General features: G+C 39.5%; 2 protein-coding genes across 10 annotated transcripts; one reads left to right on the forward strand and one right to left on the reverse strand.

Moving 5' to 3' along the window:
* Positions 1 to 18164: 18164 nt before the first annotated feature.
* atoh7 (atonal bHLH transcription factor 7) lies at positions 18165 to 18512 on the forward strand. Its single transcript, XM_012967191.1, has one exon. It carries the CDS (start codon positions 18165 to 18167, stop codon positions 18510 to 18512), a length of 348 nt encoding a protein of 115 aa, XP_012822645.1.
* Positions 18513 to 21872: 3360 nt separating this feature from the next.
* mypn (myopalladin) lies at positions 21873 to 101632 on the reverse strand. 9 transcript variants are annotated; one of them, XM_004915897.4, is made up of 22 exons: positions 101302 to 101632; positions 94708 to 94745; positions 56979 to 57914; positions 46342 to 46517; positions 44942 to 44993; positions 44617 to 44728; positions 43494 to 43565; positions 41565 to 41706; positions 40599 to 40622; positions 39982 to 40098; positions 38209 to 38569; positions 36167 to 36688; positions 35560 to 35710; positions 31353 to 31415; positions 30574 to 30795; positions 30316 to 30465; positions 29054 to 29136; positions 28327 to 28453; positions 26852 to 27059; positions 25600 to 25765; positions 23195 to 23328; positions 21873 to 22583 (listed from the first exon to the last, which is right to left on the reverse strand). In XM_004915897.4, the coding sequence occupies exons 1-22, from the start codon at positions 101302 to 101304 to the stop codon at positions 22417 to 22419; spliced, it is 4026 nt and encodes a 1341-aa protein (XP_004915954.2). In that variant the 5' UTR covers positions 101305 to 101632; the 3' UTR covers positions 21873 to 22416. The 9 variants fall into 9 exon arrangements, with proteins under 9 accessions (XP_004915954.2, XP_002936911.3, XP_004915956.2 ...); XM_002936865.5 differs by lacking the exon at positions 94708 to 94745; XM_004915899.4 differs by lacking the exon at positions 31353 to 31415 and having other exon boundaries at positions 101302 to 101631.
* Positions 101633 to 112403: the final 10771 nt, after the last annotated feature.

Here is a 112403-nt window from a genome sequence, read left to right on the forward strand (position 1 = left end):
CTATAGGACTCAATGGCGCTCTGCAGCTCCAACCCGGCCCAAGGAAAGTCTCCCATAGGGCTCAATGGCACTGTGCAGCTCCAACCCGGCCCAAGGAAAGTCTCCCATAGGGCTCAATGGCACTCTGCAGCTCCAACCTGGCCCAAGGAAAGTCTCCCATAGGGCTCAATGGCACTCTGCAGCTCCAACCTGGCCCAAGGAAAGTCTCCCATAGGGCTCAATGGCACTCTGCAGCTCCAATCTGGCCCAAGGAAAGTCTCCCATAGGGCTCAATGGCACTCTGCAGCTCCAACCTAGCCCAAGGAAAGTCTCCCATAGGGCTCAATGGCACTCTGCAGCTCCAACCTGGCCCAAGGAAAGTCTCCCATAGGGCTCAATGGCACTCTGCAGCTCCAACCTGGCCCAAGGAAAGTCTCCCATAGGGCTCAATGGCACTCTGCAGCTCCAACCTGGCCCAAGGATAGCCTCCCATAGGGCTCAATGGCACTCTGCAGCTCCAACCTGGCCCAAGGAAAGCCTCCCATAGGGCTCAATGGCACTCTGCAGCTCCAACCCGGCCCAAGGAAAGCCTCCCATAGGACTCAATGGCACTCTGCAGCTCCAACCCGGCCCAAGGAAAGTCTCCCATAGGGCTCAATGGCACTCTGCAGCTCCAACCCGGCCCAAGGAAAGTCTCCCATAGGGCTCAATGGCACTCTGCAGCTCCAACCCGGCCCAAGGAAAGTCACGATAACAAAGCTTTAATGAATCTGTTGCAATAAATATGATTTTGTCGCACAAATTGAAATTGTTGCAAAGTAAGAAAAAGTTGCGCAAATCAACGAAAAGGTCACAAAAAATACGCACAGTTCGAAAACTTAGAAAAAATACAGATTTTTTGTATTGGGAATCAATCATACTTTGATAAATGTGCCCCAAGGTGTGTATGGTGTTGCTGGACTGTTGGTTATAAACACATGCCCTACTAAGTGCCCCCATCCATGTGATACTGTGCTTAAAGCAAGAGAACTGCCTCACAGAAGAATTATTATGTGTAGTTACATGTAGAATTACTAAGTGTAGAACATGAAGACCCTAATCAGCATGGTGGCTTAGTGGGTGGCTCTTCTGCATTGCAGTTCTTGTGATCCAAGCTTGATTTTGGCCTATCTGCAATGGTCTTTAGTGATAGGCGAAATTTTTCACCAGGCATGGTGAAATACGCTGTGAATTTCTGTATTACGGCATTGGCAGATTTTTTTCATGAAGTGGACTGCAAAATTCACAGCGGGACAATTGACGCCCTTGACACCAAAAAATCGTTGTGTGCGTCATTTTTTTTATTCAAATTCAAAAAAGGGACAGATTGGCTCATCCATTATGGGTTTGTATGTTTCCACGCACACTTCAAACACACCATGTAAATGTCTACTGAAAGCTAAAAAGTAAAAGGAAAGACCCGATTCGTTTCTGTTGTCAGTGACACTTGTTTGTAAATCACTACAGTTGGCAGCTTGACTGATTTTGCCTTGGTGCTCAATAATCACCCAATAATTACTGCCTGTGCTGCTGCCTCTCAACCACAAAACAGCCATACCACCATTTTCCTGTCAGTAAATTCAATGTGCTGCCCAACTCCAAGCCTACTGTACTTAGCCACAACTATCACATTCTGAGCTGCCATTTTCCCATACCCCATTCTGGCAAGATCCTCTGCTAGCACTTTCACCCTGAAGGACAACTCCCAACTCTTTCACCCTGAAGCACAACTCCCACCTCCTTCCCTGGGGCCTGTACTGCAAACAGCTGCCCCTTCTCATGCAAAAGAAACCTTCAGCCCCAAGCTCCCCTCATGCCTTGGAACAAGCTTCCATGCCTGTGTCAGATGTAAAAGAACACACATGATAACGACATGCTGTAATAGAAAAAGAGTAACCCATGGGTTAATGGCAATTTCTCTTCTGAAATATTTCATCTTAAACTGCACCTTTCACCTTTAGATTTCTTTAATGCCAAATGCCTGACAGTGGCAGTTATGTCACTCCTCAGCCTGAAGATGACCTAGTCAGCGGCTTTTGGGCTGAAAAGCAACAGCCATTTCAAGAAGTGACAAGGGCAGGCTTTGAACACTGCTCCCCTGGCTAAAATACAATCATGGACTGAAATGTCCCATGGGCACTCAGTCTTAGGGCTATGTCACACAGAAATTTTGAACATTATTGCCCACCAACAGCAGCAGTCAAAATGTCCAACTACCCTAAGGCTGATGACACAGAGGGCATGTTTTCCCACCACCATATTTCTGCTAGAATAGAACACAACAATAGGCCTAAGGCACCTGATGTTTTCACTTGCTGTATCTATGCTAGCAGAAAAAAGGCCAATCCAATCCCATGTATGAGGTGGATTTTGGTTTTAAAATGCACACTATAAAGTTTCCACACCCAAATCAGCCCATTTTGTCTGCTGATAGACTTATGCCCATTATTGCATACAGAAGTTGGGGCTCACAGATCAACAGTGACCTTAGGCTTACTATGTACATGCAGTTTATTACAATATGTTATTATGTGTGTCCCTTTAAATCCAAAAGAATTAAAAACATTACATTGCCTCTCATTTTCCTTAACAACCCTCCAGAGTCTCAGTTGTCGTCACACAGTCATTTGTCAGGCATATATTTCTTCTTTTCTTGCTTTCTTTTATTTGTTTATTTGTATCCTAAATCAGCTCCAAATGTATTAGGTGTAATCTTGTCATCAGCAGCCCCGTGACATCCAAGCATTTTACTGCGTGTAATCTCATTCATGCCCCTCTGTACAAGCCAAACTACGTGTGTGCCTGTGGCTATCTGCAAGGAACACATGAAAGGCTCTGTCTGAGCACAAAACGGTATTCATTGCTCCCCTTTGTGCAATTGTTATCTCTCAGTAACACGAGCGCTCCTAAACACTAATCAATGGGATGTGCCCGACAATGGCCATTATATAAACAAAGCTGTGGGTAGAAGTACTGCCATGATGAGAACCCTTCGGATATCCATACCTAAAACTGAGTTTTCATTTTGACACCATCAAAAGTCAAGTTTTTAATCTTCCTTTGAGTAAGAAAGGAGAAAAAAAATGATATCTACAGGATACTTATATTTATATAGGCATACCTTTGGTAGTACAGGTATAGGACCTGTTAGGCTAATGTCAGACAAGGCGGCTGGCGTATATTTTCGGCAAGCAGAAAAGCGATTTCCGAAAATATCGCCATCAGCCTCCTACCTGTGCCTGCACCGGAATGAATGAGATACGCACCGATGCAGGCACATGTAGCTGAAATATGCATAAAAAGGCGAGACTTATAATGGAGTCTATGGAAGATGGCCTTTCCGTAATACAGAACTTTCTGGATAACGGGTTTCTGGATAAGGGATCCTATACCTGTATATGTTGCATACCAGGGATTCCAATATTAAATTTGAAATGTCCAACATGCAGCTCTGTAATTGTTAAACTATATCTCTTCCTGTGTCCAATCATTAGTAGGCATGAGAGAGGGATTAGGCCTTGTTTGAGGTCTTGTATGCTAAATATCCATTACTGTATACCATGCATCATAGTAGTATATTTAATATATTTAATATTTTTACAATAATTCCTTACCTAATTCCAAGCATTGCCTGAAGTATAGTCATATGAATCATCTAGAACAGGGGTAGGGAACCTATGGCTCGGGAGCCAAATGTGGCTCTTTTGATGGCTGCATCTGGCTCGCTGCCAAATCTTTAATAAAAATAAAATAACGGGGGGGCGTGACCTGCGCTCGGCAGATAGAAGACGTGTTCTACGCCCTCCTCCGCATCGCATCCACATCCGGCATCCTTGGCACCCACCCTACCTTGCCCCTGCGCTCGGCGGATAGAAGACGTGTTCTAAGCCTTAGAACATGTCTTCTATCCGCCGAACGCAGGCCACGCCCTCCTCTGCATCACATCTGCATCCGGCATCCTTGGGACCCACCCTACCTTGCTCCGAAGCATCCGTGGCCAAACATATTGTTTGGCTCTCACGGAATTAATTTTAAAATATGTGGTGTTTATGGCTCTCTCAGCCAAAAAGGTTCCTGACCCCTGCTCTAGAATGATGCTCACATATACTCAGCTCACATATACATGACCAGATTGCCTCGGCAGAGGAACGAGTACTTTAAGGACAATTGTAATTTTCTTATTTAATAAAACTGGTGAGAATGCTGGATGCTACTTACAGCATTTTCTCCAAAGTTCTGGTACAAATTGTTATTAATTTATGTTCACAGCAGACAAATTACAAGTGCTCAGGTGGGATGGTGCATACTAGAAATATGCTTCCAAACAACAGCTTAGTTAATTAAGCCATGATTTATTAATGATAAATTAATTATACCTTATTTAGCAGTTCTAATAGCTGCATGAGTAATTTTATTAATCACCTCTGTGCTAATTGCAGATATGTACAGACGGATCCCTAATTATATGCGCAGCCATATGCAAAAGGGCTCATGACGCTGAGCTGTGCAGAATGCATGTTCAAGTTTTACTCCCAAACTTCTACTGATAATTCAGAACAGAAAGCAGACACTGCAAACACTGGCCTGAGTATAGTCCATTGCGAGGTAGTCTATTGCTCTGCAGTTACAGCCATCATGAGCATCAGTCAGCCCAGCAGCAGTATAGAGTTGCTTATAAAACTGCAAAAAATCAACATTTGCAATTTTTTACCCACAATGCAGCATTTTATTCAAGCATTAACACTTAAAGCTGGCAGCTTATTTGCCCTGTATGGGGCCTGCCGACCACCTGCCCGACATATATCTGGCTTTAAGCACTGGATCTGCTTCATCAAGAGTTGGCTTACTGCATTAGTGATGTGCGGGTTGACCCCCAACCAGCGGGTTAGGCATCTTAGGGTTTAAATTTTGGCGACCATTGCGGGTTCGTGTTGAGTGCGGGTCAGGCTGGGGAAGTACCCTCTTCCTATTATCCCGATGTTTCACCATGTTGGAACCTACAGCGCATGCAGAAATAGCGTACAGAGTGGAAAGACATGGGTATGGGCATAGGTGGATTTTTAATAAGGCTGAGCCTCCCCAAACCTGCCTGGTACCTAAAAAAATGAAAAAAAACTCACCCTGTAACTGACTTGTTCTGCTCTGGTACTTTAAAAAGTGGAACACTTCTTTTCTTCCTGCAAGCTCCGATCCTGTTGCAAACAACTGTGCTCACAGTGCTGCTCACTTGACAGACAGTAAAATGAACCAATGAAGCTACATGTTTGTAGGGCTTGGTAAAGATTTCCAAAAGCAAAAATTTAGACCAATAAAAAAGATTTGTAGGCTGTAAGCTTTGCCAAAGCTGCTCACTTACTTTGAACATTTGTTCTATATAAAGGCTGACTTACTGGCTCTTGTTCATTTTTAGAAAGTAAAGGCAAAGCCCTCATGTGACTGGGATATGGCTGGGATAAAAACCTATGTTCTGTTTCAGTGCAATGTTACAGTGTGGGGGCATGGCTGGTTATCTGGCATCAGTGCCCACTGGATCTCACTGTATATAATGTGCCAGTATCTGCTGTCTTTCACTGTATATAATGTGCTTGTTTTGGAAGTCAGTATTTACTGTGACAGGTAGTTGGAGAAACAGGAGAAATTGTGACAGGTAGTTTGAGAATCTGTTTGAGATTAGCTTTAGTTTGGTCTGTGTATGGCCCATCTTTAGCCTCCCCAAACAAAAAGCTTACACTCAGCCTATGGGTACGGGTTAGATGTGGGTCCTACAATGACATTTTGCGGGTTAGGGCTGGTGTGGGTTAAGGATTTGCGGGTTAGGGTCGGGTGCATGTTAAGTATTAGTGGCTTAGGCTCAGTTGTGACAATTACTACACTGCATTTCCAGATATAGCCATTCCATATGGCCAACTGCCTGTCGGGGGCACAAACCATGGTCTTTGCTCCAAAATCAGATGCTTCCCAATCAAATCGTTAGAATCTGTTATCCTGTACATTTGGCTGCAGTACGCTATGTATAGAGCCAACACACAACAATGTGACTGCTTCCTTAATTAATTGGCTTTGTTGTAGTTGAATCAGCAACATTAATGTAATACAGATCCAAGAAATTCCCACTGAAATGTTAGATAACCTTTAGCATTACAGCTGATTATGATATAGCAAATACAGCAGCCACTGGAAGGGCCCCCTGCAAAAATATGTGGGACTCCCTGGGGTCCTCTCCCATATCATTATACATCTGACCACTAGTAAAAACATGAGGAATATGATCTTACGTTGTAGTTCAGCCTTGAATAAAGGACATTCATCTCTTTAGGCTACTTTAGTCCGGGGAAAGAACAATTTTTCTACAGCTGTGACCAAGGTGAGAAACTGCAGTGTCAACTAATCTGTAATTCTCAATATGCCACCTATAGGCAGGTGAACCAAAGAGTGCTTGAACCCTAAAGTAAAACAATATTCACACTAGAAGAAAAACGCATGTGGGGACCCACAGGGTTAATATGCCCCTATGGCTTTAAACCCTACCATTTTCTTTCTTTATCCTGTTACTGGGGGGCAAAGTCACATGTATCTAGTTTACCATTTGCATTCTGTGCCTTATTGGTTAATAGGTAGACCACTCCCTTTGCACTCTAATATAGTGTTTAGCAAAGGGGTGGATCATCCTATTTAGCTGCATCTGTTGACTGGAAGTGCAAGTTCCACTGAGCCTGGGATCAACATGGCCCCTGTAAACCTTTAAACCCTAAAGAACCATCTGAAAAGTAGGGTAACGGGAACAGGGACCCCGTGAGCAAGGAATAGCTATATAGAGAATTTTCTAGGAAAGAACGGTCAGAGAGAAAGAGCAGTTTCTGGCTCCAACCAGGAGAGGTTAGCTGGGAAGTACCCTTCCTTATAGGCACTTTTGCCTTAGCATAGGACCATGGTTAAGACGTAGAATTCAGGTTAGTTCCTATCTCTGATCCATAGTTGGCTGTTTGGGATCCTTAGCAGCTATGGTATACATCCTGAGGACCTGAGATATTTGTCCAGATTACCCTCCATAGTGGTGTTGTGCTGTTTGGCTGTCTTTACCCTGCCCAGACTCAGAAGAGGTGGGATAAACCGATGGATGCCATCTCTATCCTCAGTGCTCAGGGTAGGACTGGGGGGTGCAGGGCCCACCGGGGGGGTGCAGGGTCCTCCCCTGAACGTGTGTATGTGAAATGCTTCAGGGAAGGACATAGGTGGGCAGGGAAAGCAGCAACAGGGTCAGGTCTGGGCTGCTGGGGCCCACCAGGGCCAGTCTGACCCTGTCAGTGCTTCTAACTGCTATCTCCTCATTGTGAGTATTTGCTATCACCCTGTGGACTGATTTTCTTGGACAATAAACAAGTTGGTTTACGTTTTACTGCAAAAGCCTAAGTGAGTTTTAGTTGCACTACACCCCAAGGATATTTCCACATAGCGAAAGCCCATCTGGTGTGAAGAGTCCTATGTACCCCATGCTCTGAAGCCAATCTAGCTAGTGTTGCCTGTTTTTACAGCCAAATAGGGGTTAGGAGCTGAACATATGCAAACAACCACCAGGTATGTTAAAATTCCTACTTGGAATATGTCAGTGAGCACTGACACTCAGGACGCATAATTGCCCAGCAAGAAATCTCCTCTACCACGGATGACAATACCAACAATACCAACAATACCTGCCAGGATAAAAACCGATTTTTAGAATACTGTGAAATGTAAAACTTTACAATAAACTATATAGCCCTCACATTTCAACAGACTGTAAATGAACATTTCATTGTTACATTTATTTTATATACCTGTCTTTTAACTTGCTTCAGCTAGAAGTTTATATGGTGATAGGGACACTTTTGCAAATTGAGGGTTAACTCAATGCAGGAAGTACAAAAAACATAGAATTTTGAGTCAAAAAGCTGGTTATTAGCAGTCTAAAACTGCAAATATCTCAGAAACCAGAATAAGAATAAGTTTATATGAATTGATTTTCTTGGGGCTAAGACCCTCTTTAAATGAGTAGTTTACTTTAAATTTATATTTAGTATGATGTAGACCAGGTGCCCAAGGCAACCCAGCCGGCCACCTCACCTCCTACTGCGCGCGAATGAACACGCATGAGTCATGGTGTTGTGCAGGGGAGTGTGCACACCATGTTAAGTGGTGGCGGCGAAGGGCAAGACATGAGTAGGTAGAAAAGGCACCTGCCTAGCACCCCCCCCCCCATATTTGCACCATAGGCCTCTTCTGCCTACCCGTAGTTCCAGCCCTGCCTTTTTTACCCGTGAGCCAAATTCAAATGAAGAGTTAAGAGTTGGGGAGCAACACAAGCATGAAAAAGTTCTTAAGGGGTATCAAATAAGGGCTGTTATTGCTATTTGGTAGCCCCTACATGGACTGGCAGCCTACAGGAGGCTCTGTTTAGCAGTACACCTGGTTTTTATGCAACCAAAACTTGCCCCAAGCCATGAATTCAAAAATAATCACCTGCTTTGAGGCCACTGGGAGCAACATCCAAGGGGTTGGTGAATATGTTGCTTGTGAGCCACTAGTTGGGGATCACCAATCCTTAGTTTTTATTTTTGTAGGTTTTTGAGTTCATGGGTTTTTTTTTTTTTTTATGTGCAGCACTCCAGTTTTTGGGGTCCTAGTTAGCCTAATAACCAGACAGTGGAGAGAGGCAAAATAAGAAGTAAAATAATGGAAAACCATACAGTAAAGTAAAGTTACTGAGGGCAGTCTGTTTACATTCATCTTCTATTTTCAGCAATGTCTAAAATATTTGCTTTCTTAGACAACTGGATACTGCTAATAGCTGGTTTTTGCTCAACAAAGAGTCAGAAACCCTAGGGTTAACTGACTATACAGGAAGTGCATAGACAGGGTCGCTGACACACTGGGTCTTCGAGGAGTGATTTAAGCTGCAGTCTAGAACTAACTAAAACTGCTGATATCTTAGAAACCACTAAAAATTGAGAATCTATATTAATTGCAGTTTTTAGACATGAAGAGGACATGAATGGATAGGGGCAGGGGGAGTCACAGATCCTTACTGGCCCCCTATGTCTACAGGCTTCTCCACTAGTTCTGCCACTGGATTCCCACGCAGAATAACCCAAATGACAACAAGGTTAACATTTATTTTCCAAAACATAAAGTACAGAGTATAGTTAAACTATTATAGACATTTTTTTCTACCCCTTTTTTCAATATAATAGCTTATCTTTGCCTTCATTTGCTCAGTATTGTGTGCCCAAGTGTTTTATCTAAATAAAACTGTATGTAAAATATGACATATACTACCCGCTTATCCTGCCGCCTCATTAGGTGGCTCCTGTCATTCTGGAAGCACTGCTGATTAAATATTTATTTGTAATGATCCATTTTATTGTCTTCCAGCGTGATGATAAAATTAGTTACAGTAATAGGATGTGATTTCTTCTGTCCATTAATGGATTAAGTTACTCATTTAATAAAACGCTTGGCCAAACATGAAATCTCTGGTAGGACAAACATGTAGAAAAGAATCAGTTCCCACCAGTCAGATAAGACATGTACAGCTTTAGCAGCACAGACGACATATGGCAAGCAGTTCCAATTGGAAATCAATGAGCCGCTGAAGTATAAAGGTTACCACCCCTTTGCCCATGCACTCTCGTGGATTTTTTTTGTTGTTCCTGGATTAGTGTATGTTCATCAAACACATTAAGTAACCTTATAATATAGCAATACAAACAGCATTGTCTTTTGGGAGTACATATATTAGTAGGATAGCCCATCCTATTTACTCTTCTTAAAGGGGATCTCCACCTGCATAATAAAAAAAAAATGATTTCTGAATGCAATTAAAAGCAGTATTTGGTTATCCCTTTCTGTCCTCTAGTTTGGAAATGATGCAAAAGAAGTCAGTTCTCCTCCAGGTCTGTTTCTGCTACATTGTTTCAGGAGTCAGTACATTCCCTGAAGCAGGGAAGGTAAACAGCCAGGCAGAAACTACTTTCAATATACAATAACAATAATAGTTATTTACAAATAACAATAAACCCTCTTACATTTTGAATTTAATCCATTTTGGAAAGTTGGGCAGAGTTATATTTTCTTTCATTATGCAAAAAAAGTTGTTTGGATTTAAGATAAATTATAACTCATGTCACATTAATGTTATTATAAAAGGGTTCTTGCAGCCAAAATACAAGTTTTACATAATTAAAATAAATTCAACCAATCAGTGATTAGCTCTGTTCAGTCAACTGCAGGTTGAAGAATGAAATCAAAAATTTGGGTTATGGTTCTAGTGCAAATTGCCCTAAGTACTCAACCCAAGTACTACTGGAGGCAGAGGAGTAGTGTTGCCTTTTGGCTACTTGGGCTAGGAATAGGATAATGGGGTACAATTGCTTCACACTGTGCCAAAATAAATAGGGGTTCTGCCACATTTTGGTCCCCATATTCCGATTCATCCCATCTGATTACAGTAAATGAACAGAAATTACAGAATAGCACCCCCCAACCTACTTTTCAGCCACTGTTCCACATTATTCAAGGGTATCACCCACTTGTGCCCCGTAACACTCCAAGCTGGGCATCCCAGAATTAATTACAGATGCAAGGGAATAATCCATTAAGAAAACTGATTGCCTGCACCAAATAAGTTGTGACATCTAAGTGATATTACCATGCTATTCTCACACTGTAATTAAACATATATTCCGTTTAGGTGTCCAAAGCCAGAAACAAATGTTTAATGTCTCCAGCTACCACTGTAAACTGAAAATCCTCTTGTAGCAGAGAGCTTTGGACAAGTTGTATCATGCAGCTTTGCTTCAAGGATCCCTGATGCTGCGAGACATCAACTTCCAGCATGCTTTAACCCTTGATAATATATTGAAGAATTGTGGGAGTTGCAGTTGGGTAGAACAACACTACTAGAAGGTTTTTTTCAAGTCCCTAATCATGGGGTGTGGTTTTTGGCCTGTTCCTTATCCATATTATAGTAAAGGATATGGATAACTGGTGTATGCCTTGTTTTGCCTGGACCAAACTCAGACACTTTCCTGATCTTCTCAAACTCTGTTCACTTCTCCATGAAGCCCCCTTCGTTTGGGGACCATTGGGAAGTATCATTTACTAACCTTGAACCCTGGAGTATATACCTGTGAGAATATTGCACTTGAACATGTTCCTAGATAGCCTCAAGGACTGCTGAGAAATAAATGCAGATGGTAGAGCAGTACTCACAGGTACATACTCGAGGGCGATTTGTTTCTCAGAGAAGAGGAGAACCAACCCAGGGTCCAAAGATAGTGACTGTATTTACAATGGGATGTAGTTTCCTTGTGCTTGAACAGTTTCTCATCTCCAATGGCTTCTTATGGACCCCATCTTGCCCAGGCAAAAGAAATTCTTAGATTTAACCATATGGAACTTATTCCACCCAATTTTTTAATGAAATTTCAAATCACCTTCTTTTCTTTACCAAACCGAAGTTTTGGAAACAACTGTTTCATTTCACAAGAAAAACTTTCTTAATGATGTCGTTATTTATTTCTAGATATAACAGTATGTAGCAAATAGGCAAAAACTGGGCATATTTCCCAAACATTAGAGTGTGTAATGTTCTCTAATGGCCCAGGGCAGCCCAAGCTATCACTACCTCAGCTTAGATCGTACTCTAATACCGAATGACTACACTGCATCTCCTGGCACAAGGCATGAGGGACAGCTGATCCATGGATACTTGGCAGCTAGTAGGGGACTGCCCGCTGTGAGAAACAAAGTGACAGTAAAAGGGGGTATCTGTGTGTGCAAATCTATGTGACTTGTCCCTGTAAATCTTATTGCACTGTGAAAAGTCTGTGTGTCCTGGATTGTGTTCTCTTCTTATAAGCTCTCTGGGCAGCCCCATAGCAAACACGGACGTTCATGTTTCCTGCCAATAAGAAACTCCAAAAACTTCCTGACAGTGATTTCATGCAGCCAGTCCCTCTAGTGGCAAAAAGAATCACTGAATTGTGCGTATCACAGAAAAACATATGTTTAATTCATAATATTGTGGCTGTTAAGCACATGGTTGATGCAATAATAATACATGCAGTAAAGCCCCTGGACCAGGAATCATCAACTTCTGGCCCTTCGCATACTGTTGGACTGTAACCCCCTCCATCCCCCTACAGCTTTCAGCAGCATTTGAAAAGAACAAGGTTGACCAACGCTATTCTGGACTATGACATATGAAGGCCTTGACTATTGCATCTACTTAAATGGGCACTTCAGGTACCAAATTTAGACTGTAAGCTCAATGGAACTATTTCCGTATTGCATATAACTATAAATATATAATATATAGAAAATATTATTATATAGTGATATTAAAAGTGTAAAGAAGATATTTGTCTTGGGTGTAATTTGATAGGTGTGTGATTTTCTATTAGATGTGCGTGTGTTTCTCTCTCATCCTACAATAAATATGTCTCTCTTACCCTATAATAAATACATTTTTCTTACCCTATAATAAATACAGCTCTAGTACCCTATAAAAATACATCTCACTTAGCCGGTAATAAATATGGCTCTTTTATCCTGCAATTAATATGGCTTTCATACCCTGCAATAAATTTGACTTTTTTTTGCACTATGATAGATATGGTTTTTTTGTCTTATAATATATATGACTCTCTTGCTATATTAAATATGTTTCACTTACCCTGTAATAACTACAGATCTCTTGCTGTATAATAAATAAACTATCTGGCTTTATCATAAAGCTGTATAGTAAACACACCTCTGTTGCTTTATAATAAATATGACTTACTTACCCCAAAGTTAATATTGCTCTCTTATCCCATGAATAAATATATCTCTTGTCCACCATAATGAATACATCACTCTTAGCTTATAATAAAAACAGCTTTCTTGCCCTATACTAAACTCGTCTCTCTCTTACCCTCTTTCTTAGTCATATATTTCTTTTGGTAGGGGCAATATAGTTCAGTTTATATCGTTCAACCATCATGATTAAAATGTTACACCTTTAAGAAAGGATCCCTTCAGCTCCACTCCAGCCCTTACTGCTTTCATTTAATGGGAATATTGCAGTGGATGCAGTGCATGATGCAGAGCTTGTTCATTAAAGTTTACTATTTTAATGGTAATGGCTGGAAGATATATAAATTATCTGCAAATCTTTAAAATAAAATGTTATTTTTCATTTTGCCATAACCAATGATTTTTAATACACCAATAATTATGCACCCAAACAAGAATAAATATACTTTAATGGTGACTGATTGGTTAACATTGCTATTAAGTTGCGGGCATAATTAAAAGCTGTAGCATTAGCAAGTTTACTTAATATGAGGCTTGGCTGATTCTCATAAGGTGGGTGCCTCCACCAGCTGATGACTGACCTCAATTCAACATCTGTCATGTTGGAGTCAATTATTTCACAAGTGCATCCTATTGTCCCGGGATTATCAAGCCTCATTTCACTCAGGGCGGATTCACGGGGTTAATGATCTGTATAACAATGATTTGCAGTCACATGGTTCGAGCTCAAGAAAACATCTCAGAAGAAGGACCAAGTTGGGGCCAATCATTTAATTATCTTAATATTACAGAAGGTTTCTTCTACGCGTATACTCATGTTTACAGACTCTGAGTCGATGTTAATTAAGGATCCCCTGCTGTAGCTCTTGACAGGCTCCAATATGCACTCTCGGGTCATTCACAAAGGCAGAGGGAAAACTGTAGTTAAAATGGGGTGAGGTATTTTGTTTAAAGCAGAAAATCATTTAATAATTTGAAAAATTCACATAAGTGCTGTTAAGGTGGAACTGGCATTCAGTTGGGGTAAAATGCTAGTTTACATAAGAAAATCATTAAATGACCCATTCACAATGGTCTGAACACCATTTTCTTTTTACAATGCCCTACACCAAATTGTTAAAGGGGTAATTCCCATTTACATTAACTTGTAGTATGATTTAGACAGTGATATTATGAAACAATTTGCAATTGGTCTTCATTTTCTTATTTGCTGTGGTTTTTTAATTATTTAGCTTTTTGTTCAGCAGCTATCCAGTTTGGAATTTTGGCAACTATCTGGTTGCTAGGGTACAATTTCACCTAGCAATCAGATAGTGATTTGAATGAGAGGCTGGAAGATGACTAGAAGAGGGGCTGAATAGAAAGATAATCAGTAGTAAGTAATAGTAAGAATAAAATTGTAGCCTTACAAGTATTTATGGCTGCTGAGGTCTGTGACTCCCATTTTACAACTGGAAAGAGGCAGAAGAGGAAGGCAAATAAATCAAAAACTTTACAAAATAAAAAAAAAATAAAGACCAATGGAAAAGTTTCTAGTGGCTACGTTCATCAAATCACGAGTTCGAATCCCGAAATGGGTAAAATTCGGATTGGATACGATAATTTCTGATGATCTCAAATATCACGAAAATGCTTATGAAAAAATCGGAATAGTCCTGATAATATGGTATTGGCGCTCCGAAAGTCACCAAATTTTCGTACTGAATGATTGTAAACAGCGGGAAAACCTTTCCGAAGTTTTTTTAAGCCTCCCATAGGACTCAATGGCACTCTGCAGCTCCAACCTGGCCCAAGGAAAGTCTCCCATAGGGCTCAATGGCACTCTGCAGCTCCAACCTGGCCCAAGGAAAGTCTCCCATAGGGCTCAATGGCACTCTGCAGCTCCAACCTGGCCCAAGGAAAGTCTCCCATAGGATTCAATGGCACTCTGCAGCTCCAACCTGGCCCAAGGAAAGTATCCCATAGGGCTCAATGGCACTCTGCAGCTCCAACCCGGCCCAAGGAAAGTCTCCCATAGGATTCAATGGCACTCTGCAGCTCCAACCTGGCCCAAGGAAAGTATCCCATAGGGCTCAATGGCACTCTGCAGCTCCAACCCGGCCCAAGGAAAGTCTCCCATAGGATTCAATGGCACTCTGCAGCTCCAACCTGGCCCAAGGAAAGTCTCCCATAGGGCTCAATGGCACTCTGCAGCTCCAACCCGGCCCAAGGAAAGTCTCCCATAGGGCTCAATGGCACTCTGCAGCTCCAACCTGGCCCAAGGAAAGTCTCCCATAGGGCTCAATGGCACTCTGCAGCTCCAACCTGGCCCAAGGAAAGTCTCCCATAGGACTCAATGGCACTCTGCAGCTCCAACCCGGCCCAAGGAAAGTCTCCCATAGGGCTCAATGGCACTCTGCAGCTCCAACCCGGCCCAAGGAAAGTCTCCCATAGGACTCAATGGCACTCTGCAGCTCCAACCCGGCCCAAGGAAAGTCTCCCATAGGATTCAATGGCACCCTGCCGCTCCAACCTGGCCCAAGGAAAGTCTCCCATAGGGCTCAATGGCACTCTGCAGCTCCAACCCGGCCCAAGGAAAGTCTCCCATAGGGCTCAATGGCACTCTGCAGCTCCAACCCGGCCCAAGGAAAGTCTCCCATAGGGCTCAATGGCACTCTGCAGCTCCAACCTGGCCCAAGGAAAGTCTCCCATAGGGCTCAATGGCACTCTGCAGCTCCAACCCGGCCCAAGGAAAGTCTCCCATAGGGCTCAATGGCACTGTGCTGCTCCAACCTGGCCCAAGGAAAGTCTCCCATAGGGCTCAATGGCACTCTGCAGCTCCAACCTGGCCAAAGGAAAGTCACAATACCGAAGCTTGAATGATTCCGAAACTTTCGTACTTGGCGCGACAATACGATTTTGTCGCACAAATTTTGTCGCAAGGTACGAAATTGTTGCGCAAGGTACGAAATTGTCAAGCAAAATACGCTTGAAGCATTCGAACGAACGCTCGGAGCATTCGTACCCCTAGGAAAAGGCAATTCCTTAACATACTAAAAGTTAACCCAAAGGTGAATGACCCTTTTAATAGGTTGGAGTACCATTAAATTATATCAATGCCAGCAAAATGCCAATAACCATGCCAAAAAATAACTTCTGACAAATTTGTCTAATTCTTTCTTCTTAAATCATACTCTGGGGATGGGGTGGTAAGTAGAGAAAACTGTAAATGGAACAAGAAATATTATCGGAGTTAAATTGAAGAGAACAGAAAAGTCATTAAAGCTTTTCTCCGTTTTGTGGACATGGCAGTTGTGTATACTTTGGTAAGGCTTTTGCTCTTAAAGATGAGCATTTATTCTGTGTTCTCCTGTCCTAGATAATTCATGTGACCCAACGCAGAGAAATGCAGGAAGAATTAGGCTGTACTCATTGTGGCTTAGGCAAGTGCCAAACTCAGGTGGAACACAACCTGATGCATTTGCCTGCCCCATGATGAGTACAGCGTGAGTAAAAAGAAGGGCTCACACTTTTCCTTGCATTGAAACACATGAAAGATCCACCACAAGGGAACGCAGGACTAAATGTGTGGTTTTGTCTGTGTGTAAGAACCCTATACATATGTTCTGAAATGACTGGAATGACACAATCATTATTCAAACAAAATCTACAGTACAATTTGCACAAAGTTAAAATCGAGAGGAGCAAATTCACAAAAAGTGGAGGAAATGAAATGTGTGTAAAAAATATTAAAACCGGAACTGAAGATTTTGGAAGTTATTAATTCTATTTTGCTAGAGTAAATAACATCAATATCAGAAAGATGGAATTAAACTAGCAAAACTGGCTCTTGGCCCAAAACCACCATTTTCATGTAATGGAACCATTTAATTCCAATAATATTTACTTTTGGGAATTCCCCAACAGAATGACAATTAAATGTCAAATTGCAAAAAATGCCACATTTACAAAGCTGAAGCAAGTTTTTGTACATGAGATTTCTTTTTACACCACTAATTTTTATTATTCTGAATTTAAAATACTGTTTAAGACTCTAACAAACAACTGCCCATAATCTGCCCATAGGGGAAATATTCAAAAGTGGCATTTTGGGTTAAATTGGAGTAAAATGTTTGTTTCTGCCAGATTATACAATAAATTCACAGTTGTCTGAACACCACCTTCCAATTGGTATAAACTGTGCTCTAGATTAGTCTGGAGAATGTCTAGAGTTGTCTCCAAATGGATTACAATTGTGCCTAGAATGACAATTTTACCCCGACTATTTGTTACCCCAACTTTGTGTTCTTTCACAAACATGGAGTAAGCTTTAATTGCAGTAGGAAATACTATTGGAGTTAAACTGGTGTTAAGTTAATCTTTTTCATGAATACAGCAGTTTTCCTGCTTATTAATCTCCAGCACTGGCAGCTGCTTTGTTAGCAACCTTTCGTCTCCATTTACACACAGCACTTTTAATTTTATTATTATTATTACTTCCTTCTATAATATGAATATAGAACATTCTATAATATTCTATATTATTATTATTTTCTAATAGTTCCTTCTATAAAACTGTCATGTTGGATAATTAAAAAACACACAAAACTCTGGTTGAAAACCACACTGACAGCTTTCTTATTAAGTTATTAACCACGCTGTCTTTTTAAAAACATATACAATCTGGAAACCTTCCAAATTTAGCATATAGATATATTTGTGTGTATGTATATTTTTAATTGATATGTTCTATTAAATATTCTGCAAAGCAGGGGGATCTGCCGAGCTTGTTTGGCTGGGAGCTGATTAGTTAATGGGATTTCAGTGGCTGGGTTACCTCCAGATATCAGTACAGATGGCAGAGCACATCCCTCTGCCAGACTGATGCTGCAAACTTAGAGATTTGCTGCATTCTCATCCTATATTTCCCAGGGTGGGAATAAGCTGGGGCAGAAGCTAAGGGACGCCTGCCCACCTGCCACCATCTGCTAAGCCTTTCCATTCTCTATATATAGATATAAATGCAGGGCTTCAGCCACAGTTAGTAGATGCTCCTTTTCCTGAATCGTATCTTGCAGCAGCCTGACACTAATGCTGCCTGCCCAGTAGCCGGAGAGCCTTGTATCACTGCTAACAGCACTGGGCATCTACAGAGCAGATCGCTGCATAGCAATGGAATAAGGAGTGAGATTGCTGCCACCAAGGCTGAGGTTTGTTCTGAGCCTTTCTGAACTTTCTGGGGCTAGAATCACTCTGCTGACATGAAGTCAGATTCACCAGTGCACGGGGAGTGCCCCCATACTGAATGCCAGTCACCATGCCCCTTAAGGTGCATGCCAGTGAGACTGGAAGGCTCTACCAAGAGACGCATGGCTGCCAATGCCAGGGAAAGAAGGAGAATGCAAGGACTGAATACCGCCTTCGATAGCCTGAGGAAAGTAGTACCACAATGGGGTGAGGACAAAAAACTTTCCAAGTATGAGACTCTGCAGATGGCACTGAGCTACATCATGGCACTGAACAGAATCCTCTCAGAAGCAGAGAGGTACAGCAGGGCTGATCCAGGGGAATGGACTAATATGCACTATGATCACATTCAGGAGGAGCAGTGCCTCAGTTATATGGGGGTGAGATGCCCAAGAGACTGTGACCGCTACCTACCCCAGACTTTTTCTCACTAGGATAAGAGATGTGAGCATCAGTCAGCAGGCAAGGTACTATAGCCCTGAAGGCAGCAGCGTTTTCCTATGATTGCTCGGTTATACAGGACCCAATAATACTGGGACATTTGCATCATGGGTTATTTGTTATCTCATTCTGCCCAATGCATTGCTTATTTGTAAGTCTTAGGACTGGGTATATGTATATAAGCACTCAATGTGCTCAGAAAATGTACTTGGTGCTGCAACTAAGTTAGTAAGCTGTGGGACACTGGAAAAGCAAAGTGCACTAGTATTTTGTAAAAAAAAGGCAAATGCAAGTTATTATGGGTGGCATATAGTAATAATCTACACACACAGCTCATGGCTATACCTGTGTGATTATATGAAAAGAGAAAGTCCCTTTGTCTCTTACCTCCCTGTCCTGCTTTGCTTTCCATGTAACTAATGCACTGGTATCAGTAGAAAGTAGTATTTATACATTAAAACACTATATGTGAATATATGGTGGACTGTAAAGCAGTCTGGGCTGCAGGCTGGATACATTATTTTGTGTGGACTTCTTTCTCACCCAAAGAATAGCACAGACTTATAAAGCTACGTAGGTAAGTGCTGGTAAGCAGATGCCAACAACTGCTGTGCCCTGGGGAAAAGGAGACATTTTTGCCACTTGAACACCCGGTTTTTAATCATGTATGCTGCCCGGTGAACATGATCTAAATTCACTTTAACAGGAGATATAATTTCAGCATTTTACCTTCTTCTGTGATTTTCTGGCTTTTGTCTGCCTTTTGCGAGTGCTAATTCATATAAACATTCCTACTGTTCTTATTCTACTTTTTTCTATAAGACAACCCTGGTGTGTTTGTAAGGAAACCTTAAGTAATTCTTTTGAATATTGTAAAGTTCTTGAATGATTTTAATAATGAATGTCCATTGTTTATTTGTAAACACAGCTCTAAATTTAGCAGATTACTTGTATTATTCAGGTATGCAAATAGCATTTTAGCCTATATTGGGAATTTGATATAGTAAGCACTATGCAACTCTTTATAATTAGAAAATGTAGTACAGGTATGGGACCTGGGTTTTTCTGAATAAGGGGTCTTTCCTTAATTTGGATATCTGTACCTTAAGTATACTACAAAATCATTTAAACATTAATTTAACCCAAAATAATTGTTCTGCCCTCAATAAGGAATAATTATTTCATAGTTGGGATCAAGTGCAATTATTTGATTAAAATGAAGTCTATTGAAGATGGTCAGAGCTTTCTGAATAACAAGTTTCTGGATAATGGATCCCATACATGTAGAGCTAAACCAATGGTGAATTGTTTGGCAGCATACTGAACATACTGACCTAAAAGGCGCTATATTGTATGTAGTAACATGGGTAAACTTTGCCTTAGTCTTGTAACACATATCAGCGTGCCTGTTGCAGTTAGAATTCTAAAACTGAAAGCTGCTGATGTTGCTAAGGCATCTCTTTCCCCAGTTAATTCACAGCCTCCCTTCTTACATTTAATCCAGTTCCTACCTGTCTAATCTGCAGGAAACAGAGAAAGTTTGTGGGAAGAGGTGAACTCAGAAACTGAACATATTAAAGCTCTCATTTACAAAGGGGTAGGCACAAGTGCAGGAGCATGAAGAATTGTGACCCTTGGAGCTCAATGCACTCATTTCTGGCAGCTTCTGTTGCTGTCACTGCACCCTGTTCCCAATTAAAATCCAGCACAAGGCAGTATATACAGTGACTAGTGCATGGCTCCTAACAATTCCTGGCTTATACCTTTTGAATTACAATGTATGTGCCTTGTAGATGTGTTCCCAGGGAAGCCTATGTGCCTCCCACCTATCTCTATGCAGCCGTGCCAAACACAGCCACCCGTACATACAGAGTTTTCAGGCCAACAAGCCGCACCTCAGGGCACAATCTGCTAATTTAATCATGACACCAGTTTTTTTGCACTCTGCACCTTGCCCCATTAGTAAATGAGGCCATTAAAGTTGATCCCTTAAAACTGTTGCTAACAGGGCTGTTCTTAGTGACAACAGTTTTAGTTCAACAACAGCTGAAGCCTGCAGGTGGGGCATCAGTCACAGAAAAATGAAGTGCGCAATGGATATTCTTATCCTCTGCATATAGCTGCTGGTGTAGGGGCCCTCTAGGGCCAAGTATGTTTGCCCTACTTTCAATCCCCAAAACACCACTATGGATGGCTAGGTCTAATGCTGACGTGTGCATTATAAAATGCAGGGTGAAGAGATTACTGGATTAATCCATTAGATTATCATATTGCCACATGGATAGCAAAACAAATGGGAAGGCTGTAACTATGAGATCAAAGAAGCCGCCATTCATTTTCTCATTTTCCCTATCCATTACCTTCATGTAAACTGTACTTGTTCTACTTTCTAAGTTATGTTTCATGTTACAAAAATGTAATTCAAATTCTTCAATAAAAATGCATAAAAACGTCTTGCAAATAGGCTGGTTATCTTAAATTATAGTATGAACCTTCATATGAGTTTGAATCTCATACTGTAGGATTGTTTGGGTACCCTACACTGCGGGGGCATGTCATGACATCACTCATGGCAACCACTACTAATGACTCATCTCCTAAGAGAAAAGGAAATAACATACCCCACAATGCATTGCACCCCAAACTGAGCTCTTTCCCTCATGACATGGAAAATCTGTCTTATATTAGCCATGTTAAAGCAAGAGAATACCTCCTATTCATTTTGCCCAAAATTAAATTATTTATCCCCCTATATATCCCTAGCCAGGCCCAGATTTGTGGGCAGACCACAAAGGCTCTGGCCTATTGTGGCAGTATGCCAGAAAATCCCCTTGTTGGCTCCATACACACACACAGATAGACCCAAGGGTATATGCTACACACTAGCTTCATCTTGGTAATGGCACATGGTGATTTTGAGTGTGTTATCACCCAAGCATTTTGTATCTCTTGAAAATGGCTAGGATTCCCTTGGCTACTCCGGTTTCTTCCCACATACATACAGACAGCTTAACTGTCTAATAAAACTGACCATAGTGAATGTGATAGATCATAGGCTCCACTGGGGCAGGGCCTGATGGGAATAATGTATAATTTCTGTGGAATAAGTCTGAGCTATATAATTCACAAGGCCATGAATATTCTGTAAATTATATCTATAAATGGTGCTTGTTGATGTCATCAGTTATAAGCAGTGCCTAGTGATGTAATTTTGTCACATGACTCACTGAAACTTGCTTATTATATTGAATAAAGTTCCCCCTGTTGAAGTCACCTCGTAGTTCCACACACCTCATGGGGGTAGTTTATTTACTAAGTAAAGAATAATCATATTAATATTCCAAAGAATGAAACATTTTATGCAACATGTTGTAACTTTATTAGGGAATACATCCCATTTTCACTTCCTATAAACAAACCGCCATTTGTTAAATAGCAAGAGATGGCACTTTTAGTTTAAACCCTCTACTGTATAAGCAACCTTGTTTTAACAAAGAATCTGGTAAAATACAAATAATGCACATTTATATATTAATATAACCTCTATAGGTCTTTACTTTCTTTTCTTTGTGGACATAAATATTTAAATAGGGTACTTATACAACATCAAACAGATCACACTGCATCAGTGTCAGTGCCACGGGCATACAGATCACTGAGTACTGCTGGCGCGTCTGGGCTACATATACTGCAAACCTATGTTAACCTGTTCACTGCCAGAAAGGGCTGGGCCCCTCTAGTGGCACTGAAACAGTACTACCTGGCAGTTAGATTATTTTATATTGGCAAAACACTGAAGCCAAACAGGGATCTTTATCCCCATTAAAAATTTGATTTGTAAACGTTCAAGCTGTATTTTCTTCACAGTTTTATTTTGGGTTTTGACGTCGGTTCCATTCACAGCTCTTCACTTTCTACCACTTCCCGTGTAGACAATGAGTAATTCAGCGGTGTTACTACAGGAGGATGAGAGCTGATGGCATCCAAAGCTGAAAACATAGAATACCGAGAACCTGTTGATCGGGTCTTTTTGATTGGCTGGGGAATCTGCTGGTACCACTGAGCTAAAAGATAAAATAAATAAGTAAAATTAGTATAATCTTAATGATTGATCTTAATGATTAAGAAAAAACAGCCATTGTGCATCTATAAACCTAACCTAAACATTACTTTTTTATAGTAATATAAAGGAGTTCTTGAACAAGCATAGTATCCAAGGCTATTGTGATACTAATATCTACAGTTAGTATTAGTGGTTGTATTTATAGTTTATGTATGTGAGTGTATAGATTGTTAAGTAAAGGTTGTGTATGCTGGGTTTACTTGGAAGGGTTGAACTTGATGGATTCTGGTCTTTTTTCAACCCTATGTAACTATTTAACTAAAGCTCAATAGAGAAGTAGTCTGTACCAGACTAAGGCCACCACCATGCTCTGGGCAGATGTCAGTATTCTCTGTTTAGGGGCCAACTCACTATATATATATACTGTATATATATATATATATCAGTAGAGAGACAGCACACACACAGGAATTTCCTCACGAGATCATTAAGTGAAATATAAAATGAGGTTTATTCAGTCCAACCTTTCAGTTCCTTATTGGAACTTTCATTCCTGACTTGATTTTCTCTTTAAACTGCAGGGGAAGGGTCCAAATGACCAACACAACGTACCATAAATATCAAGTCTTGCAGTACAGGATACAATCCCTGCTTCGTTCTTTGCTGACAGTGTGTACCATCCTGCATCTTCTTTTCTGGCAGGCTGGATGAGGAGGCACACGTAACCAGTGTTATCTTGATGCATGCTGCAAAACACAGAAGGATATATTTCATTTGATTATTTCTGTTTACTTTGCATTACCAATTGTTAGGGCTTAGTTTATTATATACAAAGAGCAATCCTCTTCTGCATATTGTATGTATGTATATCTTTATTTATAAAGTGCTACTTATGTACGCAGCGCTGTACAGTAGAATACATTAATATAAACAGGAGGTCCCTGCTCCGTAGAGCTTACAATCTATATGGGAGGGTAACTTACAGACACAAATAGGCAAATATAAGTGCTGTAGGTCATAGTGGGTAACATTACAATATAAGTGCTAGTTCCTAGGTTGGGGCTACTATATTACTTGTATTATCTAAGGCAATGTAACAAAGCAACTTGTATTTCTATGGAGAGTTGCTCTGAGGTACGCAAACATGGGCAGGGCACAAATATTCACTGTGTGAATAATTCTGCACTGCGCATATTTTTTAAATGACCCCCCCAACGTGACAAAGGCACAACTGCTTTGACTAGGGGGGCTCACAATAAAAAAATTGTACATTTTTGCAATAAGATATGACAGTTTCTTGCAAAACAGTATGACCACAGTATCACAGAGCCTAAATCAACGGGAGAAGTGCCATTACTGGTCACCTATGGGAAACAAGAATGAGAAATAGAAGCTGTGCTGCTGGATAACAAAAACATTATCATTACAAAAGGATTTACTTTTATTTTCATAATCATGGTACCCAACACTATAGTCATTTTCTTTGTACATTTTGTTGATGGATCTGATGTTTCCACTATTTGTGCTCCGGTAAGTGGAATCTTGGCATAAAGAAATATAGCAACACAAAAGGTAAGGGGGTGATTTATCAACGTCAAAGTTTGATTTTCTGTTATTTATTAATGCAAAACCCCATCTAAAAGCCTGCACGTTTCTATAGAGGTCAGTGGGAGTTATCCTAGGCAAATCAAGCCATATTTTCAATTGGAGATATTTTTCGAATTTTATAAAAGTTTTTATAAAGTTTGTAAACTTGAAAATTTAAGGAATTTAAGTTTTTATTTTAACAAGGGTACAACATTAATAAATAGGTGAGCATTTAATATGTAATTTTATTCAATTTATAAAAAAACTCAAATTTTCAAATTTACAAACTCGAAAATTGCTAAATAAGTCCATAAATGTTGAGGTCAAACTGTCATGCCGGTTCCCTGCATATATCAAGCAGAGTGTGCAGACATAACCTGTAAGAGTACTCAGCAGCAAGTAATTTGCAGAGATGGCTGGTTCTAAATGGATTGCATTCCAATTAAATCCATCCTAAATCCCAGGCATCCTGTGACATGTGAACTATCCGGAGGGAAGATTAGACAGCTGACATATTGATCACTCTGGCAGGTTGACTATTTAATGTCAACTGTGATCATTTTCTATATCAATCGGTAGACGATGCCCATTGCTTTAATAAACCTTAACCCATCATGACACACATTCTGCCAAATTACAGAGAGATCAGTTATCCAGAAAGGTCCTAAGCATTCCAGATAATAGATCCCATACATAAACTATAGGGGCCTAACATTTTTTAAACACATAAACACATATTTGTATAAGGGATGTCTAATTGAATAAAATAAACATTACAGGGCACTTTATTCTAAATATGCCATTTGTAACAGGTGGCAGAAAGTACTAAATGTCCCAAAGAGCTTGCACATACAACTGCTGACACTTGGATCACACAGGTACAGTAATATTACCAGTCAGCACAACAAAAGATACCCACACACCTATCGCTCTGCATATTCACCAGCCAATGACCCAAGTATGATGCACTCAACAGGGAACTTGAGGAACATACAGCTGCTTGCTCACAACAAGTAATTAAGGCATTGTAATCAATACGTGTCCAATATTTATTGCCAAAAAACGCCACTCATGTATTGGGCTGGGGTACCGGAAATCTTAACACAGCAAATTAAATGTCCAAGGATAGATTCCTCAGTTGCCTGATTTGCACCAAAAAGTTCATAAGAAAGAACATGGCTTATTAAATAAGCTCCACTGTTACAATTATCAACCAGTCTAAGGTCAATTAACAAGCATTAGAGCCTGCTACTGGTTCATGTAGAAGCACCTCTGAGGCCAAGAAATTGTGAAGGATACATATCTGTACACTCAGGGATAATACCAAGCTAAATGCACAGTTATACTGGTTAGTCCTGTCTATTCTACTAAATGAATGAGCGTAGTTAGTTCTAAAGGAGCAACATGAGATTATTTCAGCAATACTGTACCTTATCCGTGGTTTATTGGCCGGAATGGATTCATTGTCTTTCTTCCAGTAGAACACTGGTGGGGGCATTCCAACAACTCGACTCTCTAATCTGACTGGATGACCTTCTGGGACACCACAATTTTGAAGTTTTTCCAAAAATACTGGAACTTTTTGGACTTCTTTTGCTAAAGAAGTGGTTGAAAACAATGGAAATCATTGTAATTGCGGTATCAAGCAATAAAATTATTAGTATGCTAACTTGTAGCAGGTAGCTTTATCAGAAGGGAACAATCAGCAATAAGAATTATTTGATCCAAAGGCAGATTGATCTGAACTAGAAGAAAAAGAAGAATTTGCAGGGCAAATCTGTATTGGAGTTCACATGGCTTATTTATGTCTATGAAGATTTTCATTCATCCAGGTCATGGTATATCTAGTATAAATAAATCCAAAGCAACTGGACTTGTTAGGTAATCATTGAAGACGTTTCACTACTCATCCGAGCAGCTTCTTCAGTTCAACTGACTGGTATGGGAAGTCCTCAGCATATATACTCTAACATCTGTACCCCGGCGGTTTCAGAACTCTTCACACATCCATTCATGCAACTCTAACAAGTAACACCTGTTTCGATGAGTTGCATGATACTTTGGTAATCCTTTCAAAGTAACTCCACAGCATTCACACCTCTGTGAGTTTTAGATGTCACCTTTCTGAAGAGTTACAAAGTGCCATTGTGATTGGATTAGTGGAAGAGTATATATGCTGAGGACTTCCCATACCAGTCAGTTGAACTGAAGAAGCTGCTCGGATGAGTAGTGAAACGTCTTCAATGATTACCTAACAAGTCCAGTTGCTTTAGATTTATTTATACTAGATATGGCTTATTTATGTTTGGTAGGTGCAATTCTAGGCATTAAAAAGGGACTGACTTATCTCTACCAGCACCTTGCGCCAATTTGATGGCTCTGCATAAGGTACAGTGCAAACAACACAATGCAGCATTTTCTTATATAATGGCACCCTGCAACTAACATCTGCCTTAACCAAGTACGTTAGTAAGTAAGTTGTGTGCTGTGCCTATACTAGAGCTGCAGGAAAATTAAGAAAATGCAGGGTGTATCCCATATACTCAACCCATAACAAAATTGAAATTATTTTTAAAATCAAACATTATGTCAGGGTTATTATGCACTTAAAATATTAATGGGGGTAGTGTGTAACAGATGCACTAGAGTTTGAATTAAAACAAACATATAAGAGAAAATTACCCATGATACTGAGCTCCAGGCTGAATGAGTTTTGCCCAGTTTTATTAGTTGCAATGCAAATGTAGGTCCCAGAATCTGCTTTTGTGACAGGATCAATAAGGAGCGAATGAATTCCATTCTCCCTGACAAGCATTTTGTGGGTGGCATCTGGTTTAACTTGCCTTCCATTGAGTAGCCACATGATATCTGGAGTTGGAAGTCCACTAACCTATTAAAATATTGGGAAACTGTCAGTTAAGGCAATGATACAATTATTTACTGTGCTTCCTAAAATCTAGCAAAAAAAAGGAAAGTTGTGCTCACCACTAAATTTTAAACCATTAAGCAGAGAGCAATGAGGCTGTGACCACAAAATACATATAGACAACAGGAGATCCTCTGCACTCACCCTTTATCAATATATATAGGACATTAAAACATTATGTGCATTAAGCTACCAAGATATGCCCTCCCCTTCAAACTGTGACGTAGTTGGCCAGTTAGAAGTATATTGCAATATATGGATGCAATATAACAGTCCCTGTTTTGTTTGAGGGAGAGGGCATTTTTTAGTAGCTTAATGCACAGAATGTCTTAATGTCCTCCGTATATATATATTCATAATGGGTAATTGCAGAGGATCTCCTGTTGCTTTCTAAAATGTACCCTGTCTTCTAAACAGTGCCTACTAATTGTAATAGTAAATGTATTGCACAATGTGCCAAAACAAATATTATTGTGAATGAATGTTTTTGCAAATTGGGTACAATTTGCAGATAACATTTTTAGAGTGGGGGTTGCATCATTTCCAGTATGCTAATGCACACAGTATCAAAACAGCATTAAAGGAACAGTAACACCAAAAAATGAAAGTGTATAAAAGTAACTAAAATATAATGTGCTGCTGCCCTGCACTGGTAAAAGTTGTGTGTTTACTTCAGAAAGTCTACTATAATTTATATAAATAAGCTGCTATGTAGCCATGGAGGCAGCCATTCAAAGGAGAAAAGGCACAGGCACTTAGCAGATAAAACACTATTGTATTCTACAGAGCTTATCCGTTATCTGCTATGTAACCTGTGCCTTTTCTCCTTTTTTCCAGCTTGAATGGCTGCCCCCATGACTACACAGCAGCTTATTATATAAATTATAGTAGTGTTACTGTAGCAAACACACCAGTTTTACCAGTGCAGGGCAACAGTGCATTATATATTTATTACTTTAAAGCTCTTTCATTTTTTAGTGTTACTGTTCCTTTAATGTGCAATTTGCTTGGGCAACTCTGTTGTGTCTATTGATGTAACCAGCTGTAGGAACCTTGAAATTGTAGGAAACCACCATGTCCAGGGCAGTTGTTATTCCAGTTTTCCATAGCGTTAATAGACTTTCTTTCACACTATTCATCAGAGCAGGCTGATCAGGCACATTGGCGCTCAGCACAACTATGCAATAGTGCAAGAAGCATATCTTTGCACAAGATTTTGAGAGGGTCATACCTTACAATCAAGTCGGCAGAGCCGTCCTTCGTGTGCAACCATATCCCCTGGAGCCTGAAGAAAGTATGGCCGGAAGAATCGCTCCTCTACTACCTCGCTCTCTACTTCTGGAACGCGTGGCCTCGCCCTGAGGGTTGTGTTAAAGATTAATTCAGAACATACTAGATTCCCCATAATGCTGTTGGATTTTAATGGAGTTTCTGTTTATAATACATGAAGCCATCCATGGTTAAAATTACTATGACTGATTGCAATGGTAATTGCCAAGAGATAATAATAGCACTGCAGAAAGTGGAATACTGAGGGGGGCAGTAGGTAGGGAGAAAACTCAAACAGCATCAAAATCATAGGACTGAGACTCTACTAAAGTGAATATTACTGGAAAGTTTCATACAAATGGGGTCCTTAGATAGACATGGCCTTCAACCTATTTTATTTAATGTATCTATCATTTTTATTTTATTATTAACCTTAAAGAACAGTAGCATGTTGAACCCTTAAGTAAGGACACACTAAGGACTACAAGTTATTATAGACTCCCGCTGAGCCAGAGCTTTATTGTATTTGGTAACAAAGAGAAAAGGCAATGCAAACAAGGCACTCTTTTCACTTTACAGCAGCTACTAACTGCTGTATTGTCTGTAGGAAGTTTCCAGAATTTTAGCACAGCAAGTTACTATGCTGTAAATAGAAAAGAAAAGGAATCCCCATTTCCTTATATTTTTACCTGTGAGACTGAACAGGGAGAAGAGACCGAGGCCGGAATGGAGCATTCTGTACCAGCAAATGACCAGAGCAACTGATTCTTCCCTGGAAAACAGCAAGAATATAGGTTATTGGGCTAAACTGCCCAATTGTAAAATTATTATCTCAGCAAGCTTAAGTTGCCACAGTATACTGCTAATTGATCTTAAAATACATATGACTTTTAGAAATAGCACTTTATGACACACACATTATAAGCATATATTTCGTAGGTTCACATTACCACAACAAACTCACTACACCGGAAACAGGTCTTCATGCGCAATAAAAAAGACCAAAAGGCAGATGGACTGATGGACAGACTGACAGATACAAGATTACAAAGATACAAGATACAGAGATTACAAATAGCAGCAATACCACCTAGTGGTCTAAAAGAGTATCTAGACTAATTCCTAAGCACTGTACTGTGGTTTCTGTTGTTTGGCAATCAGAAAGGTGTTTCAGACCCTAGTGCTGACCTGAGGTGCCCTTGGGAATGCCACCCTGTGACATAGAGCAAGATAGCTCTGTGCCTGAATCAGTTATGAGATGAGATGTTCACTTCTGTGATTTTTGCCTTTGCATAAATGCAGGCTGAGAGTCAGCCCCTACACTTTCAGATGTGCCTGTACTAAGTCAGCCTGGGTGCAGGCACACAGAGCAAATTGTGGAGCAGAAATACGTGAGTATGGATTTCAGTGTGGAAATCCACATGGAAAGGCTGCATGAAACGTAGGGCGAGAATCAGCCTGGTGTGAAAGAATCCAAAAGCAAACATTAAGGTTGGCGCCATAATACCTGCACTAGAGCAAATTTGACCTGTGTTACTAAATGAGCCCTGTGCATTCAGGCACTTGATGCCAGATGTCCATGTGCTTGCCGAGGTTGTTTCTTCAATATTTGTGCTAATGAGTATTGGGGTTGCCAGGTAGCCAGCAAAACTGATTTCTATGCCTCAGGCAATTTTTGTCTCTACAGTTTGGACAGATTTAATTATTATGCTGGTAAGCAACAATAAGGAAAAGGAGCCTGGAAAGTGAAAGAATAAAGGTTCTGCAGTAAATTTTCCAACTCTAGGAGACCTTTTTCCTCTTCCAGTGTTACATGATTCGTTTGACTGATAAAATCCAATGAACCTTTCACTCATCTAGATGTGCTCATTTACTGATATGCTTGTGGGTATAACAGTGTTTCAGGGAGATTAGCCTCTCTTGGTGTAAACCATTCATATAATGTCAGTACCTGTGGATTTGCTGCCATAATTGTGTAGTTCCCATCATCATCGTTCGTTGCAGCTTCAATATATAAAGCGCATGTTCCATCTGCTTCCCTCTGCATTTTGCAGTGTTGATCTTTCTTTGATATCTGCTTGCCATCTTTAAACCAATAAACCTAATAAAACAGATTGCCATTGATTCTTTTATTGGGGCAGGTATCTGAATACAGTAACTTTGAGCTGGAGGTTCCCAGCCTACACATTTAATGAATGTTGTACTATACCTTGGGTATGGGTATCCCAACAACTTTGCATGTGAATGTGACTGAAGTTCCTTCTACAACCCGGAAATGTTTGAGCCGTCTGTCAAAAATAGGTGCAATGCACTTTCCAGTTGGGATTTCATCGTGCTGAACTTCATCATCCGATTCATCCACCGGGGTGCGCTCCAAACGAAACTCTATTTCATTCATCAGCCTCTGCTCAAAGCTGGATATTTTGTATTCCTGTGCATTGTGCAATAAAGCAATATATACAGATAAATTAATTATTAGTTGGAGCAGATTTCCACAAATCCCATCTGTTTAAAGACCTTACAGGTGATGAAAACACTTTTGCCAACCAACACAGGTTACCCAAATGTAGCTGGTCTGCAACTGCCAGCATACTGCAAAATGTAATCAAGGTTTAAAGCATGCTGGGAGCTGTAGTACAGCAACATCAAGGATGAATTCTTCAAACATACAAACTAATCTAAACAGAACTGATAAAGATTTGAATTGATTTTGATTTAACCAAAAGTTAATTTGAACAAATTGTTGGATATTTGCCATGAAACACTAAAAATAATGCACCAGCTGTACCAAAATTGCTGCAGTGCCAAGTGTTAATAAATGCCTTGTTGGGGGGCAATAATATAGTAAATATCATTATTACTTTTCAGGTTGCTTGAAAGCATTGTAGTTGGAAACCCATTGTATTTTCTAGTGCAGTAGTTCCCAAACTGTGGAGCTGGTACCCCTGTGTGAACTTGGAGCTTTAATGAGAAAATTGGTAGACTTACCATTGAAATTTTCTTTTCCATTAGTCCATAAGGCAGCACACCATGGGTTAACTCCCGCTCCCCCTGATAGGATAGGTAGCACAAAAAAATATTAGCCAGCCTTTAAAACAGTCCTTTAACCCCTCCCCCAGCATGTTATTTTCCTAGCAAACCAACACAAACGACAAAGCACTGTTTGCTGACACACAATTTTATTTACAGGGAGGGATATTGTTGTGCTGCCTTATGGACTAATGGAAAAGAAAATTTCAATGGTAAGTCTACCAATTTTCTCATTCCATTACGTCCTACAGGCAGCACACCAAGGGAAATTGCTAGCTTTCCTAAACGGGAGGGTCATGTCTTTCTTGGAGAACTGCTTGCAGTACTTTAGTGCCAAAGGCTGTGTCACATGCCGACAAGATGTCTAGTCTGTAATGCTTCGCCAATGTATGCAGACTGGTCCAAATATCCCAAGGTGATGCGAAAGGCCACTCTGCCCAGGACGTTGCCCTGCCTCTCGTAGAATGAGCATTAATTATTTCTGGAGGTTCTCTATCCTCCAACATATAGGTTGTCTTATTTGTTTCCTTAAGCCACCTGCTGATTTTGAAGCTTTATTCCCCCTGTTTCTTCCATAAAACAGGACACAGAGATCTGATTCTGAGCTGTCTGGTCCTCTCCAGATACATACTCAAATATCTCCTCAAATCAAAACTGTGTAACAACCTTTCAGCATCATCCTTTGCGTCCGAGAAAAAAAAACTGGAAGATTGATAACTGCATCTGCACACCATGCCAATGGTACTTTCGGTATGAAGAAAGGCAGAGTTCTTAAACATACCTTATCTGGACGGAAATGATATATGGCTCAGAAGCTCCCAACGCCTGAATTTCACCTATCCTCCTTGCTGATGTAATTGCCATCAGAAACACCACTTTGGGAGTTAAATCTTTAAAGACACCTCTTGCAAAGGTTCAAAGGGAGACATACACAATCTATTAAGGACAAAATTGAGGTCCAACGGAGGCAGAAATGATCTAAAATGTGCTCTCAACTTTCTGGTAGCTGTCAGAAATCTTTTCACCAAAGGATCTAGGAATAGCCTCATATTTAGGTGAGCTGATAAGGTAGACAGTTGCACTTTCAAAGTGTAAACCTTTCTCAAATTCATCTTGCAAGAATAATAATATCTGTGTGATTCCTTTGTCAAGTGGCGATACACCCATCTGAGAGCACTACCTATTGTATACATTCCAGACTCTTTTGTGTGAGAAGGATATTGACTCCTTCCTTGCTAGTAGTAAGGTTTCCACCACTTCTTTAGACAGACCCTGTTCCATTATTGTTGCGCGTTCAACATCCCGGCTGTCCACTTGAGTCTCTCCAGATCTGGAAATTCCACTCCCTTCTGAGATATCAGGTCTCTCCTTAATGGAAATCTTGAGTAAATGCTCCTGGATAGGTGCAAAAGTTCCGGGTACCATGACCTCCTGGGCCAACTCGGTCTAATAACTATCACCCTTGCTTGACCGTGCTTCACTTTCTCTATTACCTTCTGAACCATGGCACTGGAGGAAACCCAGGGTATAGAGAAAGCATCCAGAAAGGTTGTTCTGTCCTTCCAGTAAAGTGAGCAGAATGTCTTGCATTAGCGATTCTTCCTGGTCGCCATCAGATTCATCTGAGGAGGGCCCCATAACTCTGAATCAGGAAATCTTCCAACAGATAATAGAGACCACTCCCCTGGAGCTACCATCTGTCTGCTGAGTCGATCTGACAACCAGTTGTTCACATCTCTGTGAATTGCTGCAAAGTGCGACAAACTTTCTTCGACCAGACCATGATCTTGGCACATAATCTGACCAGCTTTTTGATCTCCTGGTGATTGATATAAGCCACCACCGAGATGTTGTCTGACTGAATCAGAAACAAATCTTGTGCTAAAAGGCTTTTATCCATACTGCTTCCAGTTCTCTGTAATTTGCCAATGCTGTTCTTATCTTCCAAGACCACAGCGCAGTATGTTTCCTCAGATGTGCCCCCCAACCCTGGAGGGATGCATCTGTTGTTATCACCACCGGGTATGTTGGGAGAAAAGGTTTTCCTCTGTTAAAATTGTCTAGGTGAGTCCACCACCTTAACAATCTCAATTTTTCTGTAATTCTCATTGTCTTGTGCATGCCTGAAATCTTCCGATTCCATGCTGCTAGGATATGTGACTAAAAATATCTCATCCTGGCTTTGGCCCATGGCACTGCTTCCATTGTCGCTGTCAAGAGACCAAAAGCTCTCATTGCTTTGTGAATAGTAATTCTCTTGCTCTTGATTATCGCCTTCACTGCTTGAATAATTTTTTCTGACTTCCGTTGAGGAAGGAAATTTTCATGCTCTGGGTATTGATGTAAAATGCCAAGAATTTTACCAAGGTCGATGGATGCCAGCTCAATTTTTCTATGTTCACAAGCCAGCTACACACCTCCAGAGCGTTTAGCGTCTGCTGAGATGTCTCTCCATTTCCTCGGTGCTTGATACTTTTAGCAACCAATCAGCTAAGTAAGGTATGATGTAAATGCCTTCCTTTCTCAGAGCTGCCGCCAATACCACAATGATCTTGGTAAAGACCCTTGATGCTGATGTTATTCCAAGGGCAATGTTCTGAACTGAAAGTGCCTGAGATTCCTTTTCAGGAACACCGCAACTCTTAGATATGCATCCCTCTAGTTGATAGTGACCATCCTCTATGGTTGTTCACACGCCATACAACATCTGTGCTTCAATTTCTGTGTCTTCTTAGCAGGAGACCTAGACCTCTAAAATGGCGTAGTACAAAAATAAGACTTCCATACCTTGCTTTTGGAGAAACACACTGACAGCCTGGCACAATCAGATTCTCAGATGTAGCATCCAGAGTCACAGAAGGAAAAAAATATTTGCACACCACCAGCCTATCTAGCAGAAAGGTGCATCCCCCCAGCCAAAAGGATATAAAAATACCTTTTCTCTTGATCCACACCGGTAGAAATGCCGGTAAAAAACTCCTTGTGCCCTTCTTCCTTGTGTGTGCATGTAAGGGCGGAAGTGACATCATACCATGCTTCTTCCTGCTTCAGCGTGTCCTGCTGCCCTCAGTCTCCCAACAACTAGAGAAACTTTGGCAAGCACAATGGATCGCCTTCACTTCCAGCGATCCTCTGCCAAGGAACCTCCATTCCCCCAGGGTCTCACCCTAAGGCAGTCCCCAGTACGGCCTTCTACGGTCCTCCTAGGAGTCTGGATCTTCATCCTCTTCACTACCACGTACTCAGGTAGGACAGAAAAAAAACATGCTGGGGGAGGGGTTAAAGGGCTGTTTTAAAGGCTGGCTAATATTTTTTTGTGCTACCTGTCTTATCAGGGGGAGCTGCTTATTTGTTCTTCTATATACATATGAAAGGCCCAGCTTTAAAGGGGACCTCTCACCCTAAGAAATAATTCCAAATTGGTTTGCCAAGCAAAATAAACTTCACTTACAGTATATAAAATATTTTAATCTTATTTTCTTCAGCCTTGGAATTCACAATTGCAGATAACAGGCAGGCTCCATTTTGTGGAAACTGTTAAAAAGGAAAGCTTTGCATCCTGCCAAAATCTTGTTTCTGTGCCAGTATGGGGGGACCCAATACCCATGTCCATGCACCGGACACAAAAACAGATGGTGAGGAGGGAGGGGGAGTAAGGAGTCAAGCAACATCTAAGAAGTTCTGAATTGTGAAAGTAACTGTCTGCCCCACCTCTATGCCTGAATCATAGAGGCGGGACAGGCAATATATGATTGACAGCTGGGATTTTTATATGCTTTTATAATGGGTATGGATGGGTAATTAAAAAAATGAGTTTGGGTTTCATGTTTAATAAAAGGACTTTTATTATATAGCTTTTTATGCCTGGGTGACAGGTCCACTTTAAGGAGAGTTAGAATGAGATTTGGAATAAAAACATATTTGATTTCCTTGTGATTTATGGAACAATGGCTGAATTACTCACACAATGATATTTTCCTAGAACTATAATCTTTTTATGGGATAAGGAGGCCCTGAACAAAGGCTTAAACTTCAAAGGGGGGGGGGGGGCCTAAACTGAAAAATTCTGGCCAGTGCTCTACTGAGTACAGAATATAATGATCATTAAGTACAGTATGTAACATTCCTTTACCTGTTGCAGTTTTTAGTATGTAACATGCCTTACCTGTTGCCGTGGAATATATTGTGGAGTGTTATCTCTAAATGACAGCTTTCTCTCCAACTCTTTTACAACAGAATTCTTATTCTCAAGAATTTGATCTTCAGGGCCAAACCGCACTGTTTTTACATTTTTCTTTGCAGCTCCAGGAACAGACCTATAAATAATGTAGTTATACTTTATATTGTTATACATCACACAATACACTGTTATTAGCGTACTACCCCAATTGTATATCCACATTGTATATCTTATGCTTTTCTGGCTATAGCAACGATTTCTATAATGGTATAGTAACCACTCCTACAATGGTGGTCCGTTGTCTTTATACTATCCATTTGTCCTGTAGATATCTCCCACTGCATAGTAGCTACAGCTTGGTAGAGGACTAGCTAGTAGTGACCTGAACAATATCATATCAACTGCCACCTACTGCCATTTAACCACTGAATGTAATCAAACTGCACACATATTCTTGTGAAGTTTAGAAATTGTAATTGTCTTTGAGTGCACTAAGTATGCTATGAAAGTTCTAGATATAGGCATCATGGTTGAGGTATTAAGGTGAGTAATACCTTATAATAAGGTGAGTATAATTGTTTTCTGTACTTACAATGATGAAGTTTTTGGCAGCCCCATCGCATTTGTGGAAGGAGGAGGTGGTGAAGATGGCAATGATGGGAGAACTGCACTGAGAAATGCAGCAGGATTCTGAATCCGTGGAGGAGATATTGGAGTAGGAGACACAGTCTGTGCCTGAAATTGTCTTTGTGGTGCAGAAGGTGGAGAAGACAAGATGGACTCCATAGCAGTGGAAGGTTCATTTTTGGCTGTAGCTGATCCAACCTCAGTGTAGACTTCTGGAATATTTCCTCTGCATGAAGTCCATGGTCTTATCGTCGATGTGCCAGTAGTGGAAAAGGGATATTTAGGAGACACCGACGTGCTATTGATTGGATCTGAGCCAGAAATAAACTGCTGGGGTCGGGCAAACATGTAAGGCTGAGAACCAGTAGAGTTTTGTACAGGCGTACTAACCGTTGTGTCCCTTGCCAAGGAAACTGGTGATGACGGCTGCTGTTGTTGCTGTTCAATCATAACCTGGTTATGAAGCTGCTGTAACTTCAGAGGGTCTCTGTGTACATTAAGAAACAAAAGCAATCCTACACTGAAATAGATATATTTTTAAAGACTGCAATAATAATAATAAAAATCATGCAAAGTTTGCTTAAACTTACAGTCCACACTTTCTAAACATTCCATGGCATTTGGTCATTTATATGAATTTCTTTTGTAGTACTTGTGCAAAGTACTGTAGCAACCAAGGCAAAACTACTAGACAGGAACAAATGTTCCATCCGTGGAATACTTCTATATCAAAACCCATTATGTTATATCCTGCATATCTTACTGCACCCAATTGTAGAGGCCCCCCAAATAGTGGTCCAGTTCTTTATAGCTTAGATACTATAATGCAACTTTACCTATTTGTCTGGGGACACAGGGCCCGCTAGACCTAATCTTTGAACTAATGTCCCAGAATAGCAGAACCCTCATTTTAATCAGCTCAAACATCTCCATAACACTATATCATCGATTTTTTGAGTAAATTTCTACTTTAATCACAGTGTATCATTATAGGAACACAGGCACCCATAGTGAACCACCATCACTGGCTGAGCTGGATGCTCTTTGCCTTATTTTCCTTAGAGCAAATAAGATGATGAAGCCTTGAAATTCTCATGGTTGTGGGGCTTGGTTGTGTATTATTATTATTATCAAGAGTTGGCCAATGCAACTTGAGAGTTGGTTGGGGAGGTAAATGAGCCCCCCAGGTCCCTCCAACACTTTGGAGAAGTGATCCACAACCAGTGGCTTGCAAGTAACATGTTGCTCAGTGACCCATTGTTTCTCCCAGTGGTCTTAAAGCAGGTGCTTAATTTTACATTTCTGGCTTAAAGGCAAGCTTTATAAACAATCATATGTACTGGCAAACAGAGCCTTCTGTATGCTGCCTACCAATAGCCAATCAAATAAATTCACCCCAGGAACTTTTTGCATGCTTCTGTTGCTCTCCACCTTTTTTTTACATTTAAATGCTGCTTATGGGTAAAAAAAGGTTGGGGTCTTCCACTTCACTGAGCATGACCAATAGAACTGAGGACTAAGCTTCCCTCATAGAGTGAGAAAACCCTATTACTGGTAACAAAGGTGCCACGGCGTGAAGTGGGGAACATTAGTACAGAGTGACTAAGAGGCTCATTTAATTGTAGGTGAAAGCCTGGATATAGGATTGATTTTTTTCAATAATACTATGGGCAATACAATGTTTTCTGCTTTATTTCTCACTAGTGGTGATGTGGTGATGCCTATGGACAAGCACTCCATTTAGAGCAAGTGTAGCATGCCAGAAAGATTGTGAAGGGTACAGTTGGTCACAGTCTAGACCTGGAATGTTGACAAAAGTACTAGGCAAGTTTGGAAAAAATATCTGTGCCCAATCCCAGAAAAACAGGAGGGTTCTTTCCTCCATTCATAAAAGAGGCCAACTGTTTCTCAGCAAACTCATGCTACTGTAAAAGTTCCATGTATTAGTATTAGAAATCATCAAGTGATATCACAACACAAACACTGAATAAATGTAAAAACACTTACAGTTTAGGCTTAGCAAACACAGGTGGGGGTTCTTTAAAAGAAGAACCCAAAAACCCCAAAGTTTGACCATTGATCATATCTGGCATGTCTGACCCAAAATGCTTTTGTGCTGTGACTCCTTCTTCTGATGACGTTTCACTTCCTTTGTCATCTTCTGGTAACTTGAAATGTACTCTCTTCTCAATTTTAGAGCTTGGTCTTGGTTCATTGTGATTCACAAGAACGCCTTCTAGTTTAGGCTTTGGTGGAGGGTCCACTATTGCCACTGGCTCAGGAGTGGAAGGCAAAGGTTCACGTTTGAAGGCATCTATGTTTATTGTGCTTATGGACAAGGGAGCTTTACTGTTGTTTTCATCAGACCCTAAGTAACAAAGCAGATAAAGAGGATATCTAAAGACATGCCACATAATAAAAATATAACATATTTCAAAATATGCTACAATAAGAGCGCACACTGCCAGTTAAGGATAAGCCCTTGCATTTTGTCAATAAATACTGGATTTTCTTCAGTGACTAGAAATGGTGGGTTGTGGTAGGCTAATTGCAAATGTTGGTGATAAAGCTTGCGCTTATCTGGCAGTCAGGGAGCAAGTGTACAAATCTCTTATACTAAAGGTGGCCATACATGTTAAGATCTGCTCGCTTGGCGAGGTCACATAATGAGTGGAACTTCATGGGTATATGGGCCATCAGACCGTATCAATGAGCCTATGAAGTCTCCGATTCAACGGGAAAATCAAACCTGCCGATGAATACCTGGCTGGTTTTTGAGCAGATATCGATGAGAGAGGCCCGACAAGGGCAGATAAGCTGGCAAATCGGTCTAAAGGATTCTAAATTGTGTATGGCCAACTTAAGATTTTGTTATAAAAGTGTTTTTTCTCAGCAGATCCACTCAAACCAATGTTTCTACAGTTTATACATATGATTTTGCTGATTAAACTGTCATTTTACATAGTATCTAAGAAATAGGGATCAAGATTTGAAGATAGTTGGCCTGATAGTTTGCCTAATACAACTCCTGTTGGCTTCTAGATGACCTGGCCAGCTTTTAGATGATGAGGTTTTGTGTTACTGATTTTGTGGTTTTATAAATTGAGATTTCTTTGTGGTTTCGAGTAATTAATATCCACATTTAGTGCTAAAACATATGGATATGTGGATATCTGAAAACAAACAAAATACGAACATCAGATAATGGGCCCCTTAGAGTTTAATATGTTATCCATAAGGTTATAAGTGTGTTGCACTGATTTCTATGGACACATGTCATTGAGGAACTAGTACTGAACTGTTCCCCATAACATATCTTCTACATTCAGAGGCCACTATTTGGAATCCCACCCCATGATAAGATCAGAACCTGTTCGTGTACCCTGAGAAAAATGCATCTGTTGTGTATTGACTGTTAATGTATGCTCACTAGATGGTGCTGTTACATGTAAAACGGATATGTGTCATCCTGTTCTGCTGGTAATTGTTCCCCCAGCATTTCCCTGTCTATCCTCTCCTTCCTTCCAACTTATTGGCAGTTTAGCAATGTTCTGTTCTAAGTAAAGCTTGTTCCACTACCAGCTGCTATGGACCTCTTTTATAATACCGAGTCCAGAATATAACATAATCCCTTGATAAAAGCAGTATACAATATTTAACTCAACTATCTGCATGTTATTTATAAGCATATAAATTATTTATACATTCAGGGATTTAATATAGCATGCTAAATAGTGTATATATAAGCACAAGAGTCTTCATAGCTGATTTTTTACTTACCTTTTACAGTTAAATAGGCAATACTTGAAGTGGTGCCATATTTGTTGCTTGCAGTACATGTAAACATGCCAGAGTCCTCAGAGAAGACCTCCGCTATTACTAAAGTGCATATCTCTTCTATGGAAACAGACAGTACAGACATTTGGTTTTCAAACAGCAGCTCTCTAGTGCTCATCCACAAGTACAAAAAGCCCAAATGATTAGTTTTTAGCTGCTTTCCTTGCCTTAAATGTTTAATGCAGAGGAGCAAGTGTTCTACTTTTAATCGGAGAGATAAAGCCAATTTGTTTTGTCAAAAGATAGCCCAATGGTGTATTTATCATGTCATGCCCCCGAGGTGGCATTCCATCAACACATGCCTGGATCAGCATACCCACACCACTGATTTGCACTATTACACCTATTTCCTGTAGGTTTTACCAATTTTTCCCTGGAAACATTACAGCTTCATAGTAATTTATAACTAGGTCTCTTGGCAATGAGAATCACTCCAGCTCTGTGTATGTACGTAACTCCCAATATTTTCTTAGGTTTTTATGTTATCATTTATTAACTTCAAAACACCCACTGCTGTGACTTAAGCATTATGCATAGAGTTTAAGAGTTGCAGATCTTACCTGGTTCCGCCATTGAACGGGGCTCTATTGGGTAAAAAAAAAAGAAAAAGTACATTTAAAAAAAATTATCATAAGTTCTAAAATGTGCACAGGTTTTGCATTGGAAAACACAAATGAACATATAAAAAAACACATAAAACTTCTAAGCCCACAAAGCAAAGAAAGATTAGCTAATTAAAAAAGGACAACTGGCACTGACTTCTCGATAACATTTAGAAGCTGAATTTGTACTTTCAGATTTGTCACAGTTTTGATGCATAATAAGTGCCAAAAAATGGCGTTTTTCAAAGAAAAATTTGAGTTTTAGCACAAAAAAATTCCAAATTGTAAAAAAAACAAATATGACCGTTTTAGTATTCACAGCTATGAAATGAATTGGGAAACTTGGAGCTATAATTATAGTTATAGTGCTATGATTGCTCCAGGCATTAAAAATGTTCCGTAGAACAAGAATTGCATCTTTTTTAGTAGCCCTAGTCCTTTATCACAAAAAACCCAGCCTCTTGTTGCTGTGAATAAACTAGAGCATTTACTGTCTGGTGTCTATGGGTAATGGGCATGAGCAAAACAGAAAGAAAAATGTTAGAAATTGGATAAATCGGAAAAGCATGAGAATTCTACAAACTTTTCCAACTTCAGTCTCATTGCCTAATGTTCACATGTACAGGCATTTCACCAAATTATATATATAAAGAGTTTCAGCCCACAGGGTATTCTCTACAATGTTACCCTGTGCCTATTAGCACTGCCAAAATAAAGGCAAACTGTGTCTGAGAGGGCACAGTTAAGTAACTTGCTTGTATAATGCACAAAGGGATCCCTGTCTACTCTTGCTTCAGTCTAGTTGTGGTTTGTATCTATTGGGTAATACCACTGGGACCAGAGCTCTGCCGTGGCAATGGATATTTTTACATATAATAATTGTAACAGAAATAAATTCAGAATCAGTTAAATGGGGGAACATACTCTTCTGCAAGATCCGAAAATCTGGGGAATCTTCAATCAGTGTTCCTTCTCTATACCATTCTACCTTTGGAGACGGAGATCCTTTCACTCGACTTTCAAATACAACCAACTGCCCCTCACAAGCAGTCAGATCCTGCAAGCTCTAAAATAACAAACAGAAGTAAATATGTTGCAAAACCAAAAACCTGAGAACAAATATATAGAAAACAGAAAGTGCAAGTACAGTGAGGCGAGCAGCAAGGGTATAATGCCTTTACTGAAAAAAACAAAACTAATACAGGGACCAAAAATCTCTGATTAGCGACTATGGGTAATTTCACCCAGGAAAAGTTGCTCAGTATAGTAGTACCATTCATTATAATATGCCTAACGACATGCTTGTTATGCCATAAGAAGTATTCCAGGCTATGTAACTCCTCATATAAACATCAAACTTATTTTAAAATTGCTTATCAGTCAGGGCCTGGCTTTCTACACGTGTGGACCCCCAGTAATCACAGGATCTTCTTTCTACACTTGTGGACCCCCAATAATCACAGGATCTTCTTTCTACACGTGTGGACCCCCAGTAATCACAGGATCTTCTTTCTACACTTGTGGACCCCCAGTAATCACAGGATCTTCTTTCTACACGTGTGGACCCCCAGTAATCACAGGATCTTCTTTCTACACGTGTGGACCCCCAGTAATCACAGGATCTTCTTTCTACACTTGTGGACCCCCAGTAATCACAGGATCTTCTTTCTACATGTGTGGACCCCCAGTAATCACAGGATCTTCTTTCTACATGTGTGGACCCCCAGTAATCACAGGATCTTCTTTCTACACGTGTGGACCCCCAGTAATCACAGGATCTTCTTTCTACACATGTGGACCCCCAGTAATCACAGGATCTTCTTTCTACACTTGTGGACCCCCAGTAATCACAGGATCTTCTTTCTACACGTGTGGACCCCCAGTAATCACAGGATCTTCTTCCTCTGATGTTATGCCACTGCTAATTGTTAAATACAAAATAACTTTTCTAGAAGTTATCAGTATTTAATTAAAGTGTGTTGCAAATTCTTTAAAAAAAAGATCAGATGCAAATATGCTTAAATTTTAACTGTTTCTGTGCAGCATTAGAGTTAAAATGCCAACAGGCAAATTTTGCTATTTTGATCTGCTACTATTTACTATTAGTAAGTTTGACCACATAGTTATGGAGAATTGTAAAGCACAGAATAAACAATGAATACCAAGTAGAACATGTCTTAGGGGCATATTTATAGAACTGTGTGTTACATTTTATAAAATCTGTCATAAATTTAAATATCTGTTAAATCTGCTGTGTGTAACTAATGCATACCCTTTGATATAAACTTCATACATGATGGTTTTGGTGGTGAAATGTATAAATGTTTGTACACCAGATTATATTGTAATTTACTCCAAAATAATACATCTCATTGGTCCATTGTCAACTGTAGCATACAGTATATACGTATATAAAACAGCCTTGTAATACTGTATGTGAACCCATTATTAATCATGGGGTCCCATTCTACTAAGTAAGCAGAGCCCTCCGCTAGGGTTTATACAAACCAGTCACATGGGTCGCCTGAATGGTGGGCCCTGCAACAAGTAGAGTAGGACCCTAGTAAAAAAATGAGCCCTGTGCTGATATTGTAATGCCTCTGACCTGACCCAACTATAACAAAACCCACCCAGAATCTATCCAATTTCTACTGACACTTCCACATGCCCAGACTACTTTTTGATCCATGAATTGGCCCCTGTCAAGAGTATCCTCCTAATCGTGGCCCTGTTAGCTATGCTGGTTTCTATGCAAGTAACTTTAAGCTTTTTCAATATTACCTTGAAAAAGAGTAATATTCCCCTATGAAAACTGAAGATTTTTTGGGTTTGACTGCATTCCAGTAAAATTACCTTTGTAAAAACAGGAGCAGCAATAAGTGGTCTCCCATCAAGACCTTGCAAGTATGTAGTGGGACTTTGACACTGTAGAAAAGGCAAATAAGAATATTATATCAAGTTACTACACAGTGTTCAGGCAGACAAGTGTTTAGTGAGTGTGAGATTTCCTTATGTACAATGCATCATATTGTGCCTGCAGGTAATAGGCATAATAACACCATACAGAACAGTGAAAATGGCAACAATAATTACTTATTTCCCTTTTTTTACATGCGATGTCCATGGGAATTGCCATTGCTAGCTGTGTTTTCACCCCTTGTCCTCCTACGTAACATCGTATACCAAAAATGTTCTACAGCCCACCCATTCAGGTTTCAAGTAAGGACACTGATGTTTGCAAAGTAGAATAACATAACAATAGGGCATGAAAATCCTGGCAAATGGGGTAGGTCAGTTGCTTAAGCCTTTTTTCATAATTATTAAACATTGCATTTTTGTTATTACTGCTATTATTAACATGTATTTATCAAGTCCCAATATATTCTGCAGTGCTGTACAATAGAAGGGATGTTTATATTGAACATGGCACCACCAGCCTCTGTATCCCTTGTCCAGAACTAGGCACTTGAAGCCTAAGCAGAAAGAAGTCCATAGCAGGTATACATTAACAGTGGGAACTACAGAGCTGCAGCCCCAAGGCCCTTCTGATTCAGGGCCTTACTTAAAATTACGACTTCTTTTGTGCTCTTGTATAGACATAAATTAACTCTTTCCAGGGTGTTACATTTCTCTGGGCCAACAAGTGATAAGGTCACTGTACCAATATGTTCTCAAGTTTACTACTGTGTAGGGCTTGAGCAGCCATGCAATGTCCCCAGTACATAAGCATCATTCACAAGAGGACCACAACAGTAGGAAATTTAGCCTGGGGCAGAAACATCAGCTATGTTAATGTTAGCAATGAGCAACACAGTTAAGTGAAGTGATAATTTCTTTATAACGCAGCAAAAAAGGCAAACTCATCCAAAATTACATTTTTGTTAAAGCAAGAAAGTTGTCCTTGTAAATGGTGCCTCAAGTCTGCATTCTTTTATTATTCTTAAATCAAGTTAGGTATATCAGCATTCTTTCTTACCTGCTGTATCATTGTTGGCTGCATAGTTTGTACATTACTGGGTGGAATATTCATTTCTTGATAAGTATCTGCGTTTGATGTTTCTTGAGTATCAGGTGCAGAAGGTTCAGGCCTAAGCAATGGTAATAACATGGCAACTTAGCAAGGTGAAAGCCATGTGTTCATGGGTTGGGAGTTTTTCACAATTAAACTATTAAAAATGACGTTGTGCTCACTAATCCAGTATTTTGCATCTAATATAAAACATAGCCTTTAGGGGCCAGGTCCTAAACAGTCAAATACGATACTAGTGGCAGATCAACAATGTTATATGCTACATACTTACTGATCCGCCTCAGCCTTGATTGTGTCCCCTTCAGACTCTGAAGACGAAGCACCTGTGTGAAAAACAAAATTGTAAAATATGATTTTAGCAGTATATTACTTGAAAATGTTTTCGTTATTTATAAAACAGCAAAAGAGTAATGCTTCCTACTTACAAAAACTTTAGGGGTTTCTGAAGAAACAGGAATTGCCTATATTTCTACAGTTTTCAAAGATATTAAAGTTGGAGGAAAAGTGAAATTGTTGTCAATGTTGGATTGGAAATAATATCAAATTACTGATATTGTTTAATATTAATAGCATTTCAGCAACAATTACAAAGTTTTCAGTTGACAGCAAAATATACATTTTTTAATCTACCTATAGGAAAGAACAGCATACATGACTGACTGGTGGCTATGGGATATTGCTCTGGCTAATTTGCACTGGTTGGTAGCTATGGAATGCTACTGTAGCAAACTTTTATTGATTGGTAGCTAAGGTATAATGCATTAGGAAACATTAACTGATCACATACTGATTATGGCTCACTTGATGGTTATTCCCACCTTGTACTATAAATTAATGGGCTTATTTATCAATTTTTGAGTTTATGTATTTGAGTTTGTTTTTCTAAATCGAATGAAGTTGCATATTAAATGCTTGCTTATTTATTAATACGGAAAACTTGTGTGAATGGAAAAACTCAAATACTTCAAATTTTCAAGTTTACAAACTCAAAGAACACTCAAATATCTTAATTTGAAAATATGGCTTGATTTTGCATAGGACAGCTCCCATTGACTTCTATAGAAACTCGCAAGCTTTTAGATGGTCAGAACTGTGGAATATGTTGGCACTTTCTAAATACATGTTAATAATAATGATGATGAATTTTTACATTGAAGTTTTCAAGTTATTGAACCACAATTTGAATTTGCAAAAAAACTCGAATCATGAAAAAAAATCTAACTCAAATGTTTATAAATTTCCCCCAACTACTCTGCATGGAGTAAAGTCAATAGCTGTCAATTCTGCTGTAAATCTGCCAGACATTTCTGAACCTATGAATTTATTATTATTCATTTTATTGCTGGGGAAAACTCTGCATTGTGGGTAATAAAAAAACCTTAATGATTTGCATCTGAATATAGCACTTTGTTCTATGCATTTATAAATGAGTTCTGATATTCCTTTTGGTACGCACATACTGTAATTCACTCTAGAGCCCTGACAGGATGAATCCAAACTAAGCGTCCCATGCACAGATACTTGTATAAGTTAACAGCAGTATTGCAAAGCTGACTTTTAGCAATATGTCCCACAATTTGTTAATATTAGGTAATGGCATAATGACATATCAGTGGATACATGCATTTATTATCATTGGTAATATGTACTTTTAATGCTTGAATGCCATACCTTCTACATAAATCTCTGCAGATGTTGAATCTGTGCCATAGATGTTGGAAGCAAAGCAGGAATAGCGGCCTGTATCTTCTTCAAAAGCCTCTGTAATAACTAGAGAGTCCAGATCTCCCGACTTCTGGATCTGGATGTCTGGGGAGTTCTCTAGCTCTTTTCCTTCACAGTACCACCTGCAAAGAACAGAAGCATGCTAAATGGCTAAATCTGAAGTCTGTTAAACAAAAGCTAAAATTGAGTAATACATTGATTTTCCAAAGGAATGAATCTGAACTTCCATTTAAAGTGGCTTTCTGGGCTAGTGTGGCAAAAAAAAAGGCCCCTGGTCCTTTTTATAACTGGAGGTCCCTTGCCTTTGCCTTACCATGTGTGTGGTGGGGTAAAACACAGTGAAGGGGGGGTTTAATTAAAGATTCCTGATGGACCACTACCCTTCTTTACTTCTGGTGGGATAGACAGTGAGATAACTGTAAATATGGCTACAGGATCCTCATATAAAAACAGTGAAGCTTGGCATGAATTGTTAAAGGAACAGTAACACTAAAAAATGAAAGAGCTTTAAAGTAATAAAAATATAATGCACTGTTGCCCTGCACTGGTAAAACTGGTGTGTTTGCTACAGTAACACTACTATAGTTTATATAATAAGCTGCTGTGTAGCCACGGGGGCAGCCATTCAAGCTGGAAAAAAGGAGAAAAGGCACAGGTTACATAGCAGATAACAGATAAGTTCTGTGGAATACAATAGTGTTTTATCTGTTATCTGCTATGTGCCTGTGCCTTTTCTCCTTTGAATGGCTGCCTCCATGGCTACATAGCAGCTTATTTATATAAATTATAGTAGACTTTCTGAAGTAAACACACAACTTTTACCAGTGCAGGGCAGCAGCACATTATATTTTAGTTACTTTTATACACTTTCATTTTTTGGTGTTACTGTTCCTTTAAATCCGATGGTTTAACTAGGTCCTCAAATGAGCAAATCCTTATGTAATTTGGCCCCAAGCACTGGACAAAATCAGAATAATCCAATTATTTGGTCAATGATCACTTCTTAATGGGAACCTTTGACAGAGGGCCATATTAACATGCCAATGTGGTCCTTGTCCATAGAGATTTTTTAAACTGAAAGATACAGGGACCAATATGGCCTGGAGCGGCAGAGTCTGCAGTTTCTATTGCCTTCCATATTCCCACTTTTGTAACTCAAAGTTCAGTTAGTAGTAGTTAACCAGTAGAAGAGGGTGGGAGACACAAAAATTAAGTCTATCTGACTGGTAAAAGGAAAAGAGCAAATAATGGGAGGCCCCTAGGGCTGGGTGCAGATAATAACTCCCTATTTCAACAGGTCCTGCTTCCATAAAATAGTAAAGGCAAGAGGTCCTATTGTAAAATATTAGCTTTATGTTCCTTATGTTCTTCCCCTAGTTATTATCTTCATATCTAGTCTCTATTCTAATACGGCAAGGACAAAGAAATCATAATCCACGAGTGACATTTTATGAGGCCAATACTATGGCCCATTTGCCCACTTAGAATTAAATTAATCATCTAAATGTGTCTCTTCACACCCATGTGCTCTACTTAGTGGTCTGCACGTTCTGTGTTATTCCCATCCTTGAGTACATTCCACCACTTCTTTTTTAATCAGTTCCTTTCTGGAACCTAATTCAAATGCCATCTGCAAAAAGCACATCCTTAAATAGTTTATGTCCACATAATCCACTTTAGATACACTTGACTTCAAGAGCTTTAACTTGCTAATCAAACCTCAATGGTGGCCAAATTGCAGAGTAGCACACACAGTGCTGAGATTGAAGGTAATAATGTGTGTCATAGTGCAATTTATGGCTTTAATAGGAGTGATTCCATGTGCCTACAAGGCGGCCATGGCCATCTGTTAATTACAACATTCACAAAGCAGTCCTGCATTATTAAAGAGATACTGACACCACAAATTAAATCTTTTTTTTACATCTATCATAACATTGTCTTTGCAAGAAGTTTATAATTTTGCCATAAAACTATTTGCCTGGTGCTTTTACATTACCTGTCTGATCTCCCATGTTTCTCAAAGAGGGGGCGGCCATATCTGTCCGTTAGCATTGGAAGCTATAACTGACAGACTGAGAAGGGACAGTCAGGTTGGCAAAACAGTCAGGTTTAGGAACTTCAAGTAACAATTACTTACAAAAGCAAACCTGTCAGCGAAAAACCATCAACACGACCTATAGGTAGCTTTTTATGTATATTCATATTTTGAAAAGTAGTTTTTTCACGTCAGTATCACTTTAAGCTTTCATGCCTCCATTTCTTTAAGATAAATGTTATTCTGTAAATCTGAGGAAGTAGCAAAATATGTCCTCACAGGGGAATGTACTGTGTAGCAGAAGAGCATCAGCACTGTAATTTGTATCAACACTGAAAATTTTAACCACTAAAATTGAAATGGTAATGAATGGAAATATTAGTGGTTGTAATTACTGTAGCTAAAACAAAATCAGCAGCCACTGAGGAGCTCTGTGTTATTTTCACATGTGGTGGCAATGCCCTATAGTCAAGCACTTTTGGTATTTTACCTGGCTACAAATATTTTCAACACATCCACTGAACATTCACCTGAATCTGCTTTATTGTCCATCCTGTGTAAAGATGTTACAGGAGACTGTGTAGACCTTTATTACCCTAGATATTAGCAGCAGCCAGGTAGGTGATTGCCCTTAATTAGCTAGACTCCAAGCTCTCCTCCTAACAGCTACATCATAGACTTAACTAAAGTTATGGTACCTGTTATCCAGAATGCTTGGGACCTGGGGTTTTTCAGATAAGGGACCTTTCCATAATTTAGATCTCTCTGTCTATTACATTTAATGTAAACATTAATTAAACCCAACAGGGTTGTCTTGCCTCCATTATGGATTAATTATATCTTAGTTGAGATCAAGTACAAGGTACTGTTTCATAATTACAGAGTAAAAGGAAAAAAAATCTGAATTATTTGATTAATTATTATTTGAATTATTTTGTTATTCTGAGCTTTCTGGATAACAGGTTTCCATATAACGGATCGCCTACCTGTATATCCAAAATATGTATTACCTAACAGCCTGGCTGGTAGAGACTTTTGATACATATAATGACATTTGGTTACCTTGGAACATGCATAAGAAAGGTAATGCCCACAGAGTATACTGCAGCCTCAATAGCTATGGCCCATTTTACAATATTACCTCTCTTCAACAGTGCTACTAATGTTGTCTGTGATGGATGTTTACATAGGTAGCAACATTTCTATACTCTTAGAAGCTTGCTGATGGTCACATTGTTTTACTGCTACCAATTTTGTTATTTAATAAAGAATAAATAAATGGATTTTAAACAAAATAGAATGTAAGGGTCAGCTGATATAAAGAATCAAGTGGTTGTCTCATTTAGTATGGATTTGTGAAATTTGTAAAGAATTTGATAGTGGACATTTTTCCATTAAATATGGGCTAGTGTAAATGAGACAAGAGTTGCTGGGTACAATAACACATCATTTGTAAGGACTGTAATGGAGAAAGATGTGGGTGCCTTCACCACAAAAAGAAAGATCAATGAGCAGAATGTGTGGACAGAAAGAATAAACAGGTGGTCTGGTGGGCTTGGGACATGCACAGGCAGCCTCTGGGACAATCACTCAGCACTGTCAGTTTGAGCAGAAACGTATCATAGCACAGACAAGCATATTCATGTCATGTAGACATATTCGTGCTAGATAATGCATTGCTCTTGCAGAAAAGATCATGTTACGGCACTGTGACGTATGTTGAGTTAGTTGCTAAGAAGTGAGGTATATAAATGGTATATATGAATTAGTACTCACATCTTTTGTCTTTTTGTGGCATTGAGCTTTTTAGCTCTTTAGAGACAATGTTGCTTTAGCAATACATTATTACCATTCTATACTTTAGAATTTCCATATTTTGGGGGTATTTTGTACTTCTGTTTCACATTCTCTTCAACATCATTCTCCTTCACAATCTTCACTGTTGGTAAGATTTGACTAAATTTCCATCTCAGTACACAATATGTGCCAGCCCAGTATGTGCCAGTTCTGTTCAGACAGAAGAGTGCACCGAATCCAGAATTCGGTTATTCGGCCAAGATTCGGCCTTTTCCATCAGGATTCAGATTTGGCCGAATCCATGCCTCTGGCTGAACTGAATCCTTAAAATCATGTGACTTTTTGCCAAATAAACACAAAAAACCCTTCCTTGTCGGATTTGGATTCAGTTATGTATTTGGCCAAATCTTTTGAAAAGGATTTGGGGTTCATCTGGATCCTAAAATTGTGGATTCAGCGTATCCTTAATTTACAGAAAAAACAGTTTAGAGTTTTGTGAATTAAAAACTGGAGAATTTCAGTGAGTTGCTGGGACAGCGATTCTTTGTTCCATGTATACAGCTGCATTTTTAAGCCTTTGTATAAATATTCTTTTATGATTGTTAAATACAGATTTTATAATTTATCACAACATCCCCTGTACAAATCAGTAGCCTGGCACAAAGACACTGTAGTCCTTGTGACTACAGGATCAATACTTGTATTATGCGCTGTACATGTTTTTCTGGTATTTCCTAAGCCTTCTCATTCTTACCATTCAGTTCTGAAGGTTCATGCTCAGAAATTAACAATTCCCTTTAATATGATTTTGTCTGATGCGATGGTTTCAATTAAGAAATCCTGAAGTATCTCGGTGGCACTTTTAATGAATGTGAATGAATATGAAACTTGTGTAAATAGGACCTGCTGCCACCTTGAGGAAGGTTCTCTGCACTGGATATCTACACAAACACAGTATGTTTCCATACTGTAGAGCTAGTTGGGAAGGGGATCCAGACTAAAGCCCAGGGTGATTGTGGTATAAAAGCTAATTTGGGGTTTTGGATATCCCTGAAACTATAGGAAAGTCACTGTTCAGACCACATTTACCAATATTTATACCTATGTTCTAGGGAGCAAAAGAGCAAGCGATGGTCTGATCCCATACGGGTGCCACCCATAACAGGTCAGGTATGGGATCTGTTATCCTGAAACCCACTATCCAGAAAGTTTGCATTTGCAGAAAGGCCATCTCCCATAGACTCTATTTTAATCAAATAATTCTAATTTAAAAAAATGATTTCCTTTTTCTCATAATAAGACAGCTGATTGTACTTGACCCTAACTAAGATATATTTAATCCTTATTGGAGGCAAAACAACCCCATTGAGTTAAATAAATGTTAAATATATATTTTAGTAGACATAAATTATGGTAATCCAAATTACAGCAAGAAAATCTGGAAAACCCTTGGTCCCGAGCATTCTTGATAACAGGTCCCATAACTGTACTGCTTTTTTGTAATGAAAAGTTTATTGTTTATTGTTTATTGTTTATAGATGCAAAGGTCATTTTACATTATACTTTTTGACTTCTCTTTGTATGCAAAACTTTTGGATTGCAACCATCAAGTGCTTTCATCAGTTTACTGCTATTAACTATTGGCAAATGTACTCGAACTTTGAAAAGTGAAGCCAATGGCATTTTTAGCATTGGTGCCGAGCCTTGAGCTTCCTCCGCTGTGCTTTTAGCCGGACAGGTTTCTAATCTTATGTACAAGTGTTTGCTGGATGCGTCTCAATTTTTTTATCAGCAGAACTGGTCATTTGACTTCGGTAGTAGCCTAAAGATACATTACCAGGCACAGCTGTTAAAATGCATCATATCATTTTAGGACCTGTTTTGAAAGATGCTATGCACAAAAACAGCTGTGAAATGTTTACACCACCTAGAACATGTTTATTTATGGGGTATTTAAACTTTTTCTGAGGGGGGTTTAGAATACAGAAAAAACAGGTTTTCTTGGTAAAATGGATGTGTGCATGCTACAATATTGAAAGAGATGCAGAAATAATATTTTAATGGCAGATTTCTCATATTTAGGTAAATTAGGATTCAGTTTTAGGGCATGCATATTTTTTCAAGATTTGGGGGTCTTTAATCCCTAAAAAGAGTTTTGCTCTTTAAATACAAACTCGCCCATGTCCTATTCATTCCTAGGGGATTTTCAGAAGTATATTTATCAAATGGTGAGTTCTAACTTTCTCTCATTGATAAATACGCTTCTAAAGTTCCCATAGGAATGAATAGAAAGTGGTTGAATTTTTCTGTGATGAGCTCTAATCTCACATTTTCATAAATCTGTACCAAAGCCTTAATGGATAGATTTTGCCCCATATATGGACTAATAAGCCATTGTTATGGTTAGGAATGGCCGAATTAGTAGTTAATAGGGGTCATTTACCAACTTCACTTCCTCCCTACATGAATTGTCTGAGGTCTCCACACTCTGTTTAAGAGCACAGAGACCTGCGGCTGCAGCACTGTATTTAAGGGCAGGCAAGGGGAGGCAACAAGGCGTTCCCTCTTCCCATCCATTAAAGTAACAGTTATACCAAAAATGAAAATGTATCAAAGCAATTAAGCTATTATGTACAATTGTAGTTCCAACCAAACATGACAGATCCAAGAATAGGGGAAAATAACATTTATATGTACTACTTTTGTATTAAATGAATTTTGCATTTCATCCCAAACTATCTACTGTTAAATGCCCAAGAATTTAGACATGACATTGCAAATTATCAAGCAGAAAATGAGGTTGGGCTGTAATATAAACTGATGCTACTGGGCTGATTATTAAATTCTAATGCTAATTGGATTGGTTTCTGGGCTGCCATGTAGTAATTATCTGTATTAATCAGCCTTATATTTATATCCTGTAGATGCAGTATATTTTGAGTCAGCCCCTAAGCTCAGGTAAGTGACAGCTGAACAGAGTATGTGCAGTGAATCAGCAGAAAAGAAGATGGGGGGTTACTGGGGCATCTTCAGAGGCACAGATCTTCCTGCTAAAGGACTGTGGTTGCCTTGAGCTGCTAAAGGAGTCCAAAACATAATGTACAAATTTCTATCCTAAATGAAAATGTTCGGTAAGGATTAAAGGGACCTTTTCAAGTGGCCAAGTTTCCCATAACTATCATTGTGATACATATTCCCACAGTGTGAAAAATTGTTTATAGCTTTACACCTTGCTGAACTATGAAACTTTAGAAAAAACTTTTGGTTAAAATGAAATCATTGGGCGAAGTGTGGGAAAAAACTTTTGTAAAAGACCCAGATTTTTATATTTGTGGAAAAATTTTTACAAAACTGCTTGGCGAAACGTTTTCATGAACATGAAATCTTGTAGAAAAACAGATATAGGACCATTGCCAAATGTTCCCTTATGTATTGCCTTATTTTGGAGCTTTCTGGATAATGGGTTTCCAGATTGCATACAGATCTAGCATTGCTTCCTTGCAGCTCTGGGGTCTACAGTTTGACTCCAGCAAGGGCATCTGTTCAGAATTTGTATGTTCTTCATGTGCTTGTGTGGGTTTTACTGGGTATCTGGTTTCCCCCACCCTCCAGTTACACAGAGGCAGGTTAACTGGCTCCTGATAAAACTGACCTTAAAGTGTGTGTGAATGTGACAGTGCAAGTTACTCTGAAACAGAGAATATGTCAGCACTGTATAAATAAAGAAATAAAGACATAAAGCCACACATTACATTTCTGCGCTGCTGCTGATCAGTACATTCAATGTCATATAAAAAGGACAGTACATTGTCAAATTCTCAAGAATAAAACATCTGAAATACTTTATTTACAAATGGGTTTCTAAATATTTAAAATATAGCATGCTTTGTACTAGGTAGATGTTTAATGAATAAACTACTGAAGTGCAGACAATGGGATCAGATTTGGAAGCGGCAAATTTCACATTGGATTTTTAACTCCTAGTTTTCTGTTCTTATTTCATTGCCCATTCAAATTTTTACATTGAGGATATTGGCCCATAGTGAATTAAGATTAAAGGGCCCATTACAGGACACAATAGCAAAAGAAAAACACCACTAACACTGGTTATGTGATAAAAGATGTCAAGTTTGCTATAGCAACCTATACCTATAGCAACCAATGATAAAGTAGCATTTACTGGTCAGCTGTTTAAGGACAAACATTACATAATTATATAATTTAGTTTTAGGGAAATCCTACCCAGCTTGCCTAATTCTATGTATTTGTACACTACTATTCCCAGCAGTATCCCCAGCACTCTACTGTTACAATACTACACTGGGAGTACAGTTTGTTTAAGAAGCATCCCACACTACAGCAGAAAGTAAGGGTTAAACACTGGGTACTTGTCTGAAGAGTCTACATCAGTTTTACTTTATACCCTCATGGGAATGGTTACCCATGTCAAAAAAATCAAACATTTCCATGTCCCTTATAGGGTGGTGTAAGAAAAGGCACTACATTAGGCCAGGTACAGTAACCGACAGATGAACTAATTTTTTCACCAGGCATGAAAATTTGTGGTTGTGTCAAAAAATGTCACAGTTGCGTGTGTCAAAAAAGATATGTTCCGCAGATTATTTGCTGTTAAGCAAATTTTTCAGAAGTTTCACTGATTTTTCGCAAAATGGGACAGATTCGCTAATAGCAACCAATCAGCAGGTCACATTTACCGGTCACCTATTTAAAAGCGAAGATCTTATTGGTTGCTATGGGTTACTGCACCTGGGCAAATTAAGTGCCTTATAATTACATATGGGGGTATCACTCAAAGAATTAGGGGCATATAAAAATTCAAATTTCTGAAAAAAAGATGCATAATTGTCACAAAATGTAACTGCGCTTTTCAGGGAAAAAAACATTGCTTTTCCAGAACCAATTTTCCAGAACCATGGAAAACAAATCAAGATTATATTTTAAGAATTTGGCCCCTAGGGCTAAGAACAGATGCAGGCTTATAATCACTTTTATAGTGTGTTCAAATGTCTGAGTGTATTTGGTGCAGGTACATCATTTTTGCCATGTGCCCACCCCAATACCCCATAAAGAATAGTTCTCATATGACACAGCACACCTGGGACACGTGCTGAAAGTGCTTATAAGCAGTAGTTTATACATATACATATCCTAAGGGTATGTACCCAGTGGCATTTGTACACTTTGGGTTGGATTTTCCAGTGTTCCACCACACAGCAATGCAAGTGTTAGCTGCAACATTTCTACTAGGCTGCGCACTTGTGTAAGCACAGAAATTTTGAGGCCAGAGTACAAAACAAGATGGGGTGTGTGCAGATAATTTTGTGCAATTATTTAGACCTACCCACTTTTCGGCGCACTTACCCCCATATGTAATAAAAGTTTGCCCAGGTGCAGTAACTAAGAGCAATTAGTAAGATACAGGTAAATGCCTCTTGCTGATTGTTTGCTATAGGTGACTAGACCTGAAGCAAACTTTGCACCTTTTACTACATTACCCCTTATGCTTTTTTTTTAAAGAAAGATAAAGAAGAAAAAAAAAGTAGAGAATATTAATTTTTGAGCACATCCCTATTGAAAACCCAGTAACTGCCTCTAAAATGTCTTTTGCTCCCAAAATGGATGATGGTACACATACATTTTGCCACCCACACTAAATCTTCTCCAGAGCATGACAAAACTTTTGCATTTGTACAAAGGTATTTTCTGATGTTTTCAATTGGCCAGATCCCAATTGGGCAGGTTTAAAAATCCAGTCTGGGCAAGGAGCATATCAGCTGGTTGATGTGGTCCTTGTCCTGATAAACTGCATCCCATCAATGTGGCCAAGGGCCAAACAACTGGATCATTCAATATCACCCACCTCAAAGGCATATTGGGGAAAGATCTGCTTATTTAGCGACCACAACAACCAGTGAATCTTTCAGTGTATAGCCAGCTTTACACAAAGTTTGTATCCCACGTCTAATTACAGATGCAAGTGAATTCTCCAATGAGAAACACTCCTACCAGCACTATGTCAGTCATCATGTTGTTATATAAAATTTTGGAATTACAGTTTGCTTGCCTATAGTACATTGCAGTCAAACTTCTCAAGATCGGATATAGGGCTGTTTAGGTGTTCAGATCTATTTCAAAGAAAAACACATTTCACTGCTAGCCTATTATAAGTTATACTGTACATTCTATGTTGCTGATTGCCAGCACTGTAGAATTTGCATTTCTGGGCAACATACAACGTGGCAAGGTTAAAGGCCCCAGCAGATAAGGCATTATTGTCTTGCACAACGATCATATGAAACCAGAACTGAAAGTCAAGATTAAAGAGATCTCATTGGAGGATTTTCTTACATAAATTATTACTGACCCTGGACTGGAATTTGTAATCACATAGACAGTACTATGTCCAACTGGTTATAGTGTAATAAAGTAAATTTGGATAACAGTCAAAATTGCATAATAGAGTCCCTTTAGTAGATGCCTGCAAATTCTGATTGTAGCATCCTCTTGCATGTATAATTAAGTGTGGCCCGCCTTCTTGCCAGAGCTCAAATGAAGGTCCATTAAACCATTGTTATCATTTATATACAAAAGATCATTTTTTAATATTGATGTAATCAATGTTGTCAGTCGTCTGCACATCCAATTGTTCAACTTTTTTTAAAAACAGGTGACTAAATACAACTGCCCCCAATAATATGAAATGGAAATATAAAATAAGAATATGTACCTTACTTCAGGTGGTGGAAATCCAACCACAATACAGTCCAACTGCACTTTGCTCCCCTCAGTAACTTCCCTACTTTTTAATTTCTGAATAAAATTTGGAGGTCGCCCAACTGGCTCTTCAAAATAAAAAGAGGAAGACTGGGTATCGTTTTCAACTTGCAAAGACTCCTTTTCACATTCTGGATCCACTGCTTCCAAACTATTAGCTTCCTCAGAGATAGTAGTGTTTATTTCTGTCTTTTCTGGCGTGTAGTGAGGCCTCTCTCGATTTTCTAACTGGCAAGTGTAATTAGAGATGTCCTGCTCAAGTGTCCCACTTTTTAAGTCACGTTTGCTCCTCCGATTTTTTAATGTCTTTGGCCTAATTCGCTTGGAACTATTGGCTTTGAAAAGTGACGATAGCTCCTCAATAAAATCTGCAGCTTTATTCAAAAATTCCTTTTTTGACTCAGTTTCAGTTCCATATGGAGTGGTTCTCTGTGGCTTTTTCAAATCTTTCGTTTCCTCTGTAGAGTTTTTCAACCCTTTTATGACATGTCCCTGATAAAAATTTAACTCTTGTTCTCTGTCATTGACTGTTGGTATGCTCTGTCTGGTTACTGGTGGTCTTACAACAGGCCTAGACTGTCTTTTTAGTTCTCTCGGCGGACATTTAATATCAATCTGTACCTCTCTCTGGTTCCCATCTTGGTCAATGGCTTGTCTTGCCAAATGTACACTTTGGTCTAATTCTTCCTGGCTCAGAAAAGCAGAAAGATCAGTGAGGTCATCAGCTTCGCATAAGTCGTCTACTCTACTGGAGCAGACACTATGACGATAAGAATGAGATGAAGAGATTGATAGACTGCTCTCTTGGTGTATTCTTGTTTCAGCACTATAGTTCTCTCTCAGAATCTGAGAAATAGACGAAGAAGCTTCTATATTCTCGTCTTGCATGCTGTTGACGAAAAGACAGATAAGCTCAGTAATGTGAATATACCTGCTAGCTCTTTATGTTACACACCAGGGTTTCACCATGTTCCTCTAAATGATATTTTTCTTGTACAAGCTAACAAAAGGCATGAAATATTCTTCACTTTGTTGTTATTTTTGTTGTAAAATATGAACAAGACATTTAAGTATTTATCTGACAGAGATTCTATTTAGGCCAAAGCCACAATACTGACTAAGTGTAGCACAGTTTCTGTCTGGCTCTCGTAGTGCACCATTCATTTTAATAGGAATAAAGAATGTGCCAGTGTCTGACAAAAGCCTAATAAACTGTGAAATTCTAAGAGAAGAAAGGTAGTAAAATTAGCTATGATGTACTGCACATTCTGTGTTGTTCAAGACTACCTATGTGGATTTCAGAGGTTATGTTTGACTGTAGCATAAAGTGGATACATTTACAGCTTATCCCACAGAATCTTGGGTTTTAGACTTGTTAAAGCTGGATAAATATCATCTTAATTATGCCCAATGACATCACAGCCTTGCTCCTGATTTCAAATGTTAGTTGTCTGTCCCCCTTTCATCAGCTGCCTCCTTTGTCCAGGTTTTGTCACCGGTAAAGGTGGCAACCCTAAATCTAAGGATCTTTACATACACTTAATTAGAAGCCAGGTAACCTTCCTGTATGTTTTTGGAGTGTGGGAGGAAAACAGAGTACTCAAAAGAAACCCATGCAAGCACAAGGACAAATGCCAAGCTCCGTGCAGTGGTTGGATTAAACCAAGGACCGCAGCACTGCAAGGCAGCCCTAAATACACAGTGTTCCATAAAATCTTGCATTTAATTAATTTTCAAGATACTTAAACCAGACCATTGAACACAACATAAACAAAGAAAGAAGATGGCACACTCCCATAGCATAAAATCAATGTCACAAATGTATTCAATAAAAGTAATGCATGTCCAATCTTTAATAGTATGCATTTTGTTGTGATTCATCTTTCTCGGGGAAAAAGCTGTTTATGCTACTTTGAATACATGTTTTGATTTTTCACAAGAAATCCCGGAGTTGCTGGTCTTTTTTATACTATATATATATATATATATATATAACAGGTCAAGAATGACGGCACTCGTAGGATTTCCACAAAAAGGCAAAGAAAATAAAGATTTCTTAAATGCAAGTGGTGAGATTTATTGTGTCCATCGTTTCAGTCCTTTTACTAGGACTGAAAAGTGGTTTGTCCCTGAGGAAGAGTACAGTTAGTACTCGAAACGTTGGATTTTTTTTTGAATAAAATTTTTTCACTTTATCGTTAAGTCCTTGTGTGTGCGGCTCTCTGTTCATATATTGTCTCATTTTAGCCAGCACCCAGGGCATTTGAACTTTTATAGGGTGTGCTCCACTCTTCCTTGTATATATATATATATATATATATATATATACACATCAAACAGGAACATCTGGCACTCACGAAAAAGAAAATAAAATGCCTGGGTGCAGAGTTCAAACAAGTACACAGGGAAAAAATGGGAAGCCGCACACACAGGTCTTAGGATGATAAAGGTGATTTTTATTGCCAAAAGTGAATTAACGTTTCGGCTGTAGCACCAGCCTTTCTCAAGCTTACACCAACAAGTGAAAGAAAACCATAAATACTGTGCATGGTGGGAAATTGTCATTGTTTGATGACCTTGAGAAAGGCTGGTGCTACAGCCGAAACATTAGTTCACCTTTGCCAATAAAAATCACCTTTATCGTCCTAAGACCTGTACGTGCAGTTCCCTTTTTTCCCTTTATTCCCTATATATATATATATATATATATAAATATAATATGCCCCTGAGGAAGTCAAATAATGACTAAATGTGTTGGTCTAATATTGCCACAAGCTAAATGTATTTCTAAAGCATTTGTATTACTTTTATTGAAGAAATTTGTACCATTCATTTTATGCTATGGGAGCACACCCCTCTTCTTTCTTTGTTCATTCATGGGTCCTTGTAGACAGAGGAGTCTGCACAAAAATGTACAAAAACACTACCTTACAGAATCACTTTGGAATCTGATTTTAACTGACTGTTTTATTTATGGACATTTTTAAAGCTGGCTGTGGATGACCAATTTGATGGCTGCACCATTTACAGATTTTACTTATATACACCATAATAATAATGCCGTTAATATATTTTTTATATATGGAACACAACATGCCTTACACTTTTGTGGGTATGAACCCATACTTTTAAGGAAAAGTGCATTACATATTTGTATACAGTGAGAATAATTGTAATGCTTTGTATCATATATGTTGTATTACTGTATTGTAGACCCCATTGCATGTGTTGACTCCACATTAATTAACATTAAGCATCTTTTTTCTGTAGAGTAACCCACAGAGCTGCATTGTGGGCATCATAGTGGCTCAGTGGGTAGCACTACTGCCTTACTTTGCATGTGATATCCATGTGATAAATCTGATACTGTATATCCTATCCATCAAAGACACGCATAGCTTATATACTAAGCAGTGGTTTAGGGCCTTTACCATTGTATTAATACCCTTTCTCAGCCCAGCCAATGACTGATGTCTATGACAGCACGCACACCAGTTATTCTAGTCCTTTACAACCGCTTTCCATCCACATTCACATCCACAAAGCAGAACCTTACCTCAAAAATATAAAGTATTTTATGAAATTAAGGGTCCGATTCACAAAAGGTCGATAACGCTTATCACATGTTTTTTTGCATTAAAAAGCATGCAATAGTTAAGTCCCGATTCATCAAAGTCATTTCGCATGCATTAAGACGCATATCAAATGCGCAAAAAAACACACTATCGCAATGCGTTATTTACCTCGCATTGCGTTAATTCTCGCATAGAAATAATACTTATGCATGATTCACAAACACATATGAAGCGTTAAACGTGCTAAATATCACATTAGTCTGTGTGAATTTAACACCTACTTGGGGTAGGCGGCACTTAAAGAAAATTGTGGTTGGTGAGCCTTTGGCAACACAACATGGCCTTTGCAGTGTTATTTATTCAAGTATGTGTTGGCCCTAGAGTGATGCATCCTCCAGTTTTCAGGGAAATGGTCATTTTCAGAAAAGTAGTTTTCCGAAAGCAATGGTTACGTGCATAAAATTGTGCGCTAATATAGCATGCGGCGAAATATATTGCACACAGCGGGAAATAACGCACGCGGCAGGAATTAATGCTCATCGCGAGTTGAATAATGCAAAGAACATTCCATCTTAATTATGACACCTGCCCTTTTAGTGAATCGAGCGTTAAGTCGCAAAAAATAAGAAGCATTAACATTTTTAACGCATGCTATAAATAGCGCTCGTTTTATCGCCCTTTAGTGAATCAACCCCTAAGTATCCACTACCTCAAAACATAAGGATATTAGAAGTCACCTTGGAGTTTCATAACATGAGAAGTTAGCCAGTAGTCTTGTGATTCTCTATGGTCACTCCAATATTACAATACCTTACAGCAGGGGTCCCCAACCTTTCTTACTCATGAGCTACAGTCAAATGTAAAAAGACTTGGAGAGCAACACAAGCACCATAAAAGTTCATGGAGGAGCCAAATAAGGGCTAAGATTGGCTATTAGGTGCCTCTATGCACACTATCAGCTTACAGGGGGCTTTATTTGGTAGTAAATCTTGTTTTTATTCAACCAAAACTTGCCACCAAGTCAGGAATTCAAAAATAACTACCTGGTTTGGGGGCACTGAGCGCAACATCCAAGGGGTTGGGGAGCAACATGTTGCCCTGGAGCCACTGGTTAGGGGTCACTGCTTTACAGTAAGGGGGACATCATGAATAATATTATTATTTTGTCATCCAACCCTAAATTGCAGGGTTTATATATACTGTATGTTATATATGTGCACATTATGGACATCATATGGTGTGCACAGATGAGACTGACTAGGAATGCACTATTATTTCACGGTTCTACAGTTCTAGAGTTTATGCGCCTATACCAGCCCACCCCTCATAAATACAGTGCTGCTCAGATCATTGTGCTCTATTGTAGAGCACCAAGACTTGCACTCATTAGTAGGGAAGGGTACCAAAAACATGGCAGCTTGCATCTGTTTTTTGCCATTTGTAGGAAACAGAGGCATCAGCCTAGCATGCAACCACTTTGGAAAAGGGGCAATTTCAGAAGACAAGGCAAAGTTCTTTCACCTTCCTGTGTAAGCTGGTTTGTATCTCTAGCTCTGCCACAAAGGTAATGGTGTGGTGCCAGTGTGGGGGGCACACAGATTTCTACCCTTGCCTAGGAAGCCTTGACTTAGCTCTGATACAGTGGCTTGCAAAAGTATTTGGCCCCCTTGAACTTTTCCACATTTTGTCACATTACAGCCAAAAACATGAATCAATTTTATTGGAATTCCACGTGAAAGACCAATACAAAGTGGTGTACACGTGAGAAGTGGAAGGAAAATCATACATGATTCCAAACATTTTTTACAAATAAATAACTGCAAAGTGGGGTGTGCGTAATTATTCAGTCCCCTGAGTCAATACTTTGTAGAACCACCTTTTTCTGCAATTACAGCTGCCAGTCTTTTAGAGTATGTCTCTACCAGCTTTGCACATCTAGAGACTGAAATCCTTGCCCATTCTTCTTTGCAAAACAGCTCCAGCTCAGTCAGATTAGATGGACAGCGTTTGTGAACAGCAGTTTTCAGATCTTGCCACAGATTCTCGATTGGATTTAGATCTGGACTTTGACTGGGCCATTCTAACACATGGATATGTTTTGTTTTAAACCATTCCATTGTTGCCCTGGCTTTATGTTTAGGGTCGTTGTCCTGCTGGAAGGTGAACTTCCGCCCCAGTCTCAAGTCTTTTGCAGACTCCAAGAGGTTTTCTTCCAAGATTGCCCTGTATTTGTCTCCATCCATCTTCCCATCAACTCTGACCAGCTTCCCTGTCCCTGCTGAAGAGAAGCACCCCCAGAGCATGATGCTGCCACCACCATATTTGACAGTGGGGATGGTGTGTTCAGAGTGATGTGCAGTGTTAGTTTTCCGCCACACATAGCGTTTTGCATTTTGGGCAAAAAGTTCCATTTTGGTCTCATCTGACCAGAGCACCTTCTTCCACATGTTTGCTGTGTCCCCCACATGGCTTGTGGCAAACTGCAAACGGGACTTCTTATGGTTTTCTGTTAACAATGGCTTTCTTCTTGCCACTCTTCCATAAAGGCCAACTTTGTGCAGTGCACTACTAATAGTTGTCCTATGGACAGATTCCCCCACCTGAGCTGTAGATCTATGCAGCTCCCCCAGAGTCACCATGGGCCTCTTGGCTGCATTTCTGATCAGCGCTCTCCTTGTTCGGCCTGTGAGTTTAGGTGGACGGCCTTGTCTTGGTAGGTTTACAGTTGTGCCATACTCCTTCCATTTCTGAATGATCGCTTGAACAGTGCTCCGTGGGATGTTCAAGGCTTTGGAAATCTTTTTGTAGCCTAAGCCTGCTTTAAATTTCTCAATAACTTTATCCCTGACCTGTCTGGTGTGTTCTTTGGACTTCATGGTGTTGTTGCTCCCAATATTCTCTTAGACAACCTCTGAGGCCGTCACAGAGCAGCTGTATTTGTACTGACATTAGATTACACACAGGTGCACTCTATTTAGTCATTAGCACTCATCAGGCAATGTCTATGGGCAACTGACTGCACTCAGACCAAAGGGGGCTGAATAATTACGCACACCCCACTTTGCAGTTATTTATTTGTAAAAAATGTTTGGAATCATGTATGATTTTCATTCCACTTCTCACGTGTACACCACTTTGTATTGGTCTTTCACGTGGAATTCCAATAAAATTGATTCATGTTTGTGGCTGTAATGTGACAAAATGTGGAAAAGTTCAAGGGGGCCGAATACTTTTGCAAGCCACTGTATATATACACACACACACAGAATATGCAAGCTTAATTTAGGCATTTGGCACTCTGGGGATGGTGGGTGATGTTCTAATAACAACAAATGGAGCCCAGCAGGTTAAATTACCCCCATTTTTAAAGGAAGCCATGCCCTTTGTAAAAAATATATCACAGAAAAAACATTGTTTTATATAAATACATTTTTTTCATGAAAAATATATTTCTGTGCTTAAACATGAAAAACCAAGGACACACACATGCTAGGTTATTCAGCCAATGAATGGACAGACAGACAGCTCTTCCTGCTATAGTTGAAAGCTAGATGTTTTCCTGTCAGGTGATCAGTGAGTCACACACAGAACATCACAAAAAAAGTGGTGCAAGGTGAAATATGTAAAAGGGCAATATTTACTTATTAGGTATGTATATGCCAGTTTTATATACATTTCTTGGTCACTTATTAGAATGTAAATTTCAGTAAACCAAATTGAGTTACACTCCTTTAAAGCCTTCTTGCAATGCTCTCTATTCTGACTCTGACCCCGGGTTGGGGGCAGGGCAAATTCCAGACAGCAGGTTCCCTATGGTATATAAGGAATAATGTTGAATGTAGGTATTTCAGGATACCTTGCATTGCCGGTTAGCTGTAGTGCCAAATAACTGAGGTGCATGCTATAAATAGTAAAAACAGAATATTCAAGAAAGTTAATGTTTATAGTCTAATAGAGCCACGCAGTAGCCCAGCCAGTAAAAATTCACTTTCACTAATAACTTTTCTACTTCCAGCAGAAAATCTTTAATTAGTACACGTGGAACAGGTGCTGACTCTCTTGTGTTACTGTCACTCAATGACATTTGCAGTAGTAGCCATAATTGCAGAAGCAGACACACTCACACATTAGCTCTCTGCAGTTTCTTTTCAAGGAGCTTTATAGATCATCATTATCCCAGAGGCGACTCCTATATGCTGTATATTTACTATTTATCTTTTAGCACAGGCCTAAAGGGCACTTCGCCTAGAGATTAATTTATAGTAACATGAAGGCAATAGATGGTATTGTAAGACAATTTGCAGTTGGTCTTTAGTTTTTTGTTTTTTTTATTTATTGTGGTTTCTAATTTTTGTAACTTTTTATTCTGCAGCTTTACAGTTTGGAATGGGTTGCTGGGCTCTGCATGCTCTAGCTACTGGGTTGGTTTAAATGGCAGACTGGAAGATAAACAGAAAGATGTATTACACACAAGAATAAAGAAATACAATAATTACAACATTTCTATTCTTTAAAACAATCTGCTTTATGGAAGAACCCCATCAAACAGTATTTTAAACTTTAGGCGAAATAAAAACACAAATAATTTAAAAAGGGCAATTGTAAATTGTCTGTTACAAGATTACAGGTATGGGACCTATTATCCAGAATGCTCAGGACCTTGGGCTCAGGGCCGAACTAGGGGTAGGCAGAAGAGGCAGCTGCCTAGGGCGCAACGATTGGGGGGCGCCAAGGCAGGTACCTCTCCTGCCTACCCCTAGTGCTACTTTATCATTGCCTCACTTGTCATTAGCGGTGGAGGCAATGACTGATCTAATCGCACCGCTCCCCCCCCCCTGCTCCTCCTCCTGTGCTTTGGCACGCATGCGCCGTTCGGGGGGCGGGGAGGTGGGCGGAGTTGGCCGACCGGGTTGCCTAGGGCCCGCCCCTGCTTGGGCTTTCCAGATAAGGGATCTTTCCATCATTTGGATTTCCATACCTTAAGGGGCTGATTTACTAATCCACGAATCCGAATGGGAAAAATTGAGATTGGAAAACGAACATTTTGTGACTTTTTCGTATTTTTTGCAACTTCTTCGTAGCCATTACAACTTTCGCAAATTGTCACGACTTTTTCGTATTGAGTGCTCGAAAAAGTCGCAAAATACCGATCATTATGAAAAAAACGCATTCGGACGCTTTTCTGACGTTCGTGGATTAGTAAATGTGCCCCTAAGTCTACTAAAAAATAATTGAAACATTAAATAAACCCACTAGGATTGTTTTTCCTCCAATAAGGATTAATTATATCTTAGTTGGGATCAAGTACAAGGCACTATGTTTTATCCTTATCCGGAAGCCCATTATCCAGAAAGTTCCGAATTATGGGAAGCCAATCTCCAATAGACTCCATTGTAATCAAATAATTCACATTTTTAAAAATGATTTCCTTTTTCTCTGTAATAATAAATAGTCCTTATTGGAGCCAAAACAATCCTTTTGAGTTTAATTGCTGTTGAAATATTTTTTTTAGTAGACTTAAGGTAGGAGATCCAAATTACAGAAAGACCCCTTATCTGGAAAACCCCAGGTCCCGAGCATTCTGGGTCCCATACCTGTACAAAGAAAAAGGAAATCATTTTATTAAAATGGAGTCTATTGGAGACTGTATAGTATTAATGAACCACGTATTTATTGGGAAGTGCAGGAATTCAGATCCCAGAATCCACCATTTCACAATGGAACAAGGAGAGGGAGGGGCTGCATGACACTGTAAGTGGAGTTGTGAAATGGATTTATTTGCCTTCATGTATGTCTGTAAATACATCGACATGTTTTTTTGGCAGTTCATATAGTATTTATACACCTTTTTTACATGTGTAAAAAGTTTACAAAGTTGACAAAGGCTGGTGTTACAGCCGAAACGTAAGTTGTCGTGCCTCTTTAAATAAAGCATTTGAATGGAATCCTAAGTCCTGCGTGAGCGGTAGCTTTCTCCAAAATTTTATATATATATAGATATACACATTTTCCCTTTAAGGAGTTGTAAACCCAACTATAATGCTGTCTCATTGCGCCCCCTTGTTTTGCTATAGAAGCTGATGAAAAATTATAGATGAATTAATTATAGATGCACCAATGAGAATTCTACTGATCATTATAAATTCACCAATGAGAATGCTGATTTCCAGCACTATGTCAGGCATCTTGCTGTTACCTTACATAGAGGTAATAGCGGTTATTTTTTTCCTCATTATATTACACAGGAATCAGACATGGGGATAAAGGACAGACTTGTTTAATGCTCCCAACTCCAGTTGCAGGAACAAAGAACATGGAGCCAGATTTATACATATCAGCTGGGATTCTCATTGGAGGATTTTTTTACACTTTAAAGCAGCCACTGGCTGAAGTTTTGGAAAAGTTTTATTATATAATAAAACTTTTAAGAATACAACCCCAATGTTGCTGGACTAGAGCTCCCAGCATGCCTCAGCCTTCATTATTCTTGGATTTGTAGTCCAGCAACAACTGAATAAAGTTAGGTTGAGCAGTGCTGTGCAGCAGGGTTTACTACTCCTTTAAATGTTCTACAAGTCTTTCAGTCTTCCAGTGTAGTTGCATGAAGTAAAGATCATACAAAATACAAATGAATGTATAAATGAGTTAAAAAGTGTAATAACTCAGAACAGATCATACTGTCACTAAGCCTTTATAACCACATCTACGTGGGGGATGAACGATGTAAGATTCAGTATCCTCCAAAACACACCTTTGTCTCAATAAGGCACACATCTAATGTAAAGTCCTGGGATTCATCTGGCACCTTTTTTACTCTTCCATCTGCCATGTGTGTGTTCCCATACTATATTCAACCATTTTGCCATGTAATAGATCTAAAACTGAGACAGTGGGTCACTGAACTGATAACTGAGGTTAAAATACCTTCCATGCATTCTTCCACTCACATGTAAAGCTACTCAAGGACAGTAGGTATTTAAACCATGCATGCTCTGTCTTGCCAACCAAGGCTCAGTTGTAATCTTCTACAGCCTTGACTTGACACATTTTGGAGATATTTTGGAAACCTCAAAAAAAATGTCTCCAATTGCCTTTATCTTGTCTTAGTTTTGTCACAAAAGGTAAAAAAAAAAATATAAGGTTATGGCCTAGGGCTTTGATTTTTAATGAAAATAAGATTTACAGAATCTTACTGTATTGCTTCACTATAACTGCCAGTGGGGAATTTTTGTGTTTTTAATTTGTGCATGTTCACTAGATATGGAGGCCTCCATTATACCTGGAGGTACCTGTCAGTTTCAACGCAAGTCATTGCTCACTAATAGCTGCTACCCTTAATTTTGTAACTGCTAAATACCAGCAGTAATCACAGGATGGAACTAAGGGCAGGCCGAAGAGGCAAATGTCTAGGGCATAGCACTGGGGAAGGGGGGGGGGGGTGCGAGGGAAGTACCTCTTCTGTACCCTTAGTCTAATACCTCATCCCCCCACCACCTGCTCCTCAGTTCAACCCACCTCTTTTTTGCAAATTCCCACACTTGTGGGGGGGCAGAGTTAGGCAAGGAAGCCGACCCAGCAGCCTAGGGTGCTCAGCCAGCTTGGCTCAGCACTGGTAGTAATTGCCTTATATGTGCCCCTTATATATGTACTATCCAGGGCATATCTACAATATATTTTAACCCATAGGGTTAATGTGCCCCTATGGCTTTAAACCCTACCTTTCCTTTTCTCCTTGTTACTGGGCAAGGATTGATGTAACTATTTTGTATTTCCATTTACTATATTACTGGCCCAAGGCTAGACCACACCCTACCACACTTTAATATAGTGTTAAGAAAGGGTTGGATCTTTCTTGGCCTGCAGCATCTGACCTAAGTGGATGTCTCCAATAAGTCTGGGATCCACACGGCCCAGAAGGTTAGGCCCTAAGGGGACCAATACCCTTAGAGAAGTTGGGGAGCAGTGACCCCGTGAACGAGGGAACAGCAAGCGCAGAATATCACCTGTTATAGCATGTTTAGAAACGGGAGACAGTCAGACTTATTTGGTAAGAGTAGTTTCAGGCTCCAACTAGGAAGTTGAAGGATTAGTCTCCTTTACAGGCTCTGCAGCCTTATTGTAGGGACCACGGTTAAGACACAGTTATCAGGCAAGTGCTCATCCTTGAACCACGTCAGCTGTTTGGGATCCGGTCCAATAAGGTGGACATCCTAAGGACAAAGTCTATTTCCCAATACTCTCCACAGTGGTGCAGAACTGTTCCATATCTATGTATATATTATCCTGTATCTTCAATACAATAAATTAGTTACTTAGTTGTTTGCAAGAACTTCTAGCATCCATATACTTCTTTAATCCATTTTGCACTTACCTTTGGCAGTGGGAGGTGTAGTTACACAACACCCTCAATATAGTAACTTCCCCTTAGCGAAGGCCCATCCCGTGGAAGAGGAGTCAAATGTATCCCATGCTCTATCCTTAGCTGGACATTTTGACTTATATAGCCAAAAAGGGGTTACTCAACTCAACAACAAAGATAGTTTCCCCCTCCAGAATAATTCATCAGTAACCCAGTTCTCTGCTCAGTGAATGTAACTCACCTTTTCTGTATTTTAGGAATGCACGCATAGATGTTTTCTGATCAGACCCAGCAACCATATTCAAAATGCACAGAACATACATTTTACAAATTCTAAAAAACAAATCTATTCCACTCAAGTCTTTAATTTTCTGTTTTATATTGTGGGGTCACTTTTCTTTTTTAATGACAGAGTGGTTGCATGATGAGAGCTATGAGATCCTATGCAGATAAATTCCAAGTAATGCATTTTGGGGCCCACATTTTTGGGTAGGTTATATTCTTAATAGGACTATGTTAGTAATACTGACCCATGTCTAGTACTGTTAGCTAAGCTTAAAGGAACAGTAACACCAAAAAATGAAAGTGTATAAAGGTAACTAAAATATAATGTGCTGCTGCCCTGCCCTGGTAAAAGTTGTGTGTTTTCTTCAGAAAGTCTACTATAATTTATATAAATAAGCTGCTATGCAGCCATGGAGGCAGCCATTCAAAGGAGAAAAGGCACAGGCACATAGTAGATAACATATAAAACACTATTGTATTCTACAGAGCTTATCTGTCATCTGCTATGTAACCTGTGCCTTTTCTCCTTTTTCCCAGCTTGAATGGCTGCCCCCGTGGCTACACAGCAGCTTATTATATAAATTATAGTAGTGTTACTGTAGCAAACACACCAGTTTTACCAGTGCAGGGCAACAGTGCGTTATATATTTATTACTTTAAAGCTCTTTCATTTTTTAGTGTTACTGTTCCTTTAAGCCAGCAAAGTGACCCTAATCTCAGTTGCCCTGAGTTAATTTACTAAGTGCAAATTCAGGTTGCAATTCATTGTTTAAGTGTGTAAGATGCTTGCCTATGCGTACTGTTTGTGAACCACCCAAATAGTTTACAAATGCCAGCAAAGTTTAAAAGTCACTTGACATAATGTCCTTAAAATAGAACAGAAGCTACAAAAACTAAATAAACCAGACTGAAACTGGAAAATAAACTACATATGACAACTGAGTGAAGGCAAAGATGAAAAACTGGGACAGATGAGACAATTCATGCTACTATATTTCATGGAGTGGTGAAATAAGACACCTGTCAAAGTGGAATTAGACTTCTCTGTGAGAAACACCTCTGCCAACACAAAGCCTCAGAAAGATTCCCCTGGATGTGACACAGATGGATCATATGTCTCTGTCACATTCCATCTCAGAGACCAAGGGGTTCGGGTGACATCACCTCCTATTATAAAACAATCTTTGCAGTCAACCATCTTCAAATAGACTGACAGTCTACCAAAGGATCTTAAATTCTGTCCTCTCACTGTCGGAAAATTCATTTAATGAGTTTCATTATGCATTTTTCTCTCTGGACTGAAACACGAGGGAAACAATCTTGGGTAAAAAACCTACCACTCAGCACTTCTTTCTGAAAGAACCTAAAAGCAGGGTCTCAGTGCATTCAACATCCAAGTTGATTGCCTGAAGATTTTCCTACATTGACTCAGGAAACCAGTTCTAGTAAATATAAGAAGTGATTTTACTTTGCTTAAGAAAGAATTATAAATGACTTCTCTTATAACAAATAAGAGATTATATGCACTTTGCTGAACACGGTATGATGGAGATTTCAGTTTAGAGTGACAATATTTCTTGCTGTGCATTAGACATCCTAGGTGGTCTGACCTTAAAGGCTCAAATTAAAGTAAAAATATACCACTCTTTTTGACATGAGCTCACTCCAAGTGAATGGGATCATTTCAGAAAGTGGGGTATAGTTTTCCTTAATGAAAATTACTTAGTAAGGGTATCAGATGTCCCAGTCCCAGAATTACTGCTCTGGTTATTGGTTTTTAGACATTCTCTTAAAGAGCCCATGATAAATGACAAATATTCACCAACCATTGTGAAAGATACACAGGCACACATAGATATCACATGGATATAGATTGATATTCAATAAATTTGCAAGGCCTAACTTGACAGATTTCTGAAGTGGAGAAGAAGAGAGAGAAAAAGATTATTTAATAGGATGAAACTTATTCTCTGCTGTTATTTTTACATAGAACTATTATGTGCCATTATTGAGGCAGAGGTTGGAGATGGCACTGTGCATAGTTGAAATGGTATCAACTCAGTAATGAATTTGGCCAAAAATACTTAAAAACAGGTGTTTGACTTTCTGATAACACATCTCACAAATGGACGCCAAGCCTTTTTCCCATTTTGATTAATATTGGGCTGTAGTTAGTGTATCTGGCATGTCATAATCAGTCATCTAGATTGCCCACCCACACTTGAACTCTAGCCACACTTCCAATCTAAACTAGTTGGGTGATAAAATTGTACCACGTAAGGACAACTTAAGGCAGCAGCAAGACAAGTACAGGAAAGGACATTTTGGTATATATATGTTGCCCAGTATGATGGTGGACTTCTAGTGTTGCTTAATTGTAGCACTACGCTCTGGTTTTAGTTCCAGCCAGGGCATGTTCTTTTAGACGAATGTATGTCTACTTGGGTTTCTCATAACAAACCAAAACATATATGTAGGGATGTAGCGAACCTCAAAAAAAAAGTTCGCAAACCTGTTCGCGAACTTCCGCCGAAAATTGCGAATATTCGCGAACTTTGCGAACCCCATAGACTTCAATGGGAAGGCGAACTTTAAAACCTAGAAAAGCCATTTCTGGCCAGAAAACTGATTTTAAAGTTGTTTAAAGGGTGCCACGACCTGGACAGTGGCATGCAGGAGGGGGATCAAGCAAAAATTTCTCTGAAAAATTGACACACGCTGTTTTTCGAAATGATCGGTAATTTTGCGACTTTTTCGTAATTTCCGGCGCTTTCGTAAAGTTATCGTAAGTTTTGCGACTTTTTCGGAGCATTGTAACGTTATCGTAAGTTTTGCGACTTTTTCGGAGCATTCGTAACGTTATCGTAAGTTTTGCGACTTTTTCGGAGCATTCGTAACGTTATCGTAAGTTTTGCGACTTTTTCGGAGCATTCGTAACGTTATCGTAAGTTTTGCGACTTTTTCGGAGCAGTCGTACCGTTATCGTAAGTTTTGCGACTTTTTCGGAGCATTCGGAACGTTATCGTAAGTTTTGCGACTTTTTCGGAGCATTCGTAACGTTATCGTAAGTTTTGCGACTTTTTCGGAGCATTCGTAACGTTATCATAAGTTTTGCGACTTTTTCGGAGCATTCGTAACGTTATCGTAAGTTTTGCGACTTTTTCGGAGCAGTCGTACCGTTATCATAAGTTTTGCAACTTTTTCGGAGCATTCGTAACGTTATCGTAAGTTTTGCGACTTTTTCGGAGCATTCGTAACGTTATCGTAAGTTTTGCGATTTTTTCGGTGCCGGCGAACCCAAATTGCGAACATCACGAAAAGTTCGCGAATTTGCGGACTTGCGAACACCCGATGTTCGCGCGAATTAGTTCGCCGGCGAACAGTTCGCTACATCTCTACATATATGTTGAGATTAAATTGCTTCCTTGTGGTTGTAGTAGGATGTTTACACTTGGACAGGGACTTAAAAGATTTTCCATAAAACACTGCATCATGAGTTGAAATTATATAAATAAACTATGATACCAAAGTGATTATATACTTAAACTTAGATACTCCTGGAAACTTCTCTAATGTTCATTGGTCTGTGTCCCATCTCTAGAGTTTCATTCTTTTTTTCCAGCTAACCCATTGCTGAGATAGGCCAGCAAGGTGCATACAATGAAATGAGAAGGCTCATTACTATGGGTGCAATATTGTTTATCTTCACTAACCAATTACATATCTGGTCTCTCTAGCTTGTAGGATTGTACCAATAACATGGATAGTGATATCTTGTTCTTCTCAAGTAGTGAATCTCCCTGGGAAGTTTCAGTGGGGTAATTTCATCCTTGCACTTTGCAGGAATGTTGCCTTGTGCTGTAACAAAATTATGCTATAGTATTGTGTCGTCTGACTGTAAGCAAAGCAGGGACATCAAAAGAGTAGAGACAAAGTTTACAAACTGCTGCAAGATTATAGTTATTTGTGAGAGTCAGGACAACCTTCCCTGACTTACTGGGGCCCTAATTTCTATCAGTTCCAAAAACTCATTGTTGCACCAAAGTGTTATATTGTTGAGTATGTGTTCTGTGCTAATAAGTGTTCAAGTTGTCATAAAGTAGCAGAGTTCTGCTATGAAATGGTTCAGTGGGGTAATTTCATCCTTGCACTTCCCTGCAGGAATGTTGCCTTGTGCTGTACCAAAATTATGCTATACTATTGTAAGCAAAGCAGGGACATCGAAGTAGAGACAAAGTTTACAAACTGCTGCAAGATTATAGTTATTTGTGAGAGTTAGGACAACCTTCCCTGACTTACTGGGGCCCTAATTTCTATCAGTTCCAAAAACTCATTGTTACACCAGCAAGTCATAAAGTAGCAGAGTTCTGCTATGAAATGTAACATAGTATATTCATGGTAGGAGAATAAGATAATTATAGTTTCTTTATAAATAGCTTTCAGATACTCCAAGAGCTTATACATTGAGCTATTCTCTCCCCACCTTGCACAATAAAGGATGCACCCCCTGAGCCTTCTAATTTGTTTTTTTTTTTGTGTGTGTGTGTACCACAATAACTTTCAGCACTTTGTATTGAACCCATGGACTGAGTTGTTTGTTTTTAACAGTGCTGACAAGCAGGTGGCATTCTGTGCTAGAATTTCACCATGCTTGCTGATTCACCAGAAAAATATGTGGTCTGTTGGGCCAGAAAACAAGCACTGTCTGGGCCATGTTACAAGAAATTGTCAACATGGGAGCCATGTTGTAGCATAGTGGAAAGGGGCTTGTCTAAGAAGGTAAGGTATATTTGCCATTGCAGAGCTGTAATTGGCTTGAATGCAATGTAATTTGACTTTCCCATTGACTCCAATGCATTTTGGCTCAAGTTTTGCTCATCACTATTATACATATCACATCTTATGCCAGTGCCCAAGCAGCTCAAATTTGACAGTGTGGATGATAAGGAGGTTATTTTATGGACATCCTATAGTAAAACCCCTGTTCATGAGTGCTAAGCACACTTAAAGGCATGCCAAGAAAAATGGCATAAAAAATTTAGTTAAACAATGAACCTGTGGCAAAGTAATGGTGTTAGCACCCGTTCCTGCAGTTTAATAATACCCTATCTCCAAATCACCAGGGCTCTCTCTCCTAGGCCATGTAGAGAACACAGATCTAAGTAGATATTAATATATTCTACAAAGAAGATTGACTTAGATTGACTCAGAAAGCAACAGTCCTCCACTGGTTAATACTTCTTTTTTCTTACCATTTCTTCCCTCACTTCTTTTCTTGTTACAATGTCTAAACTAAACAATCTGTAATGATCTGAAGGCTGACCTTTATTATATGTCCTGTTGATATAACCCGAGCAATTGTTTATTTGACTTGTTATGGCAAATCATAAATAAAAACCTTTAAAAATAATACCACATCCCTCCTTGTGTTTCAGTAACACTATAACTCTCCTTACATTTCTGTAATACCACAACTCTCCCAGTTCAGTAATACCACAACTCTACTTGCATTTCTGTAATATCACAAGTCCCCCTGCAGTTCAATAATACTATAACTGTCTGTGTAGTTCAGTAATATTATAACTTTCCTTGCAATTCAGTAATACCACAGTTCTTGTCAGCAATGCAGATGAGAGTTACCAGAGTTCTGCTTGCAGTTCAATAATAGCACAACACTCCCTGCCATTTTATTATCATCAGTGGCATAATTATATGTTACTTGGCAAGTTCAATTTATGTTACTTACAGCGAGTTCAATTTAGGGCCACAGAACAGTAAGCTGACCTACTCTACCAAGATATATTAAAATTACCCATTATTTAGGGAATTACTGGGCTCTTTACACTGCTAATTATCATTTATATAGTGTTGATGTGTTTTGCAGATTTCTATTATTTGTATCAATCTCTGCCCAGTGAAGCTTGCAGTATAATTTCCCTAATAATCATAAAACACTAGGGTCAATCTCATCAGGGGTCATATAACCTGTCTGTATGTTTAGCAGTATGTGTGGAAATAAACCTGGTCAGAGGGGAATGTACCAGGCATGTTGCTGGTGTATGATGTAAGCAATATCATTTCTTGCTTAGAATATATACCCCTTATATTGTTACAGCTTACATAAATATATCTATATATCTCCATTATTCCATATTGCCTACTCATTTGCTTGACACAAAACTGGGATATTGTACACCTGAGCTGTGCATCTGAACAAGTAACTTCTCACCACACCAAGGGGCATTTTTATCAGTGTAAGGGTACAAATAGACTTCACCATATTCTGTCAGAGAGGTACACTACAGTTTTCTATTCAGTTGTATTGTATATTTAGGGGCATATTTACCAAATAGTTAACTTTGTTTTCACCCATGTTATGTATGTACCAAAGAATTCATATACAAGTGCATTGAGAGCTGAGCAGTTCTCTATGGTGTAAAAAGCCCAAATGTCGATACTGCATCCAATAGCAAATCCATTACAATAGGCACACATTTATTGCTGAGAGATTATGGGGTCCAATAATAATTATAGGTTGTGCACTCAGTTATATAACTGTAGTTGAATGGGTTTACCATGCATTTTGGGGATATTAGAAATCAAGAAACTGTGAAACCAGATACAAATCTTTATGAGATGCACTGTGTTTAAATACAGTTTAAACTAAGTTATTCTGGAAAGAGAAGTGGAATACCAAATTTATTACATTGAAAGTCAAACAAACAGAGCATAGAAGTGCTGGGATGGAAAACTCAGCTTTTAGAGGCCTATTCCCAAATCATTTGATTCCAGCACTGTGTCCTTCTCTGGCGCTCCTGCCTTGCATATTTTGAATGACACACAAGCTAGGGGTGTGCCATGGGATGCCCACGTCGCGTTCCTCCTGAATGCATACATACACTGGCCTTTCTCTCACTCATACACACTCACATTGGCACTCACACTTCTGAATAACTGAAGAACATTAATAACTGATATACAGAACCTATTATATTAAACAGAAGAACAAAAATATTATCATAAGGTTCAAAAGTGTGCTTGGACTCACAAACAAATTGGAAGACCATATCAAAATTATTAACGTTAAGAAATTTGAATGGGAGTTTGTTTCTTCAGAGGGAAATAATCAGTGAAGCAAAAGCCATGTTTTTATCTTGGATGGTGAGAAACCCAAGTGCAAAAAATTATATATTGTAGTGAAAGCCAGTAGAAAATCTTCCTGTAGAGGTGGTAACAACACTTGCAATTTACAAAAGAAGCTGCAGAACATATAAATAACAGACAGGCTGGCTAAGCCAATAATCAGCGTTATGCCAATGAATGTGGATTGCATATATGTGCCTGTGTTTTAGTTATTAGTTAAAACACTTGAGTATAATCCACATCACAAGAATATATACATACACAGGCACCCTACCAGGATCTACATGTGCCCAGTTGCATTCCAAACCCACATGGTTATTCACAATGAAGCAGCCTCCCCACTCACAGGACTCATAGAAAATGTATAGGCATGCACTAATGTTTTGGCCCGATCCCTATGTCTATCTGGATGATTTATTGGCACAGGTCAATGCATTTTGTTAAAACACTTTAATATAATCCACACCACACACATATATTTTTGTCTATACATAGACGGGCACCCTACTAGGAGCTAGATGTGCCCAGTTGCAGTCTAAACCCAGATGGTTATTAACAAATAAGCAGCCCCCCAACTCACAGGACTAGAAAGTAGATGCGCACTAATATTTTTTGGCCAGATCCCTATGCCTCAATCAATGCATTTTTTGTAAAAATAACTTTTGTATAGGTCAAATACACTGCAAATACAGTTCTCTTCTTTGTGTGTGAATATATAAATAAATATATGTGTATATACTCCCAATAAAGTGGTTAGCATAGGTGTGCTAAAATCCTCAAGCTGTGAGAGTTCCCACTTTATTGAGAGCTGCATTATCCAGGCCCCACATCTGCTGCTGCTTATCAAGTGTCTGCTAGAGATGGAAGGGGACAGAGTCCGAGGCAGTGTTGCCCTTTCCTATACGACTTCACTGCAGCTGTTGTGTACTCTAATCTACAGTGCAAATCACATCGTGCTAAATATAATCGCCGGGGTCATTTTACACAGCTCAGTATAAAGTAAGTCTTTATAACATCAGCCTCTATTTGCACTCATTATTGCCTTAAACATTTATTTTACATATTAGAAAAAGCTTAGAGTGGCCATAGATCAGCATCAAAAATGTCATTAACCCTCAAACATCTTCCTAAAAAAAACATACCAGTATAGACTGAAAAGGATTACTAGATTTCTCTCCAACACATTTATCCAATAAACAAGTATAAGGCAGTACCACCATGCTAGAACAATTTGCTGTGCCCCACTTAGTAGGAGATAAAAAGGAAAATTTGATGCATTAATGCTCTGAATAATTACCTAGAAATTGCTGTCAGTGTCCAGCTCTCACGGCCGTCTCTTCTATGGAAATTGTCCAAGGGTGAAGATGAAAATGAAACAATCCTATTTTAGTGAAGGCGCTGCTCAAGGGACAAGAAGGGTTATCCTGAAATTTAGGGAAAATGATTGTGTGAAGCTGAGTCAACCTGTCACCGCTGAAGCTGCAGCAGCATTTGTCTGTGGCAGGTTGTGTGTTATTTTGGGCTCTAGGCACCATGTGCCTGTAAAGCATTTCACCTCATTGGATGGGAAAACTTTCGGCAAGTGGACTCCATTCCTCTAATAGCTTGTCCCAGCTAGGAAGCACTCTGCATGCCGGCTTCCTTCTTTCTACACAATTTCCTCTGCAAATAAACAAATGCATTTGTTGCTCCCAGAGACCCCTGTACAAGGGGCTGGGTATGGTTCAGTGGGGGTGACAAAACAGACGTATCCAACAGAATCACAGTGAAGCTGACCTCAGCAAGATAATCCATTCCCCCTCCCTCCCAATATGAGTTAATAACAAGATTTGTGATTAAGATTGTTGCAATTCATGATTAATTGGGGTTAAATCTAAAGGATAAAACAGTGGCTCCCCAACAACAATTCCAGCAGCAAGAAATTTATATGAATTTGGGGTTACACATAAATCTAAAGGATAAAACAGTGGCTACCCAACAACAATTCCAGCAGCAAAAAATATATATTAATTTGGGGGTACACATAAATCTAAAGGATAAAACATTGGCTCCCCAACAACAATCCCAGCAGTAAGACACTTATATTAATTTGGGGTTACACATAAATCTAAAGGATAAAACAGTGGCTCCCCAACAACAATCCCAGCAGTAAGACACTTATATTAATTTGGGGTTACACATAAATCTAAAGGATAAAACAGTGGCTCCCCAACAACAATTCCAGCAGCAAGAAACATATATGAATTTGGGGTACACATAAATCTAAAGGATAAAACAGTGGCTCCCCAACAACAATCCCAGCAGCAAGAAACCTATATGAATTTGGGGTACACATAAATCTAAAAGATAAAACAGTGGCTCCCCAACAACAATTCCATCAGCAAGAAACTTATATAAATTTGGGGTTACACATAAATCTAAAGGATAAAACATTGGCTCCCCAACAACAATCCCAGCAGTAAGACACATATTAATTTGGGGTTACACATAAATCTAAAGGATAAAACAGTGGCTCTCCAACAACAATCCCAACAGTAAGACACTTATATTAATTTGGGGTAACACAGAAATCTAAAGGATAAAACAGTGGCTCCCCAACAGCAAACCCAGCAGTAAGAAACATGTTTTATACAGAACAACAGCACAGTAGTTAGCATTGCTGCTTTCAATGATCTCTTAGGTTCTGACCAGGGCTCTGATCTAGGGGTAGACAGAAGAGGCACGTGGCTAGGGTGCAGTTGGGGTACAATAAGAGGGCAAACGATTGGCAAGCAAGGAACAAGCAGAAAGTAGGGAAGGAGGAGAGAGCAGCAGGGGAAGGGGGGTCCAGTAGCAGAGGAAGAGAGGGTCCCCTGCTGCTGGAGTCCTCATGGGTTTCCTCTGGGTGCTCTGGTTTCCCCCAAAATCATACAAGCAGACTGCCTCCTAATGAATTTCCTAATGAAACTGACCTTGTGTGTGTTATATACAGAGAACCTTGCATTGTAAGCTCCACTGGGACAAAGAAGGATGTAAATAAGAAACTTATTGACATAATGACATGTACATATATTAACTATGTATACTGATACCTATACTAACTAACTGAGGAAAGTAAGATCAGAATAGCCTTGGATACTAGGTTTGTTCAAAAACTTACCCAGGCCCCTCTTAAAAGCATTACCAGAATCTGCCATTACAACATCACTAGGAAGGGTATTCCCCAACCTCACTGCCCTCACCGTGAAAAATCACTTACGCACAAATGGAAGATCCGTTCCCTAAGTATAAAGGGGTGACCTCTGGTTCATGAATATTTTCTATGGGAATAAAGACCCTATCTGTCTAGCTATCTGTCTATAAAGTCCTTTAATGTACTTGAAAGTGTAATCATGTCCCCTCATAGGTCAATTTCTCCAGACAAAAACAACCCCAATACTTATTTGGTTAAGCTGAAGGCATCACCACTCAATATAAATTCAGTGTAGTCTGTGTCAATTTATGCAATATAATTGGAAAGCTTTCTTATGCACAAGGTTCCTTTTTGTAAAGATAGATATTACCATGTGTGACTATGAGGGCCCACAACTGTGGGTGACTGGTAACATTCTGATTCGCAAAACAATTCCATTCACATAATATACAATTCTACTTGCTGACAAGATACAGAGATGTAGATGACTTTAATGGTTTTCTCTGGCCGCAACAGATTTACTATTCACTACAATAAAAAGGCATATTCATTTAACAATTTATTGGATCAAATGCACCATTACAGCCAGCACTTTCTGAATTTTGTAAGACCAGGAGAAAGGTATGAAACAGAATTTAGACTTTATGCCAAGGGCACAATGTCCAAAACATGCTGGTAAGCTCCAAGCAGTTCATTTGGAGTGTTCATTACTCCTGCACAAGTGATAATAGGGAATTGGACAGCTCCTATTAGATTGCTGGATTAACTTCATTGGAAGAAGGCCAGCTATGTGCATGCTGAGTGGATGGATAGTTCTCCCAATAATAATAGGATCCCATCATTAGCTGGAAAATCTGTTTTATGACAGAGAATGAGTACTTGTTAACTGAGTGTAAATAATGAGATGTGCACTAATTACCTCCCTACTACTTTACAGGCATTTCTAAACTGGCATGGAGGGAAGAGTGGGTTGATCCAGGGCTTGGCTGATTCTGGAGCCAGCAAGGATTTTCCCTGACCTTTTGAGGAAACTGAGCTCACTTCATCTGGGTTTTTGTTTTGTTTTTGGCCTGCCTCTGTGTCAGCTTGAAACTAAATATGAATACTGGTATTGAATTTATCCGGAAACCCGTTATCCAGAAAGTTCATCCCCTATAGACTCTATTATAAGCAAATAATTCTAATTTTTAAAAATGATTTCCTTTTTTTCCACAATAATAAAAGAGTACCTTGTACTTGATCCCAGCTAAGATATAGCTCATCCGTATTACATAGTAACATAGTAAGTTAGGTTGAAAAAAGACGTATTTCCATCATGCTCAACCATAATGCCTATATATAACCTGCCTAACTACTAGTTGATCCAGAGGAAGGCAAAAACCCCATCTGAAGTCTCTAATTTGCTGCAGAGGGAAAAAAAATTCTTCCTGGCTCCAAGATGGCAATCGGACCAGTCCCTGGATCAACTTGTACTAAGAGCTATCTCTCATAACCCTGTATTCCCTCACTTGCTAAGAATCCTTCCAACCCCTTCTTAAAGCTATATAATGTATCAGCCAGCCGACTGATTCGGGGAGGGAATTCCACAACTTCACAGCTCTCACAGTAAAAAATCCTTTCCGAATATTTAAACGGAACCTCCTTCTTCTAGCAGCTGCTGCCTGGCATTGCTTGCTACAGCCAAGTTTATTATCTGTACTCCAAGGTCTTTCTCCATTATGGATTTGCCTAGTGCAGTCCCATTAAGGGTATACGTGGCTTGCATATTTTTACATCCCAGGTGCATGACTTTACATTTATCCACATTAAATCTCATCTGCCACTTAGCTGTCCAGATTGCCAGTTGGTCAAGATCCTGCTGCAAGGATGCCACATCCTGGATAGAATTGACTGGTCTGCAGAGTTTTGTGTCATCTGCAAACACTGATACATTACTTATAATACCCTCCCCCAAGTCATTTATGAACAAGTTAAACAAATGTGGACCCAGTACAGAACCCTGAGGGACCCCACTGATAACCTTATTCCAAGTAGAGAATGTACTATTAACAACCACCCTCTGTACCCGATCCTGTAGCCAGTTTTCTATCCATGTGCAAACTACTTCACTAAGACCAAGTCGTTTGTGGGGAACGGTATCAAATGCTTTGACAAAATCCAAATAGATTATATCTACTGCATCCCCACTGTCCAGCTTCTTACTCAACTCATCATAAAAAAGCAATTAAATTGGTCTGACATGACCTGTCCTTCATAAAGCCATGCTGATTACTGCCCATAATGCCATTCTCCAGTACATAATTTTGTATGTGATCCCTTAACAAACCTTCAAATAACTTTCCACCAGGGATGTCAAACTTACAGGCCTATAGTTGCCAGGCTGAGATCTTACTCCCTTTTTAAATATAGGAATGACATTAGCCTTCTTCCAATCCCTAGGTACCATAACTGATGAAAGTGAGTCTGTGAATATCAGAAACAAGGGCCATTGTAATTCTGCCCCTAGCTCTCTCAGTACCCGAGGGTGTATTCCATCTGGCCCAGGTGCCTTGTTCACATTTATCTTGTGTAACCCTTTAAGCACCATATCCTGTGTCAACCACTGCATAGTTGGAGCTGAGGCAACAGTGCAGCTATTGAGTGTGACTTGGCACTCTGGCTCCTCTACTGTATACACAGAAGAAAAGAACTGGTTAAGCACATCTGCCTTTTCTGTATCCGCTGTAACCATATTGTTACTATAACTCAATGGGGCCATACCCTCAACCTGCATCTTTTTACTATTAATATACTTAAACTTTTTGGGGTTAGTTTTGGCCTCTGCCGCCTTGCGCTCCTCATTTTCTATCTTTGCCTTCCGGATTGCTGTTTTACAACACTTGTTATAGTGTTTATATTCATTAAATGCATCTACTGTCCCCTCTGACTTATATTTCTTAAAAGCTTTCCTTTTTTTCCCTATTAACTTCTTTACCTCAGAGTTAAGCCACATAGGGTGATTCTTAACACTTCTACTTTTTCTTATTAATGGAATAAATTGAGAACAGTAATAATTTAATATAATTTTAAATGACAACCATTTCTGCTCTGTGTTTTTATCAGAAAACATAATGCCCCAATCTATGCCCTGAAGCGTTGCCCTTAAGGATCTAACATTTGCTTTTCTAAAATTCAGCGTCTTTGTTGCCCCCGTGTAAATTTGTTTCCTGCACCAAACATCAAATGAAATAACATTATGGTCACTATTACCCAGGGGTTCAACCACTTGCACATTTGCTATACGTTCTGGGCCATTAGAGATCACTAGATCTAGTATAGCATGGTTCCTGGTTGGCTCCTCAACAACCTGTGACATAAAGTTGTCATGCAGCAAGTTTATAAACTTGTTCCCATTTACTGTCCTGGCAGTACTATGGCTCCAGTATCAGGATAAGTAAAATCCCCCATTATTATCACTTGCCCCAAACTAGCAGCCTTTTCTATTTGCATCAGGAGCTGAGCCTCCTCCTCTTCGCTTACATTAGGGGGTCTATAGCATACCCCTACCATTAATTTGGTAGATTATTTACTATCTGTGAGAAGCTCAACCCATAAGGATTCAGCTCCCTCTGTTACCCCCATCACTTCCTCCTTAATATTTGCTTTTAATTCCTGCTTAATGAACAGACACACTCCTCCTCCTTTTCTATTGTCCATGTCCCTCTGAAACAATGTATAACCCCCAATATTAACTGCCCAGTCATGAGACTCATTCAACCAAGTTTCAGCAACGCCAATCACATCATATTTCCGCTCCAACGCCAGTACCTCCAGCTCTCCCATTTTACCTGTCAGACTCATTGGAGGTCAAACATATCCTATCAGGTTTAATTAATGTTTAAATTATTTTTAAGTAGACTAAAGGTATGGTAGTCCAAATTACAGAAAGACTCCTTATCCGGAAAACCCAGTTCCCGAACATTCTAGATAAGAGGTCCCATAACTGTATTGGATTTATGTGAATGAAGGGTTAAACCCAGCAGAAATATTTTTTATCAGCCACACAGTCTTTCTATGACAGCTCACTTCAGTGTTCCAGAATCAACCACACTGAATTTCTATGATCACATATTCCATGTTTGTCAATGTTACAGAAGAATAAGAAAAGAAAATGACAAGAAAACAATGAAAACAGAAGGTAGAAGACACAAGGACAACAGTTATAGAAAGGCTGATGGATGTCTAGAATAGTTCACCATGAGACACAATAATGGCATTGTTATAGGAGACCCTTGGACACTCAAGGAATGGGAACACTAGATTTGACAGTAAATCCTTGTACTTTTCCATATTCCTAGATTTGGCAGGTATATACTTTGTTTTTTGTCTAGCTTTCATATTTTTCTTAAAACAATAAAAAAAAGGGAAAACTTTTATTCTATATCAACATATTGTGTAAATGTCCACAAGGCCTATTTCCAGAAAAACTGGAGGAAACATCACAAATTTGGGGATATATACTTAACACGGCCCCACTGAAAACTTTGTAGGGATAACCTGCCTAATGCCAACACACTAAACTATTAATTAAATAAACAAAGGGATGCCATCATTTTCTATGGCTTCAAAAGCATCGATGGGTTATTTTAATAATCAACATCATAGGCTTCTCATATTGCAAAGATATCACTTTGGCACATTCCTAAGTGATATAAGTATTCACACTGGTGCATCCCCTTTCCTCCTGTGTTAATACTGATAATCCGACTTAATACGATTAAGAAAGTGGCCACTCCAGCCTGCAATACTGAGTCCAGTAGTGGTGTCTCTGTGCCACAGCACCTCTAAAATTGCGTTTCCCAGCTATGGATGGAGTATCTTCAGCTGCATTAGGATTTACAAGAACTTTAGCAAGGATAAGACAAAACTACCAGACTAAGGATCTGTGGTAGTGGGAAATGATGATCTGCATCTGTATATCCTGATCTCTTAGATCTCATTTTCACATAATTCCAGTGTTTCATCATGTACAGTTTTGCGGTGAAAATTGCGTTTATAAGTGATTACACCAGTAGAGGGCGCACTGGCTAAATCAGAAAACAAATGATGCATAGAGCAGTGACTACAGTATAGTAAATGTCCTAACTTTATTTTTTGTCATTATAAAATGTTCATTGATGTATTATAGGCTGTGGGGTTGATAATCTCAAAAATCATTTAGCAGTGCTAATAAAGTAGGCAGAAGGGCATTTGTCCTGGTTCGGTTCGGTATTTGGCAAATTCCTTGGGATGGATTCGGGGGTTCGGCCGAAACCGGAAAACTGGGTTCGGTGCATCCCTAATTTGGTCACAGTTACTTTCTGATTTAGGGCAATATGTCCCTATTGACCAATACAGCGTACTGTGCCCTATATACTGTATATATGTTGGAGGGCAGGGCTGCCATTAGAAACTTTAGGGCCACAAAAGTGCGCGTTACCAAAATTTCGACCATGCCCCTTGCGTATGCAATATAAACTGCTGATGTTACCCTATAATAACCAATTCATATAAAGAGTTCCATTAATTAATGTGATAATTAGGGGGCCCAATAATGTTGCTATGCGGCCTAATAACGAGTCATTCCCACTGCTGGAAAGTTCATATAGGAGACATTCATATAATTTAGTAAATAGATCCCAATATACACAGCTGATTAATGTGTTATTTGTTATTAGTGGATAGAATATTGCCTGCAGGTCAGGCAAATTAAAACATATTATTGGTTTTCATTAGATCAGTGGTTCCCAAACTGTTTAGGACGAAAGGGGGAGGCTTCCGGGCACCCTATTCTCAAATCCGGCCCTGCTAACAGGGTGAGGATGCCTACCAACTGTCTTGGAAAATTCCAACTTCATGGCTCATTACAGTGACATATGGGGTGAACAATTATTTGCTGTGCTAGATATATTAGTAGATGCGGCTGAAACTAATGCTACAGAAGAGTTTACAGCTGTGGGGGTCCCTGGCCAAATGTTGCACCTCAAAGGGGGGGCTTAAAAAGTCTAAAAACCAATGCATTTGATAAAAGGGAAATTATTCAATGAGCAAAGAGAACAAAAAAGAGAAATCAATATGCACCAAAAACAAAAATTCTGGAGTATGGTAGCTCCCATTGCTATCTCTATAATGAAATATACACAGGAGGAATTCGCTGTGCACACATCATTCTACATACTTATCTTCATACTTTATTACCAATACATTTCATATCATCAGTATGTTCAAATACATTTTATTTTCTGTTTTTAAACCCAGAAATCCTTTGGCACAGTTCTACACAAGTCTACAGCTCTTTTGTATACAATAGGACTTAGCAATTTAAGCTGTATTTATTTGACCTTAGTAAACTGAGCATTAGGTGATCCCTGAGCTAAGACTATATTTAGTTCCTTATTACATACTGGGAGCATGAGAAAAACAGCCAACAATTTTACAGATGACACATTGTAATCAGATGCTTAGATATTAACTGTAGTACTTTCTGACTTGTGGATAACTAAGAACCTGACCGTGGGTAGCATTTTTTGGGGGGAGACAATTAATAGTCACTAACAGGAAAAAATTACTCGCCCACCCAATAAACACAATAGGGCTCATTCACAATGCCTCACACAGTTTACAAAGTGCAAAAATAAGCTGCAATCTGCGTATCCTAATGCTGCAGTCTTCACTGAAGAGCACAGTGTAGAGGGGTAGAAGTGTTCCATAGTTATGTCCCCCCGGGGACATAAATGTCCCATAATAAGTTTAAGGGCTATATAACACTAAGGGCCGATTCATTAAAACGCAAGTTCGAATCCCGAATGGGAAAAATTTGGATTGGATACGATAATTTCTTAGGATCGGCAATATCGCGATTTGGTCATGATAATATTGAACGATCGTAAAATGCAGGAAATCCATTCTGACTTTGATCCTTCTGTGCAGGATTTTGGGAGCCTCCCATAGGACTCAATGGCACTCTGCAGCTCCAACCTGGCCCAAGGAAAGTCTCCTATAGGGCTCAATGGCACTCTGCAGCTCCAACCCGGCCCAAGGAAAGTCTCCCATAGGGCTCAATGGCACTCTGCAGCTCCAACCTGGCCCAAGGAAAGTCTCCCATAGGGCTCAATGGCACTCTGCAGCTCCAACCCGGCCCAAGGAAAGTCTCCCATAGGGCTCAATGGCACTCTGCAGCTCCAACCTGGCCCAAGGAAAATCTCCCATAGGGCTCAATGGCACTCTGCAGCTCCAACCCGGCCCAAGGAAAGTCTCCCATAGGGCTCAATGGCACTCTGCAGCTCCAACCTGGCCCAAGGAAAGTCTCCCATAGGGCTCAATGGCACTCTGCAGCTCCAACCCGGCCCAAGGAAAGTCTCCCATAGGGCTCAATGGCACTCTGCAGCTCCAACCCGGCCCAAGGAAAGTCTCCCATAGGGCTCAATGGCACTCTGCAGCTCCAACCCGGCCCAAGGAAAGTCTCCCATAGGACTCAATGGCACTCTGCAGCTCCAAGATGGCCCAAGGAAAGTCTCCCATAGGGCTCAATGGCACTCTGCAGCTCCAACCCGGCCCAAGGAAAGTCATGATATGGAAACTTGAATGAATCCGAAACTTTCGTACTCGTTGTGACAATACCAGTTTTGTCACTTTTTTTTTATGCACAGTACGATAAAGTCGCATTAAATAACGAAAAAATCGGCGAAAATTCACAAGGTATGAAAAAGTCACAGAAAACACGAACGGTCCGATCGAATGAACAATCGGATTGTTCGTGGATTGATAAATCTCCCCCTAGGACTGTTCCCTTATGTGTCCATGTGTGCACTGACAGGCAGATGTCCCCAGCCTAGTTTTGTAAGGAGGACAGGTAACTGGTAGGGGGCAGCATGGCTCAGCCACTCCATGCAGCATAACAGTACATGGAGGCCCTGAATTATTATTAAAATGTGGATTTACGCAAACAAAATTTTCTCTCACTGATTTAATGGACCTGAACATTCTTAAAATATGTGGGATATGTCTCAGTCCTGTGTTACCCGCCAAGAAAGGGTTTACACATTTCTACAAGGAGGAGTAAGAGGCAGGGCACAAGGATAAGGTGCATGCTAAGCATTTATAGTTTCAAAATAAATAAAGTAAAATACAGTATATAAAAATAGAAAAAGCATCAGTAATTTCCTTTTGGGGATGGATGATGGAGAGATGGGAAGAGTAGTCCTCCTATTAGTCTATGAGGTAACAGCTCAAAATGACACCTTAAATACTTTTAGGATTGCCAGACATTGAAAGGGAATCACTACACACAAAAATGTCACCTAACTCCAAAATGCCTTATTAAAATTTGAAAGTACAGTGTTGTTATGGAGGTAGTATGGTTGCACCAATATACTTTACAACAGGTTCAGACTGGGGGGTTCGGGGCTCCCCACCGCGTACCGCACTTCCTCCTTGTGCCCATGATGGGGTGAGGAAATGCGCTGACGCCTGCAGTTGGTGGAGGGAGCAGAATAAGTGAGTGGGGGCTAGTGTTTTTTTCCCAGTGCCTGCTGACCCAGTCAGACCCTGATTGACCGAACATGATTCCTGCCACCATTGCGGAGATGTTCTGGTAGACCTCAGATACATCACGTGTGGATTACCTTTAGGGGCCCAAATTCCCTTTCATTGTAAACCTCAGGGAATAATACTAACCTGAGTCCCCTTTGTGTGGTTGAAGCCATTAGAAGCATGTTTGAGCAGTAGGCTTGAGACCACCCAAACACCTTAAGCACCTAATTCCATTATATTCTGTCTGGTTGTACTCATGAGTTTTCAGAATTACATTTCATGACATTCACGTTTCATTGTGTTTTTTTAGACGCCACGTGCTGCATTTTCTTGTGCTTAATATGTGTTAAGAAGACAATAGAATAGAGGGTTGCATTTGGAACTGACAACAATGCACTTATATTAGGTGCATTTATAAACAAAATATATGCATTTTTATGACCTCAGCATTAGTCTCTAAACAAGTTAAAAAACGCCTGTGTGTAAAAGCCTAAGCGAGCTACCTCCTATGTATCCTACGTTGGAGCTCTGGGCTGTTCTTTTTAGCTGGCTTGTCTGCCTTACACTCCTATATACCTTTTTTAATGAGGCTCCTGTACCACAACATAACTAAAGGGATGGTTCTATTAGGTAACTCTTTTTTACTGCAGCCTTGTTGTCCCAAGCTCCCCAGCAGTGTTCACTCTGTTCGGCAGGTAGAGGTCAAAGAGGAATAGTAACAAGCTCCCAGTCACCCCATTTAACATTATGGGGTCCTACAGATACTACTTAGAATATAGCTTTAAACCAAGGCTATACACTAAAAAAGTTAGCTTGCTGTCCTGTAGATAGTCTCTGTGATGAAAAGGGCCTGTGATGCCCGAAACATGTTGTGTGGGTTGCAATAAAGTTGCGTTTTAAGCAGTAAATCCGCATTTGTCCATTCAGTCTCTCATTAATAATTATTACCTACTAAGAATATAGCACTGGTACTGATAAAACAACACATTATTTACCACAAATAGGAAAAAATGCCTCAAAACCTCTGTCTTTCAAGCAGGGTCAGAGTGAGGATGTGCAGGCCCAACTGGGCACACGGGGCACATGCCCCCTGCAGGGGCCGCTTTGCTCCCCACAAGCGTTCATAAGTAGACGCAATTGGGGAGGAAGGCCAACTGGGATCAGGTCTGGCACAGGCGGGGCCCACAGGTGCACCAGGTTTTCTTTCCATTGTCCCGCCAACCCAGTCCAACCCTGCTTTCAAGTAGAGGGGAATGCTAAAAGTTACACAAAGAGAAGACAGTAAGCAATGACTAAGCCTTTGGGACTCCAAAATTAGATTGTCGAACAGTCCTGGTTCAGGAACAGCAGATATTTTTGGGTGATCTTGAAGTTAAAAAAGATCAGTTTATTTGCTGGTGATACAACTAATGTTTATTCAGTTTTCTTCAGAAATAAAAAAGTTACTTTACACAGAGAGATACTAATCACAAATAAGCTGGATAGGTTATTTGACTGGGGTATAAGCATATGTCCCAACTTTGAAGTGGCTATTACTAGAACTAAATCTGGCCATACATGTACTAATAATATGATACGAAGTTAAGTTCATTTATATAGTGCAATCATGATAAACAGATCTGTCATATCACTCAACGCCAAAGTGGGCAGCAAATATTCAACTCCCCCCCAACCCTAACCCATGCTGTTACAACCAGAGCCAATGTAAAACTCACCCTGCTGCCATAATTTATATATCCATTCCATCACCTGCAGTTTATAAATCATGGAAGCAAAAATTGTAGATCCATCACCAGAGGGGGTGTGAGAAGGGCAGGGGTATCATACCCGGAGGGGCTGAGACAGGGCATAGAGTTTTTGGGGGTGAAGGGCTCTGTTTGTAGTTAAGGCCACCAGTCACCCGCCCACGGCCAGCCACATGCACTCAACCTACCAGAAAAGTAATCATCCGGTCAGCCCACCACCAAACACTAGTGCTAACCACTAAACCAAGCTTTTGCAAATGTTTCTGATGTATATCAAGTAAGATCACAGCCTCTCTCAGCTGACCTAATATAATGTTAGATTTTCCACTTGCTTGACCACATTACTTATTATGTAGTAATAAGTCATCTGAAATTGTAACTCCTGGTCTATCATCTGCTGTTATTGTTAGTGTGGTGCCATCAATATTATGTTATGCCTTTGGATTCCTGTACTGTAACTGCAAAGTTTTGCCCTTGCTGACATCAAGCCTCATTCCACATGGTAACCCTGCTTTATCTAAATGCAGACATTTCCCCTGTACTCAAGGAATGTGAACCCTGCTTCAGATCCTTGTGCCATCTCCACAAGCCTTGCCATTCCTTTCAATACATCTCAACGGTAACTAACAAGTAATTAAAATAGAATCAGACATGTAATACATCTATGAGGCCATAATTGCATGTATGCTTCTCTGATCCTGAATCAGTTCCATCAAACATTAGCAATAAATCCTTCATTTTCAAATCTGTGGGCCAGGTTTCAGTACTAATTTTTTTAACAAACTCTTTAATGAACACTAATAGATTGATATATATTCATTAAAATGTGATAAACTCTAACTATTCACTGAAAGAAAATGTGTCCCAGCATCAGTAATTACAATATAGTTTATATATAAGCTCTTGGGAATCCATGGGCCAGCCCTCCAAGCTGAAATAGGGCAACAGGACATGGTTACATAACATATAAGATTTAGTGGGGGGGGCATTTAATGACATTTGGATTTTCGTGGTTTTCAGTGGCATACTGGCACGCCGTTGGGCCCCCCTGCAGCGCATCTTTGGAGGGGCCTACGAGGCAAGGACTGCATCAACACGCTGATGCACTTTTTGTCCTAATAGAATATTTTGGGCCAGATATCGGCCAGGCAGGCCCGTCTAAGGGGCCCCATATACTCAGACTGTCGGCATTTTTTATCGGCTCATGTATGGCCAGCTTAACTCAGTATGCCTAACAGCAGTACATCCACCCTTCTGAAGGCTGACATAAGTGTAATATTTTGTTAAGCACAAACTGCATATAAATGTCAGTATTTCAGATAACAATTTTGCTGCATCTATAATTAAGTATGTGATACCTACTTTGGAGCTAGGGGGAAGAATAATTTGTTTTATAGAAGCTACTGTATATGTCCCCATTAAACAGAAAAATATTAATTTTAAAAACATCCATTTTGTGCCAGTTACAGGCACTGAAACAGGCATGCAGAGTCAAATACTGAGAAGGATTGTTTTCCACTAATATGGCTGTTATAAGAGAAAAAGGTAAACATTTAAAAATATATATTTGCTTTAAACGTATAAGTAAGATTTCTAGATTTACAGATAATAGATCCCATAGCTTTACCCTCCCTTAAATTCCCAGTTAGGCATAGGAAGTCATGATAATGTACATATACATCATTTAATTGTTTTCATTACATTCTGCCTATTCATAAACATTTAGCATTACATTTTATGGCATCCATGTTTCATGGTGTTGTTTCAGACGCCACATGTTGCATTTTCCTGCGCTTGACATGTGCTCAGAAGACAATAGAATAGAAGGTTGTGCTTGGAACTGACACAAACATACTAAGATGCCTTTAAAATATATAATATATGCATTATTAGTACATTTAAAAAGGCCTGCATGCAAGAGCCCTTGTCCATTGTTCTCTGTTGTAGAAAAGGCTCAAATGTATCATCCATTCTGATAAATGTGCCCCTTACTTGTGGTGGTGTAAAGGCACTAGGGTTGCCACCTTTCCTGGCTCCTTACTCCAGGAAGAGGGTGGCTGGTGACATCATGGTGGCAGAGGCGCTTGGCTGATTGTCGGATTAATCTCAGCAAGTCCTGTCCGGTTTTTCTAATTTGAGAAAACCAGGCAGGCAATTTTGACCCGGACAGCCCTTCCAAAAACCGTCTGTCTGGGTCAAAACCAGCCAGGTGGCAACCCTAATAGGCACCAACTGAGTACTCCCTTTGTGCTATTCCTGTACCCTACCAAGATCCTATTTCAACTTCTCAGCACCCTGAGATTTTATTGCTGAAAATGCCTTTCTTTGTTGTTGTAACTCATTTGAATTGACTGATAACTTTAAAGGAATTCTGTCATGGGAAAACCTGTGTTTGACCAAATGCATCAATTAATAAGACTCCTCCAGTAGAATCCTGCATTGAAATCTGTTTTTCAGAAGAGCAACAGATTTTTTTAATTTTTAATTTCGAACTTTGATGTGGGGCTAGATATATTCTTAGTTTCCCAGGTGCCCTGAGTCATGTGACTTGTGCTTTGAAATACTTTTGTCACTCTTTACTGTATAACATCTCCCTGACACCTGTATTGCTAAAAAAAAAATGCACCCCACCTATTGGTATAAATGAGAACAGCACTCAATAGTAAAAATCCAAGTCCAGTTCAGCCAACTCATGACTCCTCTAGTTACACTGAGTAGATGAAACAATAGCTTATCTGAAAGCAGTTCCATTGTAAAGTACTGGCTCCTTCTGAAAGCTCAGGATCAGGCACAATGACTGGAGATGGCTGCCTACACACCAATACAATTAAAAAAATACATTTATTGGCTCATGAATACCATTTTGAATGGTAGAATGATTTATTTGCAATGTGAACAGTATAAAGTAGTAATAAATTCATGACAGAATCCCTTTACATAGAATCTATGGAATAACTGGACTACACAAACTTTCTACTCATAGATACTCAAGTATCAAGCTAATAGTTTTCCCATTGAATCAAGCTCTCAGAATAGAAAGAAAGCAAACAACTACAGTGAAATAACAAGCAAGAGATTTGTAGAACCAATGGTCTATGGCAGTGCTGTCCAACTTCTGTTGTACCGAGGGCCAGAATTTTTCCGACCTACGTGGTGGAGGGCCGATAATGGAAGCCAGTTTTGACCACTCCCCTTTTTGAAACCGCACCCACTTGAAACCACACCCATGTTATCACATGACCATACCCATATTAATGGTTGTAGTACAGCAAAAACCTGCCATACTCTGCCTGCCCTACCCTGCCTGTGTGCCATACTCTGCCTGCCCTACCCTGCCTTTGTGTGTGCCATACTCTGCCTTCCCTGCCCTGCCTGTGCATGCCATACTCTGCCTGCGTGCCATACTTTCACTGTGTGTGCCATTCTTGGCTGGTTTGTGCCATACTTGGCCTGTGTGTGCCATACTCTGCCTGCCCTACCCTGCCTGTGTGTGCCATACTCTGCCTTCCCTACCCTGCCTGTGTGCCATACTCTGCCTTCCCTACCCTGCCTGTGTGTGCCATACTCTGCCTTTCCTACCCTGCCTGTGTGTGCCATACCTTCACTGTGTGTGCCATTCTTGGCTGGTTTGTGCCAAACTTGGCCTGTGTGTGCCATACTCTGCTTGCCCTACTCTGCCTGTGTGTGCCATACTCTGCCTTCCCTACCCTGCCTGCGTGTGCCATACTTTCACTGTGTGTGCCATTCTTGGCTGGTTTGTGCCAAACTTGGCCTGTGTGTGCCATACTCTGCCTGCCCTACCCTGCCTGTGTGTGCCATACTCTGCCTTCCCTACGCAGCCTGTGTGTGCCATACTCTGCCTTTCCTACCCTGCCTGTGTGTGCCATACCTTCACTGTGTGTGCCATTCTTGGCTGGTTTGTGCCAAACTTGGCCTGTGTGTGCCATACTCTGCTTGCCCTACTCTGCCTGTGTGTGCCATACTCTGCTTGCCCTATGCTGCCTGTGGGTATGGCACACACAGGCAGCCAACAGTGACACAATGCTGGCACTGCTCCTACAGTCTGCACAATAACTATATATTAAAAAACTTTTTAATTGCAGTACCACCTCAGTATATGTTCTTTTTGTAGTATGCAGGGATTATTTGTGGGTTTCTACTGCTCCTGAGGTGTGAACAGGGGAACAATGGGGGTGATTACAGCCTGAGCCTGAGGTGTGAACACTGCAGGGGGTGAACAATGCAGAGATTAAAAGGTGTGAACAACACAGGGGATTACATATTTAAACAATACAGCCTGATTACAGCCTGAATCTGAGGTGAGAACCATGCAGGGGGTCAGTTAATCTCAGTACTGATACCATTTAAATCTTACACAAGGGTAAGCCATCAAAGCAGCCAGACAGGTGGGGGGCCACACAGAGGGGGGTCGCGGGCCGCATGCGGCCCGCGGGCCGCCAGTTGGACAGCACTGGTCTATGGGGACATTATGTAACATAGAGAGTTCTTGCGTAAGTTTGGGTTGGGGATAATCAAACAGAAACAGGGCAGTTCAAGTGATGCTATCCTTGTGGAAAATGAAACATTTTTCCACTGACTCAGAGAGCCACTTCAATGAATAATGCAAACATAGGCCAGGGTTTGTAATAAGCGTTAGTTGTTTTTTTTAATTTAATGCTAGTTTCTTCGAAATAATTTCCTTTAATTTATTGAAAATAACATTATTGAAAAACACACACAAACCCAGCAAAATATTAATGTATTAATAGAAATATTTGCAGTTGATGGGGAAATATGTTAGAGCCCATAGTGGGAATTTGTTATTAATCAGCAAATTTGAAAAGAGGACTCACTCATTGCTAGCTTCTGTGTGTTGAGAAATTTCCTGACCCTAAATAAAAAAACACATATTATTTGAGACTGGTCTTTAAATGAAATGCCAAGAGAAACTGCTTATTTAAGGAGTCCAAGCTATAGTAGCTGGCACTTAGCACTGGCACTGTAAAACATTTCCTATTTCTGCTAGTAATTGCAGATGAAATTCTATTGACAGCACCAAACCAAGGCAATTTTATTAAATATCACATAATTGCCAAAGGCCTTAAACTTTTTTCCTTTTACCTTTTATGCAGAATGATAATGTCAAAATCTTATTGAGCTTATTTTATGCATAGAACATCCCTCTACCAAATGAGTGGGGACACTACTTATATATATGAACAGCAGGACTAGTGGACATTCAGAGACAGTGTGTTCACTGTAATTCCTTAAAAACAAAAGAAACGTATAGGCAATAATACATATGTATAGGATTAATTATAGATGTTCCTCACTGCAGGGTGTACAGAGTTTTACTATAATACAAAGAGAGATAAACTTAATACACGGAAATACACTGGTTCAGTTCATTATAAATAAACATGACCAAAAAAATATATAATGATTACTGACCCATTAAGCTTTCCTGTGAACTCTGCTCACTTTATAGCTGCTGAAGTGTATGAAACTGTTCTCTGTTTTTGTGGATATTAATGTCTTCCAGTTGAAATATAAAAAATTACAATACTCTTAATCTAACGTGCCTGTTGAAGAGATATCAATAATCTCAAAAGCATAGATGTTTACATGGCTCAGTCGATAATCACTATGGCAGTGACCAAAGCCTTATTGAGCCAAACCAATCACCACTTCAGTTGAGAGAAATACTTGCAACCCCAGGATGGAGAAAGGAGCTGATGCTTTTTTTAGACTCCCTGTGATGCTTCCAAACAGTGTATTCTGGTGTTTGCTGCAATACAACAGGCTGCCAGTAATGTGGCCACTGCATGTGCAAATGTCTGATTTACTTGCAATGCTCCCTCTACGCTAGTGATCCCCAACCAGTGGCTCATGAGCATCATGTTGGATGTTGCTCTCAGTGGCCCTAAAGCTAGTCCTAATTTTTGAATCCCTGGCTTGAGGGCAAGTTTTGCTTGCATAAAACAAGGTGTACCGTCAAACAGAACCTCCTTTTTACATATGAATGTGGCTCATGGGTGAAAAAAAAATGTTGGGTAACCCTGCTCTAAGCTATGTATTATCATGTGAAAAATGTTCCTGACATTCAGAGTGATTTAATGAAATGGCACATTTATCAAAGCATTGCATGATTCATTCTGTGCTATAGGGCATTGGAGCTTGAGTTAGACCAAAGCTCTTACACCTACTGTAATTCGGATTTGAATGCAATGCAAATTAGTGGGACAATTTGGAAAATCCCCTTGTAAATGTAAAGTCCTGGCAAACTGTAATTGGTAGGTTCAATTTCAGCCAGGGTAGTACTTTTTGTATCAAGAACCTGAGCCCAGTTGAAGATTAAGAGTTACCTTTTTTGTACAATAATTTTTTAAAGTCCCCATGCTGAAACCAGTACAAACCTGAAGACGTAAAGAACAGCTGCACATTCTTATTTTGTTACCCTAGACCCAAAGTTTGCAGAGATACCGAGTATAACTGTAAGGGCAACGTCAGACATGGATAGGAAACACTCTGGTTATCACGGAGGTGAATGTAAGTATAAATACCTCAGTGATTCATAAACAGATCATGCAGTACATGCCTTGACATCAGGGAAGAAATGAAGCATTCATTATATTATACAGGGGAATGCTGTTTAACAGAGATGCTTCTTGGGATAGAATAACCAGTGTAATACCCCTGGGACCACATTCTGAGAAGCCACTGAAGCCTGAAATTTGATATTTTGTGATAGTATGACACATTTACATTTCTAATCAAGCCTATAACTCAACTTATTAACTGATAATCCTATTGCAATTGGACACGAGTTTATAAATCTGACATTTGATCAAGAATATTTCCATTTAAAATATGATAATGACACCAACAGTTAAGTCATAAAGTATATACACACCTATGCTAAAGATGTTTAAATTTTTACAGCTTAACTCTTATCATATTACAATGCATTGCCTGTGTTATATAGGGTATCTACTTGATTTCTATATAAAGTAATTTCAAAATAATAGCTGAGACCAAATTATTTCAGCTTTTAGTTACCATACCTGGTTTCCTGTGTGCCGACAGTTTTCATACACTTTGCTATTATTTAGCGGTATTGCTAAAGGGGTACAATTAGGGTAGCCTTCCACAAGCTTCTCATAATATATTGCTGGAATTTTTGCTCATTCCTCCTGACACGATTGTTAGTCAGGTCTGTGGGACTCCTTGCTCAGACTCATTATTTTTTTTTAATTCAGTACATACATTTTCAATAGGATTTAGGCCTGGGCTTTGTGATGGCCACTTCAATACTTTCACTTTGTTGTGTTTCTGGCAGATGTCTACATAACCCTCCTTCCTTCCATCTATTTACTGAAGTGCACCAGTCCTTTTTCCAGAAAAACACCCCCACAACATGATACTACCACCTCCATGCTTTACATTTGGAATGTTGTTCTTTGGCTTAAAAGATGTACTCTTATTCTTTCACACATAGCGGAGATCATTATGGCTAACCAGTTCTATTTAGCTTCAGCTGACCAGAGTTCCATTACCCAAAAGGCTAGGGACTTCTTGCATGACAGCCTTTCTGGCCATGGCACTGAAGGACTCTTTTATTGGTGGATGATGATACTTTCATATCTAATGTCTTCATCTCCTTCACTAATTCCTTTGTTGTTGGGGTTCACTTGAACCTTTGGGAGTTATTCCTGAATGAAACAGTCTGTGTGTTGGATTTCGGATTTGAGTATAGATGTTTGTATAAATAAATGTGGAACCTTGGGCGTTTTGGAAATTCTTCCTAAAGAGGAAATGGACTTGTGGAGGTCCACAAATGTTTCTTAGGTCTTAGCTGAGTTGCTTGAATTTCTAATGTTATTAAGGGCAAACAGGAAGTGGCTCTAAGATAAATCCTAAAATACAGCCACAGGTGCATTCCCATTTAACTAATTACAGTTGGGGAGAAGCTTCTACAAGTCATTGCATCACATTCTGAAATCTTCAAGACTTTTTAAAGGGACATTCAACTTGGTGTATGTAACTTTTGACCCATAGGTAAATAAATATGTTAAATAAAAGCAGAAATAAACCAGTCTCCAAATTATCAAAGAACAATCATGAAAAATATTTTTATTTTATTGAAAATATAAAGTCTAGACAAACATCTTGTTGCACCATTACAAAGTTATGGCTATTGAAGCAGCCTCCCGTCCCCCACTCTCCAGAATCCCTGGCCTGCATCACTGATTTGCTGTGGCATGTCATGAGGCCACACCCCACAACAGCAAATATGTGCAAAGGGAAAGTAAAGAAATGGAGGAGGGCTGGGCTGGGTGCTGATGAAACTGCATTTGTACATATAACAGTAAAGCAGTTATGGTTTATATCCTTTATATCTAGTAAATATACATAAATGGAGGGCACTCACTTCACATGCAAAAAACAGCAATATAGGTGTTTGGTGCAAGAAACCCAAAGACAGTACCCCCATACAGGGCACCTAAAACAGTAATTTTAAATAGGATAAGGGTTTGCACACAGAAAGTGGTAGGATTGAAAAATATAATCCTTTATATAGTATGCAAAAGATTTAACAGCAATCAATTTTAATTACAAGATTACAAAAAAGATTTGTAAGATAATACATACCACAGAATGTGCATAGGCAAAAGAAGACACAGATGTTAGTGGATACACTTGCCAAAGATGAGAATTACCCCAACGTTTTGGCAAAGAGCCTTTCTCAAGGGGATTCTAAGCTGCAAGTTACATGATTGTCAGCTGATACTTATACAAAAACTGGATCTTTGGACCAGTGCTGTCCAACTGTTTCCCTATAGTTAGCCAATTATTCCCTACACAATTTGTTCAGAATCAGATGGTAACAATAAAATCATCCTGTCATCAAAAGAGGTCAGTGGAACTCTGGTGCAGTCTGAATGCCAAAAATAGTTTGAGGTCTACTTCTAGCCTATGAGTCCTGTAATGTGCCTACAGTAACATTGTAGTAGTAATGTGACATTCTTTGGTGTGTCACTTACCAGTTCCGCTGCCAACCTAAAGCAGCTTGAATCCAAGAGCAAACTGAAGAACACACTTATACAGCAGGCCTATATCTAATATATAGGTACCTGTGGGCCCTTGTCTTGGATGGCAACATTAGAAAGTGTCCCACAGATATCTATATGCTATAGCAGGGGTCCCCAACCTTTTTAGCACCATGGCCCGGTAGGAGGCAAAAAAAATTTTCCACGGACCGGAGGCAGAGGGGAGGGGGCGGGGCGCAGTGCATAATACATGCGACGCGCTGGGGGAGGGGGGTGCGCTGCGGCCCACTGCCATGCCGTCCACGGCCCGGAACTGGTCCGCGGCCCAGCGGTTGGGGACCCCTGTGCTATAGGACCAGTTATTCAGAATGCTCGGGACCAGGGGTTTTCCAGATAAGGGATCTTTGTATAACTTGGAGCTCCATCCCTCAAGTCTACTAAAAATAATTAAAACATTACATAAACCCAATAGAATAGTTTTGGCTCCAATAAGTATTAATTATATCTTATTTAGGATCAAGTACAAAGTACCAGAAACCAGTTTTAAAAATCTGAATTATTTTTGGATAACCAGTTTTCTGTATAACAGATTCAATACCTGTAGATAGAAAAAAATAATTTCCAGCTTGCCACCGTATATATGCTGCTAAATCCAACAACAGATCTAAGGCTAAAGCCATGCGGGCGTATTCTTGGCAAGCCGAAAAACGCTACTGTAAATTTACCCTACCTTGTGTCTGCACCCGAATGAATGGAATACGCTCGGGTGCAGGCACATATAGCCGATATCCACCAAAAAACACGAGACTTCATATTTTCGGTGGATATCTGCTACATGTGCCTGCACCCGAGCGTATTCCATTCATTCAGGCGCAGGCATAGGTAGGAGCGTATTTTATGGCTTGCCGAAAATATACGCCATACGCTAAGGGGCCTATTCATTAAAGTATGACTGGGTATGATTACAAAAAATGTTTATTTTTTCTAAGTTTCAGAACTGTGAGTATTTTCTGCAATTTTTTCGTTAATTTCTGCAACTTTTTCGTGCTTTGCAACAATTTGTGCGACAAAATCGTATTTGTTGCAATGAGAATTAAAGTTTTGTTATTCATTCAAGCATATCATGACTTTCCTTGGGTCAGGTTGGAGCTGCAGAGTGCCATTGAGTCCTATGGGAGCCTTCCGTAATCATGCACTGAAGGTTCAAAGTCAGAAAGTTTTTTGCGCCATTTACGATTGCTCCAATACGAAAATTTCTGCTTTCAGATCATACCACAATATTTTTGTACGACCACGATACAAAATTTTTATCAGATTTAATCCGAATTTTTCTAATCGTACTTTTAAATGTCTGAAATTTGGACTTTGATAAATCAGCCCCTATGTGTAGTATTAGCCTAAGGGGGACTTTGATGTTGAATAATGATTGCTTCCTGCTGTGTCTTCATCTATGGAAAGTACATAGGGGAAATATACAATATTCCCCAATAATAATGGCTGTGCACTGCTTTGCGAGGCATTGCCCCATATGCTCAGAAAAATATCAGATTGTATATTGTTTTTGCACTGCACTTCTTCTTTGTGGACTTAATAGAAACAACCTGTATACCCATCTTATTGTGGCTAGTTTAATCACACTAACCAATAATAATAGTATACCTGGCATATGTCATACCTATGTCTCTGTCCTGGAGTAAAGGCAGATCTCCTGGATGCTTAGGGTCCCCAGCAGACAACAAATCATAGTACATCCAGTTTTTTAACATACCTTACAAAATCCATTCAGTTCACAACAATAAAATTGTGTTGTGGGGAGCAAAATACTTGGTACACTACCCACTCCATCTCAGCCTTACATCCTGTAGACTGCCTTGAGATTCTTTAGTATGATATTTTGCTATTCTGTTTTTCACTAAATTTTGACTGTTTTCTGTAACTAAATAAAAGGCAGGGGTAAGGGTTTAGCATATCTGATGCACCTTCATTTCTCTATTTAATAACAAATAAACAATGCTTTTCTTTCTAAGCAAATACATGATACATAGAAATTACAACTTATTCCTGTAAATCTTTTCCTGTCTTAATAAAATTATTTTTGAAAGAGTTTAAGAGACACTGAGCGGTCCTTAATCTGTCCGGCTAAATAAGAAGTAAACTTGGCAGGATACTTACTCCAGCTTCATACAGATCTTTCAGCACCTGAACTACTGATTTTGGGATTTCAGCCATAAGGGGCTGACTGCATCATTCTAAATCAATTCTTGTCTTCTACTAATTTAAAAATATATATCCACAACAAATGTTCTTATTGTTATCTCTGGCAGACTGTACGCTTTTCATGTCCCCTTGTACAGTAGATCAAACTACAGAATGAAGAAAATAAACTCAGTATCTTACCATCCAGCATTTAGACAGACATGCACCCTCGGCACTTCCTCTGTCCTACATGGTCCTTGGTCTCGTGCCTCCCTCTGTCAGGACAGCAATGGCTGCTTTCTTTTTTTGCTTTTTAGAATGCTAATTATAGGTACCCTTCTCATCCTGCTATGGAAAAAAAAACATTATGCCCTGCCAAGAAGTGAAGAGTTCACACCACTTGTAGCTAACTGGTGTTTACACAGTCTGTCTAATGGGGGTCAGACAAATGTAGAAAATGTAGAAAAATTGTATCTATCTTTCTGTGTATCTGTCTATTGCTCTATTATCTATCATCGCTATCGTTTTCTTCTTCTTCCTCTCCTGTTGGATGATACACCTTATTCTAGATCATACAACAAATCAAAGGATAAATGTAAACATTTTTATGGCTGGGTGACTTAATTCAATAAAAAGAATACTTTTTCTCAATTAACCCTGCAGTCACCACAAGAAAAAAACAGGCTTACTTCGAGGAATATTTTTTGGGGGGACTCTTTAGGATACATTTTGCCAAATTCAATTACATAAAACTCAGACTTCTTAAAAGTATTTCAGGGTTTTGATAACTGGTAAGATATTTTCCCTCCAATTTTTTTTTAATTTAGGTATGGGATACATTATTTGGAAATCCTTTATCCACAAAACTCTGATTTATGGGAAGGCCATCTACCATAGACCCATTTTAATCATATAATATTAAAATGTAATAATTATTTAATTTTTCTCTGTAACAATAAAACAGTACCTTGTACCTGATCCCAACTAACTAATGTATTTAATCCTTATTGGAGGCAAAACAACCCCATTTGGGTTTAGGTAACATTTAAATACATTTTAGACTTAAATTATGGTGATCCTAATTACAGAAATACCCTAGGCCTAGGTCCTGAGCATTCTGGATAACAGGTTCTATATCTGTATTCTGCCCAACATCTTAGTAATTGATACCACATGGTAAGTAGATCAAAGCACTAGTACTGCTACACTGCACTTGTTCAGCAGTCATTAGAGGTTATTTACAGATCACCGGGATGCAGGTGCTAGAACTCTATGGGGAACAGGAGCACACCCCTTAGTGCTCACTTAACAAGCACTTGCACCCATGAAAAAGCTGCGCTCCTCGTGACAAATAAAAATTGAAATAGGTGAGCTTTGTCCTTACCACCTGCCATAGATCTGAGGCAGTTCAGGGGGGGGGGAGCATACTTGCCTTTCCCTTGCCCTTCACTCTTGGATAGGGTGCTACCTAACACAGGCAGCTCTGTATTCATTAAAGGGAGCAGAGGCAGGCAAGTAGGCATTAATTTAGGGGGTGGCAGTAGATGCAACAGGGCCCTGTACTTAACACCTGCCCTGTGGCAGAGCTAAGCCAGACCCTGGGGCAAAAGTGCTCTCTGCATGATAACTAAAGTGCATGCTCTTAAGCCCCTTAATCAATTATGGTGATGCCTAAGCACTGCACGTGAAGTGAAACTGAATGGTAAAATCACTCTAATTTATATCAATTATAAAGACCATTTGTAGAAATGGAACTTATCCCTTATTCAGCACAGACACATGAGGCATTGCTTTACATAGTATTAATCAAGGACATTAGTCCTTGATCAAGATGAGCTTACAATATAATTCCCCTTCCATAACCAGACACAGTGTTGTTGGCTGTTTTATAAGAAGCTGATTAAAAAGTTAGTTTACTTTTAACTTGTAGTATGCTATAGACATTGACAATTTGCAGTTGGTCTCCATATTTTATTTTTGCTACAAGTTAACTTAAGGGTGAACTATCCTTTTAACCCTTCTGTACTGTGAAAGAAAACCAAAGTGAATTCAGAGACATTCAAACAGTGTACAGATAGTATTCTCATCAGAATAAAACCCACAACCCTGGTGCAACCTGGTTATGTTTATTAATGTTTTGCTAGCACCAATGACCAGTCTTGGAGTGGGGCTTCCAGGTACCACCACCTCAAGGGCCCAACCCTCTCCTAGTGTGAACAACACACCCCACACCCAGACAGTCAGGGGGGGGGGGGCATGAGGGTAGGGGCGCACTGGGTTTTCTCAGTCCAACCCTGCAAATGACTACAAATGTGACTGCATAGTGAGGAGCTGTATTGTGATTAAGTGGGTAGCATTTCTGCCTAGTAGCACTGGGTTCCAGAGTTCCATTATGACTTGTGTACTACTTGTAAAGCTAGCCATACACTGAAAGACCCACTTGTTTGGCAAGGTCACCAAACCAGCTTTTTAGACCTTTTGGAGGTTGGCCCACCATGAGGTGGGTTATTTAGAGTCAATCTGCTTGTTTGGCCTTTGGGCCAGGAAATTGGTCAAATTGGTGCAAACTGTGACATTTAACGCTGATGGCACAAGGTATCTCCCCCGCCGGTACAGGCAAATTATCCTGTGTGTGTAGTGACAGGTGCATCTCATTCATTGCTGTCACTACAAACGCTGTACGGGTGCGGGTCAGATCAGCCTTCTAGGACACTTCCAGTGTTCAGCATGTGCTGTCTAGTCTGACAGTTGCCTTTGAACATTACAAGGAAGGGCAGTAGAGGTTATTGTGTGCACTTCAGAATAAGTATTTTACCAGTGTTGGTGACTCCTGCACTGGCAATTCAAGCACCAGTCTGCTCATATTATTCTATATAATAATTAGCTCCTAAAAAGAACTAATGAACTTTTTTAAATGAATCATTAATTTATTATCACACTATACTGATTCCATAAAAAACATTCATTAAAACTCAGTGTATATATAAAATGCTGCAGGCAGAGATGATGGGATTATGGGGGGGGGCTGTTTGTTAAAGGGGTTGTTCTTTTCTGAGAAAATGTGCAATTGGTCTTCATTTTTTATTATTTGTAGTTGTTTAATTATTTCAGTTTTTGTTCAGCAGCTCTCCTGGAGTTTCAGCACTTATTTGGTTGCTAGGATCCAAAGTACCTTAGCAACGAGGGAGTGGTTTGAATGAAGGACTGATATATGAATAGGAGAGGACGTGAATAGAAAAATAAGTACTAAAAAGTAGCAATAAACAGTAGTTTTACAAAGCAATAGTTTTCTGGCTTTGGGGGTCAGTGACCTCTGTTTTAAAGCTGTGAAGAAAGCAAATAATTCAAAAACTATAAATAATAAGAACCAATTGAAAAGTTGCTTAGAATTGGCCATTCTGTAACTTAAAGGTGAACCACCCCTTGATGTTGCTCTTTTTAGAAAAAAAAAAGACCAATTTACATTTATTTTAAATGTGAAAGAAAACTTCACCCCCCCCAGTGATTGAAGCTTTCCTTCTTCTTTAAATATTTCCTTTAATATCAAACACTGAACACTTTTTTTCTTTTAAAAAGCCAGTACCACCAGAAATTCCCAAAATCTCTTTCTAAGGGGGAGCAAAGTAAATAGTGCAAAAGAAATTATCATAATTTAAAAAATTGCAGTGTTATTGCAACTACAAATGTATGTATGTATAACTTTTATTATACATACTTTTATTACATATACATATTTATATATATATATTTATAAAGCGCCACAAGGGTACGCAGCACTGTACCATCACAAAATTACACACAGGGAGGACAAGTGTTATAATAAATAAATATATATTAAATATATATACAGGTATGGGACCCATTATCCAGAATGCTCGGGACCAAGGGTATTCCGGATAAGGGGTCTTTCCGTAATTTGGATCTCAGTACCTTAAGTCTACTAAAAAATCAATAAAACATTAATTAAACCCAATAGGATTGTTTTGCATCCAATAAGGATTAATTATATCTTAGTTGGGATCAATTAAAAGGTTCTGTTTTATTTCTACATAGAAAAAGGAAATCAGTTTTAAAATTCTGAATTATTTGATTAAAATGGAGTCTATGGGAGACGGGTATGCCGTAATTCGGAGCTTTCTGGATAACGGGTTTCCGGATAAGGGGTCCGATACCTGTATATATATATATATATATATATATATATATATAACACAGGGAAGCCGGCACTCACGATTGGAGTAGCATAGGTGGCCTGGGTGCACTTTCAAAAAAAGTTATTTAGGGTCAACATCTCGTAGGAAATAACCGCACTCTCAGGGCTTAAATAGCAAAAAATAAATTTATTGAAAAAACAAAACCTGACGTTTCGGCTGTGGCTACAGCCTTTCTCAAAGTGAGAAAGGCTGTAGCCACAGCCGAAACGTCAGGTTTTGTTTTTTCAATAAATTTATTTTTTGCTATTTAAGCCCTGAGAGTGCTGTTATTTCCTACGAGATGTTGACCCTATATATATATATATATATATATATATATATATATATATATATATATAAATGCACAGGGAATAAGTGCCATGTGGTATGAGGCACAGTAGGAAGGAGGTCCCTGCCCCACAGAGCTTACAATCTAAGTGGAATAAAGTGCAAAATGTTGCTCATTGCAATTTGAGCCCCAAAGATGAGAGAAGTTAGTAACTGTGCAAATTGCACCTGCAACAATATATGTGTCACTTACAAGGCCTTTATGGGGACATACATTTTCCATAGCAGTGTTGCTTCACCCAAATGGTGTTGTAATACAACTCCAAGCATGTTATCAAGGCTAAAAACAATATGGGAGCTGTAGTTCATCAACATCAGAAAAAAACTTTTTCTTATTTCTCTAGAGCCAGCAGCCCAACTATGCAAAAAGGATCCTCATATGTCCAGATACTGTATGTGATCTAGTTCTGAAGTTTGAACGGCAAAATGGGCAGGCTTAACCAGAAGCAGGCAGCCACCTCGCTCTTTCTGACATCATTTAGTTTTTTGCCATCTAGTTTTTGCAATAAATAAAAATCTTGCTACCTATAACCAAGCTTGCCAAGATTTTTGTATCAGTCACAAACCTCGCACATTGTAGCAAAATCACAATTTAATAATTAACAAATTTGCAAGAGAGGGCAGATTAGGGGTAGGCAGAAGAGGTACCTGCTTGGCGTCCCCCCATCATTGCTCCCTAGGCAGGCGCCTCTTCTGCCTACCCCTAGTGGAACTAGGCACTCGAACTAGGCCCTGGCACTCAAACTCTTTACTATGTTGTAATACATGCAGAATGCAGTTTGGCATTGTCTTGCTAAAATAAGCAAGGCCTTCCCTAAAAACAACATCTGAATGGCATATGTGGCTCCAAAACCTGCATATATGGTTTGGCATTAATGGTGCCTACCCAGATGTGCAAGCTTCCTGTGTCATGTGCATTAATGCACCCCCATACCATCACGGATGCTGGCTTTTCAACTGTGGACTGATAAAAAGCCACATGATCCTTCTTCTCTTTAGACTGGAGGATGCTGCCTTCATGATTTCCAAAAAGGATTTCAGATTTTGATTGGTCAAACCACAGGGACAGTTTTTTTTGCCTTAATGTGGTAGGGTTGCCACCTGTCCAGTTTTCAACTAGCCAGCCTGGTTTTTGGAAGGGCTGTCCAGGTGAAAATGACCCGTCCAGATTTTCAAATTAAGAAATCCAGACAGGACTCTCAAGAGAATGATGTGGTGATCAGCCAGTGATGGACCACCTCATCAGAGCCCTACCCCCTGATGTCACAGCCTCAACAACTAAACGTCACCCACCCTGTCCCCAGGTATCACCCATGCTTCCCTTGAAGGCAACCTTGAAAGGTTTCTGGATCAGGTTTATTTATGGTTTCTTCTTTGCATGATAGATGGATTTGTGGATGCAGTGACAAACTATGTTCACAGACAATGTTTTTCAGACGTATTCCTAAACGCGTGCAGTGATTTCTACTCCCACAGTTTTCAATGTAGTGCCACGTGAGCCCCCAAAGATCACAGCCATTAAATATTGTCCCTTGTGAACAGAGATTCTCTGAATCTTTTAATGATATTATATACTCTAGATGATGAAATCCCCAAATTCTTTGCAATTTTACATTGAGGTATTCTTAAATTGCTGTAATATTTGCCCGTGCAATGTTTCAGAGAGTGGGGTACCCCTGCCCATCTTCTGAAAGACACAGCCTCTCTGGGGTCTGCTCTTTTTATACTCAATCATGTTACTGGCCTGTTGCCAATGGGTAAGGTGTTTCACCAAGTGTTTAACCACCTCAGTCTTTTGTTGCCCTGGGTTGTCAATGGGATTGGTCACACACCCCATGCAGGGGGTAAAAGGCAAAAAGCAAATTAAGTTGGTGGTGACATTTTACAGAAAAGACATCTCAGACAGTCGAAAACTACTTATTTATTAGTTTGGCAAAACTTCATATAGCTTATTCAACACAGAAATATTTCAAGTACAATAAAGATGAGCATCATTAGAAACCCAGGGCAAGGATGGCTGGGTACATTGCCACCTTGTGGCAGCAGGTGTACAGTGACTTTCTCTAAGCACTGTTCTGAAACTGGAAAAGCAATGGTGGCTTCAGTAATATGGCCAGGCTAGAGCCTGTACTCAAACAGGCATTGCATTACAGCAGTGAATATTTCTCATTTAAAGGAAAAGAAAGAACTGAGAACAAAGAAGAAAAGTTGAAGTCTATTAGTGCCACTCTATTACTATAAAGCATTGCAGTTTCGTTTCAGACTTTATTCACAGTTGCAAGTAACAGGTGCTAGTATATGATATGCCAAGCTCACAGCAAAACCATGTCACATCAGTCTGACTAATCAGAAAAGCATCTGAACTGGATGGAAAAGGTTAACAAAACTGGATATCAGGTTATAACCTGCTGGGGGCATGACATGTGGCACTGCCTGTCAAATCAAAGTTTTTGGGTTGCCACATACCCGTATTGGATCTGTTATGCAGAAACCCGTTATCCAGAAAACTCCAAATTACAGGAAGGTCATCTCCCATTGACTCCATTTTAATCAAATAATTCAGATTTTTTTTAAATTATTTTCTTTTCCTCTGTAATACATAAACAGTACCTTGTACTTTATCCCAACTAAGATACCATTAATCTTTATTGGAAGCAAAACAATCCTATTGGGTTTAATGTCTTAATGAGTTTTTTTGTAGACTTAAGATATAATTATTGGAAGATCCCTTAAAGTAGAAGGAAAGGCAAAATCACTTGGGGGTGCCAAAACGTTAGGCACCCCCAAGTGACTTAAATCACTTACCTTTTACCCCGGGCTGGTGCCCCTGTTCGGAGAGAACAGCACCAGCCCGGGTAGCTGCAGCGCTTCCTCCTTCCTGCTTCGCTCGCGCGCGCATGTGCAGTAGAGTGAAAAGCCGACACAAAAATACAACCAATAGAAGCCCATATAAATATGAAAATTATTCTACTGGTAGCCTTCCTAAGCAAATTTCACCCTTCTCCAGAAGTCCCTCAAATGTCCGTACAGCGCACACAATACACGTCACAACAACACTCTCAGACGTGGGCTATGGTGGGGAGCAGGAGTTTGCAAGTGGCCCGGTAGCGATGAGTGACTTTTATTGTGGTGGTGGGGTTTCCAATGCTGTTTACTAGTTACATAGCGATACAAGGCGGCCCGAGCAATCTGGGAGACAATATGGGCGCCTGTCAGTGACGCACTAGTTTTGACAGGCAGGGACCTGACACTTAGAAACCTGTGTAACTTGTTGGCAGTCATCGGCCATCTTGGGATCTTTGTTGATATGTCCCAGATAAGTATTTTCATCCTCTTCAGTCTCTATTTGACCATGCTGGCATGTTTTGTAAACTGTGCCTTCATCCCACTCGTGTATGTTAGTTACAAAAGACATCACTGATTCCCACTTTTCTTGAAAAAGTACAGGATTGTTTTGGCATGTTTTCGCTGACCACCAAAAGTATTGCATTATTCTCTCAAGCCATAATACGATATTGTTACAGTTCCTCTTTTTGCTGGCTGCAGCCAGTTTTTTTTTTGTAATACTCTGCATAATTCCATGTATCATACTGGCGGAGAATACATTTACATTGCTCATTCATTGTCTTCCAAATGCTTGAATGGCGGTCAGCTGCTATGATTTTAGCATGATAACCATTGGAGAGAATTCTGTCAAGACACCTTGGCTTGGCAAACCATGGCTGGAGAGGAACTGCACTGGCCTCTTTGCACAACTTCAAAGTCTAGTATCTTCTCCGTAAAGGCATCCAAGAAAATCCTGGGCTGGCACATTGCCCATCACCACAAATACAGAGTTTTATGTCCAATGTCCTTCTTCACTTCTTCTTTTTCTTTCAGCCATGCATTATGAATTGAAGGAAATAAAAAAATCCTTTGGCTTTCTGACACATGCATTCATTCAAAAATTGATATCATGTTATGAATTTTTTGATAATTGCAACCGCTAAAGAGTAAAGCGGCTAACATCATGATGTTTCCAATCCTTGGCTGACTGTTCCATACAAATTTATGTCCTCTGTAGCATGTTGCAGTTATCTGGAGAAGTGTCCCTTCTATTTTTTTTTTTCTACAATCTTTGAAAACACTTCCCTCCATTTCCACAAACCATGCTTTCAAAAAGAGCATCCATACATGACTCATAGCATATAAATTTCCTTTCCTTTGTGACTGCTTCGTCCGATAAAGCAGGACAAGAAATGATATCCTCTTGATGTTGGTAAAATGAATCATCAGTGGCATAAGATTTATTTTGGTAATAAGAGACAGCATTTATATATTCATCTATAGAATCTTTTGTGTGTTCTATTGCCCAAAAAGGAACATTATCATCACCGTTGTCATCAAGATCAATACTGGCCACTTATGTGTTGATGTATTAACACATGCTGTTGCTTTGATCGGTGTAGAGTCAAGCAGAATATGAGAGGATGACTTGCTGTAAGTATGTTCTTTTTGAATTGACTCGATTTGTCCAAAAATAACAGGCTCCGGGAATTGTATTTCCATGTTCAATAAAGTTAACATTTCTGTTTGTGTTGATTCATCCCTGGTTGTTGCATCTGCTTGTTGAGATGTCTCTGAATGGTAGTTGAGGTAGTAGGAAGACTACTACTTAGATACTGTCGTCTTTTTATAGACTCGAGGGTGAATCTCCAATCTTGTTCATATTTGTTTGAGAAAATTGTTGCCGTGAATTGTGGTTTCAATCTTCTTTTGCCCTCTACAATCTCATAAGAATTTTCTGTAAAGTGTTCTGAACACATATGAAAATGTCTGTGCCTTTCTGAAATGTATTTTAATAATGTCATATTCTTCTCCAGTTTGGCAAAGCCATGTCTTGATCTTCTATTCATGTTTTGGAAGTGTGCAAGATTATATTTTTGGGATTTATATTAATTCCAGATAATTCCAGTTTTGTGAGGACAGTCGCTTACTATGCACTTTTCAAAATCTAAAAGAAAAAAAAACAAGAGCACAAGAAATTAATTTCCAAGTACAGCAAATAATACAGAGAGGGTAAAATATTACATTCGGTATTTTTTTTAATTGCATCCCACAATGGATCCACAATGGATATGTGAATTTTTGGGAATCTTATTTTTAGATGTTAGTAGACTTTTTAAATTCAATTTATAGACAAGGTAGGGTTACATGTTAAAGAATCTATACACACATTTTGGAGAAATAGATACAACAGCTTCTGGAAAGTAAAGAATAGTAACTCTCAGCTTTATCTTTTCAATCCGATAATCGAATATGACCTGTTGAAAAAAAATTGATTATCTAAAAGGCTTACAGTTGTAAAAAATATTTTGATAACCCATCCGCAGAAATGAAGATAATTTACAAACATTAGGATGAATAACAAGAGGACCATGGTGGAAAATTGGGCCATAAAGTGTGTTTTCTTAAAAAATTGTAATTAGGCAGAGACCAAACAGTGTTTACATACATCATGTGTGAAGCTGACAGCACAACAATGGTAAAATTGACCATAAAGAATTTTTAAATACATCAGGGTGAAGCTGGAGGACCCCAAATAGTAAAATTGGTAATTGACCACAAATAGTAAATTTGGCAAAAAAAAGAATGATTACATATATCAGCAGTTTTACATACATCAAGGTGTGTAGCTGGAGGACCCCAAATGGTAAAATTGGCCATAAAGCATGTTTACATATATCAGGGTGTGTAGCTGAAGGACACTAAATGGTAAAATTGGCAATAAAACAGGTTGACATAAATCAGGGTGCATAGCTGGAGGACCACAAATAGTAAAACTGACAATTGAGCAGGTTTACACAGATCATGGCGCATAACTAGAGGACCACAAATAGTACATTTGCAAAAAAAAAAAAATGATTACATATATCAAGGTGCTTAGCTGGTAATGGTAAAATTGACCATACAGCAGTTTTATATACATCAGGGTGTGTAGCCAGAGGACCCCAAATTCTAAAATTGACCATAAAGCAGGCTTATATACATCAGGGTGTGTAGCTGGAGGACCCCAAATGGTAAAATTGACCATACAGCAGTTTTATATACATCAGGGTGTGTAACTGGAGGGCCCCAAATGGTCAAATTAACCATACAGCTGTTTTACATACATCACGGTGTGTAGCTGGAGGACCCCAAATTCTAAAATTTACCATAAGGCAGGTTTATACAGTATACATCAGGGTGTGTAGCTGGAGGACCCCAAATGGTAAAATTCATCATAAAGCAGTTTTACATACATCAGGGTGTGTAGCTGGAGGACCCCAAATGGTAAAATTCATCATAAAGCAGTTTTACATACATCAGGGTGTGTAGCTGGAGGACCCCAAATGGTAAAATTCATCATAAAGCAGTTTTACATACATCAGGGTGTGTAGCTGGAGGACCCCAAATGGTAAAATTCATCATAAAGCAGTTTTACATACATCAGGGTGTGTAGCTGGAGGACCCCAAATGACTATAAAGCAGGTTTATATACATCAGTATAAGCAGGAGGGCACCAAATTGTACAATATGGCATATAGCAGGTTTACATACAGTATATGAGGGTGAATAGCAGGAGGAAATGAAGTGGAAAACTAGCCTGCAAAGTATATTGCATATTTCAGGGTGAGTAACAGAATTAGCCAAAGTAGTAAAATAAGCTAAATAAAAGTGGCCACACAGCAGGTTTGTGTAAATAAAATAAGAAACAGTGCTTTAAATGTATTTAGCCGAAAT

Source organism: Xenopus tropicalis, chromosome 7 (genome assembly GCF_000004195.4).
Source record: "Xenopus tropicalis strain Nigerian chromosome 7, UCB_Xtro_10.0, whole genome shotgun sequence".
NCBI lineage: Eukaryota > Metazoa > Chordata > Amphibia > Anura > Pipidae > Xenopus > Xenopus tropicalis.

Bases quoted from the DNA above. Each gene is read 5' to 3' on its own strand.
- atoh7 (XM_012967191.1), top strand. From the start codon at position 18,165: ATGCCAGTGAGACTGGAAGGCTCTACCAAGAGACGCATGGCTGCCAAT.
- mypn (XM_004915897.4), bottom strand. The intron at 30,796-31,352 runs GTAAGTCTACCA...CACAATGCACAG, and splicing joins TGGAAAAGAAAATTTCAATG to GAATACAAAATATCCAGCTT. The intron at 27,060-28,326 runs GTATGACCCTCT...ATATTTTAATAG, and splicing joins TCTGCCGACTTGATTGTAAG to GTTAGTGGACTTCCAACTCC.